General features: G+C 45.6%; 1 protein-coding gene across 7 annotated transcripts; it reads left to right on the plus strand.

The window, feature by feature from the left end:
• Nucleotides 1-14,019: 14,019 nt before the first annotated feature.
• SERTAD2 (SERTA domain containing 2) lies at nt 14,020-93,262 on the plus strand. Of its 7 annotated transcripts, XM_036379967.2 has the most exons (3): nt 14,020-14,322; nt 70,747-70,904; nt 87,752-93,262. In XM_036379967.2, exon 3 carries the CDS (start codon nt 87,756-87,758, stop codon nt 88,698-88,700), a length of 945 nt encoding a protein of 314 aa, XP_036235860.1. In that variant the 5' UTR covers nt 14,020-14,322; nt 70,747-70,904; nt 87,752-87,755; the 3' UTR covers nt 88,701-93,262. The 7 variants fall into 7 exon arrangements, with proteins under 7 accessions (XP_036235860.1, XP_036235863.1, XP_054370235.1 ...); XM_036379970.2 differs by lacking the exon at nt 70,747-70,904; XM_054514260.1 differs by lacking the exons at nt 14,020-14,322; nt 70,747-70,904 and adding an exon at nt 15,952-16,038.
• The last annotated feature ends 9,564 nt before the right edge of the window (nt 93,263-102,826 follow it).

Below are 102,826 nucleotides of genomic sequence, written 5' to 3' on the forward strand. Positions count from 1 at the left end.
AGTTGTTGGAGCCTTGGGTGTTAACTAACCAGGTGGCCTTTGTTAGATGTTGTTCCAAATTCTTGAAACATTCCCCCACTCAGTGCTTTCAACTGGGTTTTTAACAGTCCATTGTACCTCTCCACTTTGCCTGCAGCTGGTGCATGGTACTCAATGTCCATGTTCCCTAGCCCAGGTGTTGATAAAGCTGTTCTTGAAATGAGTCCCATTGTCTGACCGATCCCACTCTGGATCAGGCCATGACAGATGGTGGGGCTGTGCTTCCACCCCTGGGGCAGTCGGTTCCAGGTGTACTGCACACCTCTCCAGGTGAAAGCAAACTGAGGCCTGCATTCCGCTGCCAGAAGAATGGAGAAAAATGTGTTAGCAATGTCAATAGTGGCGTACAACCTCGCTGCCTTGGACTCCAGCTCGTACTGGAGTTCCAGCATGTCCGGCACAGCAGCGCTCAGTGGTGGAGTCACTTCATTCAATGCATGGTAGTCCACAGTCAATCTCTATTCTTTGTCAGACTTGTGCACAGGCCAAATGGGGCTGTTGAAGGATGAGTGGGTTTTGCTGACCACCCCTTGGCTCTCCAGCTCATGGATCATTTTGTGGATGGGGATCACAGCATCCTGATTCGCTCAATACTGCCGGCAGGGCACTATCAAGATGGCAATTGGCACTCATTGCTCTTCTACCCTCTGGAGTCCTACTGCAGATGGGTTTTCTGACAGTCTAGGCAAGATGTTCAATTGCAGGACGCCCTCTGCCGCTACAGCTGCTATCCCAAACACCCACACGAGTCCCTTTGGGTCTTTGAAACATCCACTTCAGAGGAAGTCTATGCCTAAAATACATGGGGCCTCTGGGCCAGTCACAATAGGATGTTTCTTCCACTTATTCCAGTCAGGCTCACATCAGCTTCCACCAAAGTAAAATCCTGTGATGGCCCTGCCACACCAGTGATAGAGACAGATTCTTCCCCACATGTCTCAATGGGATTAATGTGCACTGCGCACCAGTGTTGACTAAGACTTTATATTTTTGTGGTTCTGATGTGCCAGGCCAATGAATCCACACAGTCCAAAAAACACAGTTTTCCCTAGCCTCCAGCTGGCTAGAGGCCAGGCCCCTCTAAGCCTAGTTATTCTTCTTTTCCTGTGCATATATCTTGGAGGTTCTTTCAAGGGGATCAGACATGTCATCATCATCATCATCATCATCATCATCATCATCATCATACCTGGCAGTGCGGCTACGGGCTACTGGAGCTGCTTTCCTTTTTGGTGGAACTTCCTCTCTGAGTCTTGCTGTCCTTCAATTCATGCACCCGTTGTGCCAGAGCAGCAGTAGATTTTTCCATCCCATTTCCTCCACAATGTTTTCTCCACAATCACGCAGGAAGAACAACAGTTCAGCTTGTGGGGTGTACCTTCTCTCCTCGTCTGGTGGATGTCTTCATTTGGTACCATGTGAGAACCACACCCTCCAAGGCTCCCCTAATGGGGACAACCCTAAAAAGTTCTGTGCCAGAATTGAGAGGAAAGGGACTTTTTGATTTTTTCGGTCTTGAAGTTGTTGCTTATTTTTTCTCTTATCAACAGTTCAGCACTCTGTCTACATACCAGACTTAGCATACAAAGAGAAAGGCACCAAAAAAGTCACAAGACACACAGGTTCATGGTCTTTTAAAACTATTTTGTCCAATTAACTCTTAGAATGTATTTTATTTCTACCTTTCTACCAATAACTAAGTATTTGTCTGTTCATGCAACATCTGCATTGCGTCTCTTTCTAACTAATCAGTCTGTGCTACCAACACTGCAGAAAATGGAGGAGATGAAGAACAAGAAGGAGATCAGACAATGCTCAAAATCCTCCATTCTTGTCTTCTATCTACCTGCATACTAAAAACCCAAAACTCTAAGTTTTCACCCTGTGATAAACTATACCACCAGCTGTTTCACACACTCATGGATTCCAATTTATCCCAAAGTCTTGGAAGATTTCTGTATGGGCAAAGGTTAAAAGCAGTGTTCTCCTGGGGATCAGGACTCCTCAGGACAGGCAGAGAAATATTCCCTGTGCCCTGGGTTCCAACAGTAGCAGAACCTCTGATCTGTATTGCTGAGAGTTGGAGACGGTCCTCTTTTATCTCCTCTTTCATCTCCTCCCTGAGTTTCTTGTGATTCTCCTCTGTCTTACCTTCTAATTTCTGCAGACATGTTTCCACCACTGCGATTCTGGCATGTGTTGGGCCATGTACAGCATCCGGATATGCTCGGAGCTTCTTTGCCATATCAAGCACAGTCTCATCCCTCTCATCCCGCTTCATTATTGCTAAAGCAGAAACGTATTTTTGTGGCCCAAGTTATACAAGTTTTCGTCACATCATGGATGTGCATGGTACCAAGTGTGGATTTACAGTGTCTAGGTCATCATCAGAGAAGACAATCTCTGCCACTGCCATTTCTCTCAGGCATTGAATCCCTTGTTTTATGGTCTTCCACTGTGTTTGCTGCATATAGAGATCATCTGCGCACAGGTATCTTTGTGCAACACTTTTCAGGACCCGTGCCCAGAGGCTGTGAGGGTTTGCCTCCCTCATCATTCCTTGGTCGATGACAGGATCATATGACAGGGATCCCAAATGCCTCGCTTCAGTGCCATCCAGAATTATAGCATTGCTTGCAGCATCCCAAAGATGGACTAACCAACTAATTATGTATTCATTGGGTCTTAAGTGTAATACTTCCTTAGGTGACAAAGGTCCTTCAGGGCATAGGACCCAATTGTGGCTTCTGGTCTTGTGTCAGTTGCTCTGACTTCTGATTTTGTCAGTTGCTTTGACTTCTGATTTTGTGTCAGGTGCTGGCTTTGAGGGTCCTTCCCCCAGATCATCATCATCGATCACTGCCTGATCGGTTTGGCTTGGGTGCTTCTTCCCCACAGTGACTGCCAGTGGCTTAGGCTCACTGTCTGGTTTAGCTACAGCTTGGTGGGGTGTTGGCTGGAGCCTGAGTGGCTGTGGTAGCTGCTGCTTTATCTCCCTGCCCCCCACTTCTATCTGCTGCCCTACTGTATCTAATAGTGTGCGATAAGCACAGGCCAGGTCCCAGCTTATTGCAATGAGCCTTTTCTCTTTAGAGACACCATGGCACTTCTCTTTCAGGTATTTCCCCACCTCAGCTGGGTTCTGAATTTGTTCACGTGGAAAGTCCCAGACTATAGGGTCAGAAAACGCCTTCAGGGTTTGGCCCATATCCTCCCATTCACCACACCACTCAGGATTTTCCACACCTGGGTCTACTCCTGGGTCAGGGGTCTCATCAGCTCCTCTGGACATCTCAGCCCTCATTCTAGACAACCTGCAAATCCAATGGAGGAAGTCTACCAGACTAAATATCAGGAAGGTAAACTGAACATTCTCAAAAAGTGACGTAACAGATTCAAAGGAGAAGAAGGAAAGGAAAGGCTGGAAAGCCTCATCTCCTGCTCTGCCTCTGACAAACTGGGTGCAATTACTGATAAATCCCCAAAACATGCTACTGGAACTGGGATGCAGGGTAGGATGAAGAAACCATAAACCATACATATCTTGAACAGACTCCAGTACCTTTGTAAACTCCCTGTAAACCATTATCACCGAGCCCAGCACAATAGCTGTTTTAATCCATGCCCCTCTACTATAAAAGCTACCTATTAGGGACAATACTGGAGCTATTTCTGGATAAGAAAATAAACATAGGGACCAGAATGGTATTAAAACCTCAAAAACACCTAGGGACCAGAAACACATGAAGGCCTCCACCCAGAGAGACATTATGAATTCAAGCAACATGGCTACTGACTGCTTTTCTGTCCCAATACAGAGTAAGTACAACCAAAATACAGTCAGTACAGGTTTTTTCCACTTTCTCAAGCCACCCTCTAGGTGCCAAAAAATGTATTTGTCCTGGTTTAGGGCAAATTTGGGAGAAAATCTCCAAAGGAGTTCCTCTAGAAAACAGATTCAAGTGGCCCCTCCCCCAACTGGTTCGCAAAAAGATTGCCTTGGAGAAAAGTGGAAAAAACCTGTTCTTTAACAGGCAAAGCATTCACCAGCACAAAAAATTCAACAATATTAAACAATAAAACCCCTTGCTGCTCCAAGAGAGATGACAAACTCAGAAAGTCCTTTCCATGGGCTGCAGTTCAGCTCACTCAGTCTCTGATCAGTCCCTCTGGTGCTGGAAATGCCGCGGCCCGGCCTGGTGGGCCACAGGTGGTAGCTGCTGGTGCTCTGCTGGTGTTCAGTCCAGAGCAGGTTTGAACAGGTCCAAAGAAAAGAGGAAAAAACCACAGTCCAGGGAACTTCTCTGCCTCAGTTTTAGCTAGTTCAGCTAGCTAAAACTAACTGAAAGCAAAGGAGAGCTCTGTCCTGCCGTCTGTCCATCCACAGACAACACAGTCCAGGAGCAGGAATGTGGAGGAGTGAGTGCAGCTCCTGAAAACAAAATCCAAGCTGCTTCTCTCCCTTCCTTCGATCTCAGAACCAGTCTTAAAGGTGCAAAACTTATTTCTGGGCTAAACAGACAAATGGGAATACAAGCATCATAAAGTCACCCCAGGTAAACCTACTCGCTATTGAAATATCCAGAGAAAACTGCACCTCCTTCTGCAGAGGCTGTTCTTAGACAACTCCACACTGCTCCAGAGCTTCACCATCTTCAAGGAATTTAGGAAATTAGGATGCCTTAAGGGGTCCCAAGTTGCTGGGTGCAGAGTGATGTCACAGGATGGTTCCTCCACTGGACATTGATGTGGCATTTTTGGGCCCCATGGAGACCCCCGAATCTGGGAGAAATCACCACCTTCCTTGGAATGGAGCACATCTCAATGCATTGGCTGATCAGAAAGACCTGTGTCTGCCTGCCTGTGACCTGGCATCTTCTGCTTAACAGGTGGATTTTTAGCAAATAGACCCATATAAGAAGAATTTGTCAGCAGGTTACTCTGCTTCTTTCCATTGGATTGTTGTGAGACCCTTCAACAATGTCCCATCATTAAGAATTTATTTTGGAAATGGGTGGAAAGCAGTGAGATTTGGCTAGTCCATCCTCATCCTTTTATCGGTGACATTGTGGGTCTCTGAAATTTAGAAAGTTAAGAAAAGATAAGGAAAACGCCATTAACTGGGCTCCTTCAAATATATATCAAATTGCCTGCAAGTTTGCCAAACCTTCCAAGGAGGAATTAAGGAATACAAAAGAGATGGAGAAATGACTGATAAGAAGCAGGTCAGGTGCTCAGAAAATATAGCATTGTTGCAAAAACCAAAAATGAACATACAAATAAAAACAAACAAAAAAAAATGGGGGGGAAATAATTGGAGTCTTATTTTCATCAGAATAAAAATGCATCTCCATGATTATGCAAGCATTTTATACTGTCTTAGATACAAGGTCTGTGGAAGAATTGCTTTACCATAGCTTGCTGCTACAGAGCTGAGCAGGAGCTCAGGAAAGCAAGGGCCAGGTCCTCTATCACTCCAGTCCTGAAACTGGTTTAGACAGCAATGGTTTAAAAGGACCAGGCAGGAGCAGCAGCTTTATTTATGGGAGGGTTGTCTCCAGTGGTGTGGAGTGATGGTGACAGTGATGGGAAATTTGGGCTACAAATGCTCACTAGCATCCCTGAGACGTTTGCCTTTAGTCAGCTTTGAGAGCAGCATTTAAACCTGCAGAGGAGGGATCACTAACAGTGATGGCACTGAACCAGCCTGTGCATCTTGCCCACCTTTAGCTCCTCGTCTTCCTCCTCTGACCTTTTACTACGGGGAGAGGAGGAGTGAGCTGGAGGAGCAAACAGCAGAGCAGGGCTTCAGAGATCCTCCCAACGTCCAAGTCAGGAGCGACATAGACCTTGAACACCCATTTATCCGAGCAAGGAGCATTTATCGGTGCCAACCCGGCAGTCGCAAGAGAACCAGAACACGCTTTGCAACACTCGGGCGAGGCGAGGCAGCTCGCAGGGACTCGTGGATCATTTCCCCCCTTTACTCCCCGAGCCTGCCTGCGGCAGACAGCGCTCAGCCCCTTTGCCCATCCCGGCCTCCCGCTGCCGGCTCCATCCCGGCCAAGCGCAGCTGCCGGGCTCGGGCCCCGCCGCAGCTCCCGCTCCGCTGGCGCGGCTGCAGCGCGGCGGGGCCGGGAGGGCCCTGGTGACGCACCCGATCGGTATTAGAAGACTTCACTGGCTATTTATAGGCCCCCACCGACCGCAGAAAGCTCTTGGCCTCGCTTTTTCTCCCTCCCTCCCTCTCGCTCACTGGCTTTAGCTCAGCACAGGAGGGGGAGCAAAGAAATGCTGTCAGTAAACCAGAGAGTCCAAGCGCGACATTCCCAAGCACAGCAAAATTTCTGCCCCTCCGCTAGTGGATTCAGTCTGAACAAATGATTTCCAGCATGCCGGCCTTTCACTCTGGTGTTCTTTCCTCCTTTTCAGCCTGGATTTCTTTCCCGTTTCGCTGCCTTTTTTTTTTTTTTTTCCCCCTCTCTCTCTGCGCAGTTTCACTTTCCAGTTCCTGGCATTGGCTTGGCTGTTCCTCAGCAGGGGTGGATACACACCAGAAACGGGGAGACCTCTCTGTTGAGCTTGGCAGATTTCCCCCGTTCCTGCCAGGAGCTTCCCTGTGTGTCTCTCTCAAACACCCAGGCTGAGCCCTGACCCTTATTTTGGCCCGGCATATCTGATGCTTTCCTGACTGCAGGGCCAGGCTTCAGCTCCCACGTTCACCCTCTGAAGGACAAACCCATGGGCTCCACCCTTGTCACCCACACATCTCTCCAGCCCCTGCCCTGTTCCCGTGCTGGTGGGTGAGTCAGTGAGGACTAAGCAGAGCTGTGGATGGAAATTGTACCTACACATCGACCCTGGGTGCTTCTTCAGCATGGATAACCACAGCAGTAAGTTTTAAAGTGCTGTTGTTGCAAAAGCACAGTCTGCTCCAGTTTGGGGCAGAGGTGGCATTTGGAAATGTGAGTTAAAAGTTCAGTACACCTGGATACGGGCAGTGAGGTAAAAACTATGCCTAGTGTCCACAGCAAAGGCACTGATGGAGAAGTGAAGCCACCTATAATCACTTCAGTGAAGTGAAAAATAGAGGTCACTGGAGGTGCACATCCATTCTTTTTTTACCAAAACAATGCTGATTTTCACAATATTTATTGTCAGAAGCATTTCTAACAGAAACACTCCCGGTCTGCATGCAGGCCCTAAGGTTTATAACAGAGGTAAGAGAGGACGACTGTGAGAATTAAATCTGGAGCAAGCTATTCTTCTGCTTTGTCAGTGAATTAACCATTGCCCCACCTGAGAGGCTCCGTTCCTTGCAGCTCCATCAGCACGTCAGGGCTAAAGCAATCAGGGAGCGGGGTGTCTTCTCAGTCTTATCCTTGAGTAAATCACTTTATCTCTCAGTTTTGTATGGCACCCTGCTCCTCGCTTATCTCTGTGGACTTGCAGGCTCCAGGGCTCTCTCCCACTGCAGGGCAGGATGTCCAGCACCAAGGCTTGCAGAAACACTGGCAGACAAATAACAGGGCCAGGGTCTTTCTCTTTGGAGAGAAATGGCACACCCAGCTGCAAACAGCTGGTCCCAAAATTAATGCATTATGCTTTTCAAATTTATTATTATTTGTAGTATTTACCATGTCCAGTTCTGGGCTCCTCAGTGTAAGAGACATTGAGCTCCTGGTCCAGCAGAAACAAAGCTGATCAAGGGACTGGAGCACCTCAGTTCTGAGGCTGGGGGAGCTGGGGCTGCTCAGCCTGGAGAAGAGACAGTGGGAGGAACCTCATCCATGTCTGTCAGTGCCTGCAGGGAGGGGCCAGAGCATGGACCAGGCTCTGTCCAGAGGCAGTGGGACAATGGGGCAGGAACTGAGGCTCAGGAAGTTCCACCTGAACATGAGGAAGAGCTTCCCTGTGCAGTGCCCGAGCACTGGGACAGATTGCCCAGAGGCTGTGGAGTCTCCCTCACTGGAGATTTTCCAGAAGTATCTGGACACACTCCTATGCCATGTGCTGTAGGACAACCCAGCCTGAGCAGGGAGTTTGGATCTGATCCCTGTGGTCCTCTCCTGACCCATTCTGTGATTCTGTAGCTCATCAAAATGAAGACACAGGAAATTCACTTGAACCTGGGGATGGTGTTTAACATTTGGCCACAGAACCAAGGGCATGCTTGACAAAAATTACTTTTTCTTGACAAGCTTGTCCCTTTGTAACTTTCTGATTCCATTTCTAAACCCTGATGTGAACGAGACTCTTGCTATAGGTGTCTTACAGCTGTGTCTTACTCATGACCAGGTCATCTGGGATGTGTGGGACTGAAAACTGAGTAAGAGAAAGGAAATTCTTATTCCTTCTATGCTGTTTCTTTAGAAGCTTCACAGAACTGTGTTTGCTGTGTCTGCCAAGGCGAGCAGGCTGCCAATGATCAAAAACAAGGGGATGGGAAAGGGATGGGAAGTGTTCTGGCAAAGGGAAAGCACCCCTTCTCACCTGACCATGCTGGAAGGTGCATGGTGTGGTACTGAAGAGTCATGTACCCCATTGACCCCTCTCCTCACACTACTTCTCTGCAGAGCTGAAAGCCTACAGAACCTTTTTCAGAGGCAAATCAGTACACATGGATTCCCCTTGCCACAAACGACAGCTGGGACACTTCATTTTTGCATCCCTCTCAACTTGGAGATGCTCTAGCCCTGAGAACTGCATGCTTACCCTGGAAATGTGGGATAAGCCAGTAAAATTTCAGGATGCCTCTGGAAGGCTGTTTTAAAAGCAGATCAGAAGCAACAGCCTGCACAGGAAAATTTTGATTTATTCCTTAGTTCCTACTTCTTCAGTTTTGGAGAGGCACATTTATAAACCACAAAAGCAAATTATCCCTCCACTGACAAAGACCCAACCTTGACCTTTCTGCAGCGCAATTAAAATGTAAAAGCATTTTTGCCATATGACTAGAATTGTTCCTTTCATTTACACCTCATTTTCTGCCAGCACCAATGTGTAAGGTGGTCATGACTCACAATAAATGTCTGGTAGTTCTCCTACAATAAAATCCTGATTTTGAGGAACTTCCAACTTGAGCTTGACAAAAACCTCTTAAGATGTAACTTACTCTTGAATTCAACATCCTGGTCCACATACAGCTTTGTTTCCTCTGATTTTTGTGTGTGAAACTTTCTCACCAGGGGTATCTTAGAAGTAAATCTTGTTCTCATGGATCACACAAAAGCAATCCTGCTACAAGTACCTGACCCTTGGCATTTGACAGAGGAATGTGCTTGATTCACTGCTATCATTTATGGCATTTTTGCCAGTGCTGCAGTTGTGCCACTCCATTCCTAAGCATGAAAAACCACACAGGCTCTGCCTTGGATGGGCTGCAGTGAGATGACAACTGGTAATGCTGAGATGCTGCAGGTGGCACACATGGCCGGGCAAGTTTGCACACAAGCATTCATTAGGCATTCCAGAGCTCTACATAAAAGTTCTGCTAATTTCTACAATAAACCCGGGGGGGACAAACTCCATATTTAAATTGCAGTTCCAACTTTGGACTTAACACTATTGTATTTTAATATACTAAATGTCATGTGGCTTCTGGTAGTGGAACAATACAAGCAACTCAATGTGTTATGCATTCATGGATTAGGTTGTAAATGTTTGTAAACGAGGCAATAAAGCTGTATGAGCAGAAGCATTTAAAAGATAATAGTAAAGTAATTTGAGTTTTAAAATTATGGGAGAAGTTGGTGTTTGGCAGTGCTGCGTGGGGAGACAGACATTGGACAGCTGAAAACATTATAACCAATAGAATAACACACTCCAAGGTGAAGAGCAGCTTACAATTGTGTATAAATGGCATGATTTAGGGATAAAACATTACAGATTTTTTTGCCTTTACATAAAGGAGGGTCTGTTTTCTTGCAACAAGACCTCTGGATCTTCTCTCCTGGTTATTTGCAAAGTAAAGGGATCAGGAATGTGATGCTAAACTTTTGGACAATGAACATGAGCATGATTATGTGATGGTAGTAATGACATGAAATTTAAATCTCAATCTGTCAAACAAGACAAATTGTTTGTCCTAAAATAAACCAATTACTTTTCACATAACTATTTGGAAAGACAAATGTCATTTAAAAAAAGCAGGCATATTACACTGGTATACCTTTGTTTCCAGTTCTACTTCACAGAGTAGTAGATCAGAAGCACCCAATATCTAAATGAAATTTATAAAATGGCAATTATCTCTGTTTCAGCACACAGTATTGTTATTTCTTTGCTAAATACAGCTGGTTTCCAAGAATCGATAAACTCATTGCAGCTGGACAATGTTTATAGGCCTGTGGCAGAGGATGGTTTCCAAAGGAATTTAAATATTGCAGAGAGTGGTTTTATATTCCAGGGCCCCAAGTTTGCTTTGTGATAGCGGTTTAGTTTCACTGTTGCTCAAGAAAGAAGCCCTCTGTTCAAGAGGGAAATGCAGAAGGTGTGAACAAATAAAATGTTCAGCTCTCCTTGCCTGGCATAGAGGACTAGGAATCAGGATGGCGGAAAAGGAGACAAGACTGGATAAACAGCAAAGCTACAAATCCTGAACAAATCAGACACGTAATACTGGTTTCCATTCCCAGAATATAAATTAACACCTGGTAAGATGACTGTGTTTTTGAGATAAAATTTTGCTTTCCATTAATACCCTCTAAAATGAGCTTAAAAATCTTTCCATAAACATTTCTATCCACTAATCTAATTGATGGGAAGGCGTTCAAAAAGTAAACATAGATGAAGGAAATTCACTGCTTTTATTCACTTAAAAGTGAGTATTTGCAGTTTTTTAAAGGTATTCCCTAAGGTCAATAACTAACTAAACAATCTTATTTTGTAAAGAGCTGTGGTGCAGTAAAAAAGCCAGGCTCCAAAGGTCTTTGTGTGAAACTATCAACAAAATAATCTCAATTATGCTCAGAAGAACAAATATTTTTAGCAATTGTTCCCCTCAACATGATAGACACCTTCTGATGCTCCCTAGAAGATGTAGTTGAAAGTGAAGTTTATGTCAGCAGGGCACCTGCATGGGATCAAAGATTTCTGACTGCTTGGGATGTGCATGGATGTGAGCAAGGAGGGGTCAGGCCATCTTGCCAGACCCTGAATTGATTCAGGTTTTGAAGCTTCAAACCCAGGAGCTTCAGGGGAATTACTCTCTGCTCACAAGGGCCCCTGGGACCTAGCCCAGCTTCAGGCACACTGCACACCTCAAGCAGACCTGCTTGCCCGAGCTCCTTCTGCTCCATGTTTTGTGGTTTGGTTCTCTCAGGTGAAGCCAGAGCCAAACCCATGACACACTTCCTGCAGTTTTACCCCACACCCAAATTACAGGGGGAGAGCTGCTGGATCTCCAAGCCAGGACACCAACTATCCCTGCAGAGCTGATCCTTGTCTACAAGGCCCCAGCTTACCTGTGAGCATTCCCAGTTTGGTAGAAATGTGTAACTGCTAAGCCCAGTCTCACTGAGGAGCAGCTTAGCTCTGTTCAGCTGAAGCAAGTGCAATCCTAAACAACCAAACGTGCAAAACCCAAACCAAACCACCTCAGACAGAAATCACCTTTGGCAGGCAGGCTGCATTTCCAAGCTATTCTCCGTAGCTGTGAAATTGAGACTTTAAAATAAAAGCCTTCATACAACTGCTGCTTCCCTGCCAGCGCTGGCCCTGAAAAAACCCTGCTGCATATTGGGAAAACTGCAGTGCCGTGATGATGTGAAACATTCCCTCGGCTGCTGTCTCTGAAGGGTGTGCAGAGCCCCTGTGCAAGGCTGTACAGCGGCACAGGATGAGTGCTTTTAGACTTCCACCAGCCACAAGCAATCGTGCCCAAACTCACCAGCTCAATTTCTGTGTCAACTCTGTCAGATTATTGCTGCTAAAGAAGGTACAGCTACCAAAACACAATTGTCTGCCCTGAGACTCCCACCCTTTTCAGCTCTTTGAAGAGGGGTATAGGTATATATATGGGTTTTTTTTTTCATCTATCATTGAATGGTGAATGCTCTGTTCATTCTGTTTGTCAAATTGCACAGGACCTGATGCAAAGCCCTCCTTAGTGCAGCATTCAGAAGTCTCCAAGCATGAGTCAGTGTGAGCACTGCTGAAGGCTGCAGAACCCTGCAAGTATGTTAACCTCTTGCTAATGGCAAGGGGGGGTTGAAAGATGACAGATCCTAAATTCTCTGCTTTTGTTATCAATTCAAAGATGGGAGTCACTGATAAACATCCTTCATTATTCCCAACGATTAGTCGAAAAGAAAATCTTACCCCCACCATCTTTTTTTTCTTCCCTTTTTTATTCTGACAGGATGGCTTTAATGGTCTTATTTTCTTCCCCTATCATATTAGAGCAATTTGTGTACTGTCTATCCTGGATTCTTGCAAGACACTATGGCAAGGATGGCAGAATGAGGCCTTAGATGCTAAGGCACAAATCAGAGAGCCTTCTTTTGGTGTATGGTTTAACAATTCCTGCTTCAAATGAGGAACTGTGAATTCTCCCTTCCAACTCCCTTGGATTTCAATAAAAGCAAGCAGGAAAATACTGTAATTAGTCCCACCATTTCTGAAGTGAAAAACATTAACAAATTATTGCAGGTTACCATTTTTCAGCTCTTCAATTACTGTGGATGTCAAAATAAGAAAAAAATCCGTATTTATAGCAGTCTGTTGATGGAACAAGTTTTTAAAGCAAACAATATTGTATTTTTTCAGCCTGTGAAAATGCCAATGTAGCCCTTATTCTGTTATCTCACTATCTTATAGAAATCTATCAGCTGTTTTGTGCTTTTACTGCAAAAAGCAGGTTTTAGTATAAGAGTTAGTATGTAGAGATGAAGAGGTGAAACACAATTTGAGTATCATTTCCTTCACGGGAATTAAAATGTTGGTAAGGTTCCAGTATTTGTTGGAAACTCCTACTGGGCATTACTTCCTCCTCGTGCCCAAAATAAATTCCTCAAATATTAATCATTTCTGATAACAGCGTTGCTTTTTTACACCACTGTGGCTGCTCCAACCTGTCAATTCCCCCCTCAGCAGCAGGAGAGAGGAGTTGCTATTGCTCTCATTTTTTTTTCCATTCACCTGGTTAAATTCTGATACCGTACGGGATCCCGGGATGTGCTTTGTTCTCTAGAAACCTGTGACAATCAAAAAACAGCCGAGACCTCGAGCCGCGACACCTGTCAAACACAGGCAACAACCCGCAGCTCCCCACTTCCAGACGCCGGTGTCCCGAGGGAAGCCGAGGCTCTCCCAGCGCCTTCCCCAGGCTTTTCACCGCCGCCGCGGGGCCTCCCCGGCTTCCCCCGGACCAGGCCCCGGCCCCGCTCTCCTTCCTCCCGCGGGAAACGACCTTGGCGGCGCCGGGGCCAGCCCCGATCCGCCCCGGCCGCCTCCCACTCGGCAGGCGGCTGCGGGCCGAGCCCTTCCCCTCCCCGGGGTCTCGAAGACGCCGGCCCCGCCTGGCCCCGCCGTGGTTCCGCCGCCCGCGGCCGCCGCCCCCGCTCCCTGCGTGACCATCTCCCCGCCGCGCCCCCGCGCGCTTCCCATTGGCCGTCCGCCCCGCCAATCAACCCGACCCTCGCTGCCGATTGGCCGTCGACCGGGCCGGCGCGCGGGTCCCGCCCCACGGGGCTCCCCCCGGCCCTCCCCGGCACTTGGCGGCGGAGTGTCCTCAGAAGACTCGCAGGGCCGGAGGGGCCGCTCCGCTGCCGGCGGCCGGCCCGCATTCCCATTGGTCACCCACCCTGCCAATCCGCCGGGCCGCGGTGCGCCGTTGGCTGCCGGGAGGGCGGGGGGCGGGGCGATCCCCCCGCCCCCGCCCGCGCGGTGCCGCCCTGTGACCAACTCCCGTGTGTGAGTCACGGCAGCGCCGTCAATGCCGTGTGCGGGCGGGCGGCGCTGCCTGGGCTGCCCCGGCCCCCCTCCCCCGGCACAGGGCTGGCGGGCCGCACTTGTCACCGTGTCACATCCTCCCCGCCGCCTGCCGACCCGGCTCACCCTCCCCAGCTCGGCCGCCGCCCGGGGCCGCCGCGGCGGCATGGGATAGAGCCGGGCACAGCCGCCCCCGCCGCTGGTTTCACGTTGACCTCCCCGCGGTTTAAATCCTCCCCCGCGTGTCCCCCCCGCCGCCTCCTCGCCTCCCCCGCGGCCCCTCTCTCCGCCGAGCCCCCGCTCCCCCGGGCGCCTCCCTCGCCGGTCCTCGCCGCGGAGCCCCCGGAGCGGGTGAGTGCCGGGCACGGCCCTCCCGGGCTCGCTGAGGGGGCTGGGGGTGCGGGGGCGCGGGCCGGGGCAGCCCCGGGCCGTGCGGGGCGGCCCCCGACAACTGTTCCAAAGTTGGGGCATTCCCCTCCCGGCACAGCCTGGCGCTGCCCGCTCGGACTGCAAAAGAAGGGAAAAAAAAAAATTGGTGTAACCCCCCGGCGTCGTTGCCAACTTCTAGTGCGTGTCGTGCTGCCGGCGAATGTAATTTTGATTTTATTTTGGTTATTTTCCCCGCCCTGGTTGAGGCTGTGGTGATGGTTGACGTGCGGGTATCCCGAAAGCCGCCCGGGTCGAACAACCCCTCCATGCCGGGGTCTGGCCACTGTCCGTGCTGGAAAAGCGGGGAAAGGCACCTTTTGTATTTCTAGGTGCTCCATCCTCTCCCCACCCTCTCAGTGCTGGGTGTTTCGCTATTACCTGGCTTCACTTGCCGTGGCAGGAACATGCGTGTTTGGAAGGGGGAAGCCGTGCTCCGCAGCGGGGAGTTTTGGTGTTTTCGCTTGGTATTGGGAGTGCTTGATGTGAACTGGTTATGTCTCTGTTTCACTGCTATTGATTTTCCTTTTCTTTTTTCTTTCCCCTCAATGTATTTTTAGAACATGAATGTGGTGTATGTTGTCGTGTGCTGTACGTACAGAGCAGCTAAAATAAAGCAGAGGCATGGAAAACCCCAGCAAATAAAACAGTGTTTCCATGCACAGGGCATCCAAAGCCTCAGTACTCTGCCAGGTTTATTTATTAATGTTAATTGCTCGATCTTTGTAATTTATATCATAGGAAAACTAATTGCTGAATTGAAGGTTTACCAAACCTCACAGTGCTCCAAAATCATCTATCTCAGGCATCTGAAAAATAAATCTACTGAATTTTTGTTAAGAGGAAAGGCCAGCATCATTCTGGGAATCCTCCACATGAAGTTTCTCTTTCTAAAGGCAAGCACTCTTGTAAATAAGTCCTGATAAAGAATGGCTTTACTCAGTGAGCACTCAAGTGTATGCAGAAGGTCAGTGAATTTCTAGAGAAAATTAAATCTTCACTAAATCTTGTCTTGCTTTTATCTATAAATAGAGGGAGGGAAACAAAAATGAATCAGCTGTGGGATTAACATGAAATAGAACATCAGTCCTTTTCCCAAGGGGTAACTTGCCCAACATAACCTGAAAATTTCAGAAATTTTGCCTTTATGGGGAGGGGTCCTTCAACTGCAGTCTGTTGAATCAGTATGAAGTGGGCTTGTTTCTCCTCTGGAACTGGCTTGGCACCAGTGTAACTTCATTAACAGAGCAGATTTGCATTAATGTGAGGAGCAATCCAGAAACTCACGTTTTGAGGAAGGCCCCTGTAGTAATGACGTGCCAAGTCGTGATTCCTCCCCTCATCAGACCCAATTACACCACCCTTACTCACTCTGAGTGGCACTTCACTGCGCAAGTGCTCCCTGCGATGCTTCTGTGACTACTTGTGTACTACAGTGCCAATCCGGGTGAGGTGGAGTGGCGCTTGTTTTTCTCATAACTATTTTATTCCCTTGCCTTGAAATGACAACGTGTTGGATAACTATTTTTTCCTTGGGCCACGAAGAAAACTTCTGAGGATTAAATGTAAATCTGCTTTGTTAAGTGACCTTACCAAAACCCCCCTGTTTGAGACTTCTGTGCTGCCAAGTGAAACGGGCAGGTAAGTTTTCTATGTGTTTAGCTTTCCCTTGTTTCTACAGCAAGTAGGAAAAAGATTGGTGGAAAATTAATTATCTTGTCCTGAAATTCCTCTGCGCCTGTGGGATTCCACACCTATATGCGGTGTTCAAGTTGGAGTTGTTTCTTACTTCCCCTCTGTCTCTAGAACCGCCGCCACCCCCCAAACATTCACATTGCATTGTTAAAGTGTTTGCTGTTGAAATCGCTGGCAGAAGGATCAGGCCCTCGGCTGGTTTTCTTAAAAGCAGTTGATAATGACTTGGATGTGATGTTGTAGAAAGATAATATTATCTGGTGTGTCCATAGCTCAGATCCACTGTTACTACAGTCTCAGAAGAAAGCTCTGTGCTAAGCAGCCTGTAAGGAAAGTGTCCAACAAAGCAGAATTGTCTTCTGCCTTTCTGTACTTATTTATAAATCTCTTGAAAGTTTGTTTGATAGTCTTTCAGAACAAGACAAGATCCCTGCATGTTTGTTTCATGTTTTCACTTCCTCCTATGACTGTGTTCATTGCTAAGCCTTTGTGTCACTGATTGAGATGTTATTGTAATTAACATTAATTATGCAAACTAGATTGTTTTTAGAGGCTCTCCAACTCTGTATTGATACTGTCAACTTGTTTGTTTGTTGAACAAAAATCCAGGCATTTCACCATTCTCAGAGGAAATAGATTAACCGATTCCAAGTAAATTTATGCATGGGAAACCATAGCAAAATCAAATTATATTAGCTCAAATGGCACGCTGAATCTTGATGGATGTGGTGAACCAAGTATGGCTGGATCTGAACTATCAAGGCAGGGCAAACAGGGGGAGCAGGAAAGGGGACTCTAGGTACAGTCATTCAGGGAGGGTGTTTACACTGCAGAGTTCCATTACATTTTTTCCAGATAGACAGTACTAGGATCAAATGGGCTGAATTTTGCCATCCCTAATTGAATGAAACTCTCACTAAAATATACTGGAGCTGCCTGCTTGAATTTTTTTGAGAAATGGAGAAAAATAGCAGAGTTTAATTCATAAATTATTTAGGATGTTTTTGATTTTAGACTTGGAGAAGATATTTTCCTTAAATTTGGTTTAGAAGGTGTTTCAGGGTTGTCTTTTTAAAATAAAAGCTTAATAAAAATATCTTTGAAATATACATCCCTGTAGCAAGGGTAACATTTTATAATTTTTTCACAATTTTAATTGTAGTGACATCCACAAAAGTCTCCATGTCTGATTCCCAATCACCCTCTTGAAACCCCTCTGAGCTGAGAAGGATTTTAGAATTTCTCCCTAGAAGTCAAAATTGTTGCAATATTTGCATGTTGTATTCTTGTGTACTCTTAGGAAGAAAAATAATAGAGGCAGGGAGAGTTTAAATGGGAATTGGTTGTCATGATATCACATCTGAAAATATATGCAGACTGGCAGATTATTCCCTGTCTTAAAAATCAAGTCTCTCTAACTTCTCATTTAAATAAGCAAAATTTGGTTTGCAGTTTGCTTTGGGTAATAAAAGAGATTTTTCTTTTTTGTTTCTACTCTTGGTGCAGTGGTCCTCTGGAAAGTTAGAAACAGCGCCCTGGGGCTCAGCGAAGTGGAGGGTGTATAATTATATGGGAAGGCTCCATAGCATCAGTGAATTAGCATTAGCAGCTGAGTGAGTTTGTTAAGTTGTAGAGATGGCATTATGGAAATCAATAAAATGCTGATTTCTTTTCCTTATTGCAGATTCCATGTTAAAAGGAAAATATGCTATTTGTTTGTCTGCCTTTCATGTAGGCTTGCCAAACCGTTAGTTGATATGGAGAGGCAGGTTTTTCAGATCTGGCAATCAGCAGTCAGGCTTGTTTTGTTTTGCTTTTTTAAAACTCTTTTAAATCTTTATTTATTAGATTGTCTTCCAGAAATCACACTAACATCCTGGCCTGCAAGTGGCTTCACGTGCGTCTGTTTGTCAGGAGAGGCAAGAGGGAAGGTCACTTATTTTTCTTATGACATGCTCGTGTGGCATTGTCTGTTGTAGCCCAAATGCTCCATGCGCCTGATATTCCTGTTTCTGCTTTAAATGAAGTTCTCCCAAGGATTTGGAGGATACTGATGCTGAAATCCACATTCAAAATAAAAGAGAGAGTGACCTTAACTATTTTCAGAGGTGTGTGTCAGGAGGAATGATATTAAGCACTGTAAGATGTATGATGTGCATTGGCCTTTATTTCTTTGTCTCAAAGCTTCTCCTGCTTTTATACCAGAGAGACAAGTACCCAGATCATTCATCACACTGAGCTCTTACAGAGACGTGACAGACCAACAGCCTTATGTTGCACGCTGTGGAACATGTACAATGCATTAGGTTCTGATGATCTATATAAAACATTTTAATTGGGAGGAGCTGTAAATGGGAACGGCTGTCTTCTAATCCTAAAGGGCTTCACTTTTTCTTCTCTTCTTCCTGATTGAAATAAAACTCAAGTTCACCATCAAATTATTCTGTTTTAATGTAGCTGTATGCTATGACTCCTGATGAAATTGTTTATTTATTGCTGACGTACAGTTTGGGGAGACCTCTCTGCCCTTGTGGTGGATTTGGTGGACTTTCTGGAGCTAAGAAGGTCCAACCCTGTGGCTTCTTCAAGGATGCTGCAGCGAGCATCTGTTCTGTGACATGTGAGCAGCCTGTGTAACAGAGTTCAGATATCACAAGGCTTGTGGAGCACATTCTTGTATGAAGAGATGCAGTCCAAAATGCTGGGTGTATGATGCAGGCAACACTAAAGATCAGCAACCTGGAAAATTAATACTGTGGTTCATGTTGACATTTCAGAGGGAATTCTGATGGAGATGTGGTCCCAGCAAAGGTAAACTCAGGGGTCCAGCAGCACAGATAAAATAGCAGCCTTACTCTTATCTCTTTGGTAACCCAAACCTGTTTGCTGATAACCTGGCAAAATTATGTTTATAGTCTCCCTATGCTTTGTTTCTGCTAATCTCTAATTAAGTAGATCTAGGGAAGGCCAGCATGGTGCTTTTAGTGCTCAACTACACCTTAGAAATGACACTCTGCTTTCTAATGATTACAAGCAGGTGAAGTGACAGGAAGGGCAGAGATGTTGGAGTAACGTGATCTGCAATTAAATTCCTGATTCTCTGAAATATTTACCCATAGCTGTAGTGATCCACAGTACTTCATATCTGACATTGGCCATGTGTGTCCAGATAAGGACTGTTAAAAAGCACAGAAATACAGGGGGGGGAAGAAAAAAAGATAAAGAGATCTTAGCTGAACCCGAGCAGAACCTCTTTAGCTCCTACCATTTGAAATGGGGAGGAATCCCAAGAAATAACAAGGGTAAAGTCTCTCACAACTGCAAAATTACTGTAGTGATTGTGACTCTGAAAAAGCAGGTTCTAGATAGAGAAGGAATTGTAGTTACTCTGTGGTCTTGTCATAACCTTGCTAATACGGTTAAAGCATTAGTTCTGAAAACAAGTGCATTGAGACCTTTAAAATGTACGAATCTATATTGATGTGTTTTCTGTGGAGCAAAATAAAATACTGCTGTTGGATTACCTAATTTCAATATTTTTTTAGAAAAAAGAATGCACCCTGCTTTCCACCTGTCAGATGAAGTCAGATATTCCTGTGGATGCATTTTTCTCTTTTATCTTTTTTTGTTTGTTTGTTTCCTTCTAAGAACCTTTTCATCATCTGCTTTCCTACTTTCTGTCCTACTGAATTCCTTTTTCATTGTTGCTTTGATTGCTTCTACTTCTTTCTGGATAATTTTTTTTTTCAATTCTAGCCTTAATCAACTACCACTGTTGCTACTTGCCTATAGAATCACAAGGTCCATGCTGAGGTGTGTCATGCCAATAGTATTTGGTGTTCTCTGTCCTCAGCAAGGAAAAGGTTTACCACTGCCGTCTTGTGAAGGGAGAGCCTGTTGGAGGGGTGACTTGAGTCGGTGCAGTCATCTGGGAGGAGCCAGGGCCACAGCCAGAAATTATACCCAGGTGTCATCAGCTTCCAGGCACGTGCCCTGTGCTGTAGCAAAGGAGGTTTTTTCTTCTTCTATCCTTTGCAGAGCTCACTATTTTTTTTTTGTTAGTTTTTCTGCTTCTCTGGATTTGGCTGTCTTTTCTAGTTTTGTCTTTCCTCCTCTGTAATATGTAATAGCAACTAATGATCTCTCAAACTACATCACAGGAGTGTTAAGGCTAGTGTGTTTTCCCTCATCCTGTCTGGAATATTTGGCTGTTGGCAAAGAAATTGAGATCAGAATCCGGGTCTCTTTGAGTACCATGCACCAAAAGTGTACGTACGTGTGTTGAAGATACCAAAATACTGTTACAAAAAAATCAAACAAGATTTGTAAAGTTAAAAAAGCTAATACTTGTTTTGAGATGCAGTGTGAGAACTAAGGTATAAAATGATATAATGAATAAAGACAAAGATGGAGCCTTTTTCAGAGAACCTTTAAACTATTAAAACTTTTTAAAGGAACACATCAGTTCTTTGCTGAACCTACTCAACTGAAGGAAGGTGAGCCATCCCCCTTCCTGTGGGAGGGAGCAAATCTAAAAGGAAACTTCCAGAACAGAGCTGAGGTCTTTAGGCCTGGTGGAGGTGATGGCTGTTGCCTGATGTCAAGTGAAGGAAGTAGCGGCAGATATGCAGTGGGAAAATGCCCAGGAACAGGCATTCAGCCAATCCAAGGAGGCTGTTTTAACTGTCCTTTGATTCGGAATATTTTTAATTTATTCTCTTTTCAGATATTTCAGTGCAAATTCTAGAAAAGACAGTTTCTTGCTTTTCAGATTGGCAGATTTTTGTAGCGTGCCTATCTATTGAAAATCCAAAAGAGGGAGGAGGTAAAAAAGTAAATCTCAGATACAGTTTTCTTCTGTTCCTCCTGCCATGTTCAAAATGATATCTCATCTTGTTCTTATCCTTGTTCAGAATAAAAGCTGTGATAATCCATTTCCTTTGCTGTGATAATCCCTTGCCCAAATGTCCTGGTAGCATAATTTGATTGCGGTGCTTGGACAGCTATCATATCACTCCTACAAAGCAACAGTAATAGTTGTTACAAACAACAATATAATCCAAGAAATCCAGAGTTAAAGTGCTTACAGCAGAGACTAATTGCATGCTAGAGAGTATTACTGTATCTTCCTGATTGATGTCCCTCATTGGCCAAGACAGACTTGCAGATGAGTTCTTAACATATTATTTAACAAGATGGTAGTGTTCTGTTTTTAAATTGCTTGTTGTTGTGGTTTTTTTTTTATTGCCCCTCCCCAATGTGGGGTTCAGAACCTCCTTATTAGTTTTATGGGAAAGCTACAGATCCAGATTCCTTCTGGAACTATTGCAACGTGAGGGAACAAAGTGTAGGGAATTTTTCAAGAGCTACTAAAGTTGCCTGTGCTCCTTGCCCAAGAAAAGTTAAAGAGTCCTTATAATCGCTGGGGCTTTTTTGTGGTTTTTGTTTTATTTTTCCCTTGACTTTCTTTCCCACTTGAACCCTGATTCTGAAGGAGCTGGAGCAATTACCTAGCCTATCTTACATCTTCCCATTCAGAAGAGGATGGAGTGGGAAGGAAGGTCTGCATTGGACCTCAGATATTCTCTCTAGCCCCTTTGCCACCCCTAAGTCACACTATTTCAATCTGAAAAACAGCAGAGGAAAAATTCCTGCTTGAACACTTTTTCCTGGCTTTAATGAGAGATTTTTACAAAGAGAGGAAATAGTGTTGGTGAATGCATTTAGCACCCTTTAGGAAAGGGTCACCACCACAGGGATGCTGCTGAAAAAGGATGCCAAATCCTCCCAGACTCTCTACCAGGCCCTTTGAAAGGCTCCTATGAAATAAAGAAGCTATATAGCCAGTGTGTATGTATATTTCTGGAGGTTATGCTGGATTTCTGCCATGCCACAAACCCTGATTAGAATAATTTATAATAAAAAGTGAGGCATGGATTCCAGAAATGGATAATGTGATGGGGGAAAGAGAGAAGTGAGTAGCAGAGAAAGCAAATCTAGAGGTTTTCCTGGTCCATAGATGTACCCCAAAGTGTGGATTTACTGCCACTGACTGTAGGAAGAAGCTACAGTCCCAATTTTTGATGTCAGAAATGACTGTTGTATGGTTGGCTTAATATACATACTATGCACTGCTGTTTGTTAATTTATTTATTTGCAGTCAGACTCGGGATATTTCAGGTACTTTCCAGGTGCTTACAGATAATTTCTGCTCCAACGACTTCACAAATCAGAGAGGCCAGAGGAAAGTAAATGAGTGGGAATGGAGTGCTGAGCAGCAGAACAGGATTCTCAGGATGCAGGGCCCTTGAGAGCAGTGCAGGTGTGTGGCAGAGGTGCTGTGCAGCTAAGATGGGGAGGAGGATGCCTGCAGTGGCCTGCAGGAAAGAAACAGACACTTGGTGTGTCTGGAAAAAAGAGAGATCCTTTTGCTTTTCTTCTGCCTTGCAAGTCAGCCTGTGGTCAGTTCAGAGCTCCCAACTCCTGATCTCTCTCTTCGATCCTTTCCCCTGTATTTGTGATTGTGTGATGTGGTGGCTTTGTAAGTGGAGTTATTCTCTCATGTTCTGTGCAAAGAAATGCTGTGAAAATGGGAGAGCAGGTGACTGAGGCACAAAGGTGTGTGCATGCCATATGAGGCTTGACATGTCCAGGGGAGAAGTAGCATTGGGGTTTTGCACAAGCATTCTTTGGGGCACAAAGTGTCATCATCTTCAGTTCATTTTTTTTTGCTGTGATTAAGGCCCTGAGCATGCCTGTAATGCAAAACAGAAAACATAAAGAAAATGTTTTCTCTTCAGCCATCATTCTAGCATGCTTATGTGTGTATGAATCATTCCTCCTCCATCTGGAAGGATGAGATGCAGAGCTCTTTTCTAAGGAGGTATCTAAAGTACATCCTCATAGCAGCCAGCAATTGGCATGACAAAAGGGTTATAGCAAGTGGCTGGCACTTTTCCCATCCATCTTGCCACTGGAAACATAATGCTTTTGCAATGTGCTTGTTCTTCAGGCACCCATGTGCAGAGCCAGTCCTTGGGACATGCAAACGGAAAAGTTGCATGTTGTTCGCTTTTGTTTGTGGCACCTCCTCAGCAGCCCCAAAACAGGGAAGAGGAAATAACACTGATAAACTGTTTTCCTTGATTTAAGCATGATATGGAGTGAAAAGGACCAGTGGGGTACTCATGGAACATCCCCAGGTGTGGGAAGATGGGCAGCAAGGCATCTGGCACTGCCAGTGTAACATAAAGTGTGGGAGAAGACTTTGTTTTGCTTCTTACCTTGTACACTTTGCACAGAACAAGGAAAAATATAGTAGTGTTGAGTGCACAAGGAAAAAGGTTTGATTTTTAAAAATGTCATCTGTTGTTCATGTACACTATCTTGTATGGATTTTGTCTTTCACTTGATTTGCAAGAAGGCCAAGGCCCTGAATCAATTAATTTAGTCTTAAGTGTTCCTGAGATGTCAAGAAAGGGTTTTACTGTGCTTTTTTTGGGTAGAGGAGTGTTTAATGTGGTGTCAGAACAGGCAGTAGAAAGAAAGGCCTCTAAATCTCAGTGCCATGTTTTAACAACCCTATTCTTACCTTTCTCTTCTGCTGACCATGACTGGGAATGTCTTTGTCTTGCAAGCAGTGGCCAGCTCTGTATGTACTTCAAATGTAGAACCTGGCTGTTCTTCTGCTGAAGCTCCTTGGGACACTCTTGAAACTCAACAAATGCATGTCCGTGGGACTGGACATGTCTTTGCTGCTTCCTTCTTTTGCAGGGGATTGGAGATGAGGTAGGAGCATCCAAGATTCATTGCCTGACCTCAGGTCTTTGATGCAGTAATGAGCTTGTGTTCAGTTGTTCTCAGAGCTGGCACCAGTGGCCTTTCCTCCCTGGGGAGTGCCTCTGCAGACAAGAAAAGCCTCTGTGCCCCCCATTCCTGCTCTGCTTTTTCACCAGTGTCTGTTCAGCAAGGCAGGCTCATTTTTGCTGCAGGAGCTGAGAGGATTTCTCCACCTCATGCAGGATAGTCTGGAGGTTTAGGGCACTGCTCCTGGAGGACCTCAGCTGACTTGGATCAGTGGGAATGGCAGGGAGGAAATCACCAGCCTGTCTTACTGGAGAGCACCAAGTCCTGCTGTGCTGCATGGAGAACGCAGGCTGCTTAGTGCCTTGTGTATGAAGCACTTCAGCTTTTTGAAGGACAGGTTCTTGCCTTAGTGTATGGATGGTGAAACTTCCTTTCTGCTTCTTTGCAAAGGGTGGGTTCAAGATGCAGCCCTGTTCTTGGCATCTCTTATGAGCTGACTCTACACAGTGACATGCTGACCTCAGGAGTTCAAAGTACTGTCCTCTTCCTTGGTATACTTTGGGTTTGGGGTAGAGGGAGATGGCTGGTGGGTCTGTAGGCTTTCTGCAGCAGGGCTCCTGTTCTCAGGTGAGAACAGCCATGCCCCTTTCCTTTGGAGCTGTTGTGACTGCAGGCAGGGACTTGAAACCCTCCCGTGCCACTGAAGCTGAACACTGTGTATCCCTGTCTGCTGCCTCCCAAAGTGCTTTTAGGGGGCTTCTCTGGATCAGGGATGTAAAATGTTTTAGAAAGCCATTCTGCCCTGGAGAGTGAAATACTCTAGCATATTAGGGCACACTGTTGGACTTTGTATCTGGAGAGAGCTTTTCTTTGACTATATCTCAAGCTTCTGTGTTTATCTTTTTTCAGATACATGATAGCCTGGAGAAGACCCTTCAGGCAGAGATGCTTTGTTACTTTCTTTGGCTTCATAATTGCTGTTTATAGTATAGTGTAATAAACACAATTAGCATTTTTGGCTTATTTCAGGGTGTTTGCTTGCATGTGAAAAGGATTGGATATGTTAACTATGACATCTTTCTTACCTGTGCCTGAGATATGATCTGATTATGATCTTTCCTGATACATTACAGCTTTGGAAAGGAAGTAACACTCCCTATACTTTCAGAAACATTTCTGTAGCTTGATTCAGTATGCAGTACATTGGTATCAGGGATGAGGGGTGTTATGTTCAGTCTCTTGCTTTGAAAACTGGCTTCTGGATCCTGCAGAGCACGGTCAGCAGGTGCAGGATGTTCACGTTGCACACTTCACCTGCGGTGTCCAGCTCCATGTGTATAAATTCAGTTTTGCTTTTCTCTGTGTCATGGGTCAGAGTTTACAGTCTGGGGACCCCTGAGGCAGAAGAATTGCTCTGCCATGTGTGTATGAGTACACTCAGCAGGTGTCGTTTGTCCTGTAGTGTTTGGTATTTTCTCACCCAGGTCAGCTGTGGGTATTTCCACTAGTTGAGAGGCTGAAGACCAGGTTCCCATGAGCTAAATTGTGCCTAAGGCTCTGTGCTTGAAGGCCAGGAGTCAGATGGAACGAAATAAAAGATACAGTGACTTAAGTGCAATTTAGGACATGTGAATCTGGCTCCTCCTCTCCTGAAATACCAGTGTGCCAGAAGCATCTGATGGAGGAAGCTGCTCTGAATAGGCCAAGCCAGTGACCATATTTCACTTTCCAAAGTATTTCTAAACATCCCAAACTAGACTTTGCACCTTTAACCATTTTGAATTCTCAAGGCAATCCCTTCAATGTTAGGCAGAGCAAAGAATCTGATCCAAGCAGCACTGCTGATTACTGGAAATGTCCTGACATCTCACTTTACCCTCTGGAGAGTAACTGGAGGGGTGGGGGAGAGGCCTGGAGCTCTCATGTGTTAGTACATGTGTTGTTTTCTGCCTCTGGGGATTTTTGTTGTTGTGTATTCTCTTGTTTTTCCATCTTACACAAAATCTGAAAGCTTGTGTTGCAGCTGTGGCCTAGAAGGAGCAGTCAATGCTCTGTTACCCATCAGCACCAGAGAGACCTGGTGATGAATGAGGAGGAATTTTGGGCTCTGGGACAGGGATGCTGAGGTTGCTTTGCAGCCTTCGGTGCGTTCTGGGCTGTGGGAGACTGAGCCCTGTCAGGCTTTGTGGCTGTGGCCACAAAGAGTGTGATCTCTCACTGTGATGGCCCTGATAATCTCTGACTATCAGTCATCCTCTTCTCATTTGGAGGAACTTTGACTTAATGAGAGATCCATCAGCTTGAGTAACTTCTACTTGAAGATACTAAGCTCTGTGAGTACTGTAGAATATCGTATCCTAAGCTTTTGAGCCCTTCTGAGTGTAATGTTCTTGGAATGTGCTGTTCTTGGAATGATTTGTTTCAACTATGGGGCCAGTTTAAATAGAACTATTGAAGTATATGTTGCTGTTCATCATACATCAAAAAGTGAAGTTCAGTGAATAATGAGTTACCACAGGGCACCACAATGAGATAAGAACTCATCATAGCTTTGCAATAAATGGCAATGCCATTAAAAGGAAAAAAAAAAAAGAAGACTTTTTGTCTATAAGCTTAATTAGAAGAGCCAGGAATCTTGAGTGGAGATTTTTAGCATGCTGACCAACTGCAATATGTTGTAATAAGAGCAAATATATGTGTGCAGAGGGTGTCCAAGATTTTGATTGCTGCATGAGACACATGGCTTTGGGATATTTTCCTATGTATGCCTTTTGTGTAGATAAGTGACGGTACCTGATTTTTGGTCCTGGAGGGAAAATGTACACCCTTATTATTGAGCAGCTTTCCAAGATGCAGCAGTTATCATTAAAACTCAACAGTAGACCATGGAACTGAATTTGGCAGGTGGGGACTTTTTTTCCCCTTAAACTTTTAATGGCAATGACTTGCAATTATGTCATGCTGTAGTTTTAAAGTGTACGAGGCACTTTGGCTCATTTATGTTCTCATTCAGGTTTCTAATGTGCACACAGAAGCAGCTACCCTCTGGGATTGCTGATAATATGGAATACAGTGAGGCTGGCCAGCCCTTGGTGTGTACAGGGATATCAGGCACTCCCTCTTTCAATGAGTTTTGCAGCAAAGCCACTATGCTCCAATTTCCTTGTCTGCAGAATGTGGCCCCACCCTACAGTTTATAAAATATTTCAAATAAAAAATTTTAAGAGGAATGATGTGCAAGATTCATGTCACTTTTCGTCCCTTTGTGGTGCTTACTTTAACTTACTGCTTTTAGCAAGTAGAATCACTGTACCACAGTGGTCTCAGGCACGGTTAAGCAGGACACCACGATCTGCCCATCTGCAGCAGCTCTTCTGGAAAGGTCTCATCCGCAGGAGCCCTTGTATGCTCTTAAGGATGAAATGCAATTGAGCATCTGGTGAAGTCTGCTCTATGGTAGCAATTAATTATAAATATATACCTGGGGATTTTTTAATCATTAGTCTTAAATTGATTATTTCCTACTAGTTGTAGGACTCCAAAGAACTGCTTTTTCTTCCATAAGAAAAAATACCTGTTTGGTGGGCAAATGCAATGCTACAGGGAAGATATGGCAACAATAATGCATGAAGAGCAGTGTGAGGAAAAAGACAACTTCCTGCTCTGTGGTGTTCCTGATTTTTTTTTCCCTAATTATATGGAGTTGGAAGAGTGAGCTGGTAGGATATGAACGTTGCCGTCCAATAATAAGAGTTGTGGTCATGGGTGCCATGCAAGCATGAAGCTTCAAGAGACTATGATGTGTCTTGAGGGACAGACCAGGAATAATTCAGGCCTACATATGGCTTTCTCTGGTAGAAAGGTGAGTTAAGGGAATGTCAGCAAAGCTAGTGCCAAAGCTGGAATTGTGCTCCCTATTCCAGTTAAACCAATGTGTAAACAAACCAGTTCACTTGATGTTCCCATTAATTTGGACTGCTTACCTTTCCAGTTTTTCTAGCTTGTGATTTGAGCAGAATGAGCCAGTAGGAAAAATGACAGTCTGAAACCGGCTTGGCTTGTCTCTGGCTGTCCCCAGAAAGCCAGTTCCTTTTTTACCACCAAAATAGGGCCTGGCTCCATAGCTTTTGTTCAGGACACCTGAGACAGCAAGATCATCTGCCACTGCCTAGAAAAGGACAGCAAGGAAAAACTTTCAATCCTTTGCCAGCCCCTTCTGCATCTTTCTACCTGCTAAGGCCGTTCTCCACTGCGCAAATGGTGTAGCAGCTGTGGCTTGAAAATCCCTGGGGCTTTCCCCTCACCCTGGGATATTTGACTGTGTCCAGCCCTGGCACCTTTACAGGCACAGGCAGCAGAAGCTGTGTGTGGGGCCAGTGTCACTTCTGTGCCGAGCAGTGCTCTGCCTGTGCCTCCTTACCGGAGGCACACTGTACAGCACAGGCACACTGTACAAAGCAGGCTGGCCCCTGGGAAGACAGGTTGTGCCATTTTTCTGACTTGAGGCCTTCAGGCCTGTGATGACCTTGAGCCTCTTGTCCCTGAAGAAGGGAATACCATGAAGAAGCCTTTCCTTTTTAATGGAGAACCAAAACTTGGGCTCCTGAGGGATCTCAGGGACCAGTTGAAGTAGGTTTTCCCACTGTGTGTGTGAGGGGGAATGGTAAGGAGAAGGAGACGGAGTACTCAGTACAGCATTTCATTTGATTGTGTAACTCCAGTGTAGCATGCTCATGACGTGTGTTTCTGACTTCACCAAGAACCACTGAAGGTGCAAAGCCCCTCAGTGTCCTCTCTGTTCCAGGAAGTTCAGACAAGCTTCTGGCTAAGCAGTCAATGGGTCCCTTTGGTGTTTTGATGCCTGTGGAAAGAATAGTTGGCAGTAGAACTAATTTTCTAGCTTTTGTTGCTGACTGTGACAAAAAAAAAAGCTTTCTTGATCTGCAATGATGCCAAGGCTGTGTGCAGGCTGGAGAATGCAGCCAGTGGTCTTTCCTGGTGCCTTGCATCTTTGGAAAGAGATTTTTTTTTTGTGTTAAAGTAGACCATAACCTTCCATGGGATCTGGTTGAATTCAGAGGTCTGCAGCTGAGATCTGGGGGCTGCCTTCTGGTCAAGCTCACTTCACCATCCATTTTTAAATGGCTCTGCATGGGGCAGTAGTAGAGATTTTGATGTTCTGTATTCTCACACATCACTCCATGCTTTGGTATGCTGCCTGTGTATCAGTGGATACAGTTGGGATGTTTCCCTACTGAAAGTGTTTCCTTTTTTCCCTTGGTATTGCTAGAAGCCATTCTCAAATACATTTTGCTAGACAAAATAAAATCAAACCTGTGAATCCCAAACCCCAAGATTTACTCTAGGCTCTAGTGGGAGAAATGAAAGCAGATTGCAAACTCCCAGAAAGTTGTTTGAATATTCTGTGAGGAATACCACCTGAGAAAGGGGTATTCTTGCTTCTTCAGAGAGAATGAGAGATCAGCTGAGACCATTTTCTCTAACCTTACGTAGCAGCGTAAAAAGAATTCATGGGAATTTTGTTTTTGACTAGTAAGCAAGTTAGAGAGTAGCAATAGAAGTTATTAGAGCCATGAAAGCAACTGTGTTGCTTTCATCTTGTGGCTGAATCAAAACTGGATTGGTTTGACCTGAAACATGAAAAGTTTCTTTTGCTAACATTAAGATTTGCTAAAATCAAGATTTTGGCTAATCCTAAACCCAAGTATTTTATATTGTCTAAAGTCCTTTAGGTAAAGAGGGATTGAAAACAGTTTTCTAGTTTCAGGGAAACAAGAATCTCTATGGTTATTCACTGAATTCAAATTTATTTCAGTCCTCTTGAATCCACATTTTGCTGAATATAATCTGGGAGAGGGACATGGAGCTGCAGTTCCCCCAGTGTCTCTCCTGTATCATGAGAATGAAATCACAACTGTTCAGCTCCCTTTTTCAAAGCAGTGCTGCACACATCTCTGTGATAGTCCTTCAGACCAAAAAACTTCCCAGCATTGATAGCAGACAGACAAAACTGAAAGTCTGTCACAGTGAGAAACAGAGCTTTTTTTCCACCCAAAGAGCAGTGTGCATGTAGAAGGCAAGTGAAAATTATTCCCTAATGAAAAAGCAGTAAAATTGCTGAAGAGCACAGCTAAACAAAGGTCAAACTGCAGTCTGAACGGAGACAGAGGCTAAATCTATTTGCAGTACATACAGAGTGCAGTATAAAATGTAGGTAACCAGCCCAAGCAATGTTACCATGCATAGATAATACATATATGTGTAGGTAATACATGCAATCATACTTTTTGAAAGCCTGTAGTCAGAACAGATTGCAAAGCACAGAATCCATGCAGGAGTTAAAAAATATGTAGCTGCAGAGCATAATAGCAAGGTCACCACAGAAACAGAGCATTTTTTTCAAGAACAAAAGAAGCATATCAAGGAATAGTGGATTAAAGAAGTTGTGTGAGATACTGATACAGGTCCTGGCATTCCAGCAGTGTGTATGATCCATGCTGCATCCCACTTTTCCCTGAGATATGAAGGAAAAGGTGGAGGGGTAAAAGTAGGGTTGACAATTCAATGTAGTTATCAAGCAAGTTATTAGCATATGGTTCTGGTATACAGAAATAAATGTTATTTTGAACTGTTGTCTGTATACAGAAGGTCTGTATGAGGCCACGTTGAGAGTGTGGTTTCATGGGGAAGGTACAGAGATGAGGAGGCTTCCAAAAGAGGAAATCGTGTCTAGACTTCAAAATGCCAGTTCTCAGTTTTGTTTTAGGTGGTGATATCCTGTCTGGTATCTTTGAGGAGAAATAATTGAGAGGAAACAGTCAGTGACATGTAAGGAGGTGCTTTGTATAATTTCAGAGTGGAAGATCCTAAACTTTTATATTGAAAATTGTCACCAACCTTCAAAATTTGTCACACGAGAAAGGCAGCATGTATTTTATTGTCTGATAGAGTATCAATTTAATAACCACTGGCCAGCAGTGATGAAAAGTGTTCTTGTGAAGGCTGTCTGAAAAGTCTTGGCAAACTTGCATGCTGTAGTCAGTGTGCCTTCTTCATAAATTTTTATGTTAAAGGTTAAATATTTTGGTTTCTTTCATGTTTTAGCTGTCTTAGGGGTTGGAATGGTTATGCCAATTCTCAGCTTGGTGTTTTTATAGTTAACTTGATCTATAAGTAAAATATAGAACATTGGACCTACAGACTAAAGTTCACTGTTTCTGATAGTTCAAATTAAGTTTCCCCACTTTTGCATATTTTCTATGTGCACTGTACTTCTGATGTTGTGAGGGGGATCTCAAACTCAGTACTTCCCTAAACGAAGAGGAAAATAATTATTTATGTTGTTTGTGGTTAACCTACAGAGCAGTATTAATGGTCTGTAAAACCTCTTCAGATAATTGACTCAATAGAAACTTTTGAAAAATTATTTAAACTTGAAAGAAAAGTTCCATTGGAAGAGAGGACAAGATGGAGTTAAAATCATCAAGAGGGTGAGTTGGTGTGTAGGTGAAGATCCTTTTGTAATACATTCATGGGAAGTAAGAAGGCAGAGGAGTGTGTATTTAGGTGCTAAGGGGAAGAAGCCATTAAGTGGAACCAAAAATCTTCAGTACAGTTAATTCTTTCACCCAGCTAACAGTGGCAGTCCACGCTTCGATGCAAATACTGGAAACTTCACCTGAGGTGCCAATAATTGCTTTTTGTATTCCTCAAATTCAAATATGCTGGAGTGTTTTCCCAGGCAAAAATGACAGTGTAATACTTAAAACTTGAAACGGAATCTTACAGCCATTGAGATAATTATATTTGTGCCATATAAAAGTTGTGCTTGAAAGCAGGATTTGATGCTATTGTGTAATGTGTTCCTTTACAGGGAATAGTGTAAATTAATAAAAAGTTATGAAAAAATCACACAGGGTTGGATTTTTTTTCCTCTGGACTATTAATGATTTTGAATATTTTGATACAGAAAATTCAATTAAGTAATTGTAGTTATACCTGAGCCAGGGTTTTCATAGTCTTAGAAGTGGAAGGCAATGAAGTTTCTCTGAAAGCTTATATAGCCCTTGTAAAACTTGGCTATTTCTTCTGTTCTGTCAAGTATTTAAATTTTCACCTCAATCCTTTTAAGGATGGACAGGCATTAGGGTTTTTTAAAATTATTTCACTGTGTAAACTTCTTTGCAGGGATTTTAGGGGTATCCTAAGCTTTTAATTATGTTTTCATCCATACTGTGATAGTTCTTACAAGAAAACTGGCAGCATTTCCCTCTCTGTGCTTCTCTATTTCTCAGAGAAGATGAAGTGCCGTATTTTTTTTCTGTCATTGTTTTTATTTCTGGTATCTGAGTGGAAAATAAAAGCCAGTGTCTTTTCCCCACGTTTGTGTGTGCCCACAAGCAGACACGCGCGCACACTCTTCGCGTGCACGCAAGCACACACAAGGAATTCTCGCTTGTGCGCAGCCAAAAGAGGCTGGACCCGGCTGTCTTCAGCTCAGTGGAAATTGGCACCGTCCCATCTCCAGTAAACAACAGCCTGACATCAGCTCTTGCTGCGGTGATAGCAGCAGAACTTGAGAGATTTTTCAACTGGCCGAGCTGTTGAAAGGCTATCGCTGGGTTTGATAATCTCTGGCTGCACTTGAGAGGATTTGGTGCAAAGGTGGGGGGAGAAATGGTTGGTTAATGACAGAAATAATAGAGCAATTCCTGATAACTTCATATGGGGTGGAGAGGTGATTTTTAAGTCTTACACCAGAGGGTATTTTGATTCCCAGCTCATCAGCTGCAGTTGTTCTCTCCAGGTTCTGAAATCCTGGCTGCTCTGTAGAATTCACATTTGTGCCCTGTTGGAAGTTGGAGCACAATTAAAGTGCTGTGGAACAGTCAATCAAGCAGATGATGAAATTTGACTTTTCTAATGTGTTGAATTAAGCACTTTTATTATGATTTCAATTCCTGATGTTTGCTTTATTCAGTTGTAGATGAGTTCAAAGAACCTGAGCCTGGCAATGCTAAGATTTTTGCTGGTTTCTGTATATTCCATTTCTATTAGTAGGATATAAGTCATCGAGGCCCCACATTGTGGCCGCAACACCCAGAAAAGGTTTACTGAAAGATACTTGATTATTCATCATTATCAAATTGAGCTACAATAAAGGGACCATTTTGTGGTACTGGTTTCAGATAAGGATTCAGAAAAGTACCTGTTTTCCTGAAGTGCTGCAAGCTCCTTGACTGCAAAGTTAGTGAAGACTCTTGCATTTCTGAAACAGAGCCACTATGACTTAAATTTAATTACAGCTGCTTCTCCTCATAACAGAACAGTTGAAAGAGACTTTTCTATTGTTCAGTACTACCGCTGAAAACACATTTCCATTATGAACTTAGAGTTCTCCTATGCCAAAATCAACAGTTAAAAATGAATGGTTTGCTCTGGTAACAGGAAAAACAAACATGAAAATCATTGTTTTGTGTGACAGAAAATCAGAATGTTAAAGTAAAAGAAGTTGATAAACCTACAAGAATAACTATCTGATGGGCTGTTCTTGAATCAGGGACACTTCCAAGCAAGTATTTCAAGGACATAAATAATAGTGCATCAACTTCTGCTTTGTTTCTTGTATGGCTGCAAAGATAGCAAAAAGTTCATGTTCCATTTAGGTCCTGTCACCGGGGATTTAAGAGTTTTGTGAAACCCTGGAAAGGAATGTGAATATCTGCCAATATTAACATTTTCTAATGTACACATTTTTACATCTGCTTTTAGGGTACATTCAGACTAGGTTAATCATAAAGTCTGTCTTAGCAGGGAGGGACAAGAATGCAAGAGGGGAAGAAAAATTGGACTCTTTCTATGACTATGTCTGCCCTATTAGCAGTTTTTGAGCCTTTTGACCAAATTTGATGGGGAAGCACAAGTCTCAAAAGTTCATAGCTTCTGTGAAAGTGGGCAAGAAAGCGAGGACCTACACTTCTTGGTGAATTCATAGTCACTGAATATCTCAATGATACAACTGGGCTTGCTGATCTTGCAGAGGGGAAGGAACGGGTGAGCAATGGGTCTTTAAAAACCAGGGAAGTCCTGGATTTCTGTGAGTCTGAGTGTCCTTGGAGACTCATGTGGCTACTTGACATCCTGTCCCCAGAGGGGCTGGCATGTGGCAGGGCCTGACTGTGCTTGATTTATGAGAAAAGCCCAGGACAATTTTAGACCAAAAGCCAAGCTGTCAGAAAGCTTGTGGTTGAGAGCTTGCAGTAGCAGAATAGTTGACAGCTCAGGTAAGGAATTTGTTCAAAAGAAGTTGGCTGGAGCAAAACTCTCAGACTTCCTACACTTCAGGGCCAACATGCAACTCCAGGATCACAGCTTTGGCCCTGTGCAAATGTAAACTTGCCAGCATGTAGGAGAAGGGCAGACCTCTTCAGCTGTCCTTCCTAGGCAGGTGTGACTCAGGCTGGGCACCATGACCTGTATACAAACTTGGGAACAGGTTGTGTTAGGTCTGTTTATGACCTCTTTCCTTCTCTGTGGTGGTAGGCTCTGAGACAATGTCTTCCCTGCAACCTGCCTCCTTTTCTGGGCTTGTGCCTGCAAAGGGAAAACTGGGACTTGTAGCCCTGTGAAATTTTTACAGTGGCTGTAGCTGAGCAGTGGTCTCATCCTAGGTCACTTCAGCAGTACTGAGTATTTATCACAACCCTGAGCAGAACTTCCCCTTCCAAAAACCAAACCAGCAGCTCACAAGGGTAATCTCTCAGCTGCAGCCTCCCTGAAGATGATGTTAGACCATAACTGGCAGGAGATGTGCAGTAGGAAAGGTCCTTTATGTTGTTGTTTTGGGGTTTTTTCTCCTTGCTTTCTTTTACTGTCTTTCAGCTCATTTAACCAGCCTGCTAGTGCTCTAAATAGGGATATGAGGGGCTGGGAAAGGTCTGTACTCTTCTCTCTGCCTCCAAGTGGGTAACACTTGCATTTGCTGCCCGGGGTAAGAGTTAGCCAGAACTGCTCACACTAGCCTTGACCTAACCCAGAAGCCAGAGACATGTTGTAGCATGTTTCCTCTTGCTGGAAGCCTGCAGAATGGCCTTTGGGATACTCAGCCCTGCTTGTCTCTGCATATAACAAAGTCTGCTGGATGGCTGCTGAGGTTATGGTTCACTCTGTATCAAGAAAAGTTACATTTGGCTTTAGAGTGGGTAGGTATCCAATAATACACATTTATAATCAGTTTAAAAAGATCTTGAATTTGCTTTTGGTTTTATGGAAAAAACTGTTAAAGGGCTCCCAAATAGGCTGGTTTGCTATCAAGATGTGATTTTGGAATGGCTTTGTCATGCATCTTGAAAGGAATTATCCTATCCCAAAGATTCAGAAATACCTTGTGGTTAGCCCCTTCAAAGTAACATGTCAAGACTTCTAAAGAAATGATGCTGAGGGCATCCTTTTGCTCTTAGATGATTTTGGATCCTTGCAGGTTGATATTTTCAAGATTTTTGTTTAACATAAAGGGCTAAAAAATTGAAAAAAAAAGTAGTAAAGCTGAAGTTCTTTTTTGGTGGCTTCTCAGTACTTGGAAATGTTACATGCTCCTGCCTTTGCTCTTCTGTGTTCCTCCAATGTTACAACTTTTCTGAATAGTAAGGAATCATTATAAAGATAGCTCTTCCCCATGCTTGATCACAATGTGAGATGCAATGCACAAATAGCTCTGGGCAAGACTGAGGGAGGGAGGATTCTTACCAGCCTCAGCCACTGGAGTCTTGCAAGAGCTGCTCCCAAACCTGTTCTGTATCTGCTACAGCACACACATTAGTGACTTTATTGAGGCAGAGGGTAGTCCCCAGTAAATTTTGGGGATTTGGGGTTTTCTTGTTTAGGACATTTCTACAAAGCGAAGGAGCAAAATAACTTTGCAACTCACACCGACTTTATCTAAACTCAAAAAAACCAAGAACATTTTCCAGGCAAGGTTTCCCACCTTGGTCACGTCCTCACATCTTACTGTATAAAACATGTTCAGCTGAAGAGACCAAAAAGAGCAAAACGGAGGGAGGCACAGTGATCCTGTTTCACAGATTAGAGATGGCCACCATAGCTTGCTCCTTCCTTTTTTTATCCTCTCTAATTATTTCTCTCTAGTAGGCAGGGAGTCCCTGAGTTCCCCACAGACATTTCATCAGACTGGAAAGGTTCTCCTTCTTGTTTGGTCATTTTAAGGGTGGTGTCAAGCACAGGAAATTTACTGATTTCTTCTTGTTGGCAATGCCATGCCAGCCCACTATGGAGGAAGAAATCAAGAAAACCAGAGCGGAGGTGGGGGGTAGACTGATGAGCAGGAGAATTTGGACTTTTACGGATCTACACTGAGCAGAACAGGGATTTGTGTGCTATTTGGACAGTTGGGTAAAATGCACAGCCCTCTGTTCAGCTCCATGGTACTGCTGTTCCCTGTTGAGGCCCCCCACTTTTACCTGTGCAAATTCCTTGTGGATTTTTTGTCACCTGAAATAAAATAGCGTGATTGGAGGGGGCGGGGGGGGGAACCACAAAAAAACCCATTAAAAAACCTCGAAAACCACACCCAAACACACATTAAAAAAGAGTTCTTGCAACTGAAATGTCTGTTCTACCACTAAAAGCTCAGTTTTCTCATTACTACAATAACGTGTTGATTTGAAATGTCTGAGTGGCTTTAATTATAACACTGATTTTATTTTCCTTTTTGGTAGCAATAATAGTCAAGCAATGGCATGCCGACAAAGACAGCTTTGAAGGAGCAGCAATGCTGAGAGGTGCCGTCCTGCTCCCTCCCCCCCGCCCCATCTCCCAACTCCTGACAAAGAAAACAAGTCGCTGCCTCTTCAAGACTTTTCTTGTCCTTTCTGTTCGTGACAGGCGTAAGTGTTAGTAACATCTGCTGGCCCGAGCTCGCTTCCTCCTGCTGTGCCGGGCTCTGGCAGGGCCGTGCAGAGGAGCCAGGAGCCTGTGCCAAGCACGGAGCGTGGTTTGCCGAGCCAGCGCTGAACGCAGCCGAGCTGTGCCTGCAATCGCCGGGCACGGGCTCCGTGCACCTGGCAGGGTCTGCCCGGCCCCTCCTGCCTTCTCCGGCCCCAGCTCTCACAAGTGGAAGGCTTGCTGGCTTTTGCTCCTTGTGGATAATGAATGTTATTTTAAGTAAAATAGCCAAGGGGGATAAACAGATCAACATGTGAATCTGATCACATCTTCTATGAGCTTTGACTTAGAAAGTTACTATAAGTTAGACGTTACAGAGAATGCTTTTCTTTCACAATTTATTCTTTAACTTGTTTCTGCCTTTCAACAATGTTCTGTGGTTCACTAGGTGGTGGGGGTTTTAGTGTTTTTTTCGCCTTTACTGTCAGATTTCCTTGGTAGCGGCAGTATTTTCCAGAGCAACCTGGAGGGAAAGTATATGTGTGTATAATTTCCCAGGGACATAGAATCTGTAAAGGCAGATGCAGACCCTGCTTTATTTTGTAATTATTTGCTTCAGAGTTGGGTAGCTTTCCCTTTGGATAAAATGGACAAAAAGTATTTGGGTTTTGCTTTTTTAAAGTAAGGCATAGAGTTTATCTCTTAAGACTGGTTGGTTGAATACTTTTAATTTTTTTCATCAAATTAAAAAGAAAGAATTAAAGGAATATGTGGAGATTTGGTCTATTTCATGTCACGTGTGAGGTCAATGGGGAAAATTATGTGCATCTAAGAGTAAAATTATCTCAGACTTGTCAGTTCCTAACAAGTTGTGATCTTGCTTCTTGCTCTTAGGTTGGCAGTAATGTGATGCTGTGCTTCAGGTCTGTTTTTTGGGGGATGGACGGGGAGTTCCTGAGACTATTTTATGTGCCATTTCCTGATGTGAGAATTTTTGAAGACTCTTGTAATGATTTATCTGGATATTTTCTTCTAACAACATCGAAAGGCAGCCTGAAGTTGCACTATCCTATACTTCACTCCAATCAGCCTTATAGAATAATCTAGTTGTTTCTTCTTCTGAGTACACAAAGAGTGTGTGTGGCAATGATCCTGGAGCCTGCAGGCAGCTGCAACAGAAAAGGACTTCCGTGGTTTGCTTTTGCTTTCTCTTCCTGTCCCCTCCATTTTCATATATGTTTTTGAGAAGGCTGAGTTTCTGATAGACTACCTAGTGCAAGACCAGGGGAAAGTGAAACTGTGTTTTGGGGCTTGTTTTGTTCTTTTGGTTTTCATATAGTGTTCTATCAAAAGCACTGTTCTGTAATACTACAAACAACCCAGTGGATGGAAAAATTAAAGATGTCAGTCAATAAAAATTAAAATCTGAACTTTATCTGTAGGAAATACTAATGAGAGAGAAGCTGAGTATGTCTCCCCCTCAGCCCTGCCCCCTGCAAAATGCCAAGCATCATCACTCTGGCATCATTTAGAAGTAACTTTGTAGTACTTCTAAGTAGCTGAAAGTGAAAATATTAGAAATCAGGTTGATGATACAGTTTCTTTTCAAATGCTTTCTTTAAATGTTTAATACTGTGTCCCTGAGGAAGTCCCATTATTAAAGCTGCGTGACTCTGAAATCACCTTGACTCTGCGGGGGCGATAGTTGAGAGTTCTGGGGATTTTCCTCATCTGACTCTCAGAGTTCCCTTTTGTTGTAAGGATTTAAAAGATTTTTTGTGAAATGTGTCCCTCTCAGAGTTTGTATCCTCTCCAGTCAAGCCAAATTGACAGGGGTGGCCAGAATTATCCCGTGTACACTAGGTGTATAAACCAAATCGTGTTTTTAACTGAGACTAGGGGTTGCTGTAAACTTCTCCCAAAGGATTTTGGGGCTTGTTCACAAACAAACACTGAAGAGGAGTTTTAGTGCTTTCCAGGCACCTTTCTCCCCATGTGGCATTAATAAAACTAACAAAATAACTCAAGAGTGCATACTTCAAATATATTTAGTGACAGAGACCCTAACACACTTTGCCCTACGGATACTTGTAGAGGGGAGCTGTTCCTCTCTCCTCTGCCACAGCCTGGTGTGGGGTAGGACGTGGCAGCTGTGTCAGCGTTGGCAGCATACGAGGCATTGGGATGAACAGTGGGAGAATTTCACTATGTCCTGTAGAAACAGTTAAGAACTTAACCTGAAACAGGAGCTGATAAAGACATGAGAGTTTAGCAGTTGGCTGGTTGGGAAGTTTCATTTCTCTGCAGAGTGCAGACTGTTGGTTATTGGCTGATTTTTTCTCTCCTGAGTTACAAAAACTTGCTCATTCTTTGCTTCAACGTTCCCTACTCTAGGTTTGGTTATAGGGCAGGCAGTGAGCCAAGGCATGGGGTGTGCAGGGTGAGGTACAGCGTGCTCTGATTTATCCTCTTCTCTATGGATAATGTGGTAGCAGCTTTGAAAGCGGAACTGTGTGTGTTGTGTAAGGGCATGTGAGGCTGTGAGGTGCCATGCTGCAGATCTGCACAGCAGCTTCCCTGGGGATAGGCAGTCCATGAGAGAGCAGAGCTGTGCTGCTACATCACTACTAGCTGGAGTATCTGCAGCACTTGGATCTTTCTCTGGGGACCTCTCCTTTGCGTATTAACCCAACCTGACCCTGCTTGCCTTGCAGGAACTGCCTAGATCACAGCTAAAGGGGGTATGGCTGTAGGCATGGAAATGTAAGGTCTGACACTGATGGTATCAATGAGCAGGAAGCCTTACACTGCTCTATGTGTTCTTAATGAATGCTGAAGCCAAAATATTCATGCATTTCTTTTTTCATCTGTTACTGGTACAGCATGTTTAATAGTTTTTTGAAAACTGTGTGATGAAGAAGAAAGACCTTAACTAAAGCATTAACAAAGCATTCTTAATCTGTGTGGACATAAATATGGGCAGAATACCCTTACAGGTTTCTGACTGGGTCATTCAGCCTTAAATTGAAGTAACCTCATTCAGGAGGGATCCAAGGAGCTCAAACCTTGAATTTTTTTCTTGCCATGGTTGCTGATGATTTTTATACTGTTAGCAAGACTTCTGGTGGATGATATACCAAAAAGCTTGCAGTGGCAAAAATTACTGATGAATTTAGTGAAGGAAAGCGGTGTGCATGGAGGTTCCAAGGAGAAGAGGATGTCTTTGGATTTTTGTTATTTCAGCTTGAGCTTTGGTGTGCAGTTTGTCTGGTCCTTTGAGCTGCCACTCTCTGACAGTGAATTCACATTCAAATTTCAGCTTTTTTTCAGTTGATTTGATGTTGCCTAACAGGCTGAATTTTTTACTTACTTATGATCAGACAGTGCTGATGGGTTTAGGAGGGCTGATTTTGGGGTAAAACTCCAAGTGTAAAGGGACGTTTTGTGTTTCAGTATACATGAGCACAGAAATACTTTTAGTGACATGTGTTCCTTCTAGAAGCACATGCTCTTCTCAAAGCTTTGGGCTTGGTTGGTTGTATATACTAAAACCACTTTCTCTTCTGTTTTCCTCTTTCTGTTCCAGAAACTGGTCAAAGATCTGTTTGATTTCAGGTTTTCTTTTTAATAAAACTTTTAATGGACAGATTTCAGGAGTGGTTTGAAAGGAGTCTGACATAGAAAATAGGCATAAATGTCACAAAATTCAGTATCTCTGCATGATTTCAAATCTAAACCACAAAAAACTGAGATTTGCTTTCAGATTTGAAGACAACTCAAACTGCAAAGCAAGGCAAAAAGAAAGTCTGGTACTTCTAATGCTGCTGAAGTTCATGCAGTTTTTGAAGCCACTAGCTACTAAAACATGCTAATTACTCCATGGAGATGATAATGTTTTTGGGACGTCAGCTGAACAGTTGGCATGAAACCTGGGCTCTGAAAAGTCAGCTGCTGCTGACTGTGATGGAGTCAGTGTCACCTGCTGACCCTTTTTTAAAAAAGGGTTTAGGCATGGTGTCTAAAGGGGGTAGAAGATGTTTTCCTTCCCATAACAGAAGATATGGGGGTGTGACTACAGGAGTTGCCACTGCCCAGAGGCAGAGACTTGGGGTAATTAAGCAGGAGCACAGACACCTAAAGAAGGAGAGAATTTCCAATAACTAGACATACAAAATTAAACCAAACTGGTGATTCTAGTTTCAGGTAGTGACTGTACTGGTTTTGCCTGGCAGAGACAGTGTACACAGGGAGTGTTAGGTTATAGTGCCCACAGTAGCTTTCCAAATACCACTCAGACAGCCACAATTGATTGATTTTGTGCCTCTAATTTTGACTTCTTTTCTTCAGTGGGAAAAACAGATTCCTCTAAGCCAAGGGGACCATACCTCACCATTTTGCAGTTGTAAATAGAGCTTGGTTCTCTCCAAACTTCATTGTGAGTTGTTGCAGTATGTGTGACTCATAGCCTAATGAAACAGTCTCAAAAAGAATACAATCTCTGCATTAGTTGTGTTTTCACTAAGCATATCCAAGTATTTTCTATCTCTTGGAGAGTCAGATACATGGTTTTAAATCACCTGCCTGCCTGACATTAGATTGCCAAACCATCGGTGATATCTGTCATGAATGTGCAGGACTGGGTTGTCCTGTGAGCATGCTGGATGGCTGCTTTGGAAGGAGAATTTCTGTCAAAAAGTACCTGCACTTAAATGTTAATTGGGCCTTCATTTCTTAGATGTGCATATCTATGTAAGTGTATGAGAAAAATCAGCTGTGGAAAGTAATCTTACGGTTCTCTATGTGGGTATAATGGAGGAAGGAAGCTTTTTTTTTATTATTATTATATTTTTTAAATTTATTTTGCTTAGTAGAATAATGTAAGGAGGTTCAGCCCTGTGTTTTCAGTGAATAACTACTTGGTAGTGAAATGAAGTAATGAAAAAACATCCAGTTTTTGGGGATTCTGTGCATGTGAAATAGAACATTTTTGCATACTGAATAGGATGCTCCAAGGCATGTGTAGTCTTTGAGGCTTTTTTTGTTCCTTTTACATATGGGCCTTGGTGAAAAGTCAGACCTGCTATAGGTAAAATTTCCATTTGTGATCCTCTTGCTTCTAACCTTATTGAGCTCCCAGATGTGCTAACTTGTCCCTTTGAGTCTCTCTGTGTGGTGTAGAGCTGTTTATGCATCTCACACTCCTGTTTGCTCACCAAAAGCCATCTGATGCCCACAGAGGTGTCTTTCCAGGCCAAGGCACTCTTAAATAGAAGACCCAATTTTGATTGTTTGGTACCTAGAGTTTTATGACCACAAACTGTTGAGAGAATATTGATAACTTTCGAGACTTTAGTTCCTTTGAATTAGCTTGAGTTTGGATGTGTTTGCTTTATTTCTTGTCTATGTTATATCAACATCCATCTTATCTCTGCTGCTCCGAATTTGTCATTATTATGCTATGCTAACACCTTTATTTGGCTTCTGAAGCTGCCTTGTGTTGCTTTTGCATTTATTGGCTTCTTCAGAGGGAAAAACTTTTTGATTAGTACTTAACCTACTCAATAGCATAGGTGCTTTGCAGAATAATTTTTTTTATAAATTCCCCCAAAACAGGTGTCTTCATGTGGACTGGAATACAGGAGAGGAAGAGCAGGGGGTGTGTGGGATGGGAAGACAAATCAGGAGACCTGAGCTGAGTGCCCAGCCTTTAAACATTCCCTTTGCTCTCTTGCATTTGCTGTTTAATTCCTGAGGATTGCATTTCCTTTTCCCATCCCTCTGACATATCTGTTTAGCTTGTAAGATGCCTGGCACAGGGCTGTGTGTCCAGACATGGATGTGTGTGCAGAGCCGAACCCCCATGAATCTCCGGGTTCAAGAGGAGGACAGCAGCAACAGCGTTGCCATCCTGGAGCTGCAGTGGTTGTATTCCCATCCTGGGAGCTCCTGTACTCGAGGCTGCTTGTCTCTAGGTAACTCCTCAGTGTAGGAACAAGAAAGTCACACTCCTCTGCAAGCTGCGGCAGCACATCCTGGGAGCACTGTGCCACATCCAGCCCTCTCCTTCCTGGGGCTCCCTGATCCCCTCAGCCCTCGTTACCCACACACCGTTTGGGGGAGTAGTGCTGGTTACCTGAGAGCCCCAAACTCCAGGAACCAGACCCACCTAGGTGATTCCTCTGTCTCTCCTTCTCTGGGGGGTTTTGGGGATTTGCTGGCCTGCATGCAGGTGTTAAAGGCTTCGCTATTTCACCTCTGTCTTGCTACATTTTCCCCTGAAAGTGGAGTAGCACTGCAGCTGCCTCTGGCTTGGGCTGGTGTTGCCTGAGTGCCGCTGTGAGATCTCCTGGGCCTCGCCATCTCTGGGCGAACTACCTCTGTCATAATTATCTGCTGTAGCTGCCTTACAACTACAGGATGCTTTTTTTCCTTCCCTTCCTCCTGCATCCTTCTTACCATAACTGGGTAGCTAGCGTAGGTGTTCTCTGGAGTGGGTGGTTTCCTCCGTTCCCTCGCTACCAAGCGCCCCTCACATGATAGCAGACCTCACCCAGAGCCAGGCTGCTGCAATCGCAGCGCGGCTCAGCTGGCAGCGCTCCCGACTCTCCGGAGCTGGCAACTGTCCTCTTTTCTTTGAGCTCCGATAGCGGGAGCAGATCAGCGCTGAGAGCAGCCGGAGCACTGCTTTATGGGCCTTTACTCCTGTATACCTCCGGTTTTCCACAAATCTTGCCAAGTGAGTTTCCTGATTGTGGGCTATGTCATTCGCTATGCTCCCCTTCCCTGCCCCCACCCATTTCCTGACATCACTTTAGATCCGGCTCTAGCACTGGTCCGGTTCTGCTGGAGCACTCCACCCTGGACTTCCGAATGCAGTAAATCTTTCTGGCCGGGAGAGTCATACGGTGTGTGGAGCATGAAAAGCTACAAAGCTTTGACAAGCTTAGGAAAGAAATCCTCAAAAAATGAGGGAGAGTATTGAACTCCTTTTTTTTTTTCTCTCTTCTCTCCCCCCACCCCATACTGTGTTGCCTTCATTTGGTGAGTTTGCTCTACCCTAAACAAAAATAAATAAACAAACAAAAACTTTAAATTTGTCTCTACTGCATTTCCTGCAGCAATTTTGAAATTATTTGGCATAAAGGAATAAATGAAGTACATTCTCATTTCCTTCAGTCTCTTTGGGGTGCCTTTCTAGGCTATCACTATCGTCATCTTCCGGAATACCATGGGTACTGTTTAGTTTACCAGTTCTTACACCATCTGGCCTCAGAGATTGGAGTTGGTCATTCTGGGGCTAAAACTGACCAAAGCAAGATTTGCAGTGCTGTGATTGTGAATAACCTCTTGGCAATTTTGCTGCCATATACCTTACTAAAAAAAGCTTTTTTATTAATGAGGAAAGTGTTGGAGCCCCCACTGGCATTATGACTAGATATTTTTCTGCTGGAGGTCCCTAGGTTCCAGGATTTCCTCAAATTCCTGGCATTTGGGCTTGTCCCATTTACTACTGATTCAAATCTCAAACAGCAAACACAGACTAGGTTTTGTACTTTTTTTGTCTTTTGTGTCAGCATTGGGAGTAAATGGACACGTCAAATTTTGAGATTGCTTTTCCCAGTGTAAAGTCAAAAGTCTTTCCACCTGCATAAAAGGGGGAGGGATCAGATGGACTTGAGTCCATCTGAGGTGTGTTCATAACAACATGCTCCTCTTCTAAAGAAAACTAATTTCTTTAAGCAGTGGGCAATTGATGGAATTTATAGCCCAGTATGTTTTGCTGCAGGATTAATAAGCAGTGTCCTGTAGGACAGCTGCAATTTGCTGCCCTAAAACACTGCTTGGGATCAAAGTGCCCTTCTGCCATATTGCCCATGAGCAATATGTGGTGACCAGAACTTGGGTGTGAAATGTCTTCAAGTCCTTTTTTCCAGGTCAGTTGTCTGAGGCAAATACAGCCACCCCTTCTGCCTATCTCTGCCTCCTCGCCTTTAGCCACAGTTGAATTTTTGCTCACTTTGTATCCGTCTAAAGATATTTGCCATCATAGTGTAGTGTAAAAGCCCTGGAGAGAAACAATGTGTGGTGGAAATGTCTTGTGTGGACTGAAATCGCTTTGATGAATACTATAGAAAGAGTGATGCTTGCTGGTGAAAGTTTTTAGGGGATCCTGTCTTTTTCTTGCAGGAGATGTCACAGTTCTGCTGGATGCTGCACCATCATGATCAGGCAAATGCTCCTTTTCACTTTTGCCTCGCTGAGGCTTTTGCACTTTTTTTTTTTTTAATCAGCTGCAGTGATCTCCTTTGCTCTGGGTTAAATAGCAGGATGGCACTTGATCTGAATAATTTTTATAAGTCCTGTGGCAGAGCACAGTGGTTCATTATGAGCAGAGCATATTTGCATAACATCCCCAACAACTTTGTCTTCCATACTTTATTGTGACTCTCAAGTTACTCCTGGGGAAATTCCAGGGACTGGACATTGTGGGGTGCAATGTCACAAACGCTCTAGGACCAGTTTGTGTCTACAGTGGTCAATTCCTGTGTGTCCTCCCCAGAAGTGACACACAGTGGGGATTTTTCTGCTGTGGGTGCTGATTACACTTGCAAATGATACTGACATGGGAGGAGCTCTGAGTTTTCTTGAGAACAGGGTTAGAATATAAAATCTTGACCAAGTGGAGAAATCACTTGGAAAAAATAAGAGGTTATTCAGAAAAGGACAAGCACAAAGTTGTTAACTTTAGGTGGGAATAATGGGCTGCCCAGACCCAGAATGGGAGATGACTGGCTGAGCAGCAGCTCTGCAGAGGGGGGATGGAGTTGATGGTGGATTCCAGGCTGACTGTGAGTCACCGGCCTCATACAGTTGTGAAAAAGGCAAACTGAGGTTTATAACCAAAAGGGTACAGCAATCTTCCACTCAGCTCAGCTTGGTGAGGTCTCAGCTGGAGTCTTGAACCAGTTTTCTGCTCACAGCCTTTAAAAACAGCAAAACAACTCAAAAGTGGGTCAAAAAAAAAAAAAAAAAAGGAAAATATGAATGGATGATTTAGCAGACATGACCTATACAGAGATGTAAGTATTGGGGTTGCTCAGTCCGTGGAAGAAAAAAGTGAGGGGATGGATGAACATGTTAGCACCTGTAAAATGTGGGAAGGAATAAGCTGTTTATCATATATTTCAGGGAGAGGACTGTGTACTTGAGTCTTGTGGGAGCTTTGTGCAGAGCGGTCCCGGTGACAGGCTGTCACCAGAAATCCACGGGAGCCTCTTTTTAGCAAATGTATTTATCTGGAACTGTTTCTGTGGCAATGGCCCTTCTTCTCTCCTGCTTTGTGATGGCCAAGCCTGAGAAACACATGGTGGGAAGGGAGCCTGTGCTTCCCATTGCAGGAGAGCTGGCTCTAGCCCAGTGAGTGGAAGAGAGCAGGGCAGCTGCAGAGCTGTCCTGCACCTCCGATGGATGCCGTCATGGCAATGCTCACCCTGTGCCTCCGTGCTGAGGAGGCAGCGCCTTCGTGTCTGGGTAGGACCCCACAAGTGCTTGGTCAGAGGTGTGCTCTGACATCAGGCAATGAGATTTTTTGGCTGCTGGTGTAGGGAAGTTGAACATATATGCATTTGGCTTGCATGGAGAGGCCAGTCTTTTTCCTCTCTAAGGCAGGAGGCAGGAGAGGTGACCAGGGTAAAAGCAGGAATGTGGCTTTAGACTCACTGCAGGACTTGGTGGTCCTGCAGGAGCACCAGCTATCAGTTCTCAGGATACGACAGATCCATCCCAACAGATGTCCCTTTAGCACCAGCAGCCAAAACATTGTGCTTGTGTTGTCCTGAGGGGTTTGTTCTCATCTTTAGGGAGATTTCTGTCTTGGTGATGGGCTTGCTCTACTCCATCATGTAGCAACTATTGCAGCAAAGCAATATTAGGAAGTAAGATTTTAGCTGTCTTCCATATGATTAGTCCTGCTTGAGGGAGGGGGAAGGGCCTCACACTCCCTATTAATCATTTCTTCTTCCCTCCTCCCATCTGCTCAGCGATTCTCTTGCTCTTGCATACACCACTAATATTTGATCACTTTTATTTCTCTTGGATTCTCTGACTCCCTCCCTGTCCTTGTTGGTTCTTTCTTGAATCTCTGCCCTCTTTGCTCCCACATTCTTGCAGAGATGCTACTTAATGACCTAATTTTCTTCCCTAGCTTCCTTAAAAAAATTAAAAAGGAAAAAAAGGAAAGAAAAAATACTCTGAAGTTCCTCATTCCCTTCTCCATGGACATTACGCCTTTTCCCAGCAGTCAGCACCTTCAGCCAGAGTTGTAGAGCATGTGTGGGCAGTGCCTGTTTCCCTCCTCCTCCTCTTTGGGCCCTCCCCAGAGGGTGCAAGCCTGACTCCTCCTCCTTCTCTTCCAGCTGCTTTCACTAGCCTCCTAGCTCTTCTTGGCAGTGAGGAGCCTGGACATCTGTAGAAGCAGCTGGAAGCAAGATGGAGAGCCAATATCCTGCAGCTCATCACATCTCTACAAACCTCAGCTCAGGAACAAACTGCTTAATTTGCTGCGTTTTTGTACCCTTTTAGTTCGCAACGCACACTGCTCGTTCCTCACGATCCCAGCAAAGCTCCAGCTTAATTGATACATGTCATGGCATGGCTATAGCCTGTTGTTTTAGAAATATTGTCACCAATCTGTGAATCAGAAGAAGAAGGCAAAGTTAAGCTTTGTTTCCACTTGGATTTTCAGCACTACCTGCCATTAGCATCATATGGTTCCACAGACAGTAGTTAATCCTGCGTTAGTAAAATTTGACCTCTGTCAAACAAGCAGCAGTACCACAAAATCATAGTCCTGAGAACACAGCAAAAGTGGTTTTTGCTGGTTCTCTGTCACTTCCCCTCCTGATTTACATCAAAACCTTCCTGCGAGGATGACTGTGATATTCTGAAAGGTGACAGTCATCCTTCCCTGTAAACCCTGGAAGGCAGCGTTAAACCGAGCTCCGCAGGGCTGAAGGAGCAAAAGGAGGGGCAGGATCCCTGTGCCATTCCTGTGGAGGTGGGAGAAGCTGGCGGGGGCTGGGAGCTGCAGCATTTTGCAGCAGGGCGTTCGGGGATGGGCCCCTGAAGGGAAGCTCGCAGCCGCGGTGCCGTGAAAAGCCTCGCAGCGTGTTACATGATGCAAGCTCCTTGGCAAGTGCTGTAATTGTGTCACTGAAATGGCTGAGCCACAATGCTTAGGGAAAGGTTTCTCCTGGTGAGCCTGCGAGCGCACTGTTCCCTTCCCTGGTGCACGAGAGCAGTCTGGGAAGGCCAGGGATACCACAGAGTGCTGAGAGAGCTCGTGTTTGGGGAAGGGTTCCTGTGCTCTGTTTTGGATTTGAAATGTGCCAATTTGTGGCTGAGAGCACGTAACAAGAGATATAACTAGACAGATGCTTTAAAAATATTTTTCAAATTACTTGGAAATGAGTGTGACGATTACGGACACCATTTTCATAAAGCTTTCAGCCCAGCATCCTGTTTTACTTTCACGACAAACTGCAGTTATGCACAAAAACAGCTACTGGAGTTTTTAATATCTTGCTCCCTCAGCAGTAGCTGTTTGCTTTCAAATGCCATTATTTGCACCCAGAGCCGTTGGAGCACAGAGGTGCAAAGTAAAGGGATTTGCTTTAGAAATCAGGCTTTAGGCTTGGTTTGGGGTCAGTCTTCAAACCACCAGCTCTGACATGGCTGGGCAGTGCTTTGCAGCGTGGGTGCCCGTAGGTACAGGTGGGTGCACAGAACCTGCATGTGGTGTTGTCAGGTGTCTAAGTCCAGTATAAAGCAAATACCATTTGCAAGTAGCCCTAATATGTCCTATTTTTTTTCCCCTGTCTCTAAACCTTTGCTGTGAAACAGAGCTCTCATATTTTCCATTCCTAATTCAAGAGCTGGAGGGATTGCTAAAGCCAGGTATCAAGTTACAGGAGAAAGAGTGAAGACATTTGGTTGCAGCTTCATTGGCTCACACAGTGTATACACCCAAGCAAACATTTTCATCAGCCCCCATGTCTCTGTTAAAACTCTATGGAAAGTCATCTTTTCTCTAGGTCTGTCCTTGGGAAGGACACTGTCTGCAAGGAAAGTTCCCTTCAATAGAGGAGTTTGAAGGCTGGAAACAGGAGGAAGGAAAAACCCTGTAATGATCAAAAAGCATCTCGTCCATAGTACAGGAAATGTGTTCCTACTCATCTGAACTACCAAAATAAGGCAAACCAACAAGTTTCAACAATAACAATGTTCAAATTAAAAAAATCCTTTGAATGGGTAATGTGTGTAGCTTAAAATGTGACTCAGCCAGGAATTGTTACTATTTCTGGTACTGTTTTAGTTTTTAAACATAGTCTACTTCAGATATTTGGCATGTCCTTAGTTGTGATAGGAGGCTGATTAGAGGTGGTGACTAAATATCCTTTATGGGCTGACTAATTCAAGCTTGGATCATTTTTGCTGAAATTGAGATTTGATACTCTCCAGGTTAGACATGAACTTGAGTGAACAATGCAGTGTGTAAAAGAAAGCCAAACCCCTGTATTTTTTTTTTTTTTGCCTTCTTGTTATTACCTCCTATCTAGCATTTCATTTCTTGTTGGGGTTTTCAAGACCATGTTTCTTTTTCCTCAGACAGAACCTCTTCTCTGTGTTAGGATGCTTGCTTCAAACTTTCAGCTGCTTCTGTTTGATTCTTAGAGTGGTGGTGTGTGTTTGGCTGTTTCCTCAGTAGTTTGTCCCACCAGAAGAGCCTTCTCACATCCTCTTTTCCTTTCCTATGTATTCTCTTGGTCTTTCCCCTGTGTGCTGGTTTTCCTTTTGCTGATCTCCATGTGTTAGTCCTTTTTCTTGCTCATTTGCACTTGTCTGGCTGGGAACGATTTGCAGCCAGCTCTTCTGTTTCCCCACCATGCCTTTCCTTTGGTAAAGCTGATGGGAAATGCTGTATTTCCCCCTTCCCTCCTCCCTCTGCCCCCTTCCTCTCCTGCTTCCTTTGCTTGTACAGCGAAATGAAAAGCACTTAATAAAAAGGACTTTGGGTAAAAGAGGAGCAGAACAAACTCCAGTTATTTCCCTGTGTGTGTTTTCTACTGTTTGCCTGTGCCTGCAAACAGGCCCTCAGCTTTTGAAGCTGCATATTTTTGGGAATCAGTAGAGAGATTAATTTTGGGCAGGGTAGTAGTGGACTGACATTTGATTTCCTTATTTAAGTGTGACTGTTATCCATATGCTGGAGACCACACGTGACTTACAGCATCCACTCTCTGCGCTTCCTCAGTTTTTCTGCCCAACCTTCAGTTCACATTTTGTCGGCTACCCTTGCAGTGAAAAGAAGTAGAAATTGTCTTCTTTCCCACTGAAAGTTTAGGTTAAAATTAAAACACATACAAAGCTGCAGAAGCTCTGGGACTCGTCTCCTATAACCCAAAGGCTGCCTTTGAGGGTAGCCCTGGGGGCTTTTCAGAGAGCTGGAAAGGGGAAATTTCAGTGTTGTATACAAGGATTTTGCTTCTTGCTGCCCATGTGGCAGTTGTGAAGGTGTCCCTAAACTGTAGTAGTTGTCAGTGTGTGTTTGCTATACTGAGATACTCCATGAACCCTAAATGTGAAGCATGCTGAGATCAGAGGGGAACCATAAATGAATCTGTATTTTCCGTCTTTATTTTTTCCAGTTTGGTGGACAGTGATTTGTTGTGTGTGCTGCTTGTGTACCATGTTGCATGAACAAAGAGAGTCCATGCAATATGAAAGATACAAATAGAATTAAAACTGTCAAGTTCTTCCCCTCCTGCCACTTTTCCAGGCTGTTTTTTTTTCCTGTGTGGGCTGTGTGTTGTTTGCGTGCTTCCGCTGCTGCTCAGTGAAACACACAGCACTTCTGGAGAACAGACAAAACAAAATTAGGTGCTTTGTTGTTGCCCATATGCCCAAAACTAAGGATAAGAAAAGACTCGTCCCTTCTCACAGTGTGACTCCTAGGGATGGTTCTGTGCAGGGCCAGGAGTTGGACTTCACAATCCTTGTGAGTCCCTTCCAGCTCAACAGATTTTGTGATTCTGTCCCTCATCACAGACCTTCAGTGCAAGCAGTAGGAGTTTGAAGAAGTTGGCTGAAAACCTGAAGGGAGTCCAAGGTCCCCTTACACTTGTGTAATTCCTGGTGGGAGCAGTGTGATGTAACACTGAGCAGAGTCACTGTGCTAATGTACCTTTGGACCTGGGCAAGAGGAAGAAAAGCTGTGAGACAGCCTCTTGTCAGGAGCTTCTCCCTGCAGTCCAGATTCCTGAAAGACAGGTCACATCCTACCAGGCATGAGAGATGCTGAGTGAGGGTGTACAGCCTGTGGTCTGCAGATCTGCAGACTGGATAGGTCCTTTGAGCCTTTGCCTATGAATACAGGAAGGACACACTCTGGAAGGTCCTTTATGCAGATGCCTTCAATAGATGAGGAAAAATAAAGCCCAAGTTATCTGCCTCCTCTTCCATCTTGCCCTTACAAATGCCTCCCATGGTTGCTAGCCCTTCTCTGGGAAGCACAACCCCCTTCCCTCTGAGGGACTGTGGACTGGAGACTTGCTCTGGGGCACTCCAAAGAGGCAAATCACCTTTGAGAATAAGATAAGGCTATTTAGATCACACCTGCATGCCCTGCTGTGTACCCTGGTACTCAGGAAAGGGTATTACTGGAGAGCTGTAACAGATGAAGCTCAGATGAGCAAAACCAGATGTCAAACATATTTTCTACCTATCCAAGCTGTCCCTTACTGTAATAGTGGCAGCAGGAGAAACTTTAAACCTTCTGCAAGTGAAAATGTAGCCCCAGACTTTGAATTGCTTGTTCAGCTGCTGTGTCAGATAGATGGTGTGGGATAGAAGCACACATCATCTTCTGTCAGCATGGGAGGCTCCCATAGCAAGGTGGACAGGATGCTTAGGGTGGGACAGCTTGGAAAGGCTCCCCAGAGATCAATCCCCATGTGCTCTTAGTCACTGCCTGTCCTTTACTCAGGCATGAGTTGCAGGCTGGGTGCTGTAGCTCACAGTCTGACCCCAGATGTGTGTTAATTATTTATTTTCCTCCACGTGCTGGCAGATGGTTGGAAGAAGAATCTGCCAAGCATAGTGCATGCTTGAGGGCAGTGATTTTGAGACACGTTGTTGAGATTATCTGATGTTTCACATTTTCTGTAATTTAGTTTGTGTGTGTGTGAAGGGAGTATTTAAAACTTGCAGACAATAGTTTGCTGGGTTGCAGGGAATTAAATCCCTAATGAATAGTCCATTGTTTACATCCATTTGAGGCTGTTACTTTGCTGAATTAGTGCCATGAAACATAGCTGCAACTCTGTTGTTTTTAACTCCCCTCTCCTTACCCATCCCCCCTTCCTATTCCTTATGGTTGCTAAATCCTGCTGCTATCTTCTCTACACAAGTTTCCAGGCTTCCTACTCTCTTCTTGATTTTCTTCTGCTTAAACCTCTTGTCCAAACTGGGTCATCTTTTGCTTCTAGGATTTTCCCATCCTTGGCCTCTTGGATTCACACTTCAGTCCTTATTATTTTTATCCAGATGAATGTGGGGAAAGAAAAAAAAAAGCACCCGAACTGTTTTCTGCCATAATCAGGTCTAGATCTCCCTCTTACCATTGCCTTTCCCTCCCCACTTCCTTGCTTTGGAGCTCTTTCTGTGCCACTTTGCAGCTGTGTGTAGATATATAACTGTTTTATTTCATATTTGCCTGCAAGCCCTCTGCCCAGTTTCTAGCTGCATTCAGGAGGCTTCCCCCCTTGCTCTGTCAGCTCCACACTCTGATCTCTGTGCCATCTTCTGGTGACCCCTACAATTTGAGGTAGCTCCATTTTCCCTGTCTTCAAACAGATAAGTGATCAGTTGGCAAAGTTGTAAGCTTTTTTTTCTGTACTCTGATTTGTGGATGGTCCTTTTTTTTGTGTGTGTTGCTAATTGATGCTATGTAGCTGTTTACCTGCATAATGCTGTGATTGCTCAGACTGATGCATACCACACTCTGGAACCGTTTCTTTTCTTTCCAACCCTGATTTATAGATAACTGGAAAAAGCAATTCTTGGCTGCCCTGTTTTGAAAACTATTACACCACAGAAAAACTCATTACATGAACACAGCACCTGATATAAAGAAGCTCTCTTTGGTTTTCTGGTTTCCCCCATGAAAAAAAAGCTTCCCTTTATTATTGAAACAATAATTCCCCTCAAATTATATTTAAGGGATGTAGGCACCAAGGCTTGCCTGCTCGTCTAGGACTTCCTGGAAATTGGAACTGGGGATTTTTTAGTAATCAGTGGAGGGAATGGGGTATTTTGGAGAGGTTTTGTTTGTTTTCAGGATAGGCAGTGTGCACATGCCACATAATACAAACCCACCACATTTCTATCAGGCTTCTGTATAGCAGACGAAATGCTAGCAGAGGTATCTGCAGAGAATTCTCTGTGGATGAAGGTGTTGGTAGGGTTGGAAAGCCCCAAAGGTGTCAGGAAAGTAGGACTGAACAAAAGAGAGTCTCCTTTAATTAAAGGAGTGCTGTGCATGGAGCAAATCAAGTGCATTTGCTTCCCTTTTTTCACAACCTCAGTGGGATGCCCTCTGGACTGCAATGCTGTAAATTGAGGGCAATGCTGTAAATTTTGAAATACTGTTTGTTTGTGTAGGATGGTGCTGGTGTCCTTTTGGGTCAGCATAGCTGCTCTAAAATATGGCAAAATCATCAAGTGACAAGCAAACCAATGATGCTTCAGCCCAATGCCAAAGAAAATCCTGCAAGAGAGAATTAGCTGTGAAAATTTACCCTGTTGCTACGGAACTCATTTGGTTGCATATATCATGTCAGAGTTGAATGATTGAAGAAATACTCCAATTGGTAAATGAATATTTATGCCAGTTAAAGGACAGCTTATTCATGCATAAAACCTGAGACACCTGGTAGTGGTGTGGACAGGTTGGTTTTGACTGAATGTGCTTGTTGGAAGGCAGGGGAGGAGTGAAATGCCTTTGTGTCTTTAAAGTATTTCTCTTTTTGATGCCCTATACTGTTAAGGAAACCGGATTTTGGGGACACGTTAGTTCTGTTAGCAGCAAAAGTTTCTGCTTCCTACAGTGGGGATCCTTTCTCCTTCCTACTTCCACTCCAGATTGATGTTAAGATCCTGAGGCTGTGGGACTGCTTTTGTTTTGGCCTCTTACTTCCCTCTAAAAACACAGAGTCAATATGCATAATATGATCAATTCCTGATTTTTTTATAACAATTTTCTCTTCTTCTCATCTCCATCACTAGACATTGCACATCCCTCCCAAACCAAACCCCTGTAGCCCAGAAATAGGTCACACCCCACCACCTGGACAGTAGTCATGGCTTGCGTCATCACTTGGCATGACGTCGGCGAGCACTCAGCGAGCAGGACCGGCTTCTTCAGGGAGCAGGATGTGAGAACACCCTTTGTGATTTCTCCAGATGGGCCTTGGGAGGTGATGGGGGAGAGGACTCTGTTTACACAGGGAGAAAATAAGGAGGAGGTATAAGCTAACATGATTAGCGCACAGATTTTCTGCTGGTTGGTTTGGATGATTTATAGTGGTATACAGAGCTTTGTCGCCTTTAAGATGACTTGTTCCACTGCTGGCCAGAGGTCAGCCCGTTGGCCTGTAAAAAATGAATTGTCGATGTCTGTGGCTTTTCCTGGTGGCCACAATCCTGGGGCTCTTACCAGTCCTGCTGTTGAGCTCAACTGGGGGCTGGAGGGGGCTGTCCAGGATACTCGCTCAGCCTATTAGCAATGGTGAATTTGTTTTGGACATCCCTATAAAGTGTCCCTATGCAAGGCATATCCAAATCTCCTTTTTAGTTAGTGGGTAGAGGAGCAGCAGTGCCAGCAGTTGGACTGCCTGTGCTCAAAAATGTGATTTCTTGTTGCAGTGGTTACTTTGGGAAGCTCACAGGAAAGAAGCACACTTCCATTTTTCTTCAGATTTCAGTTGCTGCAAAAGGGTAGCTGCACAGCAGATAGGCACAATGGAATTAGCAGCAGAGGCAGAGGTATCTACGAGCATGTGACCATTTTCATACAACATGTACGTCGTGCTTCGTCCTGAGAAATGCTGGGAACAAATTGTCATAGAAATGGAAAATACAGTTGGTCTGTTTTGGGCTGAGGCAAGAAATGAAGGCCCTATAGCCTGGAGAGATGTGTATGAATCTGTGTGGGGAAAATGCTCCTTAATTAGATGGCTTGACAGATCCTGTTTCTCCTGCTCCTTCCGCAGTTTGCAGCATTCAGTCTAGGAAACTCCTCCCAAACTCGCCCACCGCTGCCCTCACGGAAGGCCTGGCACACTCACCTGGAGTCCTCCATGCTGTATGGCTGGACGTCACTGAGACCTGGATCATGACCTGTTTGGCTGGATGGACAGCTTCAGCCTGGGAGGGGAGCCCAGCACATCCCCTGCCCTCTGCACCCCGTGTTCTTTAATGCTCCTTCCCGGCAGCTGGCTGGGCTCTGTCCCGCGGAGCCTGGCCGGGCGCTGGGGCTGTGCCAGGGGCCCTGTCCCCTCCTCCTGCACTGGGGAGCTTGCGGTGCTGCCATGCTGAGTGCTGCTGCTCTGAAAGTTGCTTAACAGATGATGCTTGACTCTATCTTGACAATAAACCCTTTTCTTGAGAGAAATGAGAAATTTCAATTTCAGTCACTAGCCTGTTTTTCATTGACCTGTTTTAGTCAGCAAGTCATGGCTTTACTGTGCCAGTCTCTCAAACTGCCACTCATGAGCCTAACGAGACGGTGGAGCAAAACTCCTCTCCTCTGCAGAAAATGCAAAGAGAGAAGAGACAGTTTTACTCCAAATGTTAGAGGAGACTCAGTCAAATTAATGCTACAATAAATGTAAAATATTTTTAATTTACAGAGTACTTTAGGCCCCAATTGGGAGGTGGGTGGGGGAAGGATTTGGAGTGAAGTTAATAAACCTTTTAAAACTTTTGACTGAATCTTTTATTCAGTGTTTGTATAACTCAGTTATCTGCTAGTTAATACCAGTATTTTTGATACCTCTCCAGAGCCAATACATGACAAACCTTCAGCCCTGTTGGGTATTTGTGCTACAGCATATTTAATAGCCATGACAACAATTCAACAATTGTATAGAAGCTTCCCCTCCCTGTCTGAGTGTTGCAGGCACCAGAGTGTCTCCATTGGAAAACCCCTAAACATACAGTTTCAGCCAAAACTGGCTTAATGATAGTCTACTGAGAGCTTGTCAGGCGTTTTTTTTTCCTTTAAAAATAAAAAAGAAAAGGGGGCACTTTTTTCCCTTCCCCCCTCAATTTTTTTTCTTAACTTCTTCGCTGCTTTTGTGAAAGCTGCCGCTGTAAAACACAAGACAAATTAAAAAAATAAATTGCTTTAAATTGCTTAACAGGCTTGATGAGACAAAGCCTGGTGTGTTGGAGTGGCTGCAGGGAGCTCTGCGGCTGCTTTTGTATGATTTCAGAGGTGAATTTAGATGGCTGGAAGATAGATGGGTGCCAGATGCAGTTTGACACAGATTCCGGCAGCTGCTCCTGCGCACGGTTTCATTAGTGGTGAGTTAGCAAGCAGCAGAGTGCCGGCGAGGCCCCCAACGCTGCGCTGACAGCAAGAGCACTGAAACAATACAATATTCGCTAAGTGATTTTAATCTGGGAGATTAAATGACACCCAGTTGGTTTCCCGACTTAGAAAGCCAGCACAGTATAAAGCTGTTCATGGCACTCACTCTACCCGGGCCCTTGTCACATACATTTCCATTGAGAGTGCTTTCCCGAGCCCCTCACCCTGAAATGGGAAGAGAAGGGTTGATTTTGTGTTGCAGACATATTTTTCCATCCTCACTGTATAATGTGCTTTTAACTACAACAGGAAACATTGGCCTCACTTCAGCAAATGCTTACATTGGACCGAAGTGCTCGCGTGCGCCTGCTAAGCACAGGCGAAACTGTTTGAAAGATTAGGGCCACAGTCTGTAAAGTGAACGGCTTCCTTTTTAATAGATGGGCAAGTCCCAAAATCAGGAAGCAGTTGGTATTTACAGGCTTGGGCAATTGGGTTTGGTTTTAAATAAACCAGTGTACTACAATGGATGACTTGATAGAAATGGTGGAGGAGCTGCTGTTCTCCAGGAAGATGGAATTTTATTTGTGGAGGAACACTAAAGATTAGGACTTGGTGAAGGGAGGGAAAATGTAATTGAACTTATTTGCAATACAACCCAGGCTGACTTCAAGATTCTTCTAGGGGGACTTTAATGGGCTCAATTTTGGGAACCCTCACTGTGGCACATTTACTGTGTGGTTATTCAGACTTTCTGTATTTTTTGTGTATCTCTAATTGCTTCAGCAAGTAAATCCTTGACTAGGAAAAAAAAAGGTTTTCTCCTCTGATAGATGGGGGAAAATATGTAGGGAAGCAAACAAACAAGATCTTTCTTTCACATGTGCCACCTGAATTTTGCCTTTACATATTTAACTGCTGATGTCGAACTACTCTGTTCACTTTGAGTCATTTGCTATCCTCACAGTAAACAGACAAACTAGCCTTTTTTTTTTTTCCCTTCAGTAAATATGCGAGTTGGATGTGTATAGGCTGCTGTCTTTGGATCTCAACTGTTGTTTGTAACATTTCTGCATGTTACAATTCTGTTTCTAGATGCCTTTGGTAAATACCCCATGCATGGCTTCAATTAAGCTTTCTATATTGAGAAGGTATGCCTTAATTTATCAGGTTAAAGATATCTCTGTTACATCAATGTGTTCACAGTGTGTTGTGACCTAATCAACTAGGGATGTAAGCCATTTCATGAGGAGTAATTACTCAACAACAAAAAATGTCTCTCTTTCCTAATAGCTGTGAGTGAGTTGGCTAATTGGAATTCATTTTGGTAGTGGCAGGTCAGCAATCAGGAGGTGGCTTTCCTGGCTGGCTTCTAGGTGGGAGGGAGAAGGCAGCAGCAGCAGAAACACAGAGCTGTGGTTTCCTCAGGTCACTGGAGAGCTTCTCTCTGTTGGATCAGTGTCACATGTGCTGACATTGGGGTGTCCTCATGATCCCCTTTACCACCAATGCTGTGACAGTTTGGTCAGAACCCTTTCCTGGATATTTTTGAGGGAAAGAATTCATGAGTGGGTTGGAAATGCCAGATCTTCTTTGAAGACTTGCATAAGAGTTCTGGTGTTGTTATTGTTAGTGGGGGCAGGGGTCTGCAGTGATGTGACACATCTCCATGGCCTGGCTAGGCCTTGGTCAGGAGATGATGTGAAGTTTAGGGGGTGATGGCTCATTATGTCTCTACTCAAATCAACTTATGACAGCAACTGAGCAATTTTTGCTTTCAGTGCTGCATCACTTAGGAGCATGAGCTGCCAGTCCTGCTAGGGGTGATGTGCAGAGGCATCTTCTAGATGACCCCACTGGTTGCTGTCCTGTTTTCCTACTTGATAGATCATTGAGGTGCATTCTGGTTTTTTCTTCAATTTTTTTCCTCCCCTCCTTGTCTTCAAACCTTGCTGAGAGGGAGGTGGAGAGGAAAATCCTCATGAATTAACATTATTTCCCTGGTGGGCTTTGCTGCCATTTTATCTAATTACGCCTGCTGTTTTCCAGATCACATTGTAAGCATTTGCATGAAGGGGCTTTCACTTACCTCCTCAAGTAAATTAAATAACAGCCCTTAGGCTGGGCTGACAGCATAATGCATTTTCATGTGGGAGATCAACAGCTCCCATACCTTGAGATGGGAAATGCTGAAATGACAGGGAAGCTCTGTGCTTTTGTCTCGAATTAGGGCAGCTAGACGGAGTTAGGGCCACTTTGAAAATGCCTGCTGCTGGCTCTTCTGGTGTGTAGGGATTGGCAGGAAGAGAGGGGCACATAGGAATCTGCAGAGGGCCACAAAGAATAGACTCACAAGGATCCACAAGCTACGTGCAAGATGTGCAGGAAAGCCAGGGAAAGCAAGCCTGTTGTCAGCAGGTTTGAATGCACCGCCCTATTGGAAAGCGTGAAGGGATCTGCAAACTGTGGAAGATTGGAAACCACAGACATAAAGCAAATGAGAGGTGTAGGCCCTGCCCTGAGGATGTTTACAGCATGACTTCGTGGATGAGGGAGGCTGGACTTGTGTGGAGAGCTCAGGAAATCAAAACACACGGCCTTGACTTTCATTTCCACAATAAGCCAACCCGTAGTTTCCCTGTGCTTCATTTCTTCAATTTGCAGAATGAGGCAGTGGCTCTTCTGCTGAAATGCTGAAATGACAGTCCGCTGCTTTCCTTGCCTGACCCGTTACTCCAAACAAGCATCCAGCCCCAGGAGTTATCCTCCTCCAGATGTTTCAGAGTTCCCAGAGCCCTTCATGATACCAGCCTCATGGGATGATCTGGTCCCTTCACAGTCATGTGTGTTACACATCAGAAATGTAAATCAGCCCTTCCCGGCTGTGGTCACTCCTTCATTCCTTTGCTATAGTTGGGAGCTTCTGAGGAGGAGAATGGATCAGGAACAAATGACCATGAGGAAATGTGTTTCTTCTGCTCCTGATCAGCCCAGGCTCGTCCTGGCAGAAAAGAGGATGTTGATGGGAAGGCAGAGAGACAAACTCCACCTCCCCCAGCCATTAGGCTTGGACAAGCCTTGGGTAGCTCAAAATTCTGGTGTGCTCTTGTATTCTTTCTGAAGTGGGGACATGCCAGCAAGCGGGCTGGTGAGCTGCACGGTCAAACTGAGTCAGCACTTGGGAGTGAGGAAGAGAAGGAGATGGACCTCTACAGCAAGTAGGGAATTTAATCCCTACTCTGCCTTGCTGATGTTGGTCATGAATGGGGGCCAGCAACAGGAGAGGCTGCTTAGGTTGGGAGGCTGTACGTGACTTAAACAAAGCTCCCACCACGTAGATGTTTCACATAAAGGAAGAAAGGTGATATGTGTTCATTTAGATCACTGTAACTCTGTGGTGACAGTGACCCTCGCAGTATTACACCTGTAATGTTGAAGTACCTTCCAGCTTTTGCTGCTAATTCCTTTTATCCTGTGTCATTGGTTAGGGATTAAGGAAATCATGCAGATCACTAAGATCTGCTTGAAGGAGTCTTCAGTGACTTGCTTTTGTCTAGCGATCTTTGCTGAAGGAATGTGATTTACTTGTTTTTCTTTAGAAAATCAAGCTTTCTGTTCCATCAAAACATAGTTCCAGGTTGAAGGTGGAGGAGAGCTAGAAGTGTTAGTGTGGTGGGTGTGTAAACACCTTTTAACTTATATGTTAAAGCATCTTGGCTCTTCCAAGTAACTAGAGAACTACTTTGTGATGCATTTCTCTGTCTGAGATGAATTTTGAATGCCAGCAAGATAATGAGATTTATCAAATAAAAAGCCTGTCTTTCACTTTGTTCAAGCTTGGCCTCATGCCTCAAATACATGGAGTTTAGCTCAGAAGCAGCTTGTAATTTGTATCACAAAACCACCGTGTGTAATTGGTGATGGATGGTGGCCACTGGGCTGCAAGGGGAGGTTTGCAGTGGGCCGTGCTGACGGCTCCCGCTGACATTTGCGCCTGGTCGAAGTGGCTGCAGGGGGCAGGGGACCAGCAAATGGTCACCAGGAGGCTTCTGTGGGAGAGGCTGAGGAGGTGTTTGCCTTCATCAATCAGGGATTCAGGTTTAATGTCAATCACTCTTTAGCATGAACTTGCAGGATGTTCACAATGCAAGACACAGTGCTGCTTTTAACGTGTATGGGGAGATGATTCAGGACTCATACAGCTGCTTCAGTGATCTGGTAGTATACATCCCATTATCATTATTCACTCACATTATTCACTGTTAGAAAGCTTTCTAACAATTCATGATATTTCTCAAGCTCTCATCCCCTCCTCTCTCTTTCTAAAAAAACTAATTTAATTTTATTATTATTATTATTCAGATTCCTGCTGTATACATCCCCCAAGCAGGTGGGAGGGGGAGTTGGTGGGTGATGACTTGGCTTTGTTGGAACTTCACTTAATGCAGGGTGGGGGCAGAGAAAATGAAGCTAAATTACGCAGATCCTGAAGGCACAGCTAGTGCACTGCATCACTTGTGAGCATGACTAGAACTGAAAATGAATCACAGCCTTGTTAGACACGGTATGTGTCAGTGCATGTGGGCAGAAATATCATTCAGCGAGAGAGAGAAAAAGACAGAGAGACTACATCTTTTAAAGTGTGCTGGTCCCACTGAAATCTCTGTAGTATTTAACCTAATGGGTGAGAGCTGGGAAACAGTGGGACAGTTGCTCTCTGATACTTCACCATGTCAATTTTTATTCCTTTTTGAAGGTTCAGAAGGAGTCTGCATTTGTCAGCAGTGACATCTATTTTCTAAACAAGAAAAGGCTATAATTGCAAGCTCAAGTTTGAACCCACTGCTGAGGACTTTAAAATACAACCACCCATTTGGGGCTAGGTTTGAATGTGGAGTTGCTTCAGCCTGTGTGTTCATTGTGCATTAGGAACCAAATGTGATTTGCTCTTTGTGTAAACTTTTGATGGTTGCATGTGCACACGAACACACAGTACACACACGTGCACACTGAGCCAGTTCACATATTCCAGAGACAAAAATCCAACCTGGAACTGTAACCCTGGTTCTTGCAGCTGTATAATTCAAACATTCTATTTCTAGAATGGAAATTGGTTTGCAGTTCAGTTGCAGTGTGACACAGCCACATCAGGTGATTTGTTGGAGGAATGCTGGAATCAGCTGGCCACTAAAACCTGCTATATCTCTGCTTGTGTTCCAGAAGATATTTGCCACAAGTGATAGCAATGTTCCTAAAGAAGCTCTACTACCTCCTGCAGAGACCTATCCATAGCAAGCAGCACAGCCATCTTAAAATTCCCCCCTTGGCACACTAAAACCACACTTTTTCTAAGCCAGATGGAATCAACCAGTGTATTCTTTAAGGGATTTTGGTTGTGCATTTTTGAATGTTGTGCTTGGTGCCTGTGCTCAATCATTGGCCTGTTATGTGTGATGTGTTGTACAATTTAAAAGCTGATGATTCTAGGCACTAGCCAGAGTTTTTAAGAAGTGGCTGGAGATGTGTGTTTTCTCCTCTATCCGCCTCCCACAGACCAGGTGCTTTGTACTTTCTGAACATGCAGTGGTTTTTGAACGTTGTGAAGGATGTAAACTGCAGCTGAGAACACAATAGTGCACCTCCCCTGGCAAAAAAAAAAAAAAAAAAAAAGAAAAAAAGAAAAAAAGATCAAAACTCCACCATCAGTAGCTTTCTTAAATCCTAGTCATCATGTGGCATTCCTAGAATGTCCATACTTACTAAATGAAAGAGGGAAAATAGGGATAGCTTGTGATTTTCTGACTCTTAACGGGACTTTTCTGGGAGGAAGGCAAGGAAGGGATCCGTACTTGTGACAAGTTAAAAATAATTTTTAATTACTTAGAGTAAGAACATGTTCTGAAAAGTAAAGATTTTGGACTTAATGTGCATGGAACAAAAGGCCGTTGTGAGCTCTGTACGAGAGTTGCTGTGAGTTTGTATTCTGCCCTTTTTTTTCTGTGGGAGTTATTTCCTGTTGTTGACTAGAGTTCTTTATTTAGAACCACCTAGCTACTGAATGACGGCTTGCTTGCAAGAAGAAAAAGTGTGATTAAAACTTGCTAAGGCTTATTCCAAGATTTCCCTACTTCCATTTATTTAAGGGGAATCTTTGCTAAATGAAAGAAAGTGAAGTTCAAAACAACAAATGCATTTCCTTCTCATTATTGTGCCCACATCAGCTGTGGCAGCTAGCAAAAAGATCTTGGGAGCCTGAGGTCTTTCACCTGAACATCTCATGGAAGACAGTGTTTGTCTGACAGAGGTGATTTGGTTTGGGTTGTTCTGGTTTTAAAACTGAAACAAACCCATCAAACGCCAGGCCTCCCTTTTTGCTGGCAGGAGTAATGCACTGATGTTCTTGGGGGCAGCTCTTTCTATGAACCTCACAGGTCGAGTAAGGAGTGGGCACATGCACTTTCCCAGCTGCTCAGAGAAGGAAGAGTTTCTTTGAAGAGCATTGCCAGCAAAAAGAAGTTTCTGTATGCTGACCTGCTTGGCAATAGTTTTTGGGTATCTATGTGGAGTCAAATTATCAGCAATTTGACAGCTGCCTAACTTCTTTTGCCCTTATGGCAGGGTCTGAACATCCAGCAAGAGTATAGTAAAGTTAGCAGAAGAGCAGATTCTGAAGGAAAAAGAAAAAAGAAAAAGATTTAACATGAAGGTTAACTCTACTGTAGGTAATAGGTAAGCAAGCAAAGTAGCTGGGGTTTATTATGAATTTTTTGCTTAGCAGGAAACATACTAGAAATGTCCCCTGAGTGTGGATGATTAGAAAATGCATTGGGGCATGAGTGATAGCAGATGGACAACCATCCCTCCTTGGCTTGGCTGGCCCCTTGCTGTGAGCCTCTGGCAGAGGGTGCCTCTTTCTGCTCAGCTCTTGCAAAGGGTCTGGTGCCTCTCTCTGCAGTAGCTGGGACTGGCTGCTCTGGCTAGGCAGGGACTTCACTCGGCAGGCAGGAGTTACGGCTCAGTCGTTGGCACCTTCCCTTTTAGAAATGAATCCTATAGAAACTGGTTTGCAAAGATGAACCTCTGTAGGAAAGTGATCTCTGTGAAAGAGAGGGGGGTTTGGGAGCCTTCTGCCCATCCCACGTGTGCTGGGAAAGTTTGTGGCTGGGAGAAGAAGCAGGGAAAGCCTCAGTGATACACCTCGGGTTATTTTCCTCTCCTGCTGCTGTGCAGTGGTCAAACAAGGGACTCAGTAGCAGCACCATCAACGGGAATGCAGCTCTTCCTCCTTGTTTCTTGGGTCTATTCTTTTCCCTTGACTTGTTTCCCTCTGTACTCCAATTGTGCCTCTGTTTTGCCCCCTCGCCACGGTTCAAATAAAAATAAAAGGAGTCAATTATTACTGTTTGAGCAACCTGCTTATGGCTGTCACAGAAAACCACCATAATTTATGCCACATGCAGCACCTTCTTTCCTACCTCCATGCCATCCCTGCTCAGAACATCTCCTTCCTTTCTTTTCCTTTCTTTCTTTTCCTTTCTTTCTTTCTTTCTTTCTTTCTTTCTTTCTTTCTTTCTTTCTTTCTTTCTTTCTTTCTTTCTTTCTTTCTTTCTTTCTTTCTTTCTTTCTTTCTTTCTTTCTTTCTTTCTTTCTTTCTTTCCTTTCTTTCCTTTCTTTCCTTTCTTTCCTTTCTTTCCTTTCTTTCCTTTCTTTCTTTTCTTTCTTTTCTTTCTTTCTATTTTCGTTTGCACCCCTGGAAATGTCCACACGTGCTATGTCCTATGGGTGTGACCAGGCAGGAGAGCTGCTCCTCTCCTCTTCCAGACCCTTTCCACATTTCAAGGACATTAGCACCCCAGAATCGCTGTGGAAGGAAGAAAGAGACCATTAAGAGGTGTGAAAGGAAGGGGACTCTGATGATAAATGGTGGATTTTCAGCTTTTTTTCCTTTGTCCTGTTGGTAGGACCTAAATGCTGGGTGGGTTTGCAATGATTTAGTGTTTCATCCTTGCTTGGGAATACTAATTAGGTGTAAACCTCTTTTAGCCTTTGGCTAATGGTCACTATAAATGAACAGCTTCCTTTAAAGTGAAAGAACATAAAAAAAAAAAAGGTTAGAGAAGAACCTAAATTAATTTGTGCAGTTCTCTTTTTCTTCGGAAAGATAAAATGGATTTCTGACGGTTACAGGGTCGTTTTAGGTAAAGAAATGCAGACATCACCCACGGTCTGTTTACCTGCATATGCAGTATGAGCTTCTGCTGACTCTTAGCCGTGCTAGCACTGGGGAATGTAGAAAGACAAAATGAATCATTACCACAGGCATAGTCACTAAAAGCATCTGATGTACTCATTCAGTCTTTTTTTTTTTTAATCTCCTCTTTGCACATAATCTAAGGAGTTACACATTTTGTGAAGGGTTAAAACAGAAAGATTTGTGCATTCACTGCATTGACTCAATGAGTTCAGTTCTGTATGAACTTCAATAATTTGTAGAGGAACAGAATGGCAGTGGGAGTTAATGCTGCTACATTTGATGTTCTTGTGCTAGGTTTTCTGCCAGCTCCTTTTTTTTTTTTCTTCCTCTTCTGAATTTGGCCCTACAGATTCAACTTCTGTTTTATTGGGGTTTGTTGGTTTTGGCTTTTTGCTTTTTTTTTAAAGAAGTGGTGTAGGTCACTCACCGTTTATTTAAAATTAGACCCTCAGAAACCTCTGTCTGAAAGGAGTGCAGATAAACATCGTCTGTAAAGAATTTTGCACCTGGGACAGTCAGAGAAAGAATTTATCACTGCAAATTGGAATTACTTTGAAAATGCCTCTATCTTGGTAAGCATTCTTTGAATCTAGAGGCTCTAAGGAGCTGCAGAAACTAGTTTTAAACAATAGGCCCAAGCCCCCAAATCTGCATAGGATCATTAATGTGCTTTACAGGTTGTATTCCAGCCAGCAAAAGCAGCTATAGGTGAGTGCATTCATTTGGATGTCCATGTATTAACTCATGTTTTCATTTAAATAAGGATTGAGATAGCTTGTTGTTTGGTTGGTTTTTGTTTTGGTTTGTTTTTTTTTCTGGTAATGCATCTGAGCACAAACACGTTTAACTCCAGTGACATGGTTTAAGTCCTGCTTAACATTAAAATGCTGTGCAACATCCTACATCAGCATTGTAGCCACAACACCATTTCCATTGTGCCCTCCCAGTATCAAACTTCTTGTAACTGTTATATAATGCTTTAATGCAGCAAATCTGAGCAGGAATATCCACTTCTAGAAGCCTCTGGTCACCCCTCTGGTGGCCCCATTTGGTCTCTCAAGCCTTTGGCATCTGAGCAGGGTTGAGCAGCTGCCTATGCACCCAGGCCTCTTTCAGGTTTCAAGGGTGTTTAGGGGCATCTGTGCTCCAGAAATGTATGGCTCCATGGAGAGCTTTGTAGGAGTAGCTTTGCTTCAGGAGAGGGCTGTAGTGTGTGCAGCACTCAGGGTAAGGCAGAGCAGTAGAGCTGTTTTCCCCTGGTGAACCAGGAGCAGGTGGTCCCTCAGCATTGGGGATGTGGTGGGGACCTTTGTGCTGAAGTGTGTGTGGCTTGCATGTTTGACAGCCCCACGTTGTTAAGATTTTCAGGCTCATGTTGGGTTTGTGCTCAAGGCTGGTGGGTGGCCCAAAGGCTTTTGGCTTGATTGCAGTGACATCTGTTTACACCAGTGGTTAATTAGGCCTGAAGACTGGCCATCTCTATTTTTCTCCACCGTTTCTGTGTTTTTTCTTGATTAGAAGTATTCCCTCCTCAGCTCTAAAACAGAAGCTTTGGTTTTATCTGCAGATTTTTTTCCTCTTGATCCACTGGCCCTGGTATGAGATGAATATCAGGACATCAGCGTAGCCTCTCTTCAAAAAAGTAACCAAGTGTTCCAGAAAAGAATGACTTGTGCTTTTGATAGAGACTGCAGAGTGAGCATTGAAAGGGAAAGAAAAGCAGCCTGAAATTGTTTAAAACTCAGCTCAGTGCAGAGTACAATTCACTGTGTTACAAGAAGCAGGATTGGAAAGGAGAGACTGTTTTAGGAGCCTGTGTGCCATACAGGCAGTGCCAGTGTGAACAGTCTGGCCTGGGCCAGGAATGAAGCACATCTTGCAAGGGATGCAGCCTGAATGGGATTTGGAAAGGAACACAGAGTTTTATTAAAAGGCTGAAAGATGTAAGGAGATACACAGTGATGGTAGGCAGCCAGAACCTCTGTCAGAGGACAGTCTTTCAGCTGGAGCAAAGATGATGCACACCAACAGTCTCCAGAGGACTGGGAGTGCACAGGGAATTACAGAGGGAGGGAGTCATCTCCCTGCATGGGGAATGCAGCAAAACCTCCTCTGACTAAGCCAGCTAATGCACACTGCTTCTTTTTTTCTTTCCTGATAATCCTGTTCCATAATATTTCCTTAATAATTTAGTATGTGAGGAGTAGCCCTTCTGAAAAACATCTAAATCACCAAATCTTACATTCATATGAAATCTTGCTACCCCTGTCGTTTGCACGCACTCGGGATTTTTATTTGGTGTAGATATTTGAGAGTTATCCTGGAGTTAAGAGTTGGGTTCTTTCCCTTAATTACTTAATGAATTTACCATGTGGCACAACCCTTGGTACTGCCAAGCAATAGCTTCCTATTACTAGACTGTACAGGCCTGATCCTGCATTACCAAAGCCAAAAGCAGTATTTGGGAACCGACATTTTCATCAAAATCTGTAGGAAGCTTAGAATAACTATACAAAAGGGGTTAGTTGCACTCAGAATATTGATTCATGAGCTCCCTCGTTTTTTGCATCGCTGTTCATTTTACTCAAAGAAGATCAACTGCCCAACTGGACATATAATATATGATACTGCATTAAAACCAAGGCTGCACTTGGTCATACTCATTAATTAAACTGATTTCTCCTGTAGGGTTTTTTTTTCCTAGAGAACTAACCAAGAATAATAATTAAGCACGTTATGCATTCTAGGGAACGGTGTTTCTCCTACTGCCACAAACACATTAAAGGACAAACATATGAACTAAAGGAGAAAATGAAGGGGGAAAAAAGAGCTAAAACTGGAGTGACATGAGTGGATCATCATGGTTTTTACTGACTCCTGTGCTTTAGGACACATGGGACAGCCGTGCTAGAGTTGTAACAGCAGAAAAGAAGAAAAAACCATTGAAATCCCAAGGAAAGCTGCCCAGCTCCCAGGTGCAGCTCCTTGCCTGCTTGTGTACAGGTGCAGGCTGCAGTATGCAGCACCTCAGTTTTTTACTGAGGAACTTGTTTTTTATTTGTGGCTGAGCCTCTCACATGAGAAGGGTCCTACTCCTGGAGGTCAGTGCTGAGCCTGAAGAGAGCCTGCACAAGGTGTGAGCAGTGTTTCACCGTGGCTTTGCTTGCAGCATGCTTTCTCCTTACCCAGGAGAGCCTCGCTGCTCAGGTGGAATGAGCAGCTCTGCTGTAGGCAGGCCCTTTGTCTAGCTTCTCCCAAGGTACCATTGCTGAGGGGGTCTTTATTTGCAAAAAGTTGTCTGCTCTGGGGGGCAGTATTAGGTGTTTGCCTGCCAGCTTCTGCATGCACCAAAGCAAAGACATCCAGGGAGAAAATGAAGTTGTGTTGAACAATTACCTGATGAAATCTCATAGTATTCATATGTATTGCAATCAGAAAGGAAAAGGCCAAAGATGCAATTAGAAGCATAGGAAGCAATTCACTCCCTCTATTTTTGAAATATGCAAGGGATGCCAACATTCCAGCACAAACTTTGCCACTCTTTCCTAATTAGCATCCGTGTTGATGGGCAGATTACCTGGCAGTCTGTAGTGTTTCTAATGAATCGATTTATGAAGTCCAGTGTCTGTTTCCCCCTTCCCAATGTTTGATTTCTGTTTGCTAATTTATTACCTTGTTCATTTATTTATCTTCAATGCAGGGGTGGTTTTTGAATTATTTTTGTGAGACCTAGCCTCAATCAGACAGGCATTGACCATCCTTGCTCAAAGACAGGGCTGCACTCAGACTGTGCCTGTAGCCTACATCAGGTCGGTGCTGCTGCAGAAAGACACAGCTCAGCTCCTTCTCTTTTACTGTGTCATCTTCACATGTGAGCAGCTCAAGGGCCTCTGTCAAGGCTACAACTGCACAGCTAAACCTGTGTTACTTCCCCCCTGGAAGCCCATACATACATGGTTCTGAAATGGGATGCATTTTGGGTGGCTCCTCCTTGCAGACGCTCAGACTATTCCCCCTCCTGCTCCCGCAGGCTCTGGAAACCTCTGCCGACACACTTCCTAGCACGGCATTTTGTGGCTCCATTGCAGGCTGCTTCTCCGTGCTTACTGAAGTGCTCAGGCAAACTGCATTTGGGTCTTGCAGACACCCTCTGGTAAGGCTTCTCCAGAGCTGCAGAGCAGAGTTTCTTGGCCAGAAAGGTCTCCCTCAATCAGGTGTGAGGCCATGTGAGGAGCAGGCAGCCGCGGGATTATTCTCCTTGCCTAGCCCAACCTCGTCCCGCCGCGCTGGAGCCTGTGCTGTGCACGAAGCACAGGAAGGAGCTGTATTCATATCGATTCGTATCGTGACCTATGTTCAGCTGGGAGTGCTTCTGAGTGTGGATGCAGGTTGTACTAGTTGTGTTCAGAGGCACAATCTGAGTTACAGCGTGACTGTAAACTCCTGCCAAGAAAGACTCGGGAGAGTTACAGTAGGAAACAGAAGGGGCGGTGAGCTTTTTCTTATGCTGGTGTAAAACTGGAGCAGCCGAGCGAAGTCAGAAGCGTTTAAAACTCGAATGACACAGGCTCAGGCTTTTTACTGCCGACTGTATCATGGCAAGGGCTGTGCGCATCGGGCTGGAGCCCAGCTGCTTATTTAGCAAATGTTTGTGGTTCTGCCTCTGGTGCCGGTGATAGCGTGCACACACCCAGGCACGGGCACTGTAAACCTGCTGCGGACTTTGAGCTCCGGAAGGCAGGCGCTGCTCGGCTGGGCTCATCCACGGAGCAATTGTGCAAGGCCAGATCCCGCTGAGTTACAAATCTGGTGTAAAGGAGGGTGGAATGGGGCCCCGAAATTCAGTGAATCTGGCATGCAAAAAAAACCCCCAAAACCAAAAACAAAACAAAACAAAAAAAAAAAAAAAAACCAACAACAACAACAAAAAACAAACAAAAAAAAAAAAAAAAAAAAAAAACAAAAAACAAAAAAAAAAAACCAAACCAAGAACCAAACAACCCAGCCAACAATGTGCAAGTATTACAAATATTCTGTGTGGCTTTTGAGTAGGCAGAAGCCGACTGAACAGGTATCACTCAGGCCCTAAAGAAGATGAACCTTTTCCTTTTATTTAGTGATTTTGTTGTGAAGCTGGTAATTTCAGGGAGAGACTGGTTTCCCCAGGCAGAGGGACCAAATTTCAGTGCCTTGCTGCTGGAAAGTATCCAGCCAGGGAGATTCTGGTTTTAATGTTTGCCAGCTCCTGGGCAATTCGCAAATCACTCGTCAAAATCTAGTAAATGGCTCGTGAATTGCTTTGCAGATTGGTCTAGGGCTAACTCTGTGCCACAGGTAAGGGAGGAGAGAGCTTGGATCTCCTCAAAGGAATAGCACGGGTGGAAAGGGAAGGGTGTGCTGAGGCCTCCAAACCTGCAAAATAAAACGTCAGTTTTTAGGTCTGATGTCCTTTCTTTTATCTTTAGTGAGTTCAGCAGAGTGCTCAAGTGCCAGTCCTGGCGTTTTAACATCAAGGTGATGGGGCCTTTTCAATTCTAATTTTAAGAATCCATAAAATCAGCAGCTAGTCTCCTTTTATTTTGGCAGATTCACTGTTTTAATGGTTTGGTGTTGTTTTTCCTTTGTGAATTTTTGTCAGATACAGTTTCCAGAGCAAGGAAACCTTTCTTCTAAAGGTATCCTTTTCCTTTTCGGTTTTCTAACTGCAAATGGAACTTAGTTTCTAGTAAGACTATCATCTTGATTGATCACAAATCATTACAGACCGTTTTGAGCATAATACCTAAAAGAGTCGTGGTATTAATGACTAATAATCGCCTTTATATTAGGTCTTAAAGCTTTATTGTCCCGAAGTACAACCGGTTTAGTGGAACATGAAAGGCCGGAACGATCCGAGATGCCTGCTGGGGCTACAGCCAAAACTGTGAGGTGTTTGAATCGCCTTTAACAGCGCCGGCTGGGATTACAGCCCCTTTCAAAACTCAGTCATTAAGGTGACTTAAAATAATCATCTTCTTTCCAGATAGCGCCTGGTGCTGAGCGCTTCCCTCCTTCCCCCAAGTCTTCGCGCGCTCGAACATCTCCGTTTGGCCTCATTTTTGTGCTTCGGTGGTATCTGCACAGCCCAAATTAGCAGCGAGGATTCCACGGACGGGGGCCGCCGCCTCCCTCGGCTCCCAGGTGAGGTCTCGGGGCGGGGGGCGGCCGGCAGCGCCCCGGGCTTTCTCCGCATCCCCCCCCTCGCCCCTGCTGTGCTTGGCCGGGCCGGGGGCTGACCGGAGGTGCGGGGGGGGAGAATTTTGGGTTGTACCGGGACAATGCAGTGCCAGCCCCACGCGGGGAGCAGGGCTGGCAGAGCCCCGTGCCCCGGCCGGGTCCCCGCCACCGGATAGCAGGGATACTTGTCATATTTGCGGTCGGGGCGCGCTGGCACCCGCCTTTGTGCCGGCCCGGCGCTCCCCGGGGAAGCCGCGGCGGCGGCGGGGGCCGGGGCACGCGTGGGGAGCCGGAGCGGGGGAGGAGGAGGAGGGGGGAGGAGGAGGAGGAGGAGGAGGAGCAGGAGCAGCGGCAGCAGCCGCGGGGGGGAGGAGGGCCGAGGCGGAGCTTTGACGCGGGCCGGAGGGTGAGGAGCTCGCCGGAGCCGCCCCTGTCGTCAGTGCTGGCGGCAAGTGCTGGGAGCCGGGGCTGGTGGTGCCTCCTCCTTCTCCTCCTCCTCCTCCATTGTATAATGCTGCGTGATCGCAGCCGCCGGGGCAGAGCGGAGGCTTAAATCCTCACGCCGCCTGCTCCTGCCTCCTCCTCTTTTCCTCCTCCTCCTCCTCCTTTCCTCCTCCTCCGCATCCCACCCGGCCCCTCCCCGGAGCGGCGCGGCGAGGAGCGACATATGGAGCTGCTCTAGGGCGAGAGTTTCCGACCTCCCCCTCTCCATGCTTTAGTTCTCAGGTGGAGCTGCATGTGGTGAGTGGGGCTGGGGGGCTGCAGGGCATCGGGGGGGGCGGGGGCGGCGACATTCCTCCACCCCCTCTGGCTTTGCGAGTCATCAGGGCTTGTTTTATCTCTACCTTTAAATTGGTGCCCGGGCAGAGGAGCCCGGGGCGGGGATCCTCCCCGTCTCCTCCGGGGTGGGGGGGGGGTTCGTGCTGAGATGAGCAGAGGAGGGAGAGCGGCGAAGTTGACCTTAAAATACGCCCCCCACCCCCGCCGGTGCGGGGGGATCCCGAGCCGAAGCAGGTGCGGGTAGCTGGAATGTACTTTTCTATCGAGGTGGCTGTTCCGGCCCCGGTAGCGCGGCCGGTTGTGCTCTCCGGAGCCGGGCTCCCTCCGACGCCAGGAAAGCCGCGCCACCCCGGTAAGTTCGCGTGTGCGCCGGGGAGCCCCTGGAGCCGGGGGCTGCAGCCCGGCTCCGTTCCCCCAGCAAGAGCGGGGGATTCGGGGAACCCCGAGAAGTGCGTCCTGTAGTGCCGAGGGAGCTAAAAGGGCCTGGGGGGGACTTTCACTCCGCTGTAGCAAAGCTGACATATGGCTGGGCAGGACCCGGCTGGCCCCGCTGCCCGGCCCTTTTCAGGGGTTGGTGTTAGGGCTGGGGATTAGCCTGTCTTTTCCCTGAGCAATAGCGCGCATGGGTCTTCCTTGGGAGCACCGCCAGCGCGGAGAGACAGAGGCGTCTGGGGGGAAATTTGTGAGTAAGGTGGTTCATCTTTTGGAAGCGACGGCAAAAATGTATATTTATTAGGATTTTCTTCGGGGTGGATGAACACTTGAAGAAAAATCCTTTTGCGGTGCCACTTTGATTTAGAGCGTTGGCTGCTTTACTCACATCAGGATCTGGAAAAATAAGTTATTCCTATGCATGAAAATAGAAGTACAGTTACCTGCTGTCATTTCTTGCATTTTGTGAAACACAGCTGGAAAAGCCAGGGCCACTTTAGTTGGAAACCTATGGAGAGGCTTGTGTGCTGTCCAGTGGGCCCCTCGGTGGCTGATTTACAGCTGTGGGTCAGCTGCTGGTGTAAAATAAAGCGAATCTGCCCATTTTATCTCCATCCGGGGGGGGGGTGTCAGCTTCTCCAGCCGAACTTCAGTGCAGCACGCCAGAGCTGTTGCGTGTGGCAGCGTGTGCTCAGACACATCCAAGGCTCTCGGGAGCAGGGAAATCCAGGCTTTTTTCATCTGGTGCCTGGTGCAGTCATCAGGGTGACTCTTGCTGCCCGCCAGTGAGTGCTGGATTTTGCCACTCTAGAATGCACTATTGCTCAAACAACGGTGGGAGAGGGCTTGGCTGCCCCAAACACCAGTTTTATATTTGTGTCTCACAAATGAGTGAGCACTTGCAATGTGTGTGACTTCAAACAACGCTTTCTTAATTCTGATAATTTTAGGCATGCATCTGCACAAGTGAAGGTTCCTGTGTCTTATGGACTTCTCACAGGGTACAAAATTGACAGAGGCACTTCAGTTTGCATCTAAGGGCACAGGAAGCTTTCACGTGGTAAAACAAGCTATAAAAATGAATAGTATTTTCAAGTAATTGCTATAGAAATTAGCCAACTGATTTAGCAGTGTAAATTGAAAGTAGCCCTTTCTGGCTGAAGTTAAATAAAATGCATGCCTTTGACATAATAGGATGGCATCTTTGGGCTCTGATTTAACATAATGAACCAGGTGGTGGTAGAGAGAGGAGGAGGATTAGGAGTTTGTGCTGCTGGACAGGTATCCAAGAGCGTGTCCTTCGGAATACTTCCATTGTTCAGGCAAGTATTGCAGCATCCAATGTAACAGCTCTAGATATTTCTCCTCTCGTGACTGATCCTGCTTCCATTTAAGTTGGTAGCAGCAACCACCCACTCCTTTTCTGCAGGAACTGGATTGGACTGCTGAACAAACGAAGCTAGACTTTGTGCATATTAAAATGCTGCTTTGATTTTTGTGTCAAGCTGATTTCTTTTTCTCTGAAGCTGATTGGAAACAAAAAGAAACTTGATAGCCATAGGAACTTCAGGTTTTGTCTTAAAGAGCATTAAATACATCTGTAGGTGTTGATTTATTAAGAGTTGTAATTGTGTTCCTTTATACACCTGTTCTTTTTTAATGGGAAAGATGAAATAAAGAGTTTCACAGGGGAAATAATAACATAAATATACCAAGTGCTCAAATTGTCTGCCTGAGAGGCATCAAGGACTTTGAGATAATGTCCTAATAGCAAGGAAACACTCAAACTTCATATTCAAAATTTATTTTTTTAGCTTCCATGAAGTACAGCAGATTTTATGCATTATCTAGTTTGAAGGATTTTGCCATCATTCACACAAGCTGCTTTTTGTTTTTCAATAAATATTTCATTGGGAAAACATTTTTTTTAGGAATGCTGACTTTTTTCACACTGATGTAAAGCACTCCTGGCACAGTTCATCTCTGGCAGTGCTAACACTAGACAGATGATCCAAAGTATTTGTGACTATTTTTGCTTTTATGTAACATCTTAAAAGTGTAATCTGTCAAACAAGGAGAAGGCAGTACTTTGAAAGTGCGAGTAGTCTTCTGGTGATCTACTTCTTATAAGGGCCAGGTAGCAAGAGAGACACTTCCTTTTAGCTCTGTAGTGTAACTGGCTCACAAGGAGACAGCTCCAGTTGCAGTGGTTCCTAAACATGCACACGAATCAGTGCCAGAAATAGCAGCTTTCAGTTACCAAGTCCAAAGATCAGGAGTGTTTCAAAGGAGAGAGCAAGGTCCAGCTTCAATGTAAGCAAGTTGGCACTAAGTAGAGATCTTTAGTCTTGATGAATCTTTTGCTAATTAGTGGTTTGTGGAAGATGAAATTTGCCAATCTGAGCACAGTGCTCATTTTCTTCAGGGGTGTATAATTGCATGTTTTCTGCCACTTCTTTTGATTTCTAAACTTTCATCAGTCAGAGAAACTGTTGTCATGAAGAGGTGCATGTTTTCTGTAAATGGAGAGAGACTCTCAACATGCATTAGTTCTTTAATTCTTTTATAAACAGAGTCAATTTTTGTGTTTGCTGTAGTGGAGGCTTCAGGTTTGTTCAGCATTACTAATGCAAACACTATAACAAAAATAAGATAACAATGCTTGGCTGTTCAACACGAGTGGGGAGGGCAAGGCCTGTAAATGCTGTGCTAACGTTGCTCCTGGGTGTGCTGAAGTGTAGCCCAAACTGAGGTCCAAAGCAAACGTGTGGCTGGGAGACAGCAGAGGTTTAGTGGGAGAAACAGGCTTGTGTGTGTCACAGCAGGGTCCCTGCCCTGTCTCTTGGCTGTGTGGGTATTAAGCTCTGTGTCACTGTGCAGAGTAGAAACTGCACTGCCACCACGTCTGCCTCCCCGATGGCTCCTGGTGAGTGTGTCAGATGCCGGCTGTCATTGCTGAGTGGCCAGGAGGAGCTGTGAAGATGTGCTGGCTGGGACATTCCTCCAGCACAAAGGGGATTTTCGGGGTGGGGAAGGCCTGATTCGATGGGCATTTCCAAGGGAGAGTTGGGGTAATCTCCAGGGGTGATAGGTGCAGCCTCACAGCCTTCAGAAAGGGCTTTAAGCTGTGACTAGGGGTGGGAAGGCTTGAAAGGACCAAAGAAACTATCAAGTCACCAGAGAGCAAGTTTTTGGTTTTCATGTGTCTCTTTGAGGATGGAGGCTCATCTAGCTCAGGTGAGACAGCAACCACCACCACATCAGAGTGACACTGGATTCAGGCTGCTGTAGTGAAATTAAAACCTGCTCAGAGCCCTGCCTTAGGCAAGGTCAGACCACTGTTCTTCAAGTGAGGGGCCACGTTTGGTACCCTCAGCTTGGTGCATAAAATCAGAGGTGTTGCCATAGAATGTCTGAAGTTCCCAACCTGTATAACATGATCAGTGTTTTGAGTACCACTGGTTTTAAATTTCTCCTTAATATCACAAATTTCACCTTAATATCACCCTGGAATTGAGTTTTAAGTGGCATTGAATGACATGGCTCTCAGTCTGTGTAATTATTAGGAGCCAAAACCTGTTTACTTTGCTTTCACACCGATATGGTGTGAAAGCAAATAAACAGTTTGTTTTCAGTGAAGTTAGAATAAAAATTGAATTCTTGCTATAGAATACAGAGAGAAGAGTTCAAACATGTGTTGTTTTCTTTTCATGTAATTTTGAAAACTGGGTAGTATATGGAAGTAGCAGAAAAAAGAAGTTCCCGTTTTCAAGGAGTCCTGAATTGGTGGAAAGATCTAAACTTGCCCTAATACTTCCTCAGATGTAACAATTAAAACTGTTTTTCTTGATCCCAGGTTTTCCACCCTGGAAACCCTTGTACTGCTTGAACCACACTCACCTTTAATGGAAATGTAACAAGTATTGGCTGTTTTCATACAGTTTCTTGTAGTAGCCTCTAACATTAGTCTTAAAAAACCCTCCTGTTGTGCCAGGCAGACAATAAGGTTGAGTGAACTGTGCTATAGCAAGAACCACCCATGATTGGAGGTAAACTATGCGGATATATGTTGGGGTGGAGATTGAAAGGAGCGTGGAGGGCATATTTGAAGCAGACTGTGCAACTGCTATAGCAGGTCTGACTAGTTTGAGATGCCTAAAGGCAGCTTTGTCTTAACTTCAGGTAGCTGCAAAATGAAGTTTTAAGTCCTAATTCAGAAATACATCATCATCATCTTCCGGTGCCTCCACAAACTTTACTTTTCATGTGTTTTTACAGGCACTCTTTCTCCCTTGGAAAAAAGCCTTTAGTAGGTACACATCCACGTGCATGCATATAATTTGCATATTTTTCAAATATACATTTCATCAAGATAGGAGACTAGCGTTTGTGTGCAAACCACAGTGTTTTTTTTGAACAGTGGTGGTTACATTTTGCTTTCTCACTGCTCTGTGGGCCTTGTGTGAGACAACTCTATTTCAGCACTTCTGGCGCGGCCTGATTTGCTGTGGGTCAGGTCTCGTGCCTGCTCCTGGCTCTGTCGGAGCAGTGCCTTCAGCTCCAGGAGCCTGTGCTGTGGTCACAGGGATTTTGGCCAGGGTACTTCCATGTTGGCTGTCCCAGGGGTCCAATAACCTCCTTGGGTTACCCTGCTGGGACCTGGCTCCCCCTTTGCCCCTCCTGTTCCATCTGCTTGGTGAAATTGGCTCTTCTGAACAACCCTTCCACTTTCCTTCCCTAACTAAAGTGTTCCACAAATAGCCTGTGAATGAATAGAAGAGAGAGAATATTTTCTCTGTGAGTGACACACAGTGTCAAGCTTCCTGTCGCTGCTCTACTTCCCCTTGCTGGCAGGGGCACACACGTGATGTGTGTGTGCTTGGATGAGGACTTTAATTGTGGGGAAAATCAGTATAATATTATCATGGGTGAGGTGAGTGGGTTGTGCCTGACTGAATATGAAATAAAGTTTCAGGCATTTAGTGCCAGAGCTGTACTCCTTCTGTATTTTCCGCTCCTGATTTCCAAATTTTCTAAACTAAAATTTAGTTTGTGGTTATTTCTTCTATGTTAGTTAACCTGTCCTAACCATGCTTCAAAACACAAACTTAATACAGACACGTGTTGTCAAAAGATGCTGTTAAAAGTGTGCTTTCATATAAGTTTTAATTATTTACTTGAAAATGTCTAAATTACTCCACATAGAAGAGACGTGGGTCCCATGGTGGCTGTTTTAAAGAACATCTCTTTGGTGTAGTACTTTTTGTTGTGAAATCAAGCAGGTGCCACGAAAAATGGAATCTCTTTTGTCTCTAACTCATAGCTATTACAGTTTGAGAATAGCTCAAAGTTGGCCAAAGTTCCCTTTAGTCAGTTTTCAGAAGGATCCTTTGTAGGACATGGAAACACATGTTGTATTTCAACAAATGCTTTAGTGCACTGGAGTGAAAGGCCAGCAGTTAGCATCTTATCCAACATCACTTAACACCATCTGAGCAAACTTTCCTGTCAAATTTTAACTATGTTTTAAAAATTTGTTTTGTTTTCACTGGTGGTGGAGAAACATCCAACAGCTTTTTCACCTCTATAAGAGGAGCTTGCAGGGTGAGTGGATTCTTTTTCATAGAATGTATTTGTTTGCAGGGTTGTGTTCCTTTCATTAAAGTAAAAATGTTGAAAACAACTCATGTGCTGTTTAAGCTACTTCAAAAAATGTTAGAGAAACACCTTTCTTTTCTCCTAACTCTCAGCGCAAAACTGGTTAGCAATTAAAATTTGCAGGCCAGAAACTAAAATGACTTGTCATTGCTGGGATTTGTATGATGCATTTGCAGTATATATTTCTTCAGAGGATTTTTTTTTTCCTTTCTCCTCTTCTTCTCTCCTGCCATTTGCTGCTTTTCAGTTTGACTGTGATAATTTATTCAACACTGTTTTCAGAGCAATAACCTACTTTTTGGCAAACCATTCAGTTCTTTCAATAGTGTGGGGTCCCCTCCCCTCCATGTGTTTATTAAGGGTCTATGACAAGGGGGAAAAACAAGGTATCTTTGGGGAGAAGATGCTACGATAGGATTCAAACAAAGTAATTATACGTAGGTGAGAAAAACTCCTTTATTATACATGAAGGGGTCTCGTCTCTCATGGGTGCACACACAATTCTCATTAACCTTTGCAGGAATTGCACAGGTCCAGCGGAGATGGGTGTACAGTGCTCAGTCCCTGCTCACACTAAAAATAAAAGGCAGCCCGTGCCACGTGCGTGCCAATAGAGATGTCGTGTACAACACACCACAACGTCGCCGTCATCCATTGTTCTGTGCGCCCGTGCAGGGGAGGAGGGGTGCACAGCCGGGCTGGCTATTTCATCATTCTCTCTTAGAGCCTGACCAGTAGCATCTTGTCATTACAGGCGTGTAATTTTAGCAGTGAAAAGAGTTTGTGTGTGTGTGTGTGTGTGTGTGTGTGTGTGTGTGTTTCCCAGCCTGTGTCACTTTCTGGTAGCTGTTCTAGGTCTTTCAGATGATTGTTTTGAATTTCATTTACAAGCAAGGTGTCTTTTTTTAGACAGCACTTGAGCTGTGCCGGTGCCTGCTGGCTCTGCAGTGGGAAGGAATGGAAGGCAGTCTTTGCTGAACTGGGCCCTGGAGCAGTACACAGCCATCTTAATTGCTGCTGCTCCACCTCTTGAGGAGATGGCTCTGGTTCTCCCAGCACAGTTGTGTGCACTGGCTCCAGCATGGCTCCTTGCCCACTGACACGGGAATTCATGGTGTTGTGGTGCTGTCTGTGGGACCAGCACCTCCTGCTTCCATGCAAGGAGGCCCAGAGTGCTGCACTTGGGGGAAGAAACAGTGGTGTGGAGCAGGAAGAGCTTCTGGGCTGATCCCAGGGAGGCTTGTGTGTAGAAGCTCTTGCATTAGAAGATGCCAATGCACCCATATTTTTTTGGGTACCAACAAGCAGAGTCTGCTGAATAATCAGCTAATCACATAGTAAAGTCAGGGGATCTGGCTCAGTGCTCTGCCTGGTTTGCTTTACTGCAGCTCTGATTTCCTGCTGCTGATGCCCAGGTGTGTAAAGCAGCTCCTGGTCCTTCAGCAGATTGCTGAGCCCATGTGTTCACAGCACAGTAGAACTCAATTCACACTTGTCAGGCCTGGCTGCTTCTTTAACATTTTCACATGGAGACCCAAATTTCAAAACAGCCTCAGCCTGGCTTTCTTTGGTGTCTCTTTGAAGCACAGAGCCCAGGTAAGCTGAAGCCCAGGGAAGGAGGCTCCTGGTGGTGGCTCAGACACTGTTGTGAGCAGACCGTGTGTGCAGCCATCCTGGGAAAGGATGTAGAGGAGATTTGGCACAGAGGTGACCTGAGATAAGGGCAGCTTTACCATCTCCTGGAAAATCTCTCTCCTCTCAGTAGGTAGCCCTAACAAAGCATCTCCTGGTAGTGGGAAGGGGGGACGGCTCCACCCTGATCTGACTCAGAGCTGGTGGCTGGTGGTCAGCAGGCCAGTCAAGGGCTGTGGCAGGGTTTGCAGTCATGGACAGTGTGATTCCTAAAGCTTTCAGTTAAGGATGAGACAAAAAAAGGGGAGGTTGGGGGCTTGTTTGCATCTTCTGGGCACTGTTTTATAAGGAAGCACACAGGAAGTCCTGTCTGAAGCAGAACATGTGAGGATTGACATTTTGGCATTGAGATCTTTGAGTCAGAAATTAGTTTCTGCTGGGCAATCCAAACCTGTTCTGCTTTTTTCCAGTAAAGACCACTGCCTGCCTGTATGTGAATGCTAAATAAATGTTTTTCAACCCTGGTGTGTTACCCTGATTTATTCTCCCTCTTGCTTTGCGCTGAAGAGGAGTTGTCAGAGTTGCACAGGGCTTTTGCTCTTGCCTTCAGCCTCACAGTGGTTTGCAGTGTGCCTTGCTGGCTTTCCATGCTCAGAACCTGTGCGGTCTTGTCCACTTTCTGGTTCTGCCAGGGCAGCCTTTAATGCTTTAACAAGCTAACAAGTGCTCCTCTGATTTAAACTTGCATTAACTTCTGCTACCCTGATAGAATTCCTAATATTATAAACACCCTTAATAACATGGCTATAATCTAGAAAACCTGCTGTCCTTTTTCCAAACAATTACTTAATGAGGCAGTAATTTATTCTAAGCTATATTTATTGGAGCCCATTCCAGCTTTATCAGACATACTCTGGTTGGATGTGTGCAGTTAGTCAAAAACATTAAAACTGCTCCACTTCTTCCAGGGGAACATGTTACATTTAGCAAACTGACAGCATTAGAAACTGTTTCCAATTTAATAGAAGCATATGTTTCCTGCAAGGCTTAACACGCTGCAGAGTCAGAGATTGCCTTCGACTGCGGCTTTGCCTTTTTTAGCGTGGTGAAAAGGAGCTGCAAACTGAAGGCAGAAGTGGAGTTTGTGTTTTTGGTTGTTTTGCAGAGATCCTTCTAGCAGGGCTTCGGCGGGCTGCAAGTTTAAGAAACTCTCAAGAAAGTGGTGTGGGCGGTGCACACAGAGCTCTCGCTCCAAATGCAGTTTCTGATCATGAACAAACAGCAAGAGCTTGCTTTGCCCTCTGGGCCTCAAATAGTACAGTATGCAACAAGGGAGAGCAGGCAAGGCACGAGGATGGAAACAGTAGGATCAGATTACAGTTTCAAAATATCGCTGGAACACGTTGGCTGGCGTTACACTATTGACTAGCTTTATAATTGCATTGCTTATTTGCTAGGGAAGGCTTCACCTTACTTTCTGATTAACATGGACACTCCTTTGGGGACCTGGGGACTCCGGGCTTGGGGTATCAAAGGCAAACCCCGTGAGACCTGCACGACTTCAGATGCTTCTCAAATGAGAGTCTGAGCTTCCTCTGTTGTCTCCTGTTTGCCAGAGGTTTCCTTACACAGCCCCTATTGAAGTTCTACTTAGAATAGCCTCTAACAGTCACCCACTATGGTTTTCCTTCTTATTTTGATGTTAACGGGAGAGGAGAAAAGACCCATGTCACTCAGCTTGCTAGCTGCTACTTGGTCAGTCTTCACTCTGTGTTTCTGTAGGGAGAGAGAAGCTGCCTTTCTTGCTAAATGCAGGAATGGGGTGCTGAGGAGCTTTACTTGCTTCTCTGTTTCTTCTGGAAGAGCTGAGGTTTACCCATCCACCACAGGAGATGGGGAAGAGTTAGGTCCCTGTAAAATATGTGTGAGAAATACCTGCCACTTAGAATTACTGCTGGCACTGACAGCCTTGCAGTGAAGGCTTGCAAACATAAAAACAATCCCCTGTACTCTCTGGAAGCAGAGAGCTGCCCAGGAGGCCAATTTTTTTATATACTCTAAAGGAGAGTTTTGTAAGTGCTTATTAAACCTCACTCAGTTAAAAAAAAATAAAAATTAAAAAGGGCAGCCAGAATTAATGTAAAATGTGTCAGGAAAAACAAACTGTAAATACAGAATGTCTGAGCACTGGCCTGGAGAGGACAGAAATCCCTGCACAGCTCCATTCCCTCTACCTCTCTTCGGGGGTTGTGGGATTTGTTTCCTAACTCACATGTGGCATGAGACGACACAATTCTTACCAGGCAGTGTTGTCAGGAGTCCTCTTTAGCCAGGCAACATGGATGCAGTACACTCCAACATGTAAAAAGTGCATCAGATCCCGAGAAAGCAGCCTTGCAGGGAAAAAAAAATAAAATTGAAGAAGACTCCCCCCCTCCCCCCCAGCCACCATCCGAGCTGGTCGGTTCACACCCTGCAGGCCAGCTGCAGCACAGCACAGGCAGCGTGGCCGTGCAGCTCTGCATGGAACAGGCTGTCCCAGCACTGGGGATGCTGCCGTGCCAGGCTTTAAACACTCTGGTGTCAGCAGATGAAATCCCCAAGGAGGGGCCATTTCCACCCAGCTCTGGCTGCTGCCTGTGAAAGTTCATGTTGCTTGTTTGCTCCAGCCCTGGAGTTAAACCTCGACACCTGGGCTGCTCAGCTTTCCCCCTTGTTTTGAGCGAGGCTGGCAGAACCTGCCAGGTTTATACTGGCCTTGCCCTCTGCTTTTCCTTTGTAACTCTGACTGGGAGGAGGGTGCCAATGCTCTCAGATGTCTGTGCTTCCACCTGCTGGGGCAGGTTTGCTGTGCTTTGCCAGGATCCTGCAGGCCAAGGAGCATCCTTCTGTAGTGGGTGAGCCCATGGTCCTGCCCCAAGGGATCTTCTACAGATGTGTCCATTCTCTCTCTCTGCTGTGGCCTTTGGGACGTGGAAACAGGGACACAGAGAGAAAGGTTTACTGGTTTGCCTCCCTAGCTCTAGGGGACAGATACTTTGATGTTGTGGAGACTGGTTACAAGTTCAGGTGGTCCCTCAGGCTGGGTCCAGCAGCACTGAAATACCTCACAGCAGCTCAACCTGCCTCTGTTAGCTCAGAGGATCTTGCCCTTGTCTTGCCAGTTGAACCCAGATGGCATAAAAGGCCTTTTTATTTTGGTCCTGCAGCTATCTGTGCCAAATCCTCATTCTGCTGAAGTCAGTAACAAAACACCCATTGACTAGCATTGAGCCAGGATACAACCAATGGACCCCTCAAGGATGAGGAGTGAAGGGTGGAGAAGAGGAAAATTGTATTTCATGTGCCAGAAGTGACACAGAAAGCACTTCCATAATTCACCGGGTAGGTTCTTTGAGAAAACCTGGTGAGGGTCACTTACATCTGAGGTTTGTGAACTTTGGGGAATGAAGTGTACAAATTCAGTGCTCTTATTGCACTCTGGGGGCTCTTATGGGGGAGCTTTTGTGTTGTGGGGTTTTGTTGGGTTTTTCCATGCACATGTGTGAAGTAGCATTTTAATTCCCCCAAGTTGCCTTTTTCTTTCTCTCTCCTTTTTTACTCCCCTGTGGTTTGAATTGCCTAAGACTTCAGAAAGTAGCTGGTCCTGCTTTAAACTCCTCTTCTCACACAACCCCTGTGGTTCACACCTGTGTTTCAGTGTTCGGCTGCCTGGAGGGAAATGGTTGCCTGTGGACTCGGGGATTTTGATGCTTTTACCTTTTTGAGCAACATGGTGTTTGTTCCAAAAGTAACCTCAACTCTAATAAGCAAATTATTTATAATTTATAATAACCTGTTCATCCTCTACACTGACAGAGGGGGTGGCGTAAATCTGTGAGTGGAAATGTGACTTCTTAAAAACCCTTTTCTGCTGTTCCTTCTGATGTTCAGTTCCTCTTTCTTTTTTTCTTTATTCTCCTTCCTGTCTGTCTCGATGAGCAGGGAGGGCCTAGTGGATTGTAGAATTGATTTCCAAGATCAGCTTTCGGTCTTAAGAGGTATTTTAAACTTAATTGTTAAAAGTCTTTGAGAATTAAAATTACAGGTTTTTTGTTGAACAAAATCACTTTTCCTCTCAATTTTTACATATCTGGTGCTTTTCTATGCCAAAGTGCGAATTATTAAAGACTTCAGAAATAATCTGGCAGTGTTGAAGTGTCCAAAGCACAATCAATAAACACCGTGCTCCTCTCACAGTCTACACATACGTCTGTCCTCCGGAGAGCGAAGGATTCATCGCTGGGTGGGCTCAGAAACACAGGCATCGTACGAGCTCTTCTGTCATACATTGGTGAGGGCTGACTCCGGAGAACCTTCCACTCCAGGCTGATTATCTCTTCTACTGAACCCCAACTGCTTTTTTCTCCAGCTCTGTCTGAAGAGCATGCATAGCCAATAAAAGGAAGCTAAATGACACACAAATGAGGAAAAAAAATATACTACTTTTGTTTTTCAATTAAGAAAAGACAGCTCCCAAACAATGCTAGGGTTTCTCTGGCGCTGAGGCGCGTGCAATCGCCCTAAATGGGCAAAAAAGCAAGTAGTATCTTTGTCAGCAACAATGGTCTAGCTTTTGGTTCTGGGTCTTCCAGAGCTGGAGCCAACTGGTAGATAATGTTAGGGAAGATCTCCAAGTAACTCCCCCTGCCCCAATCCCCAGAAAGATGCAGCTTTTCCATTGTCTTTCTTCAGCTTTCTGGTTCCACATACCTAAGAAACATTGAAAACTGACTTGCAGACCAAAACCCTGCAACACCCTTTATTACAACAGCAACAACAACAACAAAGTGACGTCCAGTCTCAACTCTTAACACCCAACCTCAAAATTATGTTTAGCAAATGGGTGAAAGTGCAGCAGAATTACATCTGGCTGAGGTTGCTGCTCAGCCAAAGTAGATGCATGAAAGACCTTCCATGAGCATTACCCTTTATTTCTGCCTATGCAGTGCCACATTTGGATGGGTTGGTGTTGTCTGGCTGCCCTTGTCACAGCTGTGTGGCTTGGTTGGACAGCTCTCTTTTGACACCTGGGATGGTGCAGGTTTGTCTCTTTTTGTACTTATCTTTGGTCAAGCTGATCTTTTAAGTTTGGCATTTTCATTTTTCCAGAAGGAGGTTTGGCTGGAAAGGCTAGAAGCAAAGTTTTTGAGATGAACAGAATTGATTGAGATCAAATGCTGGTGTTGTACAGCATCCTTTTTTTTTTTTAAATGTTATTCTTTATCTTAAGACATACAACACTGATCCTTTTAATGCAGGCATGAAAGTGATTGGTTGAAGGAGGGAAGAGATGGTTTGAACTGTAAAGAACAAGCAGACAACATTGTCTTAAGCTTTGATGGTCGGACACTATGAAATTCCTTTTTGAAGAGCCAGAGAAAGACTTCCAAGCCCCCAAGTATGTCTGATTTTACCAACTCTATCAGCTGGTCTAAAAAGATATCACCTCCTTGCTTCGCTTGGCATGAATTAAGTGATTTATGGAAACTGGAGGAAAACATTCTTTACAATTCCCATTGGCACACCAGAGGAGAAGTGGATAAAATAAAACTTTATAAAGCCAAGAGTCTAGCAGTGCTTATTTGAGCCCTCTTCTTGGTGGAATAAAGCCTCCATGCTTAGGCTGACATCCTGCTTTGGTGCCTCAGGGGTTAAACCCTCTTCAGAGAGTATTAGTGGGGAAAAAGGAAACTGAAAGCTGTGCTGAAAAGCTAGTAGGTGAGCCTGGGAGTTGCCTGATCTATTTTATCTTTAAAAGGGCAAGCTCTGAATCAAGCAACATGAAGATGGAGTGAGATGTGAAAGCTTGACAGTCACACATACAGGAAATCTTGAATTATCTCTGAGCTTCCTGGAAAATGACGTAGTGAGGTTATCGTAGTATTTACTCAGTGATGATCCCACAGTTCTTACTGATCACCTTTAAATAAAGTGTTCACTACCAGCACCTCAGTCTTGGGTGGAAATGGGCTCGGTTGGGTTTGTTGGAAATGCTCGGCAGCATCACCTGGCAATGATGAATAACTGAGCACAGGGAATGGAGGCTGGGCTGTTTTCTTTATTGTGGGGGAAAAGGTTTGCTTTGTACAGGGAATGTTTTTATACATTCCTGGCAGAGGCTGACAAACTTCAAACTCTTCTAGTCCCCAAGCCATTTAAAAATGTCTTCTTTAAATAGAGCATTGTAGAAGGAGCACTGCTATGTCTTTAAGTCAGAGTCTGTCTTTTTTTAGGGGGAGGAGATAGCAGGAAGGGATGGAAAGCTGCTCATCTCCTCCTAACCCCATGCTGCTTTAAGAACGTGCAGGAATTGGGCAGGGTTTTTAATTCTTGCTAGCCCCATGCTCCCTTTCTTGCTCTTATCTGTCTGAAGTGAAAGGAAGCGTGTCTGCTGTGAACACTGGAATAGCAAAGCCCCCTGCTCGCCCCCCAAACCCATGTGAACAGCTCCAGAGTAGTCCATGGAAGTGACACTAGGGAGCAGAGAAAAGCCAGACTTCGGCAGTAGTGCTAAATTTCAGAGGTTTTGTTCACCCGAGATTCCAGGCGCAGGAATTGCTGGTAGCTGGCCAAGGAGCTTGGATGGCAGCCTACCTGTTCCTCAGCTCTGCTCAGCCTGCTCCCTCCCCCCGCCTTTCTTTTTTTAATTGCATAATATGCTAGAAAATTATCTGGATTTGGGACTTATTTTTAACCAGAAGAGGCTCGCTTCACCCGATCTGGTTTTCGATTTACCACCCAGCAAATGCTCTCTGAAGCTCTTGTAGCACTGAAACTCTGACTTCTTTAGCCTCCTCCTTCTGTTTTCCAAGGGTCTCTTTGCTCTTAAATGTTTGTCAGTCATTTTTGGTGATGGTAAACTATGTTGTCTGTCTGCTGAACTGGTGTGCGACCATCAAACTGTGTTAGACCTGCCTGGTGCAGTTGTTTTGCAGGCACTAATCCTACTGGGTGGATTGGGAATTGTACTCAAATAAGGAAGGCAAATTTTGTCTCCTAGATGATAGCTGCATAATGTGAGAAGGGGTCTGGGGTAAAAATCTGTATGACCATTGCAACTTCTTTCTGGATACCTGTGGCTAGAAAGCCTCTTCCACTTTTTGGGGGTTTTTAAGGTTTTTTTTTAGTGTTTTTTTTTTTTGTTTTGTGGGGGTTTTGTTTGTTTGTTTGTTGTTGTTGTTGTTGGGGTGGGTTTTTTTTTCCGTCTTTAAAGAAGGCAGACTTCTTCATGCCAGAAGAATTTGTTAAACAGAGGGAAGGATACAAGAATGAACAGGGAGCTCCTTGTGATCATATTAAAAGAGTGAGTGGGTTAGAGCTCCAGCACCTCACCACTCTACCGGAGAAAATGAGGGAACATAATGCTAGGTCATGCTACTGTCACAGCACAGCAACTCCTTCATTCCTCTGTGTTTGGGGGGATCTTGGTGTCACAAAAATAATGGTGACAAAATGATGTTCGGACTGTGCTGTGTAGAGGAGCATTACCAGGCACTCTGAAACATCCTGGAAGAGATGGCACTGGGGACCGAACTGCCCTACTTAATCTTAGCTCAGAAATTATTTATAATGTGGGGCAAGTTTGGTAAAATCCCCTTTGTTTCCTTCAAAATCTGCCATCTGACCAGCAGCAGAGTGTAGTGCAGAGAGTGGTCTTGGGGATTAGAGTAAAAGACTTGACAGATCTTCTTCTTCATCTGTAATTTATCTAATTCTGAGTATAATAACTGCATTTCCTGCTCTGGTACTTTAGTCCTTAGCTAAATAAACCCATATGTGTAGATCCTGGTGTACCAAAGGGCTGGTCTCCCAACCTCACTGGGGAAGTTTCTCTCAACGCACAATTGCTTGAGCCTCACTTCCCTTCCCCGGTGAACACACTTTTCAATAAAAAGAGGAAATTCATTGTGAGAACTTCAGTGCTTTACATTTTTATTCCCAGGCATAGCACTGCCTCAGTCAGGGAATGTAAGGAAACGTTCAGTACAGTGCCTGTGGCTTGTGCTCCTATGGACAGGTATTTGCTTAATGTAAGGAAGAAGAAATTTGCTGCCAGGCATGCCAGATCTTGACTATTATAGATGCTGTTTGAATTCCTGCTTGAAATTCACCAGCACAGCCATGCCTAAACATGGATAGACCAGAGCCCTGTGTTAGGGTGGCTGCTGCTTGCCCATCACGCTGCTGTGGGCCAAGGCTGACTTATTGATGGGCACAGATGTGCACCTGCTTTGCTGCCTTCATCAGTCTCCTCTCTTCCCTTGCAGATATATGTTGGGGAAAGGAGGAAAGCGGAAGTTTGACGAGCATGAAGATGGGTTGGAAGGCAAAGTGGTGTCTCCCACTGACGGTCCCTCTAAGGTGTCTTACACCTTACAGCGTCAGACTATCTTCAACATTTCCCTTATGAAACTTTATAACCACAGGCCATTAACCGAGCCAAGCTTGCAAAAGACAGTTTTAATTAACAACATGTTGAGGCGAATCCAGGAAGAACTCAAACAAGAAGGCAGCTTGAGGCCCATGTTTGTGGGCGCTTCGCAGCCTGCCGACCCTCTCAGCGACAACTTCCGTGAGGCGCAGCCGGCGTTCAGCCACCTGGCCTCGCCGCCCCTGCTCCCCGCCGACCTGGTAAGCACTATGCCCCTGGAGTCCTGCCTCACCCCGGCCTCCTTGCTCGAGGACGACACTTTTTGCACTTCCCCGGCTGTCCAGCACGATGGTCCGACGAAGCCACCACCTCCTGCTCTCCAGCCAGTAAAGGACAGCTTCTCCTCAGCCTTGGACGAAATTGAGGAGCTTTGTCCAGCACCTACCTCCGCAGAGGCAGTAGCAGCTGAACCGGCAGCCGATGACTCGAAAGCCCAGCCCAGCGAGTCCAACATCCACAAGCCCGAGGGCCTCCCAGAGAGCAGAACGGCTGAATCCAAACTCATGGACCCCCTGCCTGGCAACTTTGAGATAACAGCTTCCACAGGTTTCCTCACAGACTTGACCCTGGATGACATTCTGTTTGCTGACATTGATACGTCCATGTATGATTTTGACCCCTGCACGTCTGCCACGGGGGCTGCCTCAAAAATGGCTCCTGTCTCAGCAGATGAGCTCCTAAAAACTCTCGCTCCATACAGCAGTCAACCAGTAACTCCAAATCAGCCTTTCAAAATGGATCTCACAGAACTGGATCACATCATGGAGGTGCTTGTTGGGTCTTAAAAATATTAGAAATATAGCAACTTTTTTTTTTTTTGTCTTTTTTCTTTCTTTTTTTTTTTTTTAATTTTAAGTACCAGTATATACACTTGGTAGTATTTCCATAGTCCCTCCCAGCCCCGATTCACAGCACTGTGCATGCATCCTTGCTTGCCTTTTTTGAAAAGAAAAGAATCACACTAGTTTTTGCTTCGAGCAGAGTTGGAGTGCCTTCATCCATGTATGACCACTTCTAATGTATTTTTTTTAAAGTGGTTCCTCAAGGAAGACCGAATATCCTGGTATAGGAAAGAATACGTATTGTAGACAATGTTATGTTATTACAAAAAAAAAAAAAAAAAAAAAAAAAAAAAAAAAAAAAAAAAAAAAAGAAAAAAGGAAAAAAGGTAAAAGCTAAGCACAAGGATTATGTTGGGGAAAGCTGTAAATTGCATGTGCATACTTGTCTATTTTTTCTATAAGTTTTATTGCAAGAGGTAAAAAATTTTATTATTTAGATAATCTCAATACCATTTTAGCCCTGTATAGGTTGACTTTAGCAATTCAGCCTTTTGGAGGCATTAACCTGCTCCTCTTTAAGTGTTGCATTTACATGGCTGTTTAGAAACTGCTGCCCAAATTTATTTTATATTTTTGTACAGATTCTGCAGTTTATGGTATTGTTTTTTCTAAAAACAAATGCTGTTTATACACACAAAAAAATAGCTATTTTGATAGGATTTGCTCACATAGTTCCTGCATAATTCAGATGTACAAGAACCACTTGTACTTTTATACAGAGTTGTAATGTTTTATATGTGTATGGTGCAAAGAGAAAATTGGATCAAATAAGCCTGCAGTCGGTTTCCCTGAATGCAAACAAAAAAAAAAAAAAAGTGCTTTAAGAAAGGGCTGGGAGCTTCTTTTGCCGGAGTTTCACAAGTGTTTGCTCCCTGCTGTACCCACTGCGCACTACTGTGATTCCTGAAACTTAGAGCCATGTCCTTTCCAACACGTATGTGAAGCAGTTGGCAGGAAACAGTTGTGGAACTTCACCCCCTGGAGGTCCTGAGCGCTGCCGTGGCCGCAGCTCCTGCCCGCCTTGCCGGGCCCCATCCTGCCCTACGTGGAGCCTTAACCCGGCGGAGATCGGCACCTCCTGACCCGGAGCTCCTGGGAATGGTGAGGGGAGCGCCGTGCCCGGAGCCCCTGAGAGCCAGCCAGCCTCCCGTGGCACCTCCCTGACTGACGGGCGCGGGCAGAGAGCGGGGCTGGGAGCGGCCGCTCGCCCTTTCTTGGAGCATTTCTCCTCCCCTCTCCCACCTCACTGTGCTAAGTGCTGAAAAAGGCAGCTTCAGTATTACTGCAGTGAAGCTCATCTCGTACCTGCACTGGATGGACTTGCTTTAATATCCATTGCTGTCGAAACTGGAGCCAGTCGTGTGACATCACTTGGCATCTCGTATAGAGTTGGGTTCTTGTATCAACTGCGTTACCTGCTTTACACTTTATAGACCCGTTTTACAAGGAATATACAGACACAGCTTTCTATGCATGGTCCCCTCCCCTGTAACACCTGAGAAGTCTTCTTACTGCACCAATAGCTTTTTTTTTTTCCTGAGTTCGTTGTGGTGTACATTTAATTTAAAAAGAAAAAAATGTTTGCAATGTATCATGCCTATTGCTGAAGTTGCTATGGCATTTTAGTTTTCCAATGGTACTTTAGTTGTTGAGTGCCGGTTACAACCTGTATTGTTGACATGCCTATGGCTTCTTTAGGAATAACTTTTATATTTATTTAAGAAATTTTAAATTATGTTTTACGTCATTTGGCAATATTCAGTCGATTCTGCTCCCTTCTTGTCATGGATGAAATTGGGTCTTGCCTGCCTTTTGAGGAGGCGGCTTTTTGTAAATTGGCACTTTAAAGCAGGCCATATATATTTATTAGTATATAGATAGATGTAACGTAGGTATGCACACAGACACAGGATGAGAGCAAATACATTTTTGCAATGAAGGAACTCCTAATGGAAATGAAATGCATCATGTACAGCTGCAAAAGGCGCTTCTGGCTCCCAGCTCATCTGTCAGGGAGAGACAGGGCTGGGGGAGGAGGGGGGCACTAGCCCAGGGGCGTGGGTTTGCTTTCTTCTTTTTCCCAAGCTGAGCTCCGTGAAGCACTGGGGTGCTGATGGATTTGCAGTCACTACACAGACTAACAAGAAAGGAGGTTATGCTTCAAACGGAGAACCATTGACCAAGTGTAGCTTTAGGGACCAGGGGAAGGGAGGGTGGGGAGGGGGGGGACAGCTCCAGCTCCACCCAGCCCTTGTTCCACAGCAGTCCTCAGCCCTTGCAGGAGAACCCACGGCCTTTCTGTCGCTGCACCTCGAGTACCTGGGAACACAATCCTGCACAAACCTGGAACAGCACCAGTCTCACTCGGTAACTTGGTAGGCACTTGCCTTACCATTGTTAAAAACTGATTTGCAGGATGCTGGAGCCACCTGTTTTTTGGGATTACTTAGGTATTTACACCTGCATAAATATCACCTGCTAGGCAAAAGCTCCCATCAGTGCCCTTCTCAGAGACCTGTGCTGTTCAGGGGAGTCAGCTGAAGTGAAGTTTTTGTACCCAGAGAGCAGGAGCCAAGCTCCAAATCCAGCCTGCCACTTGGGCAGTGTCTGTGGCTCCTTGGTGCTGAAGCACATGTCCTGGGGCAGAATCCCTGCAGGAATCCCACAGCACAGAAACCTACTTGATTTGTGGGACTCAGCAGAAGATTGGGAAGGCTGCTGCAGGCCTGGGTCGAAGGGCTGAGCTGTGGCTTTCCCCCTGCCCAGTCACTGACTTGTCTCCAGCTGGGCCTGTGCTGTGGTCCCAACAGCAGCCAAGCATGGAATTTCTCTGAGACCTACACCAGGGATGGAGATTGACATTAACGTGCAATGAAGTGACAAGATGGGAGCAGAATAAGAGGGCTTTGGATTTGAAGTGATTTTTTTTTCTTAAATTATTTATTCTTTTTTTTTCTTCTGTAAATATATTTATTTTATTGTGAAGCTAACAACATCTGGATTGTAACATGTACAGAATGTATGGTAGGAATGTATCCTCTTGTAGGAATGTAAATCTGTATGAAAAAGGGTATGGGAGCCAGATTCAGAAAGAATTAATTGAGTTCCAGTCAGGATATGCATGGATCACAGGATTATTTTTTCCCTACACTCTTTTTCTCATATGGGTCTGGTTGTTTGAAATATGCAAAAAAAGGTATGGAGGAGGGGGACAGGGTTATGTTCAAAATTAGTTCTAATCAGGCTCCCACCCCCCACTGGCTGCTTGAGAGGGGCCTCCCTTGGCACGCTACTGGAATCTGCCACTGAAGGCAGGAGCAAATGCAGTCATCTCCATCGTGCTGGCCTGGGAAAGGTTTAGAAAAGATGGTTTTTCCCCTTATTTTTTAAACACGCATGGGGGGCCCAGCAGAATTCCCTGGGGCCGGACGCCCTAGAAAGGGGCAGGATGTTCCCCAGGAGTTGTGCCAGAGCCGCGTCCTTGCCCGGAGCTGGGGCCGGGCGGGACATCCAGTACAGCCCAAAGCCCAGCTCTGTGTCCCGCCAGCCCGGCGCGTCCCCACCGCCCTGGGAGCAAGGGAAGGGGAGCATCCCTGTTGGAGAGAGCGGCCTCACAGCGCCGGCTGCGTGGGCATCGCTCCGGCACCGCCTGCAGCCCGCCCGGGAGCAACGCCGCCAGGAGCAATCACTCACTGCCAGGAGAGATTCGGACCTTGCACGAGGTAATTCGGATTTTCCTCAACGCCGTGTGGTAAGAGCCTGGGTTATTTAAAACTGATAATTTTGAATCCAAAGTTTACACTTTATTACTATTAATTTCAGTATATAGCAATGGGTCCTGTCTGACAAATGGTTTAATTCATTCTGGCATGTTTTGAACTTTTTGTTCTTGTTACAGGGTTTCTTTTGGTTTGGTTTTGTTCTTTTTTTTCCTCCCCCAACCCCCCCAATCAGGCTTCAGTATCCTGCTTCTGTGCAAGTTGCTTTCAATATTCTATTAATTAACGAGACTGAACATTTTAAAATAAATTAGTTATTTTTAAGCACTTTTTTCTTTTTCTGAAAATAAGCCTAATGCAAGTTCTGGAACCTCTTTAAAAACACAAATTTCAGATAAAATCCCAGCCTCAACTCCTATCTAGTTCTGAGCGTATTCCATACTAGTGCCTGCAAAGGCCAAGATTCTGGAAAAGGTGTAAATAGTGTGACATGTTCAGTGCATGGTTGTTTGAACAGGGCTTGTTATTGTCAAAAAAAAAAGAAAAAAAGAAAAAAAAAAGGAAAAAAAAAAGAAAAAAAAAGAAAAAAGGCTGTATTTCCCCTTCCCCTCCCACAGACCTTAGAGCTGTGCCTTTTCTATGCAATATTACAGACATCTGAAACCAGATTACTGTATTCACATGTAGGTATGGGCTGTAATCAAAAAAACAATTGGACAAATGTACATGGAAATGAGCAGTCTTACTTTTGTAGTTTTATATTATACAATAAACAATTAAAATAAATTCTGGCTTTGTTCTTTCCCTCCACGAAGGAGGGCAGTCAGAGGAAGAAGACAAGACCCCATGAGGGCTGCAGGAGGAGGGGTGGGAGGTGTTCGCCCGCGGGAGGTGGCAAGGGACAGGGGCGGGACAGCCCGGTCTGACCCCGCTGCACCTGACAGAACAAGGGAAACATCGCCTTGTGCGGGGCCTGCTCCTGCTGCGAGGCTTTTGTCCTCCCCGGCACAGAGAGGTGCCCGTGGTGGCCGTTCCTGGCCTGCGTGTGCCGAGGGATGCTCGGGGCTGGGGCGGCTTCCCAGGGAGCGGGACTTGCCCGCTGCCAATGCACAGAATGCCCCGTCCTTCAGGCCATCAAATCCCAGCAGGAAACATCTGATACCTTGATCCGCCGCTTCGTTTATCAGTGCCCTCCTCCCCTCCCCACTCCTCCAGGTGCCTGGTGTTTGCTTTCAGGGCCAGCCGGGAGGGAGATCTCGCCCCTGCCTTTGGCTCCCTCCAGCCTCTTGCGGCCCCGGAGCGCCCTGGGCTGGCCCCGGCAGCGGGCTCAGCTCATGAGTCACCCCCTGCGCACGCCTCGCCCGCCTCCCACACCCGCGGGAGCACGCCTGCTCCATTTTGGATTTCCAGAGACCCGAGAGCCAGCGGGAGGAGCAGCGAGCTGTGCCCGTCCCGCCCGCAGCATCGCGGCTGCGGGGAGCTGGCTCGGGTTACGGCGCAGCGCCCCGGGCCCGGCACCCGCTGCCGCCCGGGGACAATGGCTGCGGGGACACGGGGCGCAAAGAAAGGAGAAGTGGGAGAATTAAAGCCGGCCCCGGGGATGGATTTCTGTCTGCTCAGCAAGCGCTGCTCTCGCAGGGGTGAAGCGCAGCCGGCGCGAACCCTTCCCCGGGGGCTCGGCTCCAGTACGGGCACGGCCGGGTCCTGGTGCGCTGATCCGGGGCAGGGCCGGCGGAGATGCCGCTGTTGCACTCGCGAAGCTGCCCCGGTTTTGTTGCCACTTACCTTTTGACAGTTTTTTCCCTCACTTGTGACTTGTCAGTGAGAGCTGCCTCCAGCGCAGAACACCCGGGCTGCGCACAGGGCCCTTCTTCCCCCTCCTGAGGTGGACAGCTCCCCACCCACTCCAACCCTCCAACTTCCCACCTCAGCGAGGGCAGACCATTGCTCTGGGCTTTCAAGCTGCATCTCCCCGCAGTGTCTGCCCCGACCCGAGGGCAGCTCCAGGCATCTGCCCACAGGCAGCCCTTGCTCCGAGCCGCCGTGCGGGCAGCAGAAGGAAGGGGCGCCAGGCTGGAGTTCGGCACAGGCTGGATGAGGCTCAGGTCCGAGGTATCTCACACCAACACCACAGTGGAGGGGTGAGGCACTCACCTTGTTTCTCGAGGTGACAGGGTTCTGTCACCTGGGAACCGAAGGACACTCCCTCCCTCCCTCGGGAGGTGCCACTGTGCCCCAGGAGTGGCATTTCTACAGCACAGGGCAGTGGCTCGTTTCAGCAGCACTGACCCAGGTCTGCATCCAGCTCTGCAGATGCTCAGTATCACGAGTCAGGGCAGTGGCTCCGTGGCTATCGAGAGCCACACCAAACTCCTCTCTGGGCCCGAGTGGAAGATCAGGGAGCTGAGGCCACCAGCTTTCAGGGACCTCGCTCAAGTATATGCTGTGTGGGCAGAAAGACACCCAAACAGTGAGGCAAGGAGGGGATGCAAAAGCGCCCTTGTACACCACGCTGCAGGTGGCCTCAGCCAGGAGGGGTAACGCTCCCTGCCTCCAACCTGCACATCCATGTGGGACACGTGTTCCTCCAGCACTGGCATTAGCAACCAGCCCTGCTCATGCAGCACAGCCAGCTTCCCTGGACCACACGCATCTCGTACTCACCAGAGGAAACCCAGCAGGGAAAAATCGTTGGAGAATGAAATCCCCTTCTGCCACAGGCAGTGCTCCATAGAGCTGCTGTGAACCACAGCAAACTCATCAGCTGAGACAGGTCTGCTGGGATGCTGGCTCCATGGCTGAGCTGTGCAAGGAGCTGCTTCTCCTGGCTCCCCCTGCCCCTTTCCACCTCACCCCTCTCCTCTGGGCTCCTTGCCCCCAGCTCCCATTTGTCTTCATCACCGGTGGCTGCAGGCTCCTCTCTCTGCCTGGTCCTTGCATGCATCATCTGCCTCCTCTCCAGGCAGCTCCCTCCTTCCACAGCTCCCCTCCCTTTTGAAGAAACTGCCTTAGCAACTGGCAGCAGGCCAGCAAGATCATGGGTTTTCCCTCCCACCCTTCCTTCTCCTCCAAAGAACAAGGTGGCCAGGGAGGGGGAAGGAGCCATGAGGCCTCATGTGCAGCAGCCACAGGGGTTCTGCGTGCGGCAGGGGGCTGGGCACACCCACATCCTCATCCTCCAGCACTCCAGGTGTGCCAGGTGCTCTGGGGTCAGCAGCAGGGAAGGTTCCTTTTAGTCCTCTGTCTCTCTTCCTTTTTCAACCAATATGTTTTCCCCAAAAACCAGCTGATTCCCCCCCAACCATCTCCAGATCTAGAGATCTGCCAGGGGAAGGCACAGAAGGAGCAGCTTCCAAATAGCCCATTTCTGCCAGGATTTCCTTCCATTCTTTTGGCCCTGCCTTCCCCACCTCATGCTACTCTCCCTGGACGATTTCCTCTCCTGTTTCCTCTTCTTTTCCCCCTGTTCACTGGGCTTCCTTCCCCTCACCCTGCTCCTCCCCTTGCTTTCTCTCCTTCACACAGTTTGGCCTTCAGTACTTGCCCCTTTCCTGATGTGAGCAGGGATGTCATGGATTGTGTGCTTGTGCCAAGTTCTGCATTTACTAGAGAAGGTGAGGAAAAACAGAAAAGAAAATGCCTCAAACCCCTGGAAGCTTGCTAGAAGACAATACTCAGGTAGGGTAACACTGCTCTTGCTTTCCTTGCACTCTGCTTTACTGTTTGCATGGAGAAAGGATTATTTGGGCTCCTCCAAAGGGACTTTACTGCCTAGCTGGCAGTAAACCCTAACCCTAACCCTTTGGCACAGCTAATCTGGCCAGCCTGCTCCTTCCTGGGGTGGGGGGGTCTGCTGGGCAGGAGGCACAGAGGGATAAACCCACCTCCCCCCAGCCCTGATGGCAGAAAAAAGCAGCTGCCACCACCCTTTCCCTGCCTGCCAGGGGTTAATATTGTGGCAGCCAAAGTGGCACCTTAGTTCAACCAAAGGTTTCCACCTAAATCCTTCAAAAGTGTCACATGAAGTGGTCTGCATTGCTTGCCCTCCCTGCTGTTTGGTGGGAAAACCTGGTGAAGCACATCTGCCTAGTATAACCTTAATTAAGGGATGTGAGGGAGAAAGGAGACCCCACTGGGAAAATCCAGAGGCACCACAAACCCAGGGGCTGTGGATGAGGGGGGCTTTGAGTGCTGACTGGTTTAGCAGCAGCATTTCCATGTGATGCCTGGCAGCTGGCTCAGGACACAAATGGAAGGGGGGCTCCATTTCCAGCCAGTTTAAAGCCCAGCCCTCTGCTCCTGCACCTCTTTCTCCAGCCAGAAGTGCAAAGAAGCTGCTTCTGCCACCCTGAATGGGACTGAGGGTCACCTCAGCCACTGTCTTCTCTAGCCTCAAGCTAACACTCCAGTTCCAGGGATGAGGAACACCTCTTCTCAGTTTGGAGAACATCCCTCCTGAATGTAACTCCATTTTCGAAGCACCAGAGCATCCTGCCTCCCTTTGGTGGCTGTGGGGACACAGCTTCAGGCTACACCACGGTTTGAGGAGGGTCTGGTGAGCTGAGCTGCCAGACATTGGCTTTCACTGGATGAAAGCAAGAGCAGGGTCTGGGCCCAGATCATATTCCCCAGGAGGAAATGTGTACAATTGGAAGCAGCAGTGATGCTCAAAAACCACACAGGGGCTGGCCAGTGCAGCCCAGAGGCAATCCAGCTCCAGCAGCAGGACTTGGTCCCAGCTGTGGAGCTTCCATTCAAGGAAAGGCTGGGGGGGTCAGGAGAGGAGTAGCTCAGCTCCAGGGTGAGAAAAGCCTTTCAGGGTTACCTGTGGATCCACGTGGCCTCTGCAGACAGCAGCTGCTCTGTCTCCAACCCTTGGATGCTGTGACACAGGGGCACCAGGGGCACAGCCCCGAGCTGGCTGCATTCCAACAGTGTCACCTCACATTCCTTGGAGCAGCCCCTCTCACTGAGGACCCTTGGAGCACTCAGATAAGGAGGGAGAACTGCACTGTGCTGCTCTGGGAACCAGGCTGCTCGTGCCTTGGAAAGGAAAAGGATTCAGGGAAACAACAGGGCAGGGGGGCTGGGGAAGAGCTGAGCTTGCAGTTTGCTCTTTTTGCCCTCAGATGCAGCTCTGCCAGATCAGCAAAGCCACCCCCATTTGGGTGACAGCCCTGTTTGGATGATACCCCAAAGACACACAGCAACAGCAACAAACAGAGCAGAATTTCTAAGCAGAGTTCAGGACACCCCCTCCATCCCTCTCCCGCTACAGATGACCCCAAACATGGTATGGCCTCACCGGTCTCATGGCTTATTACTGACTACAAGCTGAATTCTGGATGGCTTCCTTTATCCAGCCCAAGTGAAGAACTCCGATGCAACAACAACAACAAAAAAATAAATCACCTCATCACCTCTGCCACTCAATTTGAGTTATTAAAAAGCCTTGACTTAGTGGGTTAGGGATCACCAGCACACCCAGAATCACTTGCAGAGAGGAGCACAACCATGATTTGTACACACATGGTGTGTCACAGGGGCTCTGGGGATGGCAGCGATGCAGACGGCAGCCACAGCACGGCCCCAAAACCAGACACTGCAGCAGCAAAGCAAGGGCCCAAAGGTGCCTGGTGAACCATCCACTAGGAATTGGTTCAACCAGTCATTGGTTCAACCAGTCTGGAGTCCCACACACGAAAGCAAGGACAACCCAGGACTGTGTCATCCCAGACAAAGCCGTGGGGGAAAAAGGGAGAGAAACATGCTGGGCAGGAGGGATGACTCTTCGATGTGGCCCTGGGGATGAGCTTGGAAAGGTGGCAAGTCCCAGCTTGTTCCCTCCTGCCAGAAACTCCTATTCCTGCCTGCCCTCCCACACCCTGTGCTCCTGATGTGACCTTCCTCCCAGCTCAGCCACCGCGCAGCCGCTCCCAGGCAGTTCCCGTGGGGAGCAGAGGGGCAGGGGATGGATGAGGTGAGCAAGGCTGGGGAAGGAGAAGGGCTCCAGGGGCTCAGGACTTGCCAAACAGAAGCATCCCTTAGAAGGGATGGGAGGAAAACCAACCTTCCCACAGTTGATGGGCTGCTCCTGGGGGACAGCAAATCCACATGGCTCTGACTTCATTTCGCACCCGGACCTGGGGCAGGGGAAGTGCTCTCCAAAGTTATGGATGAAAAAAATGTAACTTAAAAATAAAGCGTAGTCCTCTCCAAGACATCCTAGCCTGGCTGGTGCTCGCCAGGCTCAGAGCAGGCACGGTGTCTCCAGCCTGCCCAGCACCCCTGCCCAGGCAAATCCAGCTTTGGCACCAGCTCTGGGTGCCAGAATGTGCCCAGCTGGCTGGGAAGGGCTCCCTGGGACAGTGGCACCGAGGGAAAACTGCAGCCTCAGGAACACACACACACCGAGCCTGCTCTCTTGTGCTGCTCTAAATGCTTCACTGCTTCAAGGGAGAGGCATCAAGATTTAAGCCTAAATTAAGATTTAAGATAAACAGCAGGGACAAACCCATTTGGCCCAGCTCCTTCCTCTCCAGCAGACCTGCAATCTGTACCAGGTGAGCAGGGCCCAACCATTTCTGGTTATGGTGCCTGTTCTAAAGCAACTGATCTAAACATCGGTGAAACAGGCAAATTTGGCTCTGCTGTTCCAGAACACCCTGTGCCATCTGCAGATGATTCTTTACTCAGAGAGAATGTGCCCTGACAGAGTTAAACAACCCAATAGCTTCGTGTAATATATAATTTATCACCCAGAGTAACCGTAAGAAAAGCACATTTTAAATGTGGGGTTTGACTGTGGTTAACCCTGAAATTAGGGACTTTTCTTGATTACTGCACTCCTCTTTTTGAAGCACAGCTACCCCCCAAAGCCAAGCTCAACTCTGCTCCTTTAAACCCAGCTCCTAACCCCTGCTTCTCACACAGCCTTTAGCAGGAAACAGGTCCTGCAGCAGTACCTTTGGGCCAGCAAAGGCAACACCTGCCATGGAGAAGAAGAGTTAAAAACACTTTGTAAACTTCTGCCTCCTTGTTAAGCCAAGGGAGCAAACCCAGGCACTCCTGGTTTAGTGTCTCACAGCACCCCGAGCAGCAGAATAATTTACCAACATATGAACGGAGGGCTTAGGGGCAGCTGCACCACATAAACAGTCACGGTGGGGCTCTGAAGTTTCTGTCAGGATATGGGATATAAAGCTGGGTGAATAACTGATTTTTCGGTTCACTGGCAACCCTGAAAAAAGTTTCAAAAGAAAAAAAAATTCATTTGGGGTCGACTGAAACAAATGTTTCGCTTTGACTTTTCAGCCCCTTTAACAAAAGTTAGCTCCAAAGATCATTCCAAATGAAAAGTTGCTTCAAATAGGAAAATCTCAATGCCTTTTACTCAGAAAAGGCTGAAACAAAATAGGTTTGTTTCTTTTCTAGCTAGGAAAAAAAAATGTGGCAAATCAAAACAACTCATTTTCATTTTGCCAAAATTTGCCTTTTTTGCTCAAGATTTTACCCAGCTCCAGCACAACCAATTTACACATGCAATAACTTAAAGAGAGACACTACTAATCCTGATGGAATACAAGTTTGGTTTGTTTAATAAAAAAAAAACCAAACAAACAAACAACAACACTGCACAAATGTCCTGAAACTGAAACCCAACAGAAAGTAAGCTCAAAACCACTAAGCTTTTCTTGGCTCAGCTAGAGAATCTTATTAAGTCTCTGAATCATAGAGCCACAGATTTGGGATGTTGTGAAAATTAAATTAGTCTTACTTATTATTAGCAAGGCAAGAAAGGAACCAGGAGATTAGGATGCAGCAAGTGGCATTGTGAGCCAACTTTTCAGCGTGTCCCTGCCTTTCTCCTGCAAACCCACAATTAGCTCCGTGGTGGTTTTAATCTCAGGCTGCAGGTTCCTGACTCTCCCCTCAGCCTAATGCAAATCCAGGATTTAATGCCACGCCACAGTGAGATTCTCATTTCACTTCCTGCCTTGTTTCATTTGGAGCCTCTGCTTGTCTGTGCTCTGTAGGTGCATCCTGCCCCACGGCTGCAAACATTTAAGATCCAGGAAAAGCAGGAGTTAAAGCCTTGGGATAGAGGAGGAAAGGCACCCATCCATATGGACTTCCAGAGAGTACAAGTGGGATGACCTCACCCCTCTCCTGTTTGGCCTTTTTCATTGGGAGTTTAATATTGGAGTTTGCTGTCTGCTGGATGGCTCTGATGCCTTGGGGGACAGAGGCTGGCCAGCTGGGACAGGAACACTATGGGACCAGAATCAGAGATGGGATTTATCCAGATTTATTCATGCTTTCATTCAGGATTCAATTGCTTCACGTGTCAGGGAAGAAGTGGGAGCAAGGCACTTTGTTTTTCTAACTGCTGTACTTTTAAATTAAGGCAGGCCATAGCACAGCTCGCCTTCGTAATTCACAGCTTCCAGACATCCCACCACACTCCTCAGTGGAAAGAAAGCAAAGAGCAGATATTCCAAATGCCTCACCCAAGCCTGGGTTTTAAACAGTAGGAAAAAAAAATAAACCTGGTTTTCATATGTCATAAAGAGACAAAGACAGACAGTGACAGTTTGCTGGAAATTGTTTTAACAGATCACAACTGAAAGTGGCTTTAAACCCACAGAAATCCTTGGAAGGTAAAAAAACACATCCAAAGAAGAATGTGGACCATCTCAAATCACCACTACAGTATGAAACCATAGCCTTCCTGAGGGCAAACTCCAAAGCAATATTTAATGAGCCAATACTTCCATTTATCATGAGCTCATTTGAATACCAGAGTCCCTACATAATAAATCAGACCTGCCTGCAGTGTTATTATTATTGTTTTGTTTTAACAGCCCCTTTAATCCCCAAACAGCTGGCTATCAGCACAGCAGGGCTGGGGGGAGCAGCTGGGCAGCACAGCACCTCTGGTCCCTCAGGCCAGGGGCTTGCAGCAGGTGAGGTGGGAAGGGCTGTCCTGCTTTCCCAGCCTCAGCTCTCCCAGGACACAGTACTCACACCAGAGAGGAACCAGACATCTCCAACCCTGCTCAGAGCAAAAAGGAGCTGAAAGCTCTCCTGGCTGGAGGTGGGTTTTAGCCCTGCACACTGGGAGTGGGAGCCCAGGGAGTTCCAGCACTGACTGCACAGCTCCAGCCACCACTTCTGTCCTTCAGCCAAGGACAGTAGCTCCTCATCCCTTCCCTCTCCAGGGCACAGCACCCCACAAAACAGGCAGGCTTTGCACAGGGGCTTCCCAGCCTGACTTAAAGAATAAGCAAGGTTGGTTCTGTGCAGAAGAGCATGGAAAGCTGGAGTTCCTGCAGCCTCTGCAGTCCTAGGCCACACCTCTGGAAGAGACAAGCTGCAGGGAACTCCCAGCACACACATTCCTGTCCCTTGCACTTACTCCTGGTTTCACATCTCCTCTGGTGTGCCAGGTGAACAGAAGGATGAACCAGATTTGCTCCAAATCTCCCCTCAGAGCCTTTTGGGAAAGAGCTTTTCCCTTGTCAGAGGTCTCCAGCCCAAGGTGAGCACATGCAGCCTGCCATGATGGAGCAGAGCCCAGAGACTCACTCATTCCTTGGAAAACTGCAGGCCCTCAGAGCACCAGGGACCCAATACCACCAGGTGAAGCCTACAGGAGATGGGATGTGGTGCCACTTCCAGCAGAGAACAAGGAGCTGGGGCTCTGTAAGCACCCTGATCACTGCTGCAGCACTGAAGATGAGCAGCTCCCACGTGCACCGTGCTCATGAGACACAGCTGGATCAGCCCAAACAACACCTAGCACCTCTCAGGATAATTCCAACTGCAGTAAAGGCCTCCCTGTATCAATCATGTGTGTGTATAATCATATATAACTGTGTATGGTAATTATCCAAAATCAGCTCCTCACAGCAAACTCTAGACAGGGAAAATGGTCTGGGCTGCATAAATGACACAAAAAAGCAAATGTAAATCCCTATTATGTGCCACTTGAGTTGAAGTGTTTGGCTAGAGAGTGCAGCCTTGAGTTCATCAGCCCCTCCTGTGAGCAGCTCCAAACAGGCAGCAAACATCACATTGAGACTGCAGCATCTTTCCTGACCCTGGCATCTCCCTCTGCAGGGAAAAGACACCTCTAACTCTGGGGCTGCACTTCTGCAGCTACAACAGCAAATGCAGCCTTAAATTCACTGTGAGTTACTTCCTTTCCCACGTGCCAGTTTGTTTTGCAGGAGAAGAGCAAGGCCTCCCTCTGTCTCGCTTTCCTCTTTTCCAGGGGCAGCTCTGTTTTTGGGGAGCTCAGGGCAGCAGTGGGGGCTGCAGTGCTCTGTCAGGCAGGAGGGAGAGCCA

Source organism: Molothrus ater, chromosome 3 (genome assembly GCF_012460135.2).
Source record: "Molothrus ater isolate BHLD 08-10-18 breed brown headed cowbird chromosome 3, BPBGC_Mater_1.1, whole genome shotgun sequence".
Lineage (NCBI taxonomy): Eukaryota > Metazoa > Chordata > Aves > Passeriformes > Icteridae > Molothrus > Molothrus ater.

What these genes read in the sequence shown, in the direction of transcription:
- SERTAD2 (XM_036379967.2), top strand. Translation starts at nt 87,756, where the DNA reads ATGTTGGGGAAAGGAGGAAAGCGGAAGTTTGACGAGCATGAAGATGGG.